We start from the raw sequence: 137,431 nt of genomic DNA on the forward strand, positions 1-137,431 counted from the left end.
CTGGGGCAGTCTTAGATCTTGCCGTGGTTTTGCAAACAGGCAGGTCCCACCTGGCTAGACTGGCTGTCCCCCCCCACCCCCGTTTGCTCGCCTCCAGGGACTTCCCCCACGCTCCCGCATACACCTCCTGGTTCAGAGCGGTCTGGGGTCCCTGGCAGCCCCCCCTCTGACTCCTGAGACCTCGCCTCACACTCTGAGCCTGTGGGGACAGACGAAGCGATCGCTCTGGTTATGGGCTGATACACCTTGTTTTACAAGACACGGCCTTCCTGAATGCAGTCTGGGGCCTCACTGGACCCCGCCGAGCGATCTCAGGAGGTGGGCTCCACTGCACACGGCTGGAGACGACCCCCCCCTCGCTGGCAGGGACTGAAAACACCGCCCACGCCCCCGTGCACCCGTCTGGCAGTCCCTGCACGCCAAACCTGCTGCCCGGGTCCCACGCGGCGCGCCCCCTGGTGTACGTTCCTGTGAGTGCAACCTTCTCCCCGCTCCCTGGCGGGGCCGGAGCTGGGTCTGGTGACGCCAGCAACTCCTCTGAGATGCCGCAAGACAGCGGGACTTCTTCACTGCGGTCACTGTCACCGAGGTCGGCCTCTGGGGAGCGTCCAGAGAAATGTTCCCTCCCACCCAGCCCACTGCCGTGCAGGTATGTGTGTGTGCGTACGCGTGTGTGCATGTTCACACACACTTCTCATCACGTCAGGTGGTCAGAGGCTGATTCTTATCGAGTCCCCTAAGCAGAGTCAAAGCAGAAGCTGGCAAGCCCTAGAATTGAGTTTGCCCATGGCCCGGGTGCCCCAGACGTCTGTGAAACTCCGGGTTGGGGGGTCCGGGGTGTCTTCCTCAGCCACCTGTCTCTGCCCGTGGGCACTCGTGTTCAAACAGAACCAAACACACAAGGGGGCAGAGCTGCGTGCACAGGGGACAAGGGTCCGGCCCAACCCCACCATTCCGGAACGCCGCACGGCCCCAGGGCCCCTCGGTCTCATCCCCTGCACCACCCCATCCCGAAGTCCACGCCTGTGTGTGCATGTCTGTGTGCATGTCTGTGCACGTGCTGGTACATGTGTACTCTGAATTCAGGGTGTAGTTTTTAAAACAACTGCGGCTAGAGGTGGGACTTGGCGGGTGGCCCGTCCGAGCCTGGCCTCCCTAGTCCTCAGGAGGCTGAGCTGAGCGCGGATGTGGGCCCGGCCCACTCCCACCAGCGCCGCTGGAATTAGACTGCCCAGGACGGAGAGGCACGTCACCACGGGGGGCCTGCGCACAAGTGACGCCAGGGTTCTTTGAGCTCAATTTATTTTCCAGACAGACAGACAAATGAGCCCGGGGAGCAGCTCTCGGTTCTAATAAGAGTTTTCTTTATAAAGGAGAAAAGGAAATCCTTGGTTTCTGGTTTTCACAGAATGAATTTTTTTTTTTTTTTTTTACAAAAAATACTTTTTGATGTGCACATGCCTACTTTGTTCTCGATGGCTTTTAAGACCCGTTTTTAGGCAGAGTGTCATTTTTGCATACGTTACGCACCGATTTTCTCCATGGCTTTTGCCAGATGATGGCGCTCCCCCATTGCCCCTCCAAAGGCGGCCTGGGGCAGAGGGGGGTGGGGAGGGGAAGCTCGCCAAGTGCACTGAGCCCAGGCAGCTGGAAGGACAAAGGACAGGCAGGAGACCTGTGCAGGTGCTGACCCCACAGGCCAGGAGTGCCCGAGGCCCTCTGCTTCCCCCGGGAAAAATCTATGCAGACCAGAGACAAAAGAACGAGGAGGCACACAGTCACTTTCACTTATAGTGTGGGCATTTTATCCCTCTCTTTCATAGCAGCGATTTTAATAAACAAGTACGACGCCTGCAGCATTTTCTCTAGAAAATCCCGGCGCTCAGGCAGGCTCACGCACGCCCGTGTACAAAGTCGTCTTCACGGCGCATGGCAAACACAGTCAGTTTTGGGGACACAGGCTTTTCAAGTCTACGTGAGCTCCCCCCTCCCCCAGCCTCCTATCCACCAAAAATACCGCCTTCCTCAACTTCACAAAGTTTTGAGTAGCAAACTTGTAAAAATGAAGCATACAAAAGGGACCATCTCTGTGACATATGTGCACCCTGTATACAATGTACCACCCTCTGAAACTGGCCAGTGGTCACGATTGTCGACAACAGACAAAGACTCTGACGTCTGCCGCACGTGCTCGCGACAACGGTCCGTGCGGTTTTCCAAAGGGAGGTTTTCATTTATGGCGACGGTGCTTGCTGACACCCTCCAGGACCGATGATCAGTTTATGACACAGCACCCGCTGGCCGTCTTTATGAATAAGAAGCCAGGCGAATCTCCTGGCATTTAGGCAAGTAACATTTGATTGTCACAATGTACAATTCTGAGACAGTAAATACAAGTAGTTGGGATGCGTTTCTTCATTGTATCAAGTAACTCCAGTTTAATTTAATACAATTTAGTGCATTTCGGTATCTCATTCACAGTTTGCCTTCTGTCCAAATACTTTTACAACAAAAAGTTAAACTGAAAAATTTATGAGAAAAGAAAACTCCATGTGAACTTACTAAAAAGCTTAAAAAATTAAAGCAATTGTCTTTAAAAAGAACGTGTGGCTGCCACCGGGGCTGACCAGTGTCAGCTCCTCTGACGATTTCCCGGGCTCCCTGACAGTGATCTTGTCCTCATTTTTCCCGAGTGGTTTGTAAGAATGCCACCACGTTTACTAAATCAGCTAGCAGCAAATGCTTGTGCTAAAACTCAATTCACGTGTCCACCCCCTCCATCGAGCACGACATGGTGTGACATCTTCTACCCAAAAACTGTCCCTGTGTTTTTGCATCCTGGCCCTGATGTGCAAATGTGAAGTCCAAAGGTCTGCATGCACCTTGGCAGCCCCACGCAGGGTGGGGACAAAGCCGGGCCCGCCCGAGTGGGTGGCGCGGCCGGGCAGGACCAGGCGCTCGGAGAGGCTGGCCTTTGCTTTGGGAGCTAAGTCGCTGGAGAAGGGGCGGGCACGTGGGCCAGGGGCGTGCTGTCTCCAGAAAGAAGGGTGGTGGGCAGGCCATGCCCACTGTCAACCCAGAGCCTGGCCGCGCGGCCGGAAAATCGGAAGCCACGTAACAGCAGCAGACGCTAAGCGTGGCCTGCAGGGGGAAGCATGCGCTCCAGTGAGAAGTTCGCAGCGTGGGGTGGAACAGGGCAGTGGAAATCAGCCAGGCTGGACAGGTTCTCTCTGGCTTGTCCTATAGGTGTCTCGGGCAGAGACGAAGCAACATGCAGGGGGTTACTCATCCTTCACGCCAAGCCAGTGGGCATGCGGGCGACGGCGCCCTGGAGTCGGCTCCGAAACGCGCAACTGCACGCCCTGCCCTCCTTCAGGCCAGCTCGTGCTCTGAAGCCCAGCTGGTGCAGGGAGAGGTCACGGGGTGCACAGGGCGGGTGACAGGGCGTGACAGGCCGCGGGACGGCGTCCCCGTAGATCAGTGATCACACCCGCACTGCTTCTTTACAAGAACGCGCTGCTCACGCTGTAGCTTAGGCCGCTACCGAGTGGTTCGTGCGTCCGGAGCGCCTCTCTGCGCGTCCCGGGGCGGGGTTCACCGAGCTCCTCAGGCTGCGCGACCCCCCACTGTCACTGGTCCCGGGGACCACGCCGCTCTTGCTCTGGGCTAAAACTCGTGGACGGGTAGCGTTTCAAACCCCGGCCGGGCTCGGTTTGGAGGAAGACGGCGCGCAGGGAGCGGTCGCGAGTCTGCGACACGCTCTCCGGCCACCAGCCGAGCCGTCCCCGCGGCGACCGCTCGCCGGTACGCGGGGCACGGCCTCCACTCACAGCGCTCAGAGAAAGACCCTGGCGGGGCGGAAAGTCCCCAGTGCTGACAGCTGCCGCGGAGCCACCGGGGAATGCCACAGGCACCTCGGGAGCCCCTAGAACGCCCCAAGGGGCCGGAAGAACTGTGGCCCTCTCCCCGGCTAGACACGCGGGCAGGGCCCACAGCCGAACTCGCTCGCTGCCTGCTGAAGCCCACCCGCCTGGCGGGGTCGGGACGCGTTCAGGAGGATGACAGAGAACACGGGACCCAGCCCCTGAGCGCCAAGCCCAGGCCTGAGCTGAGAAGCGTGTGGCCAGGGGCCTGGTGTGGGGCTCGGCCCGTCGGGCACTCGCGCTGCAGACTCGCCGCGGGCGGCAGGGCGGCCGGCGAGCCTGACCCAGTGGTGGGCGCCCTCGACGCCGGCCTGAGCCCGCTCCTGCACCTCGGACCGGCGCAGCCTGTCCCCTCGGCCTGAATGTAACGTGACAGCGAGAGGCGCTCGGTGGTGGGGTGCAGAGAAAGAGAATAAGGAAAAGCACTATTCTGGGATTTTTTAATTTAATGCAAGAAATGAAAGGGGCTCCCTCCCCCTTTCCTTCTGAAGGGGATGAAAAGTGAGGTCCACCCTCTGTAAAAACGCTCCCCGAGTGGGGTTCGCCGCCCGGAAGGGCTCAGCCCCGCAGCCTGGCTGCGGCCTCGGGACCGAGGGGTCTGCCCGCCCGCCTGCCCGCCACCGGATGCGGGAGTCACACATTCTGTGTTCCTGCCAAGGGGCAGGAACGTCTCCGGAAAACGAGCATGTTTAACGCAGTGGTAAGAGATCCAAAATTGCAATTTCTGCAGGGCAGAACCCTTATGCTTTTTGCCTTGAAGGTTTTTGGGGTATTAGTGACTTAGCAAATGACACGGATAAACACACGTGCAGACAGACCAGCAGCATGACGGGCGAACACGAACCCTGGGGGCCGCGGTGGGAGCGGAGGGCCGGGCTTCGGGACAGAGCTGAGCACGCTCCCGAGACGAGAGCATCTTGAAGCTGTTTGGCCACGGCCCGCGGACCTCGGAGCCCTCGCGCCGTTCGCCTCGGCTGGCGAGCCAGCACGGGACTGTGGCACCTCCCACGTCTGCCCCTGCGGCAGGCCACCAAGCCCAGAACGCAGTGGTGACACAAACAGTTTACGTCGCCCCCATTAACCTTCCCAAAATACATACTTAGGGCCAACGCGTAATTATTTTTCCAATTAGTTTATAATTTTTTCACGCCTCTTTCCACCATTGGCTTTCCTAGGAAACTTAACCTGCCTCTGTTCAGAATGCTGGTTACCGTGTAGCGGACAGAACACCTACTACGTTCCTTCCCCTTGCTAGAAAGGACGAGGGCGATGTGACTGAAAAACAAAGTCTAAGAAGGAAGTTGACGCAGGCGCCTTCACAGTGAGACGCTTCGGCCGAGCCCTGCGGGGCGTGGGGGGTGGCCTCCGTCCCCCGTCCTCCTCCTGGCCCCACGGCGTCCGGCCCGGACACCCACGGTGCCCTGAACACGCCTCCACCTGCACATAAACGCTTCCCACGAGGGCTGTGGCCCCAAGGGACGCCGCCAGGACCTGAGGACAGGCTGTCGGGGTCCTCGGGGACGCCCCTGCGGCAGGAGGCGCGGAGGCGGCGCTGGCTGCCCGTGGGGCGCGGCAGGCGGAGGGCCAGGCCCTCCCCAGGGACCTGTGTGCCTGCTCAGGGGAGGGAGGGGGCCGGGGAAGGGGCGGCTCACCACCTCTGGTTTTCTTCAGGGAGCTGAGAGCCATCAGCAGATCAACCCTAAAAATAAAATCTCTACCAGCCAACAAGCTCTGAGCCAACAGGATCCAACCACCTTTAGAAAATGAAGGTTTGGCGGTGACGTTGCTTTTTAGGGAGCTTCTGGGTGTCCTTGGGGGGGGGGGTCAGGCGGAGGTCTCTCTCCGCACACTCCCTGCGGCTAGCAGAGAGGGCCCCGGCCCAGCGTGGCCTCCCCGGCCCCCGGCAGGTCAACGGCCCCGGGAGAAAGGGCTGTGCAGGGCGCCGTGGGCGTGGGGCGGTCTCCGCGGTCACCGCGCCCTCAGGCGGGACGCGGGGTGGGGTGTTCGCCTGCGGCCGCAGCGCAGAGCCCCGGGCTCCTGGGTCAGCCCAGGGTGTGCTTTTCACCAAGGGAACTTGCCCCACGGGGCCCCTACCTCCTCCCTCAGGGAGCGAAGGCGCAGGCCGCCCGGGGGGCCTGGGACCCTGACATCCATTCCCAGGACAGGGAAAGAGCCGTGAAGGGGGCGCGCTGGGGACGCGGGGAAGGGGCTCGGGGCTCGGGCGAGTTCCCGAAACCGCAGACAGAAAACAGAAACGGGACCTAGGTTTAAGAAGAGAGCGCGGCAGGGGCCCTCTGGCCGGCAGCGTCCTCGGGCGGCGCGGCCGGCTCCGGCTGGCAGCCCTTCCAGCTCTTCACTCTTGGCTCAAGTTTATTGGTTAATATTAGTCACCAGTTAATAAGAAAAATAGTTTCTAAATGTCTTTTTTTTCCGCTCTGCGTGTGTTGTTCTGTTTTTAATTGAGTTAATTGGATACCACCATCAGGTTACGTGTGTTCAATCACAGCCATTAATTATTCCTTTTTCTTAAATTCTTGGTTTCCGTAGCTGGAGCCTTTTTCTATCTCAGTTACTCCTATGAGCCGGCGAACTCCAAAAGAAGCTTCAAAACAGGAGAAGGTGAGGTTAGACCCACCGCCTTCGGGGGGAGGGGGGTCCCCAAACTCCGGCCTCAGACTGCTGCCCCTTCCCGCCCCTGCACACTGGTCCGCCTGTCCCCACGGAGCGGACACCCCGCAGCGCAGCGGCCAGACGGGCCAGGCCCCCTGGCCCCCTGGACCTCGCCCGGAGCCGCGGGATCACGCCCGTCCCTTACCTGCCCCGACGAAGCCCAGGAAGGTCAGGATGAGGAGGGGAGAGCCGCTGGCGAAGACGCCCAAGGCGAAGCTGAACAGGGGGGACAGCAGGACGGTGGCCCAGAAGAGGAAGTTCAGGAGCGTCCACGGCCGCCGGGCCGGCTTGAACTGCTGCCCCGGGAACACGCCCTCCTGGGCGTACATCTCCTGCAGCGCGTCCTGCAAGAGGCCAGCGGGGAGGCAGTGTCGCCACAGGCGGGCCTCAAACGCAGGGAGCGGGGAACGCGGGGCCGGGCGGCCTGGCTCCGCCCGCGGGGCGCACGCAGCGGGAGAGGCAGGACCGGCCTGCGGCTGGGCAGCCGCGGGGGCCGCGCCGTGGCGAGACCTCGGCCGCTCGCTCGTGTTGGGAGCTTGAAAAAAGGCACGTGACCTGGCACGCTTCCCAGGCCGGGGACTGTGACCCCGTCGTCACCGTCTCAAAGGCGGTGGTGGCCGTGACCTGCTGGGCGTCCAGGGGCCGGGGCACAGGTCCCATGCCACCCCCAGAAAGCCACCTCCCCTCTCCTTCCGTCCCCCTCCGCCCCCCGCCGCAGGCTGACAACGTGGGGGGACGGCGCTGTCAGGGGCCGTCAGCAGGGGGCGGCGTCGGGGACACCTCGGGCCCCTCCACGCCGGCACACAGAGCGCATGGACGAGCAGGTGCTGTCTGAGGCCGGGGGACAGAGCCGCAGATGCCGGGGCGTCCCCCGTCGCGGGGGCAGCCTGCCAGCTTTGGGGATCAGGAACGCGGCTCGCTCGGACTGTGATCGGGCGTCCACACACTCGGCCATTTCGGGAGGACACAGGGACCTGTTCTGCGTTTCCGCCCAGCCTGAAGACACGCGGAAACCGTCTCGGGGGGCAGCTCCCGAACCCCGCGTGCTTCCTCCCAGTGACCCCCTCACCTGGCAACTTCCTCTCTTCTGGAACTTTAGAGAGGCCAGGACGTCCCAGCGCCCCGCCCCTCCCCAAAGCCAGGCGCCCTGCAGAGGGGGCTCTGGGCTCCCACCACGGTCACAGGGCCCAGAGCGCACACCGCACTGTGACGGAGATCCCGGTGGCCAGGTGGCAGGAACTCAGGGGCCAGGACGCGGCCTGGTCAGAGCCAGTCCTCCCCTGGGCAGCGGCCGTGGCAGAGTACATGGGCCAGAGGCCTGGAGGCCTGAAGATAGTGCCAGCCCGGCCACCCAAAGGACAGTCCCTTCCTTCACAGGACGGTAGCATCTGCATCTGTGAAACGGGCCGATCGTGCGGCGTGGCCCGTAGGCCTTGTGGCAACACCACGGCCTGGCCGTCACCAAAAGCGGGAGGCGCCGCGGTTCCGAGGTGCAGGCTCACGTCCGCCCCGAGGCACCCAGGTGGGTCACCACGGGGTCTTTGCGTCTTTCCAGGCGGGGGGGGGGGGATAGGGCTGCAGGCGATCCACCCTCCACTCAGAAGATGGGAGGAAAAGGGGCCCCTCGTGCCCGGCTGGGCGTGCAAGCCGGGCAGGCTCTTCGGGGCACAACTTAGCGGACCCTCCCAGAGGAACAGCGCCCTGCACAGGGGTCTCCACCGCACTCCCCGCGGCCAAGCGCCGGGGCCTCACGTTCACTGGCGGGGACGGGCACCCGCAGGGGCGGCACCCTGCACAGGGGCGGCTTCTATCCACTTGGGACAGATATAAAAAACAATGTTGACAGATATGAAAAACAGCTGACTTTTCTTCAGGTGACGAAAAAAGAAGAAAATAGGAGAAGAACACAGTCTGGTGTCTTCGATGTTAACTAAAGTACGTGTCACGAAAAGCAATTGAAGATCGCATGTTATTTTCAAATGTTACTCAAATAATTCAAAATGTTATATTATCATATATGTCAATATTATAGACAGAGAAAATAACATAGAAATCCCCAAACAAATCGGTTATGTCAGAACTAGCTCTTTGCTGCATTTGCCTCAGCTTATTTTCGGGAGGGAGAGGAGGCCCCGTGTCCCTTTGCCCCCAGAAGTCACCCTCTCCTGACCGAGGGATTTTCATTCTCACGCTCGATTTCACACTCACACCCACATGCGTGTGTCCGTGAGCTCGCATGCTTTGCGATTTCCCGTAAGTAGCATCAAACCATACACATGCGGCACTCTGCTTTTTTCACACGTTTTCCCAAGATTCGGTTATGTTGATAATATGTAGCTCATTTACTTTAACTGAACCACAGCTAGTGAATGCACATATACAGTGTATTTATTTCCTAATGATGTACTTTTAGGTTATTCCTCATTTCCTGCCAAACCAACACTGTTGCTCGCGAATGTCCCTTTGTGTTCGGAATTTCAGACTTTTAAAACCTGACCCGGGAACAGAGACACGTCCGCCTTGCGGCCTGCAGCACACCCCCACCTGCCTCCCTGGGGGTGACACCCATGCTCTACTGCCGTTTTTTTTTTTTTTTTTTTTTTTTTTTTTTAGGCAAGGCAACCCTTGGTTAACCTCACGGATTGCAAGGACCTGGTCAGCTTACAATCCCTTAATTTTTATTTTTTACGCCTACAGCACCTGGTCTTCCTAAGTGGTCTCTCATCCAAGTACCAACCAGGCCTGACCCTGCTTAGCTTCCGAGATTGGACGGGATCGGGCGTGCGCAGGGCGGCGTGGCCGTGGACGCCACTGATTTTTCATTCAGGTTTTTTTCTTCTGGACAGGGCTGTATCGCTCCTGGAACCTGCACATTTTACCTAAGTTTCCGCACGTGTGCGCGTGAAGCGCGCCGCACGGCTCTCCGGCCGTTTCCGCCCCCGCCGGGGGCGCCCCTCTTTTCTAACAGGTCCGTCTTGTCTATTTTGTAATCATTTTAAAGGAGAAGCTTTTCGGTGCAGCTGAGCTCCTCTTGTAGCTTTGCTTTCTGTTAACATCATTGAAGTGGGTTTTCCTGTTACCTTGTCCTACTCTGGGTGTGCTGCATCTTTTGTGTACGTGTGTATGGGTGTGCAACGTATGTGCGTGTAAGTGTGAGCGTCGGCATGTGATTATCACGGGGATAAAACGTGTGACTTTAGAAGAGATTCTGGCGCACAGCGAGAGACACGTCCGGCGCGAACCACGGGGACGGCCCTTCGCGGGCCACACGTCTCCTGATGCGGCCGAGGTCTTCTCTTTGGCTGTGGTCTCCTGTAATCTCCGTGCCAAGTGGGTGATTTTTAAAATTTATCCCAGACTTGTATTTCCTGAACCTGACGAAACCCACGTTGGCCAACTGTAGAAGTTTTATGGTTTCTCTTTCTGTACCTGTCGGACCCGCAGTCCACGCTCTGTCTTTTAACCTTCCTTTTGTAGTCACACTTCCTCTGTGCTGCTTTCCGAGCGACTTCCTCTCAACCTTCCAGTTTACTCACTCTCTCTCCAGCTGTATCTCATCTGCCATTTCACCTGCTAAGATTTCACCGTCGATGACTACACTTCTCGGGCTTGTAAGTTCGGCTTGGTTTTCCTCACGTCTGACTCATTTTTTCCTAAGTCTTCCTCTTTTCGTTGCAGTTCCTTCTCTTGTGCTTAATCATTTCAAACAGACCGATTTCAGTCTCTGCCTGACAGGTCCGATAGCTGGGGTTGCTGGAGCGCCTGATTTTCCTGTGTTGCCTGTCGTGGAGCCCACGGTGGCTGTGGCTCAGAGCTCCGCTCCGGCGGAATCTTCTGGGAGGAGGCCATGGGCAGCTGTGTCCGGCCAGTTCTGCATGTGCTGCTCTCAGGAACTCTAGAGAGATCTGCCTGGAATCACTTTTCATGGTGAGATTTTGTCTTTCTTCTTCTTGAACTATGTTATTGGCACAATGTAAACCCTGCAATCTGCTTGGGCTCAGGCTTGGGATCATGAATTACCAGGGGAACCTTTCTGAGACCAAGAGAGAGAAGCCTGGCAGGTTCGTGCTTTTCCAGCCAAACCTTCCTGAGGGCCCCGGCTTCACGCAGCGTCTTCGGTCCTAACTTGCTGCCTCGAATAAAGTCAAGCCTTTATCTTCTATCTCCAGGTAGGCAGTCAAACTCAAGACGTTAGGTTAAGGGGACCAGCAAACTGCGCCCGGAGAGCGTGGCCGCGTCAGCCCAGGGGCTCGCCCTGGGCTTTGCGCCCCAGCTCCTGTTTGATCCCTAGAGCGTTCCCTTATTGTCCTGTGAGCTCGTCAATGCACTTAAAAGGATATTGGTCATATCCTGGAAGGATCTTTTGATCTAAGCCTCCCACAATACTGAAAACAAAGTGTCCTGTATGTTTACGTAGATAAAATAAGCCAGAAGTCAGAGTCGGGGTGAGCTGTGCAATGGGAAAAGAGAGCGAGAGCTGGGTATGATTTTAAGAAGCGCCTCATCTATACTGTGTCTCGTACACGCGCACACACACGTCTGTTATGTATCTACACTTCTACATGAAAAAAAAATGAAACATGTGATAAAATGTTACCAGCTATGGTTATACAAGCATTATGTTATCTTTCACACTTTTCTCTAGTTTCTTTAAATTCTCAAAAGTTAAGAGAAAAATAAAAGAAAGAAGAAAAAGGATTGGAAACATGTATCTGATAACTGCGGAGCGCTCCTGACTCCGGCCCTGCGAGCCGCCCGTGGAGCCTCCCCGCGGCCCCTCCCCGCGGCCCCCGGGGACGCGTGGCACCTTTACCTTCTCCTGGTACAGCTTGTGGAGCCACTGAGCCGCTTCCTTCTCGTCCAGCGGGATCTCTTCCAGAGGAAACCTCCTGTGTTAGGAAGCAGATTAAAAGCAAAGTGAGTCGCTACACGACATTGAACGGAACAACGTAAAAAGCCCGTGCATCGGGGTTGCCCGCCGGCGCTGGTGCTCCTCAGTCTCACTCAATCCCCTAAAACACGTAAACATCGAAGGGACCCCTCCCTGGAGCAAAGAGCACCGTGGGGGGCGAGGCTGGGCTCCACGGGGCTGCAGGGCCTCAGCAGCGCTCCTGGGACAGTGGACGCGACTCACAAGGGACACTGGAGAGCAGTGCCACGGGCAGGTCACGCCCCAGAGCCACGGGCAGGTCACGCCCCAGAGCCACGGGGAAGCGCGACTGCCTATGTGCCCCAGCAGGAGTTCTGGTCTTTCTTAAGGTTCATTCTCCATAAATAACCACAACTCAGAGTGACTTTCATTAGGCAAAAAAGATCATATGCTTCGCAAATGAAATCTACTGCTTCGAGTATGAAAAGCAACAGAGATTTAGAACTTTAATCTCAGTTAGCAAACAGCTGACCGCTTAGGACACCAACTTATTTATAAACCTAATCACCAGCTGGATTAGCGGCCTGGGAGTGGAGGTGTCTACCTGGTGGCTTAGCAGGAGACGCACAGCCCAGGGTGAGTGTAGTACCTCCAGACCGCCGGCAGAGGGCGCCAGGCCCATGCGCTCCAGCGGGATGATGGACATCGCGGGACTATGGGGTGGGAGCGGGCTGCTCCACTGGGGGGGCCCACAGTGGCAAGAGAGCCAGGGGGAAGTCCACGGCCAGATGTAAATCGCCACGTTTTAAGGTAGCTCAAACTTTTGCCCTAAAAATCGGGAACCTTGGTTTGTGCGGGTTTACGCCTATTGACCTTGGCCACGTGTGAAAGGGAAACTGAGACTTGACAAGCGCGCGGCTCGCCGATGGCGAGGGGCGCTGGCGCCGAGCCGCGGGCAGCCGGGCCCCCGACCGCAGGCGCCGCTCCGGTGAGCAGCCAGGCTCGGCAGGGCCTCGCCCACGGGGAGGCGGCCCTCCGACGGCTTGGAGCCCACTCGCTGGCCTCCCTGGCTTCATACGCGCAGTGCACACGCCACGCACAGGCTGTGTGTGTGTGTCTGGCACGTGCACTATGAAACATACAAAATACGTTTCGAATGATGAGCTAAAAATGCACACGCATGTGAGCACCCGCCTCCTGGGGCGGACTCAAGGCACGTGGGGGCCGCTGGCCAGCAGGACACAGGCGCCTCAGGCACCATCGCCAGAGCCCCTGGTGCCCGCAGACCCCGGGTGCTTCGCCCGCAGGGGACGGGGACACGGCACAAACCCCCGGCCGTGAGAGCCTCGACTGGTTGGATGACAAGTATGTTTCATACTCACTGGGATATCGTTTTCCTCAAAACCCAAAAGGCCAGTGACACAGACAGGCAGCCGAGGCTTTCAGAAGCTCCACTAGCAGACCAGGCAGAGCGCGGCCGTGGGTTCCGCAGCACGGGGCGTGAACGGGCGGAAGCACGAGGCCTCAGCGGCCGGAGTGGCTCCCGCACCTGGGCTGGCGGCCACTCAGAGGGGCCTGAGCCGGCTGGGGTCGGCAGCGGCCCGGTGCCCGCCTCCTCCCCGGGCGGTCTGCAGTGCCGACCTAACTTGCCCTGCACCCTGAGGAGGGGACCGCAGAGTCCCCTCGGCCAGGACGGCTGTCCTCCCGCCTGTGGGACCCCTGGTCTCTGTGCGGGTTTCAGCTCAGCCTCTTTCGAAAGCCTGTGTCAGTCCCCCACCCCCCAACCATCCGGAACATTCTGCCTCGACCCCCACAGCCACTCGTTCACGATGGCCACGGGTCCCACGTTGGACCCCGCCCCACTCCGTGTGCGGCAGCGGGCGGCGGGAGGGGCCGTGCGTGGGGCCCGAGCTCACCTCACACACATGTCTGCCTCGTACTTCTTCCCGTACAGGATCCCCAGCAAGGACGGGTTCTTGTTCCCCCGGAAGTTCAGCGTGACGTCATACACGGCTGCAACTGTGGGGAGGGGGTGAGGGGTGGGCCGGCCGCCCCCCACCCCCGTGCCCCACACGGGACCAGGCTCTTCGCGCGGCCACTGTTCCCCCCGACTCCCACTGTTCCAGCTGGGCGCCTGGCCGCGCCCCCCGGACGCCCTGGCGCGGGCGCTTCGCACAGCCAGGCCGGTCTCTGCGTCCTGTCCCCCCTCCGCCCCTCTTTCCCCCGCCTCCTTTTGGGTTAAACATAGGTACATGGGCCTCTTTCTTCATAAGGTTTCAGTTACACTTTAAGTCATGTTAGCTATTTGTCAACTAGCATCCTGTCACCTCGAAAACGGAGGGAGAGCCTCGCCACACGCCGGCCGCTCTCGCCGGGGCCCCGCGCTGCCCGCGGCCTCACACGTAATTCACGCGCGGCTCCTGACCGCTGCCGTCCCTCGGCCCACGCGGGGCCGCGGCGGGGCCCTCACCTGTCCCGCGCAGGCACTGGACCGCGGTGGTGAAGCCCTTGGTCCGAGGCAGCAGGTGGTACTTGAGGACGGGCAGCCCCTTGGAGGCGGCCACCTCCATGCTGACGCGGTGCTTCTTCTCCGTGAAGCGCGTGCCCTCGCAGTACAGGAGGAACTGGGGCGAAGCGCAGGGACGCGGCTCGCTCCGGGCGGGGCGCGGCCGGCTCCCGCGCATGCGCCCGTGTGCCGGGGACTCACCCACCCACGTGGGCTCGGGGTCGTCGGCCCCCCGCGTGCGCCCGTGTGCCGGGGACTCACTCACCCACATGTGCTCGGGGTAGTCGGCCAGGCGCTGCAGCCCCCGCACCACCGTGTCGCGGTCCTCCTCCCAACGGCGCCTGCAGAAGACGATCTCCAGGAAGTACCACGTCCAGCCGATGACCGGCACGCACAGCAGCTCCCTCTTGGCCAGCACCTTGGAGCTCTGGGGGGAGGGGCAGGCACTGCTCCAGGTGCCCACCGCTCCCCGGGGCTGGCGCGCAGCTCGGGGTTGTTGTGGTCAACAGGGGCTCCCTGACACTGAATGTGGGGCCACTGGGGTCAGCCTGGCCACAAGGACGCAGGTGGCCGGTCCCCAGAGCACAGCTGGGTGCAGGCCTGGCGGGCGGGAGGTGCCTAGGGCGGGGCGCCATCCACCCGCGGCCGCTGCAGGGGTGCTCTGGGGGCTCGGGTGCCAACGTCTCGTCTCCACTGGGGCACCCAGCCCCTGGGGCACTCTGCCGACTCAGAGCCCATGAGGGCGGTGAGCGGGGAGGCAGGACAGTGGCTCTGGGACAGCGGGGGACACCGCGCCCTCCCACTCGCAGCCCCGCAGGAGCCAGCACCCTCCTGGGCCCGCGACACTCACCCCCAGCACACCAAACCGCTCGCACATGGTCCAGCCGCACAGGAAGTCGATCTCGAAGTTGTGGTTGAGGATGATGACCACGTGCTCCTTCCCCAGGCGCTGCATCGTGGCCTGGTCGGTGAACAGCGTGCACTCCGTGCGGGACCACCACTCCAGGAGCATGACCAGCTCTGCGGACACACGGGGGCGCTGGGGGGCGGAGCAGGCAGCCCGGCCCCGCCCCCAACACGCGGCGCGGCGCCAGACGGCACAGCACGTCCGTCCATACCTGGCTTTTCTAGAAGCGAGTTCTGGCGCGTGAGTTTTAGTTTTCCTGACTTACGATTACCGCTCTGAGTAAAGCAAGAGGAGGAGAGGAGCGAAACTTTCAGGAAGACGAGACAAGCAGAGGCCGCGGAGGACGTGGGGGTCTGGCTGACACCTGCTGGCGGGACACCTCGCAGTCCAGCCGCGGACCGGACAGGGCACACGGCCGGCCGGGGCCCGCGTGTCCGGCCGCTGTCACGCCCACCTCGGCCAGGCGTCCTGAGGAGGGCAGCGCAGTGCCGCCGCGGCTCGGCCCTGCCGCGTGTGCGGGGCCCAGACCGCCGATGAGACAGCGCCGAGCCTCAGCTTCCCGTCTGGAGAGAGGGGACGCAGTGGCTTCCTCACAGGCTACTGGGAGGACCGGGTGGGGCACCGCAGGTGGCAGTGCCAGCCGAGCACCTGGGCTCTCAACCTCCCTCCTCTGCGAGGTGAAAACTGGACGGACGGTCTCTCTCTCGGACAGCGACTGAACAGTCATGTCCTCTCTGCCTGATGGACAGTCGGAGGAGAAGCCATGAAGGGTCAGCTGCCAGGACAGGCCGACCACAGCACGGCAGAGGGACCAGGTTGGGAGCCTCTGGCTGGCGGTCAACTTCAATGTGGGTTCGCGGCTGGGGCCACACAGCTCGCCCCCTCGCTCTCCCAGGCCACCTGCAGGCCCTGGCCGTCCGCGGACTCTGGACCTCGGCCACCTCGCGTCGCTGAGACTTCGTGCCACGGCACGGCGGCCCCCTGCCGACCCGCTCCAGGTCGTCACGCGAGTGGTGCCGTGCAGGACGGTCCCTCTGTGGCCAGCCTGCTCCGCTCGGCATGACGTCCCCGGAGCTCGCCCGCGGGGCTGCATGCGGCGGGCCCTGCTTCCTGCTCGAGGCCGAGCAGCGTCCGGCACGTGGGCACCGCGCTCCGCCCGCCCGCTCGACCATCGCTGGACGAGCTGCGTCACGTCCGGGCGGCTGCACAGTGCTGCCGATGGGGGACCCTACCCGGGGCACGGCGCGGCGGCTTCGGTTCTGGCCAAAGAGCTCTGACCGGTGCCGCCTTTCGTCAGCCGGACTGTTTCTCTCGTGCTCACCTGGGAGGTCACCGCGCTGGACACAGAGTTCTGGGCTGAGGGTCGCTTTCCCTGAGAGGTTGGAGGCCCCCCCCACCTGCCGCGGCTCCGTGGGTGTCTTGTCTGCGACGGTGTGAGTGCACGGCAACGCCCCTGCGTGCGCGTCCCCGTCCACCCGCCGTCCACTCGCCGCCTGCGTGCGCGTCCCCGTGCACCCACCGCCTGTGTGCGCGTCCTGGTTTATCCACCTTGCGTGGCGTGCGCGTCCCCGTCCACCCGCCGCCTATGTGGCATCCGTTTACGCGCCTTGCTTGGCGTGCGCGTCCCCGTTTATCCCTTTGCTTGGCATGCGCGTCCCCGTATATCCGCCTTGCTCGGTGTCCGTTTCCTAGAGCCTCGGCGTCGCGGTTTCCATCGGCTCGGGAAGGTTCTCAGCCACGGCCCGGCCGTCGGGCACTTCGACTTAGCGTCTCCTTCCACAACGGGAGTCCAAGGCCAGCTTGCGGCCCCCCCATTCTCCCCGGATGCCTCCTGTTTTGTCTCGTCACTCCCACACGCTGCGTGATTTCTTCACATTCACTTCTAATTTACTTGTTTCCTCACTGGCTGTCTAATCTGATGTAAAATTCATTCACTAAGTTTTTACTTAAAAAAAAATTCTACAATTACAATTTCTGTTTACGGAAGTTCTATTTGGTTCTCTTTCCGATCTGGTCTTTTGGTAATCTTGTGTCTAAGTCCATTGTTGCACATTTCTTGTTCTCTAACTGTGAGTTCCTATTGTATTTGTCTTAATCCGTGGGATTCTTTGGGCCTAAATTAGAGGTACTGTCACCAGAGTGTATCTGTCTGTCCGCGCCGACCCCCGGGGTGCTGCGACCTGCTCCACGCCAGCGGCCTCCGAGGATCCCGGGTTTGGGTCCAGTCCCCTCTCTTACTGCTTTGCCCAAGGGGCAGGGGGCGGGGCGGGGAGAGTGCCTTTTCCCTTGGCAAACCCCGCAGTGCACTTGAAGCTGCTTTCTCTGGGGGCAGGCGTTGCGCGGTGTTTTGACTTCAGGATGCTGCGGGACTTGGAGTCTGCACCTTAGGGTTTGTTGATGAGTGTCTGCCCTTTTGGTCTGCGCCCATCTTACCCAGGTGGACTCACCAACCCCTCGCTCGGGGGTGTCGTGTTACAGGATATCTCATTCTCTCTCAGCCTTTTATTTAGGGGGAAAAACCCCTGGGAACTGAAGCTATGGCATGTTTAAGGCTAAGGGCTGGCTTGCCGGCCCCTTCGGAGGCAGCGGGGACTCACGTGCACACTGGCGCGTGCGTCACATCATGCCGTGTGACGTTCCGTATGATGGGATGCGGCGTAACGTGATGGTACGTGCTGTAGTGTGATGAAACGCAATCAGCGCCATTCACGTGACAGCATGATGCACGGCATGACACCGCGGGACACGCCGACACCAGCCGAGCCCGCGGGACGGCCCTCGCCTGCTGCTCACCTGGGAACGCTGACAGGGAGCCTTTGCCCGCGTGACGTGAAAGGTGTTTCGTTTTTCTCCATTACAGAAGGAACCTGTCCCGGTGCCGAGAAGCGTGAGCAGCACCACGAGCTGCCCCTCCGCGCGCTGGACGGCCACGTCCGCCCCTCGGCGCCGTCTGTGCACCCACGGCCGCACGCGGGCAGACGCACACACACTCTGCCTTTGGAAACGAGCCGACGGCGCCACCGGGCCCTGGCTGGCCCGTGCCCTCTCCCTCGGGCGTCCTTGGCGACGGGTCCTGTCAGTTTTCCCGGCGGCCGCGTGGGGCGCCCTCGCACAGACGCGTGTGCCCGGTGCTGCGGTGTGACGCCGACGGGGGCACAGACATGCACGCCCGCGCTCAGTGCGCGTCTCCCTGGGGTACAGGCTCGTTTTGTGCCATAATCGTTCAGGTTGCTGCCAGCCACTGCCACAGCGCCCTCCGGAGATGTGCCTGGTCCCCAGTGGCGGTGTGGGCGCTCACCTCTGTGAACGGGGCCCTCGCTGGCCCCCTCCGCTCCGCCCACACCTGGCCGGTGAGGACGGGTTCATCCGCAGACCCACATCACACAGCGCTTAAGGTGAGACTCACGCAAGGGTCCTTGTCCATCAGACACAGACGCCGTACTACTGACGAGGTAAGTGACGGGCCAGCAGAGGGTGCTTCGCGACTCTGGTGTGGGCGGCACAGGGGCAGCGGAGGGGACCAGCTGGCCGTGCACTGGCAGCTGTTTGGGCCGGTCGTGGAGGACCCAGCGCACGGCTGCTCCCCAAACCGCGGCCCCACGCTACGCCACCAGAAAGCGCCGTCTGCGGGGCCAGCGGCCGCTGTGGGGATGGCACGCGGCTCCCCGGGGTGGAGCGTCCTGGGTCGAGCGCCTTCGCGCAGGGCCCCCGTGCGGGGTGAGCCACGGGCCCTCCCGACCGCCCCGTCCCCAGCCCGCGGGGCACGCGGTACTCACGGCTCCAGAGGGAGTAGGCCAGGCGGCAGTTGAGCCGGCGGTAGAGCTGCTTGTTCACGGGCCAGAGGACGAGCGTGCACAGCTGGATGAAGTTGATGATCAGCCCGCTCACCACGAAGACGAAGCCGATGAGGAGGTGCACGACAAACTGGGTCTTCAGGAAGGCAAGCAGGCCCATGGTCGCTGCTCAGGGGCGCGTGCAAGGTCCTTCACTGAGAACAGCCGTCCTGAGGACAGGGCCCACGGTCAGGAGCTGCGCCGAGGCCCAGGGGCCAGGGCTGTGGGCGGAGGGGAAACCCACGGCCCTCGCACCGGGGCCCAGAGCCACGGCGGCCGAGGGCGCAGAGCTCACCCCACACGGGCAGGCGCCTTCCTCCCACAGGTGACATACAGGTGGCCTGATGCACATGTCATTCACAGGTGTGACAGGCACGGTCACACCACACCACGTACACACCACACCACGTACACACACACACGCATATACGGAAAGAAAGAAAAGACTAGAAAAAACACACCCGAATAGTAAGTGATTATTTCTAATGGCATCAGTGTGATTATAAATGTTTTACCGTCTTATTCAAAAGATCAAAACTGCACGTGAAATCTCTTAAGCTGAAAAGCTTTTGTTTTGGATTCTAACACAAAAGCAGAACTTCCCCGAGAACCAGTCTTTCTGCCCTTTGCTTCTGAGCACGTTTCTCAATCCCAAAATGGGAAGCGGAGGCCGGGGCAGGGTGTCAAGGCCAGACCCGCTCTGGGAGCTGCCGGGCAGGATGGCCCCCTCGCGAGGGGACACGGAAGCCGAATTCAACCCTGGCAAGCTCAGAGCTGGCATGTGACATCGCGGAGGCCACCCGCCGTGAGCCCTGTGACCCAGTCCTTTGGGGAGGGGGTGGGGCAGGCCCTGCTGCGCCTCGCGAGCTGAGTGCACCCACCAGGGGAACCGGGGGCAGCCCTGTGCGGCCACCTTCCCCCCGGGGAGCTCCCCGTGCCACCCTGCAGTGGGTCCCAAGCTCCCCCTCAGAAACCCACGTAGCTACCACCCCAGCCCTGGTCTGTCTCCCGAATCTAGAAAGCCATAGAAGCCACCGCAGCCCGAGTGCGTCCGTCTGGAACGTGGATGTCGCGGGTCCAGTGGCCCCCACGGCCGGAGCCCCCGCGGCCGGGGGGAGCCCTGCCGAGGGCTGCTGGCGGTGGCGTGGGGCTGGCCTGGGCCGGGAGCCCCGTGATGACCGTCGGCGTCCCGGCGACCCACGCTCACCGCCCGCCGCCCAGAAGCAGGTGAGGACCAGGCGCGGTCACGGCTGCCACGTGTGGCGCCGGCCGCCCTCGGCCGTGTGTCTCCGCTGGGCCACGTGCCCCCCTGTCACCCTCAGTGCCACCGTGACGGACGTGCGCTGAATGGCAACGTGCAGGCGGAGGAGGAGGTGACGCACCTGGGCCACCGCCACCCGGGCTCCCGTCGCAGGGGCCACGCGCCCCCTGCCGGTGACCTCCCGCAGACAGGGGCCGACGGGTAAGGAAGGTCAGCGGCTGCAGTTCGGGGGTCGCTCCCGCCTGCCCACCCCTATGTGCACCCGGTGCCGGCCCTGTGCTCAGACCTTACCGCCTCTCAGCCCAACACCTGGCCGTGACAGCAGGCCACACCTGCTCCCCTCTCAGGCCTTAGACTGCGGCCGGCCCGCCTGCCTTCCCCCGCACGCGGCGGTGACAGGAAGACGCCCTGCTCCCCACTCAGCCCACGTCCTCTCCCCACCAGCCTCTCCCCAAGGCTCCAGGGCCGTCAGAGCAGGAGAGCAGGAAGGCCTTGACTCAGCAGCCCCCAAGAGCGCTGGCCCGTGTACCCCTTAAAACAACTTTAAAGCAAAGACACAGGCGATGGCTCCAAACGGCAGCCACACAGATGCGGCCGTCCCGACGCCGCATGCGTTTTAGGGAACGTGCGACATGGTCCCGTGTGAAAGGGTGCGTCCCACACTTAAACTACGGGGCCTGCCGGGCAGACTCCCAAGGCTCCTCCCCCGCCCCCCGCCACCCCAAGGCAACTGTTGTTCCTTAAAGCTTTATGACGCCCGGGGAGAGCTCGTCCTGCCTTCCTTTTTAAATGTCAGCCTTCTGCGATTCTCTGTTTTTGCTCAATCTTATGTCTAAAGTCCCTCCACCAGCCACGAGTCACCACGGCTCATGTTTGGTGCTGGGGAGGGTGTGAGGGACTGTCCCCAGGGTCCCAGGTCACCCACGAGCAGTCGCTCGTCTCCACGGCAATCATGTGCTGCGGGGCTTCTGCATGCAGCCGGGACGGGCCCGGACTCGAGCCGTCCGAGCTCTCCTCGACCAGCTAAGCCGCCTCCGAGGCGGAGCCGCCAACAGCCGACCACGGTCTCGGCTGAACTTAATTTTGGTCCAATCTGGCGTAAGGTGGCAGCACACAGGGGTGCTAATTTGTGTATTTTCCTGATGATTATGATGTCAAAACTCCACACTACAGGCTCTATGGCCCCAAAGCTCCACGCGTCATAGACGGGAAACTGAGGACAGAGGGCCGAGAGGCCGTGGGGCCCGCAGCTCGGGACAGGGAGGCTGCAGCGAGGCCTGGGCCACGAGCTGCTCCTGACTCCTGCCTCTGGTACATGAAGACGAGGGTCCCCTTGAGAAAGGCCTAGACGCCAGCTCTCTGCCTGCCCCAGGGGCCGCCAGGGCCGAAAGGCGGGCCGGCCGCCCACGCCGTTCACGTGCTCAGACGCCTCGTGCAGGGGGCGAGGAAGCCTGAGTGGGCATCTCCGTCCCTGCGGCAGGTAACAGGCTCCAGGAGTCTGGCATCTGCACAGCCCGGCTCTGTGGGGTGTTGGGGGGCGCGGTACAGCTGCCTCCTGGGTTCTGTGGCCCCAGGACAAGCCACCAGGACCCCACCTTCTCAAGACAGCAGACAAGCTGCATACTCCTCCCCCCCAAGGGGGACATAAGGGTGCTGTCACCGCCTCTGGGACAAAAGAGACAGGCTGCTGGCCAATCAGAGATGGGGAGTGAGCCAGGTGACTCAGCTGTGCTAAAAATACTTCCACGGTGGTGAGCCTCCCAGGGGACTCCCATGCCAGCTGCCACACAGACATGGCTTTAGGGAGCCAGCCAGAGTCCCAGTGGGGCGGGGAGGGCTGGGGTCTCGAACCAGACCCCCCTCCCAGCTGAGCGCCCCGAGAAGTGCTGCCTGGTCCCTCCGGGTGCTTCTGCGGCTCGTTCTGAGCCTGCGGCTCCTGCTGCCCGCTGGTCCTGCTCTGGACCCGGAGGGGACGGGAGAGCTGGAGCCGGGAGCCCCGCGGCCCAGCTCAGCACCACCGCGCAGGGGCCCCGCCTGCCTGCGGGCTCTGCTCCCAGACCTGACTCAGCACCTCATTACAGGAATCGTGTCCCCCAGAAAGATATGTTAGGTCTTAACCCCAGCATCTCAGGCTGTGGCTGCTGTGAAAATACGGCCTTTATGAACGTAATCGAGTTAGCTTAGGCCGTCGGGGTGGCCCTTATCCCATATGACGGGCGTCTTTATACGGTCAGGACAGACCACACACAGGTACGGCCACGTGAGGACGCAGGGCGCACACGCTGTCTGCACGTCAAGGAGCGAGGCCCCGGGAGGAGCTGCTCCTTGACACCTGGGCCACGGACTCCGGCCTCCGGCTCGGGAGGGACTAAACTTCTGTCACGATGTCCTCTGGCCTGTGGCACGCTGTCACAGCAGCCCCAGCGAAGGGCCACACTTCCTAAAGAAACCCAGATCCCACCACTGTGGAAGCTCACGGGCCCTTCCCGCACCCTGCTGCGAACTTGGCCCCGCTCCCCGGGGGCCCAGGACGGACCCCTCCCCGTGCCTCTGCGTCCGTTGCCAGACACCAGCGGGGCCCTCTCGCCTCCTCCCTGGCCCCTCTGATGCTCTGACCCCCAGACGTCCTCCCAGGCACCCCTCGTCTCTGTGGAAACCCCCATCTTTCCAGCGAAGCTGCTCCGCAGAAACAGAAGCTGAAGTCGTGAGTGCCATCCCCGCCCCGTCCGCAGCGGGCGCCAGGCAGCCCTCCTCGCTCTCCGCAGAGAAGTCGATGGCTCCCTCCGTGTGTGCGGGACGGCGAGCCCTCCACACGCGGGGTCCACGTCAGCCCTCCCACCTGGCGCCGCTCCTGTCCCTGCCGGCAACGTCCGAGTCACACAGCCGGCGGGGCAGAGTGGACGTGAGTCTGCACCACCACCGGCCACAGCCCAGGGGCGGCCGCACGGACACGCGCCTCGCTCTGCGCTGCAGCGGGAGCTGGCCGGCCCCCGCGGGCGGCCTGCTGCCCCGGCTCTCGATCTCCGCGCCGGGGCCGTCCCCGTCCGAGCCGCGTCCCAAACCCCTCGGCCTCCCACCTCGTCCGAACTGTCTCCCCGACACCAAGTCCAGCCTGAGCAGGTGGGGCTGGCGAGGGCAACGCCGAGACACACGGGGCGCACTGCTCCCAGGGTCTAGACACAAGGTAGGAACGTGCGGGGAAACTTTTCGTCAGCGTGGATTCTAATAATCCACCTTCGGAGTCCAAAAGGGAAGGAGAAGCAAGAGATGGACGTTACCTTCCCGCCCTCCTTCTTCTCTCCCCTCGTACCACCCAGCTGGCCCGCTGCCTGCCCATCCATCACCCACCTGCCACCCACCCACCCGTCCATCATCCATCATCCACCCATCCATCATCCACCCACCCATCCATCATCCATCCACCCATCCATCATCCACCCATCCATCATCTATCCACCCATCCACCATCCATCCACCCATCCATCATCCATCCACCCATCCACCTGCCCACTCATCCATCATCCACCCATCCATCATCCACCCACCCATCCATCATCCATCCATCCATCATCCACCCACCCATCCATCATCCATCCATCATCCATCCATCCATCATCCATCCATCATCTATCTATCCACTCAACTGTCCATCTGCCCACCCATCTTCCTACTCAACTACCATCCATCCAACCACCCATCCACTCAGCCATCTATACCCCACCATGAAATCATTCACTACCCACCCACCTGTCCATCCTTCTGTCCATCCATCCGTCTACCCATCCCATATGTGAGTGCCTCTGTCTGCAGCGCACGGAGCCGACCTGGTCTACCACAAGGCGGCAGGATGAAGGGCTGTGCTGGCTGCCCAGTGGGAGACTGGGATGACCCCATGTTTTAGTCAGTGTGTGGACAGTTTTGTTGTTTCTGAGCCAAGATACGCTGGAAGCGAAAGTCTACGAACAGACTATTAAAAACAAAGGACAGTAGAGACATAGCATCACCTCGAATGTTCTAAAATATCTTAATTTAGGTGTCAATGTTTCCTGTTTCGAACACAGCCAAGAATCAGGAACGAGCCCCTGATGCTTTCTGAGCAGCCAGCACAGGCGCCTCGGACGCGGACGCTGTACTCACGGGACGCGAGCTCCTTGACCCGCTCCTCCTTGCTCTTGCTCTGAGCACGGCCTGGGCGAGCGCGGCTGGGTGGGCTCCTGGCCCGTGGCCAATCGGAAGCAGCAGGTGAGAAGGGGGGGGAGGCGGATGCTGGAGGCAGACATCCTACTGACAGCCGCTCACGGGGGGCAGAGAAGCCGGCGACCCTTAGACGGCACCGCCTCGGAGGGAGGAAGCGCAGGGCCAGGGAGCAGGTCTGCAGGCCGGGGCCCCTCGTGACATCACAAATGAGGGCATAATCCAGCAATTGTTGTCCGCCCAGCCCCCTCCCCATGGCAGAGCTGAGAGGAGGGGCCGATCACAGTCGCCGTGGTGTTTAAAAGGCCAGAAAGCAGGGAAGGTGTTCTTAAGAGTCCAACTAAAGGTTTAGGTCGGACGAGCCCGAGCCTCGCTTTAACAGGACTGTGCGTCGTCACTCGCGGGGACCACCTTATCCTTCACCGAGGCTGAAAACAGGACGTACTTCTTTGCTAATAACCGTCTGGTGCCAGTCCGACCTCATTAGCCTTTAGAAACATCACGAGGTCTGACAACTGAAAAGGAGAAGTAAGCACATCGCTAGCCACAGACGGCAGGTTTGTACCCTGCAGACCCAAGAGAGGCCACGGCAACCAAAAGGACACTTCCCACGACGAGCGATCACAGTCACGCGGAAAGGGGTAAAACGAACCCAACGTGCAAAAATCAGCATTCTGGTCATGTTCCATGACGGACGCTGACGGAAGTTAACTACTTCAGGAGAGAGAAGACAACAGAGTTTGTTTCTTCCTGGCTTGACAGTTCCAGGCCACTGACCCCAGGTGGTCATTTCGGACGAGGGAACGACCCGGGGAGCCTCGTGCCGAAGCCGGGGGAGCTGCCAGGGGCCTGGGAACACCACCCCGCGGTCGCTGGGGGCCTGGGCCGCTGGACGTCCCCGCCGTCAGGGCCGGGCTTCCTGGGCCGCTGCCGTCCCCTCGGGGAGGCGGAGGGGGAGAACCGGAAGTGGAGGGGCTTCGCGCCGAAGCGAGCGGGGGTCAAGGCCAGAGTTCAGGTGAGCAGGGAGACGAGGGCACATGGCCCTCACGTGGGCAGGCAGCTGGGGAGTGTGGCCCAGCGGGAGCACCTCCACGGGGACACACACACCCAGAAGGCGCAGGGGAGGACACACTGTGCGCCTGTGCACCAGAAAAGACAAAGTGCCCATCGCAAACTTCCGGAGAAAGAAACGAGGCTCATGCAAAGCAGCAGCAGGACGGTGGACAGACTCAGGAACAAACAAACGGGCCACCCCCGCGCGCTCGCGCCTCGGCACCCGTCCAGACGTGCACCAGCTCCGGCCCTGGCCCCCAGCTTCGGGGTTCGCCCCCCAGACGGGGTGCGGTGGGAGTGACGCCCCATGACTCCTGAGCCTGGCCCTTCAGAGGCCGCACAACTTCCCTGACACCCCCGGGCCACCGAGTGCGGAAGCGGGGGCTCGCCTGCTGGAAGACGGGCCCCGGCAGCTGCCGCCACACGAATGGCCGCAGGCGAGACCAGCAGCACCTCCGCGCTGAGCCTGAGGGCTGCTGGCGCCCAGCACTGCTGGCCAGTAACACGGCGGTGGCTTCGGAGCTACGTGTCGAGATGGTTTGTTAGAAAGTAATTCATACGTGATACCAAAACCGTTCCTTCCAGGTTAACTTATAAGTGCAATTGAACCCTAACTGAAATACCAACGGTCCCCCAGCCCTCACCCCAGAACTGGACAGGCAGACCCCACGGCCCGCGCAGGAAAACGGGCAGGAAAGCAAAGCCCAGGACACCGGACGATGCGCCACGGAGCGGCCCCGGCGGCCACGACGCCTCACGAAGCCCAAGGGTCCGTGCGAGGCCCTGGCCGGCGGCCCGACGTGCGGCCGGGGAGGCAGAGCGGAGCGCGGCCCCGTGCCTGCCGCCATTCCCGTGGGTCTGGCACACACTGCACGTCCACCGCACACACTGCGGACGGGAGCTCGGCTCCTCACGCTCGTACCCCTCGCATGGCACGCGAGTCGCCTCAGAGGTTGCGGGAGAGCGGGGCCCGCTGGCCAGCGGGCTCCTCCGAGAACCTCAAGGTCTGGGACCCGCGGCAGGCCAGGCCGGAGGAGGGCGTGGCCTTGGCCCCCGGAAGCAGGGGACGACCGCCATTTCCAGGTCTCACTGGGGACAGGTGGGGCATCGCTGCCGCTGACGGAGGGTGGACGCCAGCTCTGGGCAGCGGCGTCCGCCTGATGGGCTGCTGGAGGGGCCACATGGAGCAGGGTGTCCTGGAGTCGCCCAGGCCACCCCAAAGGCGGTGAGGTGCTCCCCTGCTGCTGTCTAAGGGAGTGGGAGCCACAGGCTAGGGACAGGGGTAAAGTGCCGTCGTTTCCCGGGAGTCTGCTCCTGGCTCTGGCCCACCGTGAAAACTGCCGGATGCTGGCGGCGGGGGCGGGGGGGACGGGGGCGGACGCTAGCAGCAGGGGGGTGCTGGGCAAGGACAGTGCGTGGCCAGCAGGGGCATGGGACAGCACTCTGGGGACACAGGAGGTCATGGGGCCACCGGGCGAGAAGGCAGCTGACACCCACCTACCCCGATTGTTCGAGCTCCGGCATCTGCCGTCTTTGGGGGGCTGAGGCTGTTCTCACAGTCTCGCCGGCTGCAGCGGTGGCGGCGTTGGCCGTGGGGGCGTGCGCGGAGGGCAGGTCTGCGATGAGCCGCTGGGCCCGCGGGAGGCAGCCAGCGCTGCTCACACCACGGAGGTCTCCGCACCAGAGTGCTCGCCGGGGGGGGGGCACAGCACGGGGGCCGAGGACCAGGACACCCTGGTTGCACACACACACGTGCGCTCACACACGTGTACTCACGCATGCACCCGTGTGCACACTCACGTGCACACGCTCACGTAATGCACATGCTTATGCACATGCGTGCACATGCACACATTCACACATATCTGCTCAGTTACTCACATGCATGAACACACACGCACACACACTGCACACACACGCGCACACAAGCACACATGCACACACATGCACAGGCACTCACACATGCATGCACACAAAACAGTCACAGCTAATCTGACTTAGATAAATTTTGTGGCAATGAACTGCCAATTATGATAATGACATTTTACTCTTACGGAAATGGATGGTGTTTGTTCTATAATTATTCAGTAATCTGGTTGTTGATGATCTTGTCCACATGTACGACGTATTTCACAGTCTAAAAAGTTATATCACAGTCTCAGATTCCCCTGGGAATGCAGACAACCTGTCACCTACCCCTACAAGAATCAGGCCAGACTACAAGTTCCTGGCCTTCCGCGGGCCCCATCAGAGGTCTGAGGTCGCAGGACGACCCGCTCATAGGAAGTCGAGGGCGAGGTGGGTACCGCGGGGGGTGGCGCTGAGCCCTGGGTCTCCTGGGCCGACAGGGACATTGCCGGAACAGCCGAGAGCAGGTGGAGGCCGCGTGGCCGGCAAAGGGTGAGGTCCCAGAGCTGCCCGGGGATTGGGGCGGGGTTGGGGGGACTCGCCCCCCCCCCCACCGTGAGCTTTCCTCCGCGCCCCCAGCCCCCTGCACAGGGCGTGAGAGGGACGCCTGGGCCAGGCCGGGAAAAACGTCTCCAACACAGACGCTAGAATGTGCAGGTGCTTAACCGTTGTTTTTTATACCGAGAACAAACCTTAAAGGGTGAAAAAACCACCTGCAAAGGTTAAAATGTGTCACGTTTGCCATCAAAGAGCTGGTGTTATTCACACACTTAAAATGTAGAGTTTAAAAACAGGAGGGATTCAGAATGGAACAGACTAACTGGGCTCTAAATCCCTGCTCTTGGCCTCCGCTCAGGGCTTTGGAAGACCCCCCCCCCCCGCCCGTCACTGGGCCGTCCGCCCCGGCCCCCCACCTGGGTGCAGTTTGGAAAAGGGAAAAGGCCCGTCTTCTCCCAGGGCTCAGAGGGAAGGTCACCTGGCCCTCCACGGCCTGTCTCTCGCGTGGGCCTCTGGCCCGGTGCGAACTCAGAACACGTCAGAGTTCTGAAGTGATAGTTTCCAAAACCACAACCGGACGCAGGGCGCACAGCGCTAGGTGCAGCGTGACAGGGACGTCGGGGCAGAGGGCTACCCAGACTGGACGTGGAGAGCTCCGGGGGACGGGGGTGCTGGACGCGGCGGCTCCCGGCCGCAGCACGCCGCTCGGGCTGGCCCGCCACGCCCTGAACTGCTTGGTCCCCACTTTGTCACTGGGGCTGTGGTTTCAAGGACACGCGAGATGACCTACGAAGTCTACTTTGAATTGTGGTCGTGAGGGTTGGTGAGACAGAGGCCACGAGGGGCCCTCCCCGCCCCTCCCTGCCCCCCCTGCGGCCCTGGGGAGGGAGCAGGACCCGAGGCTCCGCCGGCCTGCAGGTGGCGGGGCCCAGGTGAGCGGTGCCCAGCCCTGCCGTCCCTTCCTGCGGGGCGTGATGAAGTCAGCTTCCCCAGAAAAACCAGGAACTCTCAGGGGGCTGTGAGGTGTGCGCAGGCCCCTCCCCCACACCCCTCCCCCCACGCCTTCCCGCTGGGGCCTTGGCGCTGCTGAAGGTCAAGTGGACCGATTTCCTCTCTTTCTCCGCTTTATCTCTTCCACTTCTCCCCGCGGCCCCAGTTGACACTAAGCCCCTTTGTTCCCCTGCTGGTCCCTAACTAGGCCGCTCAGGGGCGCTGGCCCCGCCGCCGCCCCAGCTCTCTCAGAGGGGACCCTGGGACACTGCGGAAGGGGCATTCCTTTCTGTGACACTTTCAGGGAGCCGGCTTAGGGATTCCTTCCCTGAGAGTCGGAGGAAACCCATAGCAACCGGACCAGCTGGGTGGGGCTCCCCCCCGCCACCGGCCCCAGCGACTCCCCCGCAGGGACAGCTGGCTGGGGGGATGGGCCCTTACCTGCCTTTTCTCCCTCCTTCCCGCTCTGCTGCTGGGTCCCAGGGCCGGTGCTGGGCGTCCTGCCCCGGACGCAGCCAGCAGGACATGGGGACAGGGCAGGGGTGGCCCAGGCCACGCAGCACGCCCCCCCCCCCCAACAGCTGGCCTGTGCCTGCATGGCGGCCCCGGGCGCCTGGTCACGGGAGTGACCTGGGGACGTGCTCTGCCAAGTGGGTGAAGCGCTGGGGCCGGGCCCAAGTTCCTGCTGGGCGCTGAGCCGGCCGGGCGGAAGGGAGACAGTGGCGGGCTGGCAACCCTCGGGGAGGCGGGGACCCACCCGCGAGGCCCAAACGCTCAGCCCTGGGCGAGGCGGCCCCGCCGGCCCCTCTGGGGGCCCTGAGCCCGGCGCGCCGCCTGCTAACACCGCCCTGTCCACAAGGTGCCATCTCCAGGGACAACGAACTCACTGGAACTGGTCCCACGACAGGAGCGCACACAGAAACCTCTGCCGGGCCCCCTCACGCTTGGTCTCACGCAACCTCGCCGTTGCAGACGTGCAGACCCGGCTGCGTCAGCGGCACCGGCAGGGCCGGCGGCCGCAGCTCTGGCCCGGTGCGCCCTCCGGGAGGCTCCCCTGCCAAAGGCTGGACGAAAGGCAAGGCGGGGCTGGCGGCTCAGGGCCAGGGCCCAGCCTGGCCGCAGGGAACCGGGGCCCTAACCCCCTGGCTGGCCGGGGCCCTCCCGCCTGCTCCCGCCTGGCCCGGACTGCCCTCCTCCTCAGCAGCCGTCTGAGAGGCCATTCGCTATGTGTCCCCTTCTCCCTGCGCTGTGGTCACAGGCACCCTGGGTCGGGAACTGGAAATGTCCCGCCGGAACCGACAGACACCCGGGGAAGGCGGGGGTCCCCGGGAGCTGCGGGCTGCGGCCCCGCCCTGCACAGGGGGCTTGCGGGGCCCCCCTGTCCCTGTCCCTGGCGCTCTGAGAGATGCGTGGTGAATGCGCGGGACGTGTCTGCTCCCCCTGCAGCACCGAGCACGCGGATTCCCGGGGCGGGGCGTCCGCGGGACCGGGCCCTCCCCGCAGCGGCCCTTCCTCCAAGGAGCTGGCGACGTCGCCCTCTGCATGTGCATGTCCACGGGCTGACGAACACAGAACCCGCTTACCGAGGGCCACGCGGCCAGCCCGAGTCCCCAAGACCGAGCCACCCACGTGGCCCCCCGGGTCAGACTGAGTCAGCAGAGGCCGCGGGAGCCCGTGGGTTCCAGAAGCTTCCGGGTGGCACCGTGAGCACCAGCGAGTGGCGTCAGGTGGTGCCCTCGCAACCCCGAAGACGCCTCAGGAGGCCTCGAATCCCACAGATGACTTTTCCGATGACCTAGACCTATAAGCAAGGCCGCGCTCGCTTCTGCCTTCGGCTGAGAAAGAGAGGCGACGGCCCTCAGGGGGCGCCCCCATCCTGCCCGGGGATCGGGCACGGGGTGCTCCGAGACCCCCGAAGTCCCGTCCCGCAGCCCGAGGGTCAGCGCCAAGGAGCCGCTGGCTCGGGGAGGAGGAGGGGCGGGCGCGTGAGCGCGTCAGGACTGTCCCTGGGTTGGCTGTGGACGAGCCCCGCAGAATCGGAGACGTGAGCCCGGCGACGCCAGCACACCCCCCCCCGCCGGGCGCGCTCGGCCCTCGGAAGCAGGCGGGACGCTGCGTGCACCCCACGGCTGGCCGACGGGGATCACGCGCCCCGGCAAGACGTGAGCCGGACGCCGCGGTGGCCGTGCCTGGCCAGGCGGCGACACGGGAGCTCTGCGCTTCTCTGTCTCTCGTCCGAGTTTTCTGGGACGGAATAACCGCCATTTACGGAATTATGAAAGTGGGTTTTTTAAACAAAAAGTCATCCCTAAAGTTAAAAGCAGCGTTAAAGAGTCACTTGTGGCCGACAAACACGAGGCTGTTTCGGCGCGGACGCCCGCCCAGCTGACAGCTGCTGAGCCTGGTCCGCGGCAGCGGTGGGCTGCCCGCCGGCCACGACGGTGGCCGAGCTCGTCCCCAGCCAGTGAGGCCCGCGTGGTCGCCCCCCGGGGCGGCAGCTGACGCGGCTGCTGTCACTCCACGGGCTCATCTCCCGATCAAAGCGCCCTCGTGCTGAGGCAAGCATCTGACCCCCGGTGCTGCCCACTCCGCGGAGGCGGCCTCCCCTCGGGAAAGCGGCCGAGGCCTGTCTGCGGGGCTGGGGGGCGCGGAGGAGGGGCCCCGCCACCCGGAGGCCCTCATTTAGGGACTTCCGAGGTGAAGCCAGAACCCAGAAGCGGCTCCCCGCCTTGGCCCGGACGCGTCCACGGCCTGCGCCGACGGCCACTGCTGGGCTTCTGCGCAGGGACGGACCGCGTGGCGGTCCCGACGGCGCCCGCCGGGGGAGCCGCGAGCAGGAGGCGAGCGGGCACGAGGCCTCCGGACCCCCTTCAGGGACGTGCCACACACGGCGGCGTCCGCTGAAGGCCAGGGCGACCCCAAAGGCCCTCGCGAGGCGGGGAGCAGACGTGCTGTGCTCCCGAGGTGACAGGCTCCCCACCTGCCCCCCGGCCCCCGTCCGGGGGGTTCGTGCACACGCGGGGCTGGACGAAGGGGGCGAGCCACAGCACGCGGAGCCCCTCCCCCAGCACGGCCCGGCCCGGCACTGCCACGCTCACCAGTACAGGTAGTAGGCCACGGCCACGGCCACCAGGGCCGCACAGACGCCCGAGAACAGGCAGGTGGAGTAGCTGGCCAGCATCTTGGGCGCTTGTTCCAGTGCTTCTGAGAGTCGGCAGGAGTGAGGCCGGCGGCGTGCGCAGGTCACCTTCGGCCACAGGATAAGGAGGACGGATTACGCCCCCCCCCGCCCCGAACTGCCTGTGTCAGACGGGCCCCGGGTGCTGAGAGCCTCTGCTCAGCAGAAAGAGGGGGCGCACACTGCGGGGGCGCTGCCTTCCGGCCCAGCCGCACCCCGCAGGCCTTGGAGACCGGCTCAAGAGCAAACAGGACTCCGAGGCAGCGCGTAAAACACAGCTGTGCCTCGGCCTGCTGCAGGGGCCGCGGGGGCTGCTGGGCTGGGGGGTGCGGGCGCCCCACTAATCCAATAAGCGGCTTTCCGCAGGCGCTGCTGTAAACAGGTGGCATCGGGGGGCTCGGCCAGGACGCAGGTCAGCGGGCCCACCCCGCACCTGGCCCGCCCCGCACCGGCCCGGGGCTGCAGACGGAGCCCCGCCCCGCCTGTCACGGCTGCGAAGGCCCCGACAGAGAGCGCGAAGCCACAGCTCACGTCGGCCGAGCCGCGAGGTGGGCCCAGGCTCAGCCTCGGCCGGAAGGACCCCTGAGAGTGACGGGCAGACACCCCCTGTTCGGGGCGAGGCCCCAGGCCGTCGTTCCCCGGCCAGGGCAGGGCTGCCCGGCTCCCCACCACGGCGACCCGGGCTTCAAGGGCCACACGTGACACCCAGCTTCACCGTTAGGCCTCGGCGCTGAGATGGCCCCGGGCAGGGCCACAGGGAGAGCTGCAGGGAGCCGCACGCCTCGTTCTGCAGAAAACGGGGCTGAGCGGCGAGCAGTGAGACGGTCCGTTCCCTCCCACGCGCCCCCAGCCCGAGACTGGACCCGCATGAAGGAGCTGAGCTGCCAGGCCGAGACCGAGGACGGACGCGCCACTCGGGGCAGAGGCCCCACCGGACACGCGGGCAGCCGGGGGGAGGTTCCGCTCTGAGACGTCCCGGGCCCTGAGCTCACCGCGTCTCCCTCCGGGGTCACCGGGCTGTTCTGGGGCGACGTGGAAGGCGTTGCTCGGTGCACCTTCCCTGGCAGGGGACACGAAAGCCCCGCTTCCCACCAGGTGACGCCCGCGGCCAACGCCCGACCCAGCCAGGGCCCGCTGCAGCCCGGCACCGCCCTGCACGGCTTGTGGGGTGGGGGCGGCTGCAGAAGCCTGCACCCATCCTGCACCCCAGGGCTCTGCTGGCCCTGGGCCTCTGGCCAGTATCGGAAGGTCCTTTTAGGGGGCACGGGTCTGCAATTTACACCTTGGCCTCTGGCCCGAGAAGCCATCAGGAGAGAAGGCAAGTCGTCACGTCAGAAGATTGCCCTGAGTGTCACCTTGCTGGCTAAGGCCTTCCAAGTCCTTAATCCCAAAGCGGCCACAGGAACTGCTGAGCTGGGGGGACCGGCCCCGCCTGGCGGTGTGGGCCCTCTGGGAGGCCGGGGGAGCGGGCTGTGCCCCAGCGGGCCACCGGGCCTCTGCCTCCCTAACACACCGCAGCAGGAAACGGCTCACGCAGGAAGCTGCCCAGTGGCCGACGTCCGCACCACGACCATCCAAGTCGGGTCCCTGGGGGACCCCTGGGTGCATCTTAGCCACAGGGACGCTGGCCCTGGCTGCGCACGGGGGCCTCCCTCAGGCCTCCGTGGGGCGGGGCGGCAGGTGCCCTTGATGTGAGTGACAGCCCCCGGGCTCGACCTTCGCCCCAAGGCGAGTTCTCGTTAGAAAGGGACCCAGGCTGGCCCTGCCCTCCTCCAAAGGCGCCCTGTTTGCTGTCGGCCCCTGACCCACCTAGAACGGAAATCAGGCTGCGGCCCACCCTGGCTGCCGCCGCCAGCCCCCCACAGCAGCCACCCCCCGAGACGCTCCCACGTCAGGTCGCGGAGCCCGGCCCCCCATGGAGCTCCCACGGCAGGAGCCAGGCTGGCCCCGCTGAGGCCGGCAGCCTGCAGGCCTCGGGCTCACAGGCCCCTCCGAGCCTCGGGCCCCCACCGCGGCCCTGGGGCTCCCCTCAGCCGACACGGGCACCAGCCGCATGGAACCCCCCGCTGTGCCCTTCCTGCTGCTGCTCTCCACGGGACTGCGGGGCCCTGGGGAGCAGCGCCGGCCTGTGTGCCGCACGCGGGGTTGGGGGGGCAAGCCCCAGGGTCCCCCTGTGGCGCTGCGTGAGGCCGCACGGCCAGTCCTGTGCCGTGACCGTCTGGCCAAAGGGCGCACGGCGCGGCCTCACACACCGGGCACCGACCCCGGGTCCCAGCCCCGCCCGCTCTTCCAAGCGGAGCCTGCTCACCGCAAAGTGGGGACCGTCCCTCTGCCGACAGCAGCGGGCGGGGGCACAGCCGGGGGTTGCTACGGGGAAACACCCAGAGCCCTGCCTGGCACGGCACACGCTGCCCCCCCGGGCCTGGCCGGCGCCGGGGGAGACACACACGGCTCCCCCACCCCCCGCCGGGCTGTGGAGGGTGGGCGCAGCCTCGGACCCGGTCCCGCCGCCCGTGAGGACGCGGGTCAGTGTGGAGGGCGGGCGCAGCCTCGGACCCGGTCCCGCCGCCCGTGAGGATGCGGGTCAGTGGTCACCGTCACCACGCCTTCACGTCACTTGTGAAAAACACAGCAAACCTAGAAAGTTTGGGATCTTGGCTTTATTTATTCTGAAATAAAGGTTGGTGTAGAATTTTGCCCAAACCCTCCGGTCGTGTGTCTGCTGACCAGACTCGTCCCATGGGGTCCTGGCGGCAGGTGTCCGGCTGGGCGAGCTCAGGACCCCCGGCCAGAGGGCCCGTCACCTCTGCCTGGAGCGGCCACCCGCATACCGTCACTGCCCGGTCTCGCTCGCCACGGCTCTTAAAGGAGAACAAAGCTAATTGGAACGTGTCACACGAGAAAATGTCACAGGAACGTCACATCTCTAGGTCATTTCCCTGGACCTGAAAATTAACGATTTATAATAAACTTCGAAAGAGCAGAGCGGGATGGTTGAGAGCCTTCCGCGGGCTTCCTCAGAGCAGAGACGTGCAAGTCACGTTTAACAAGCTTAATAACACCTTCCCTTGGACTAGGTACGCTTCCTCATGACATTTCTACACTTCCTCTTTCACACGGCGGAGAGAAATGCCAGGTGTAATCAATTACTCCTGCCTACCTGGCCGTAATTGCGATCGTCAGACACGGGCAAACGTGAGCGGCAAACACGCACCTGTCACGATTACGTAGGTCTGAAAGAAGTCCCTTTGGTCCCCACCGACACCCTCGCGTCCAGTGGAGGGTCCCACCTGCCAGCCCCAGGGTCCCTGAGGCCATAGGCAGAGCCGCCCGTCCCCAGGGGGAGTGGGCGCTACTCTCCACACCTGCTGAGCGCCGCCAGCCCCGCCCCAGGACCGAGGAGCCGACCAGCACACATCGCACCTCCTCAGAGCTGACAAGCCGGGAGGGACACAGCGAGGCATGGCCATGGGAGGGCAGGCGGGCGGGGAGCCTGAGCGGGGCGGGGGGGGGGGGCTCGTGCCCTGTGGGCCGTCCCGCAGGCCCGCAGGCCGCAAGAGCCGCACTGAGCCGCACTGCGAGCCCCAGCTTCCAGGACAAACACGATCCCGCCCTTGCGCCCCCATGGGAGGGGCAGGGGGCCCACGGGACAGCCCGGTCCACGCGGCTGCCGGGCCTGAGCAGGCCGCAGGTCCCCCACGCCTCGTGCGCCCTCTGTCCGCAGCCTCCCCTCCAGGTGTGTGCAGGTCCTAGTGCCCACTGGGGTCCCCGTCTGCCAGCCTCACCTCCGGGTCCTGGCCCCAGGGAGGACTCCACTGGAATCCTCCAGAGCCAGGTGCTGACAGCCTTTGAGCGCACTGGGCGGGCTCGTTAACGCCGAGGTCTGAGGTGGCAGGTCAACGTAGAAACTGAGAAGGGCCATGCAGGCCCTGCCGACACACAGGTGACAGGCCAGGCCGGCCGCGCCAGGGCCGTGCTAAGTGACGGCTACGGACGGTACAGGAATTATTCGGGCAATGGCCACAACAGCTCTGCTCTCTGGGTACTACTGCCCACTGCGAGAGAACCGCACAGGGCCACTGGGCGCCTGGCAGACCCAGGATTAGAAACCAGGTTCGGCTGACGCCGGCTCGGAGTGCTCCGCTGCCGCCCGAGTGGCCAGTTCCCCCCAGGCCCTCCGGGGCGACTCTGGGCTCACTCCGTCTCCAGCAGACCCCGGGGAGCCAGGGCGTCCCGGACTCTGTCCCCACTTCTCCACGCCTCAGACTCTAGTGACTTCACAGTAATCACCCCCTTTGTCAGGCACTGTGTCAACTCCTGACCGCCTGGGCCTCGAGGACATAGGCCCCCCTGAACCCCCGGCCACGGGGCTGCTCCTCCGCCCTGCACCCCGCTTTCCACACCCGCCAAACACGCCGTCCCAGGCGCTCCCCACAGTCCAGCATTTATGAGGTTAACAAGGTGTTGCCGGTCACTGGGGACACCATCTCGGCTGTTTACCCAGACTGAGCCGCTGAGCCACTGAGCCGGGACCAGCAGCGCCCGGCAGGACCACCGGCGAGGAGGAGGGTGCCCAGCAGCACCCACCTACGCCCCGGCCCCAGGGCGCCCCGGGGGCCTTGCGGCTGGCAGTGTGGCCTCTGGAAAGGCCAGGAGCTCCGTGAGCCTCCTCCTCGGGTCCCAGCGAGGGGCAGAGGCGGAGAACACCGCCCAGGCGTGCCCCAGAGGGGCGCCCAGGGTCTCCCCACAGCTGGGGGCCACCTCCCGCCCCGCAGCGACCTCACCGCAGGCACGTGCCCCGTGCAGGGAGGCGGCTGGTTCTGCTCTCCACTCCCCACTCACTCTGCCCGTCCACAGCTCTGCACACATGCGAAGCGAAAGGAACAAAGCCCCGCGCGGCAGCCTCTTCGCGGTGACTCACTCGGGGCAAAGGAGACGCAGCGGCAGAGGCTCCAGGACCGAGGCCGGTGCTCGCAGGGACCGGCCGGCGCGGAGTCCTCCCCACCCACACCGGGACACGCCGAGGACGCAGTTACTATGCACACCAAACACAGGTAAACAGCAGACGCGTGTGCCCGCGAGGGCCAGCGGCCAAGTCTCAAGTGCCCTGGAGTCAGGAGCTCCCTGCGCCGGGTGCTGTCTGTGCGGCCTGTGTTCACTGTCACTCTGCATTTCCACGGCCGCGGGACGACCACGGCGGCCGTCACCGCAGTGCCGTGCTGCGGTAATGCCGCCACGCGTGGGGCTCGCCTGTTAAGGGGGCGAGGAGACGACGGCTCCACCGTAAGACACGGGCGGAGAAGCAGCAACCGACAGAGGGCGGCCGCCGTGAACCTCTCCCGCCTGCCACGCTGTCCTCGGGCGCACGACTGGGCGTTCGAGTAATGGGGACACGCCGAGTGTTCCGAGACCACGTGTCACACGGGTGGGCAGCCCTTTGGAGGCGGTTACAGCCCCGCGGCGCGAGCGTGAGGGGCGCGCACACCACCACGCCGGCGAGAAGCGCCCGGCGGTCCCCGGCCAGGCCGGCCCCGCGCAGCGGAGGGGGTACTTGCAGGCCTCGCCGCGCGCGCCCCAAGGACGGGCACACTCGCCGCAGGGGCCCCGGCAGCCCCGTGGCCAGCACCGCCAGCTCGGCACTCACGGAGAAACCTCCAACGCGCAACGCAATTTTCAAACAAAATGCAGTTTCAGACGTGAAATCCGTTTGAACGATTATCACGATCCTTAAAATTCACGTGGATCAGCTTTGTTCCTAACCATTTCAACTAAAGTCACTTAAGATTTCTATCAGACCTTCAGGCTAAGTGACTGGTGCAGACACGCAGTCTGGGGTCCCCTGCTCTGGAGCAGGGGCGTACCTAACTCTCCAGCCAGCTGTCACCGGTCTTCAGAATCTCTTGATGAAAGTTGTCCCAAGTCAGGAAAAAACCGGAGGTCGCGGCCGCTGTGAGGCTGTGGCCGCTGCGAGGCTGTGGCCACTGCGAGGCTGCGGGCACGAGGCTTCTCCGCGATGCTCGCGGCATCTGAGCACGAGACGGCAAAGCTCTGCATGACCGGGCGGGGCCTCAGTCACAGTGACGCGCCCACCTGACTGAACAGTGCACACGAGACCCGAGCACACGGCCATCTGGGGAACGGTCCACAAAATCCTGAATGAACAAAATCCCGGAGGGAAAGTTCTAGCAAGCACGCGACCACGTCGGATCACGCGGTGTCCTCGGTGGCAGGACAGCCCCGGGGGGCAGCCTCCTACAAGAAGAGGAGGGGAGGCCGGGCTGGACCCCGGCTGCCGACCACCTGCGCAGCGCCCTGAGTGGGGGCAGAGGGACGGAGGAGAAAGACCTGGAAGCCGAGGGCCTGGGAAGAGGTGGCCGTGCGTTTTCTGTGCGCCATGTGCCGGGCCCTTCCCTCTGCTCCCCAAGAGGACGAAGACGCGTGGCCATGACTGGCCTCAGGCTGCCGCGACGTGGCGGAGATGCGGCCCGTCCAGGTCACTGCCACCCGCGGAAGAGTGTCGAGGCCCTACGGGAAGTGGCTCGTGCGGCCTCAGGACAAGGACCCAGGAAGCGGCCGCTCCGCTGGGCGTGGGGTCCCTGCTCGCCCGCGCGTGCTGCGTGAGGCCAGCTCCACTGGCCCCGTCTGCAGCTTCGGAACTCGAACCTCGGCGCGGTGGTGCCCTCATGCGGCACAGCCCTCGCGAGGGGCGAGCGTGGAAGCCAGCGAGGGGCGCACATCGCCACGCGGGTGCCGGCCGGGGCTACACCACCCGCCCGGGGCCACGCCGCACGCCCGGGGCCACGCCACCCGCCCGGGGCCACGCCGCCCGCCCGGGGCCACGCCACCCGCCCGGGGCCACGCCGCCCGCCCGGGGCCACGCCGCACGCCCGGGGCCACGCCGCCCGCCCGGGGCCACGCCGCCCGCCCGGGGCCACGCCGCACGCCCGGGGCCACGCTGCACGCCCGGGGCCACGCCGCCCGCCCGGGTCTACACCACCTGCCCGAGTCTACACCACCTGTCCAGGTCTACGTCACACCGCCCAAGCCACCTGCAGAGGTCTTTGTCCCCCGGTCAGCCACGGGGCCCTGCGGTGTCCGCGGGCTCAGCTGCCCCGTGCACACCAGCCCAACAGGACGCTGCAGGCCGGACGTGGGTCCTGTCTGCCCCAGCCCTGGAGAGGGAGCCGGTTCTGGGGTCTCAGGCGGGGCGCTCTATCGCTAGCGGGGTGCACAGTCCGCCTGTGTGCATGCGGGTCACGTCGCCAGGCGTCCCCCTGGCTCTGTGTGGCAGCTTGCTCCCCGTCACTGCACCTGTAGGAGGTGGGCACCCATTTTTTACAGACGAAGAAACTGGGGTACAAAGAGGGTGAACAACCTGCCCAGAGGCGCACGGTGAGCGAGCAGTGCAAACGGGATCCTAACCCAGGATCCTAACCACACAACCACGGCACCCAGTAGGAGGGGCGGCATCCCGCCAGGGCGCCCCGCAGGCCGGCCCTCCCGGCTCCGCACGGGGCAGAGGACTCCGCGGCCCGCGGGGCGGGAGCACGGCGCACGGGGGGGGGGGGTCGGGGTGACCGCGGCAGCCCCCCCACACGCCCCGGCCGTCCAAGGCCAGGACCGAGCGGACCGGGCGCAGCGCCAGGACGGCCCCACTGCTCCGGGCACCGCGATGCTGCGGCCACGCGCCGCCCGGCTCACCAGCTGCGAAACGCGCCGCAGCTCGAACGCTGCGCTTTTAAGATGAGTTTGTAATAATGAGATTTTGTGAGTTCGTAGAGAGTAATAAATACATTCTTGCTGTGAGAATGCCGACCTGTCGTACGAGGACTCTCGGCCACGGCCCCCGGCCCCCGGGGCGGCCGCCGCGTCTGCGGTCCGCTCCCTGACGCCGGCGGGTGCCAGGCGCCGCCCCACGGGTGACGGACGCCCCGCGACACCCTCACGCGCCCTCCTCACGCAGCGCTCCGTGCTGCGGGCTGAGCGTGTCCCCTGCCCACTCCGCACATCGACGCCACATGTGCCTGTGGGGCGCTGGCGGTGGGGCCCCTGGGAGGCGACTGCAGCCCCCGGGAAGGGCTCGGTCTGCTTATGAGGGAGACCCCACAGAGCTCCACGCCCCCCCCACCCGTGAGGACACGGCAAGGGGGCACGCCTGTGACCCAGGAAGCGGGTCTCACCGGCTCCTGTCGGGGGCGCGTGGGGCGCCGAGGGCCCCGCCTGGGGTGCGACCACGCGGCTCCGCGCCGGGTCCTGGGGAGCGCGGCACAGCCCTGGCCCTGCTGTCGGGGCACTTGCCGGGGGCAGCCCAGCACCCACTTCCGCTCCCGCCTCAGGAGCCGTCCCGTGCGGGGCTTGTCCCCCTCGCCGGTCCTCCGGGAGCCCTGCCAGGGGACCGCCGGGCCGTGGAGAAGCCTCGGAGAAGCCCCTAGGCCCGGCCCCGCCATGCTGGCCCGCCGCTCAGCCCCGAGTCCTGACCCCGTCTCTCACCACGGCAAAGTCACCGTCCCTCCCCGTGGGACGTGAGCATGTGCACGTGGCTCCTGGGTGGCCAGGTGTTAAGTCACTGACTGTACCTTGCCGACACTTAGATCTTTCCCCCAGAGCAGGCAAACCATTTTTTTTTTTTTTTACTATGGAAAAAGGCTGAGACAGAAAAAGTGAACAGAAGCAGAAACTACCACCCACCACCAAAATCACACCTTTGCAGGCCCCCAACAGCGACGATTCCTGGGGGGCTCCTGGGGGCGGGAGGGCGGCCGCGCCTGCTCTCCGTCCGAGGTCCCGCCCGGCTCCTTGCCCTGCTCCGTGTCTTCTCTCCCAGGTGCCAGCCCCAGCTTGGGGCGGGCCCGACGCTGCCCAGCCCACGCTCCCGCAGCCTCAGGCAGAGGGCTGGGGGCTGAGCGGGGCAGCCAAACCGGCCGGGCGGGGCGCGGCCCTGGTCTTTCCGGCCGCCTCGCTTGGCTCCCAGCCTGGGCACCAGCGTGGGCTGCAGCAGCGTGGGCTACGCCTAGCTTTTAGGGACCACGGAGTAGAACCAGGGCCTTCGAAGTGTGACCTGCAGAAGGTCTTCCCACCTGCCCTCCGCCAGTGTGTAGAAAAATACCTAACAGAGGTGCTTTCCACAATGCCAAAGCACACGACGGCGGTTTATCAGAAGGACCCCGCTCACGAGAGGCTCCGGATGCCTGGCCCCCAGCTCAGCTCTTTGCCAAGTCGGCCTGAACAGCCAGGGATCAGTCTACATCCGGTTTTTATAAAAGTTTCCTTAGATTTCGGCGGGGAGGGGAAAGGCAGATCAGGACATCGGAGGTCAAATAGAAGGTGAGGAAAGAAAATTTACTGCTGGCCGGTGAACATGCGTCGCCGTGGACCAGTGACGTGTTACCGAACTGTACACTTGGGACCTACGCGATGCTATTAACCAACGTCGCCCCAATACGTTCAACAAAATTCAAAAGCAAAAAAAAATTTCCTTAGATTTCAAAGTAAAAAGCTTTAAAAGACAATATAAATTAAATTTTTTTAGACAAATTTCCTTCCAAGCAATAAGACAGATCTAGCAAAAAAAAAAAAAAGAGAGAGAGAGAGAAGCAAAGTCCTCCCCCCACGCCACATGTGTGACGTATAATCCTGCTGCATCTTTAATTGCGGAGCTAATGCAAACCCCGATTTATGCTCACAGACCCCAAAAGACACTTTTGTCCCAGTTGGTCATGGTGTGCAGACTGCACCTGCCAGCAGGTCACGCGGAGTCCCTCACGGGCACAGATGCATCAGGCACCCCCACAGCCACAGGGCGCACCCCGGGCCCCCGACGGTCCACACAGTGCACCCGGCCCAGCCTGGAGGGGCAGGAAAGGCGCCACGGAACCCCACGCGAGGGGCCGCGGGTCGCAGGCGACTGGCGTGCCCTGTGCCCCACGGAGGCCCCAGGCGGCGTTGCTTTTATAACCTTAAAAAGAGAACGGAAGTGAACCTGGTGTGAGGCCTCCTCCGGTGAAGGCTCCCTGGACAGAGCCCTCCTGGGGAGCCGCGCCCCAAGCGGGCCAGGACGTCACGTCACCGCGAGCCACGGCCCTACCCTGAGAACGCCCCGCTGTGCCCGCGGCCATCGAAACTCAGCTCAGGACCGGTGAGAAGACACCCTCGAAGCTACGTGGACGCGAGACGCTCTGACCACTCAATGCGGGGCCCCCAGAGAGCACCCCACTGCCGCACGGGGGCCTGGCCGGGGTCGCCAGGACCGAGGGCGGGAGACAGGCAGCCGGCCAGGCCGAGGTCAGGGAGGATGGGGCAGCCGTGCGCCCCCCACACGGGCGCGGCGCCCCCACACATGGGGTGTCTGCGCCCCCCCACACGGGCACTGCGCCCCCACACATGGGGTGTCTGCACCCCCACACACGGGCACTGCGCCCCCACACATGGGGTGTCTGCGCCCCCCCACACGGGCACTGTGCCCCCCCACACGGGCGCTGCACCCCCACACATGGGGTGTCTGCGCCCCCCCACACGGGCGCTGCGCCCCCCCCCACACGGGCGCCTGAGACTGTTGCTCTTCTGCAACTGCAGGGCAAGCTGCTCGGGGGGAGGGGGTGCGGAGCGCCGTGCAGAGGCGTGCAGGGGAGCGGGGGCGCCCCTCAGCAGCGCGTGGCCGTCTTCCTCCCCAGGCCCCCGCCTGCACGGCGCCCGCCCTCAGGCCTGCTGCCCCGCCCAGCCTGCCCGCACGCCCGTCCGGCCCTGGGGCTTCGCGTCGAAGGCTGGGCCGCCGGACATGTAAGCCGCACCCCTCAACAGACCACCGCGAAGCTGGCCGCCTTCCCTCCCCGGGTTCCGAACCAGACGGGGAAGCGGGTAGGCGGGCGGCTCCTCCCTCATGGTCCCTTTTGCCCCACGGTGTCCTGTCCCTGCACGGTGCTCGCTCGGCTCCCCGGGCTGCCGGGCACCCCAACGTGGCCCGCCTTCCCCTCTTTCCAGGCCGCGTCTCCAAACGCGCTTCACGGGGAGAGAACGGCCCCCACGCAGACTCCGGGCGCTGCCTCTGCGTCGGACCTCCTGCGTGACCCTGACCGCGATCGTGAGCTCGGCGCGGTTTTGCTGGGCCTCGGCCCCTGCACCAGGCGGTCCGAGGCCTTGGGTCCAGACCAGGGGGGGAGGCGGCACCTGGGGCTCCTGCCGTGGGGCGGCGACCCTGGGGATGGGGCGGCTCCGACGGAAGACGGTCAGAGCTCAGCTTGCTCCGCAGCATCGGGAGGCCGCGTCCTTGTGGCCTCTCCGGCCCGGCTTCCCAGAAGACGACAGCCGCCGACGCAGCCCGGCAGCCGCCGCGGCCGCCCCTCCGCCCGCCTTGGCGCCTCTTGCCCGCAGGACATCGCATGCAGCCCTGGTTCCATCGCGAGCTGGCCACACGTGTCCCCTCCTGGGGCGGAGCGCCTGGGGCGCTGTCCTCCCCGGGGCTGGGGCGTCCAGGGGGCACCTCCGCCGGCCGCGGCACGTCCCCCTGCACAGCACTTCAGCCCCCCTCTGGCCGGTGGGCATTTACCTTGTTTCTGGGATCAGACACTGCGCTGCTTGGGTTTCCTGGGAGGAGAATGTGACATCCACAGTTTACCGGTCACGGCTGAGAGTTTGGGTGTCATCCAAGCCATCTTTGCTACCAAACCCCAAGGGCTTTCTAGGCACAGTGGAGACCCCCCGACGGGGCTCCCCTGACGCACGGGGACCCCCAGAGCTGACGGCACCACCCCCACTGCCGCCGGCAGCTCCCACACCGGCTCCCTCCAGCTCCGGGATCGCGGAGTCCGAGCCCGCACTGCCCCCGCAGCTGCGGAGCTGACTTGGGGGCTACGGGGCCGGGGGACACGCAGGAGCAGAAGCAGAAGTGGTTGTTCTCGTTTACGTCGGGCCGGATCCTCTGGAAACATCTGCAGTGTGAGGCGCTGGCGAGCAAACCACGTGGGGGGAGGGACACCCGTCGGAACAGCAGAGTGAGCAGGCGTTTGGAGGGGGCCAGCCCCGGGCCCCGGCAGCTGCACCAGCCTCTGCTCTGCGGAAGCCGGAGGGTCAGCGGGGACGACGGCGACACCCACGGGGCGCGCTCCCCAGCCGCCCTCGTCTCGCCTCCGCGGAGGGGTCCCCAGTGCGGGCTCAAGCGCCCTGCCCCCACGCCACGCCCCGCTCTGCCGCCCCGACGGCGGGATGCCGGTGCCAAGGCCCCTCCCCGCTCCGGCTTCCCTGGGACCTGCGTGGTCCGCTGCCCGGTGCCCCAGGGGCAGACCCGCCCTTCACGGCTCTGCGCCCCGGCCCGCTCCGGGTCCTGGCAGCAACAGCAACCAAACCTGACTGCGAAATGCAGACCACTGCATGTCTAGTCAAAGGTGGGGTGATCACCGGGGTGAGTCTTGGCAGCCCGGTCCCCGGCACCCCGACCCGGGCACTGCCACAGGCGGGTCCCCTTCCACCCACGGGCAGGAGCCGCGCACACACTCCTTCCGGGGGGGGATCTTTTCACGTCCTGCCACTCGTGCCGAGGCGAGGCCTGTGCCACGCCCTCGGACCCCCGGCCCAGCCCCCTGCCCACTGCTCTGGCGTCACGTGGGGCTGCCGGGCAGGGCGCTGGGCCCCGGTCCACACGTGCTCACCCACACCCGACAGAGTCCAGGTCCACAGATGCCACCCCGCCAGCGAGGCCACGGAACGCCCTCCGGCGTCCGGTGCTTCCGCTGCACCGTGGAACACACCTAAGAACGCACTGGTTCAAGTTCACCCTCGTGCGTGCACAGGCCCCGGCCCCGTGCGTGCCCCTCTTCTCAGAGCCCGACCCCAGAGCCCACCCTGGGCAGCCACGTACGTCACACCCCGGCCCGCCACACGGGCCCAAAGGCACGCTCGCACTTCCTGCCACTGGGGCGTCACTCTGAGGGTAACCCCAAAGGAAAGAGCCCGCTCGGCCGACCAAGACAGAGGTGACAGCCACCTTCCCTCTCGGCGCACACGCGACTTAAGAGCGCTCCGGATTTCACTGGGGAACGGAGCCAGCGCATGCTGCGAACCAGCCTCTGCTCCGGGCAAAAGGGGACAGATAACCGAAGCGGGCGGGCCCCGAGACATGAGTGAGCCACGTGTGCAAGCTGAGGGGTCTCACGGCCACGTTGAAGAAGTGGAGAGATAAAATACGTTTTGATAATGTATTATATTTAACCCGACGTAGCCCAAACACACCACCCTGTCAGCGTGCAACCGATAGTAGAGGAGCCGAGGAGACGGCTGTGGCCCCCTGGCCACTGGCCACCTTCGCGAGTGCGTTCACTCCCGGCGCCGCGGGCGGGACACCGTGTGCACCCGGTCCCTGCCTCCTTGTGGACAGAAAGGGAGTTCCAAGGAAAGTGGCCTCGCAGGGCGGCCTGGTCATGACTTCCTGAGTGGGCAGACACAGCTCCTCTGGGGACAGGCGCCTCCCACCCTCGGGAGAGCCCAGAATCTGTCAACCGTCCTGTAACCCAGCGGAACCCGGCCTTTTCTGCACCGGGGACAGGTGCTCCTACTAGAACCTAACGCCTGATGACCTGCGGGGGGCCGAGGCCGCGACGCCGGCGCTGGGGGGCGGCTGCACCCACAGACAGGCTTCGCGCGCTCCCCGGCCGCTCAGTTCCTGCTGTGCGGCCCGGCTCCCGACGGGCCGTGGACCAGGACCTGTCTGTGCTCGGGGGGCTGGGGACCCCCGCTGTAATCTGATCCACAACTTGCTTTTGCCCAGATCTCTGTAACTCTCCTTGTGCCCCCTCCCCAGTTCCAAATGTGTAAAAGGAAAGGCGAAGCTCATTCTCAGGAGCATCTGCGAGCTCGCTCCCCGCGGTCGGTTTGGCCCAAATAAACTCATAACCATTCCCTACGGTTTGGGTGCTTCTGACGTGCGCTGTCTGGCTCAGGGCGAGGTGGACAGATGCGGGCACGGGGCTTCCACACGGTGAGGAGAAGATGCTCCGCAGGCCAAACCAGGGTGCGGGTTGCCTGAGCGAGGCTCAGACCTGGGGGTGCGGACTTGGACGGAGCCTGTGGGGTCTGAGACCCATGGGCCCTGGACCCCTGTCCTCTCTCCTGCGCCCGACCAGGTGCCTCGGCCCATCCAGGGCAGCCGTGCCCTCACCTGCGGGCTCCCTGAGCCCGATCTGCTGCCTCAGTGCCTCCCAGTTGGGGAGCTGGAGCGTGGGAGGTGGGGGCGCGCCCCTGACCCACATTCCCTGTGCTGGGAAGGCAGGAGCAGCCGGGAGCGCGGGTGGGGCGAGCAGGGCCACGGGCCTCTCCCAGCCGCTCCGAGTCCTGCCCTGCCCGCCAGGCCACCCTCTCCCTGCTGCTCCCACGCCGCCCGCTGAGGCTGCAGAGTCACGCAGCCTCCCGGAGGCCCGGCCCTCGGCTTCTCGCTGCTCTTAGCTTCACAGAGGCTGCGAGCTGGGAAAGTACAAACGCAGCAGCTGGGGAACCAGCGCGCGCGCGGACGGCAGCGAGGGGGGCGAGGCAGGAGCAGCCTCGCGGGGACCAGCGAGCCATGCCGGGGAGGACAGCGCCGCAGGCGGGGGGACGGCAGGGCGGCCGGGCGGAGCGGAGCTGCTGCCGCGCGCGGGCCGAGCCTGCTCTTAGCAGACGGGACTCTGCGGCCACGGTGTCAAACGTGGGTCCCAGAATCAGCGGACACTTTCCTGAGCGGTCTACGAAGCCCCGGTCACGAACGAGGGGACACGCCCCCCAGTTCCTGGCTCCTACAGCACCCCGACACCCTAATGTCTCGTCAGGTGGCACAGGATGAGGTCTGCACAAAACAGGTGCCGAGCTCGAGCTCCCATAGGCGGAGAGGCGGAGAGCCCTGCCCGCCGCACCCTGCGGGCTGTGGTCCTCGCGGCCGCCTCCCCCCACCCGCCTCCCCCCCCGCTTCCCCCCGCCTCCCCTCCCCCAGGTTCTGGGGCCTTTTCCAAGGCCACTGCGGCGGGCACCCCGTCATCCAAGGCCACCGCAGTGGGTACCCCGTCAGCGCACAGGGGGCCAAGCCTGCTCTTAGCAGATGGGACTCTGCATGTGCCCAGGAAACGCGGGTTTGAAAACACCGGGAAAGCAAAGCCCGACGGAAAGAAAGCCTGACGGAAGGCCTTCACACTCTTTGGGAAGAAAGTAGAGACCACGACGACTTTAGCCAGGTCGACCGTGCGTCCTCACGGCGGGAGGGGCCGGGGACCAACCCAAGGGTAGGAATGGACTCACAGATCTAATAGTTGAAGTTCGAGAGCGGGCGGGAACACAGGAAAAGGGTGGTGAGTGGAGATGACGGCCGTGATAAGGAGGCCCAAGCATGTCGGTGACCACGACACACGGTGGGTTAAACATCCAGCCATCTGCTACATCTAAGAGAGACGAACAAAGCTAAGACAGTACCTCACAGAAAGGTGGGAACTAGGTCAAAGGAGAAGACACACGCACGTGCACACGCACACACACGCGCGCACACACACACGAGTAAGGGATGAATGAGACTGTAAACCGGGCCTGAGGCCAGCGGCCTTAGGGAGGTGAAGAAGCCGGGGACTCAGCAAGTGGCTCCATTTGCTAAGGGCCCAAACCCGTGCCCGCGACAGAGCTGGGGACACACCTGAGCCCCCAGGAAGACCCAGGCGTGAGCTGTGCGGTGTTCACCCGCGGTCGGGGTGCCCTCCCGGCACGTGAGCATCCGGTGCGGTGACAGCCGACCCGCACGTGGGACGGCGGGGAGGCAGGGGCGGAGGAGCAGGGGGGTGTGAGGGCGTGGGCGAGGGACCCTCCGGGGCTGCGAGGAGGGAGAGCAGGGGCTGGGGGGGGGGGGTGACGCGGGGGGCGGGGCCTCGGCGTGGTTCACCACCATCTCTCTCGGGAGAGAGACAACGGACATCACCCAAAAGGAAGGACGGAGGGTCTGACGGCAAGACGTTTGTGTCGGTTCACGTCAGGTCGCAGCCAAGGCAGAGCACACACCTGCCCGGCGAGGAGGTCACCGCGCCAAAACGAAGCACGGCGCGGAACACCTGGAAAGGCAGAGCGCGGGCCGCCGGCCCTGCAACGTGTCTGCGGACAGGCACCCACGGGCGCACGCTTCCCCTGTGACCCTGCAAACGCTCGAACCCACGGGCGCACACTTCCCCTGTGACCCTGCAAACGCTCGAACCCACGGGCGCACACCAAACCCCTGGATCCTGTCGATCAACAGAAACACAGAGAACACCTGCCGAAAAGTGGGGGAACCTTCCCAATGAGGCCCCCTCTGCCGGCCACAGGAAACACGCGACCCAGGCGAGTCGGCAGGGCTGAAAACAATACATACACGGGTATTGGGGGGGGATGCCAAAAAAAAGGGGGTTCGAACTCTTCGTATCAGACGATGAAATGTTAGGCCGCGTGACATGAAATGAGACAAAGCGGAAACATTTTATAACGCAAGCAACGAAAACTCATAAAGAAGATAGAAAGTCTAGGTACCAAACGGCCCTGCAGACGGGAGGCGCCCGTGCAGCTGCCAGCCCAGGGAAGGAGGGGTCGGGCGCTGAGCACCGAGGACGAGGACGCGGCAGCAAGGGCGCCCCCCCCCCCGCCCCCGCCCCCCGCCGGCAGGAAGGGCCCCACCTCAGGCTGCTGCGTGAGCAATGCCCAAAGCCCAAATGCTAAGTGACAAGGCGAGTGTCGACAAAGGCCGAGCAGCAGTTAAAACGTGAACAGTATTCCCTAGAAATTCATAACAAAACCAGAAAAGAGGAGGGACTTCCCGCAAATGTCAACACTGAGGTGTTTCCGGCCACGGGAAGTAGAAACCGAGCCTGCAGAATTTCTAGAAAATGTAATGAAAACCGCAGCAATGCTCAGAGGAAGATTCACTGCATTAAATACCTTAACGCTTCAGACGTGAAAGCATGACAAGAAAGTTCAGCCTCCACTGCAAAGAGAAGAAAATGACCAAGTAACCAAAAGACTTAATAAAAGTAAAAGCAAAAAAATAACGAGTTAGCAAAAAAGCATTCTAAAGAATAGCTACATTTTTTAAAAGCTGTTTTTTTTTAAGTGAATAAAACAGATAAGTCACCTACAGTAATTAAAAACTAATGAAGAAGGAGAATAAAATGCATAAAATAAGAAATGAGAGAATAACCATCAAAGGAAAATACTTTTTTCAATCTCGGAAATGACTGCATGTCTCTTTGCAAATACATTTGAAAACCTAGATGAAACGGATACTTTTCTAGGAGAAAAAAAAAAATTACAAAAAAGTAACCACAGAAAAGAAAGAACATCTGAACAGACCTATTTTTATAGAATTAAAAGAGAGATCTGTCATACCTAATGAAAGATACTAAACTCAGATGACTTCGCGAGAGAATTCTACCAACAGATGATCTTAACACTATTTAACCTTTTCCAGAACATAAAGAACAAATGCCTTTTATGACTCAAGTAGGACATTTAATTCACGGCGTGAGAACGGACGCAGAAGAAACTTGTCTATGTCAGTGTGGGAGACGCCGGCGGCCCCCCAAACCCCGTCAGGGGCCTGAGAGCCCTCGGCTTCCCGACCGCGCCCTGGGCGAAGGGCACCTCGCTTCCCGCGCCTCAGCCCGCGCAGACACGGCCCGCGGCGCTGGCTCCCGTTCCGTTGGGACTAACGAGACGACTTACGTTGTGCGGATGTAAGGCAATGCCACTGTCGCTGCGTTTTTTTTTTTTTCCAGTTTTGGAAAACATAGCTTTTTCTTTATAAAAAAAGTTATTTATGTAAACAAAGGGTTTATTGCTGCCATTTTAAATGAATTACTAGGTAAACATCTTTAAATGTCCTCAGTGTAATTTTCTGAAATTAGCCGCACCCCAGCGGCAGGGCCGTGCTGCGTGCTGTAGGGTCTACGGGAGCACCCCGGCTTCTGCCCGCCGGAGGCCAGCAGCGACCACCCCCACCCCCAGCTGTGTCACCAAAAACCTCTGACATGGCCCAGCGTCCCCGGCTGAGCACCACAGTAAACATGGCTCACGAAGACAGAGGTTCTTTGGAGTCCTCGGTAATTTTTTTAAGAGTATAAAGGGACCTAGCATCTGAGAACCACCGGTCTTTACTCGCAACTATGAGTACAAAAATTTCTTTAAAAATTAGCAAACAGAACCTAATAGCACATGAAAAAGACCATGCACCGTGACCGAGTACGGTTCGTTCTAGGAACGCAAGGGTGGTTTTATGGTAGGACATCTACTAACAAAATTCATTATGTTTCTTCAACAAGAACGCTGGGATTTAACAAAATCCAACCTCACTTCCTGATTAAAAACACTCCATAAAGTAGAGGCGATTTAAAATGTCACATGCACTCATACGCTCTCCCGAAGGTGACGCTCTCTCTGCCCAAAGTCGGCATCACTTTAATGGAGAAATTCTGGAGCCATTCCAGAAAACCGCAGGAACACGAAATGCCCATCACTCTGCCAAACACAGGCACAAATACAGACGGAAGAGTCCCAATAAATACGTATTAGCAAACTGAGTCCAGCCGTGTAGTTAAAGGAAAACAAAAACAATGATGACCAAATTTAGTTTATACCAGGAATGGTCTCCTACCGAAAATCAATTAATCTAATAATTGACAATAAGAGAAAAAAGAAGAAAAACCACCCTATTCCACGGGCTTCGGGCAGAGGACGAAGCTCCGTAGTACTTTGGAGAGACGAGGCAGAGAGCACAGTGGCACGTGGAACGGGAAGGAACGGCAGGTGCATGACAGTGACGTGTGTGGCCGGCTGCGCGGCCCGGGCGCCCCACGCGGTGCCCGGGGCTGGGCCCCAGGAGCGGGCCCGTCCTTCCCGGCTCGAGCCTGTGTCCCCACGGATTCGCCTGCTACCTTTGCACAGAAGCGAGCAGGGCGGAACCGCAGGCCGTGCCCGGAGCCGCCCAGGAGGACGTCCCCGGGGCTGAGAAGGGTCCCGCTGCGGCCCGGCTCGCCACCCTCTCCTGCTGCACAGACAGCTCACAGGGCTCCCCGCGACGCGGCCCCCGGGGCCCGTCCCCACGGCCGTCCCCACGCTCCTGCTTCAACCAGAACCCTCGGCACAGAGCCGACGGCACGCGACGTGACGTCTGGTGCTCGGCGGCACGGCCACTCGAGGGGCTCTGATTTTCAGTTCTGGACACCAAGAGGTGAGGAGTTGCCGGTGTGGGGCGGGGAGCGGGGGGCAGGGTCTGAGACAAGACGGTGCCCCGACATGGCGGCCCCGTGGCCAAGCAGAGTCCGGCGGGGCACGGCCGTCGGATGCTTGCAGGGAGGTGGCCGGTCCGCGGGGCACACGCACTCGCATGCACACGGCCCCTCTGTGCAGCCCGGCAGGAGGAAGGCAGCGTGGAGCGCCCCAGAGACACACCCCCGGTGGGAAAGGAACCTGGCCAGGCCACCGTCCGCGAGGACCCTCCCCGGCACCCCTGTCAACTCACCCACAGCCCGGCCAGGGACAGAGCCAGACAGCCCAGACAGCGGGTTCCCAGCAGCAGGAGGCAGAGTCCACCTTCCAGCGGGGCGGCCCTTGGGCCGGGCGGGGCTTGCTGACTCCACAGCCCACAAGGCCGTCGTCTGTCACCCTCTTCGGGGACGCCAGCCGGCCCCGCCGTGCGGGAGCAGGCTTTGCGAGCTGCACATACATCCAAGTCTCAAGGGCAAATCCGGTCTTCACACAGTGCTTGCTCATCAGGGCTTGGGGACCGTCACACCGAGTCTCGCAGCCGCGTGTGCACGTGTGTGGGCGTGCACGCAGCCACACACGCTCCGTGGGACACGCACAAAACGGCAAGTTGCGTTTGTGAAACGAAGCAGGTCTGTCTGTCTGAAAAGCCCAGACGGCTCACGTCAGGCCCCCCGGGTGTGCCAGGGCACGTGCGTGTGTCCTGAGCAGCTCTGCGTGTGCCCGTCTGCTCTCCCGTATGCCCGAGCTCACAGGAGACCCCACCAGCGAGCGTGGGGTCTGGGCCGTGGGAGGGAAGGGGACCTCAGTGGCTTATTAGATTTGGTCGGTTTAAGTTTTACAAACGCATCACTTTCATAGTTTATGTTTAAGCGGAATTACCTCGCGGCTCGTTCAGCCCCGGCCTTTCATCTTCTGGCCTTACAAACAGCCTAACCAACTGCCCTGATCGCTGATAAGATCTGCCTTCCCTACACACCAGAGGTGGGTGAAGTCCAAGCCCTAGGCCCTGCCCCCACACCGTGGCCAGAGCCAGCAGGACCCCTTGGAGCCACCTGCTCCTGGGGCCTCCGTCAGGTCAGTGACCGCTGCTCAGGTGCAGCCGCCCCTCCGAGCCCACAGGTGGCCTTGGACTGAGGCCGACAGGGCCGGGCCCGGCACGGCGGGGTGAGCGGTGTGCGGTGGCCTCGCTCAGAGCCTCCGCTCACTGCGCAGGGGCACGGGGCCAGGCACCGGCCCCAGGGGAGGCGGAGAGAGAACCCTCCGTCCTGTAGCGGTGCAGGACCCACCAAACAGGGGGGCCCAGCGCTCGGGCACTGCCTGTGCTCAGCACGAAAAACGCCGCAGGCCGGCTCCGCCTCCTTCAGTCTTGGTCACCCCGGAACCCACCCTGCACCCTCGTGCTCCCCGCGGGAGACCTGGCCCCACAGGGCGACTTCCCAGGAGCTGAGAGGGGTCCCCTGCACCCCCCCCACGCCATGCCCCCCCCCCCCCCGCTGCAGAGGGCGAGGTCCACACCGGCCTGGAGCAGGGCTCTACCCCAATGTCCGCGCACGCAGAGGAGGCAGAAAAAATTTAACACCATTGCAGAACGGGCCAAAAACACCAGCAGAAAACCGCAGGAACGGGTCACGCAGCGGGGCCGCCCGGGCTCCTGTGCGTCAGCAAAGGGGCATCGAGCAAAGGGCTGCACACCTGCCCGGGGGCCCGGAGGCCGCCTCGGCCGCGGCCCCGGGGTGTGCTGGGGTCCCAGGGCCCCGGTGTGCGCAGAACCAGCCGGGACGGCAAGTGCTCCCCGCCGCAGAGCTGGCTAGCCCCACGACACGACACTGGCATGACAAGCACAGGGCTCCGGGGCCGGGCGCCCACCCTTGGGGCTCGGCGGGGGCCCCCGGCATGAGCATGGGCTGAAGCCGCACCCCCGTGCCCCCGGCCTGCGTCCTCCTCGGTGCGGCTCTGGGGCGGGGGCCGCAGCCTGGCGTCATCCGGGCGGGTTTCTCTGTGTCCGTCCTGACACTGGAGGGAGGTGAGTCGTGTGCCCGGAGCCGTGCAGATGTGAGCGCGTGGGACCGGGTGCCCCGGGGCTGCCGCTGGTCCTGCGAAGCGTGGGTCTCCCATTCCTCCTTCTCCTCTTCCCTCCTTCCCAGCCCTCGGCTGCTCGGCAACGCCGAGGCCCGCGCCCCCGACGACCACACTGATGCCCATCTGCAACCTCTCCAAGCTGCTTTCTCGGGAGAGGGCCAGCTGATGGCCTGCGACCCTCAGCCACCCTCCCCAGAAACAAACCATCGTGGAGGACACACGCGTACTGTGTGCACCACAACGCGCCTCCCGGATCACAAGGCTCTTGGTGCCGCCCACCGCCCCCTGCAGCTGCCGCGGGCCGCACCTTGGGGCTCCCCAGCCAGGGACAGTGCCCTGAGCACCCCAGAGTCCACAGCTAGTTAATAATCACAAGGAGAGTTATACACTGAGAGCTCGACTTTAAGACACAATATAGCTTGATTTTCTTTTGCACACAATAGTAGCTTGCAACAATTTAACAGTTAAAACCATTAGCTATGTATTAAATAAATGATGAGCAAAATAAATAAATAAATAAATAAACTTTTGTTGATTCAGACTATGGAGAGGAGAGGCCCGGTCAGCGGGGAGCTGGTCAGCGGGGAGCTGCTGTGTGTGTGGACGTAAGTAGTCATCGCGTAAGCGCTAGTAACAAAGTACTTAATTCTAAAGCGACACTAAAAGTTACTTTAACTTGAAAACTAAGGCGGCGCCACAGTGTCCGGTTCACGTATTTAAGCACCGTCATTCTGAACAAGTCACGACTCTACACGTACAGCGCGGGAGAGTGGCATCGGGGGCTCAGTCCCACACGCGTCCCTGAGCGTTTGCTTTTACCAGCCAGCAGCGCTCGGCACCCTGGCAGCGGCGAGCGCCACGCCGGGCGGGACCTGTGAGCCACGACCGTGACTCCGGACGTGGCGCCGGGCCCTGCTCTTCACAGGACCCGCGACTCCGCACACAAACGCGGCGCAGGAGGCCGTCGGGTGGAGCGGTGGTCACGGGAAGGGACCTGCCACTCACGCATTAACGGCCCCCGAGGGTGGGTGTGGGGGGAGGTGAGAGGCGGGCAGCACGGAGCCCGAAAGGCCGGGACACCGGAGGACGGGACGGGGCCCGGTCGCTGCAGGCCGCTCTGTGGGACGGGCAGGGGAAAGGAAGGACCGAGGCCCGATGCGCGGGGGCCCCCATTACCCCCGATTTGGTGCCCTCCACCGCTGTGCTCCCGGGACCTGACCGCCGATGGCTAACGAGGCGCCCTTCTCCTCGGGGTCACACGTCAGCCCTGCGCATCTAAACTGGACTGCTGCGTCCATCTCGAAGAGACTCACAACTGAGGCGTCTGCAGCCGCGCGGTGGCCACGCCCCGGGCCCCGCGGCTCCTCCCTCGGGAAAGAACAGGCGGGGAGGCCTCGTCCCCTTCGGTGGGTTCCCGGCACGTGGGAACCGCTCAGCAAACGCCCTCCGGCTGGGAGAGAAGGTCAAAGCATCTGCCCCTCTAAGCGGACCAGTCAGCACGCGCTAAGGTCAACCGAGCCCACGAGGTCCCTTCAATGTCACCGAAGCTGGCTCGGCCGGCCAGGCCCTCAAGACAGATGGGACTTTTGCGTCTACCAGGGAGTGCTGGGCGCAGATCACTGGGTGGGACCCACTTCAGGGCCACTCCAGGGAACACACACACACACATGCACACACACACACCCACTTCAGGCTCGGGCGCCGCCTCCTCTAACTTACCGCGGCACAGGGTCGGCAGGGCCAGCGGGAGCCGTCGTCCTTGGGGGTCTCCTTGGGGGCCTGGAAGTGAAAGGCACAAGACACGGGCTTAGCGGGGACACAGCGGCCACACGTCAGGGAAGGTGGTGACTGTGACTGAGCCTTATTTCCCCGTGAACGGAATAGTCCACTAACTTGAGCAAACCCAGGGACGAGGCCCACGTCTGGCGAGGAGGCCCCACAGGCGGCTCACAAATGCACACACCCTGGGAGGACAGCAAACACCCCACCCTCCCTGCGGGCTCCACGGACAGCTGAGGTGGCCGCCTTCCACCCCCCATCCCCCGGGCCCCGGCCCCGCGACACCCCGAGGCCTTGTACCTCCCAGCACCGCAACCACGCTGACATCTGCCGTCTTGCCCCGTCCCAAAGCCACCAAGGCTTGCGCCCGGGCTCCAGAGCAAGCCGGCCGGTCCCTGCGCCAGCCCGGCCTCGGCCTGCGACCAATGGGGCGGCCGGCTGGCCACTTTCGGTCCTTGTTTGTGTCTGTTATTAAAATTCCGGCAGCCCTGCCCTGGGGTTGGGGGCGGGGTGAGGTGGGATGAGGAGGGGCCCGAGCAAATCGCCTGGAGCTGAGAAACACCCGATGGGCTGGATGTGCTGCGGAAGCTGTGACACAACAGGCCTTGACCGCCCGCCCCGGCCACGCCGGCCCTCCCTTCCACAGCTCTCGGCGCTGGCAGAAAGAGGAGCTCCTGGAGAGGCATGAACTCTGCCATGGCCTGCAGACCCGGAGGTTTGGATCGAGGAAACTCCCTTTAGCACACGAGAAGCACGTCTTTTAACGGAGAGGCAGACGACGGCCTCGCGGGAGCCGGACACGGAGCGCTGCATGTAGCGGGTCGCGCCTCACCGGGAACACGGAGCTTGAGGACGCCACGGCTTTGTAGGGAGGGACCGCGAGGAACCAGGAGCTGCGAGGCAAGACGGTGCCAGTCCCGCCAACCTCCCTTTAATAATTCGGGCGTTTTGTTATTTCCTTCTCTCGTTTAAAAGTGCACTATTTTCAGTGAAAAGCAAAAACATCATAGTTGGAAGCCAAAATTTAATTAGAACCCATAAAAGCTAATTTTGTTCCTCTGCTCATTAAAGTCATCAATTATAAATAATAATAATAAAATAAATAAATAATAAAATAAACTGTGGCAACGTACACATGAACTCCACCATCTGAACCGGTCGTAAGCGTAGAGTTCCGCGGCACCGAGCACATGCACGGGGTGGTGCAGCCGCCACCACCGCGGTCTCCGGAACCTTCCGTCGCCCCACAGCGGAGCCCGCCCCCACGAACGCCCACGGCCCGCCCCTCCCCCGGCCCCGGCACGGTGGCCGTGACCCCTCCGCGGACCTCCGGAGAGCGGCACTGCACGGCGCTCGACCTGCACCAGACCCGCGTCCTGAGCGTGACGTCCAGGTCCGCCCCGCGGGGCCAGGGGTCGACGTCCCGCCTCCTGAGACCGACCGGTGCCCACTGTAAATCTCACGGCTTTAGCTTTCCCATTTCACAGGTCCGTGGCCCACTGGAGTCAATTTTTTGCAGTGGGACGCAGGCGGGCGCAGGCACACTGTTCTCGCACAGGGGTGTCCCATCGAACACGCTGCTGCTTCCTCGCGGAGCAGCATTGGCCCTTCGGCCGCAAACCGACAGGCGGCCGACCGGCGTGGGCCGGACTCTGGGCTCCGCCCGGCCCGCGGGTCCCCACGCACGCCTGCCGGCCCCGCGCCGCGGGCAGAGGGGGGCTGCCGCAGAGTCCTGGAGCCAGGTGGTCTTCATCTTCTCAAGGTTCTTCCGGCTCTGGTTCTAGGTCCTTGGATGACCATGTGAATTTTAGAATAAACTTGTAGATTTCTACCACGAACCCTCGCCCAGATGTTCTGTTGCGGCTGCACTCAACCTACGCACCCGTTTCGGCAGAACCGACGCGTCAGTAACACCCAGCCTTCTGCTCACTGATGCGGTCAAGCCCCCCAGTCACTTAGGTCTTTTAAAATTTCTCTTGGCACATTTCTGGTTATATTCATCCCTAAGAATTTCATGTTTTTGAAGCTATCGTAAATGGTGTTTTATGGCAGCTTTCAATTGTTCAGTGTGAGGATGTAGAAACAAGACGAATCCTGTTCCGTGGATCTGTCTCCCGTAAACCCACCCGACTCACGCATCAGTCCTGGTAGCTTTTCCGTGGATGTCCCAGGATTTCCCGCCTAACCCATCGTGCCATCGTGACCGAGACGGTTTCACGGCTCTTCTCCATCTCGTGCGTCTTCGACCCCTCACTCTTGCCTCGCGTTTCCAAGACAACGCTGAAACGGAGTGGGGAGGCCGGGTGCTCTCGCCCGGCTCCAGCCTCAGGGCAGCAGCGTCTGGTTTGCAGCCAGAGGTATGACGCTGGTGACGGGCTCCGCAGACGCCTTCTGCCGGGCCGGGGCGGCCCTCGTCCACTCCAGCCTGCCGAACGCTTTTTCCCCTCCATCGGCATGGTCATGTGGCTTTTCTTTGCTTTAATCTGTTAAAATAGTGAATTACAATAATTTTGGATGTTAAACCAACCTTGCGATCCTGGGATAAACCCCACGTGGTTATGATGCGGCGTTCTCCCTGCATGTTGCTGGGCTTGACTTGCTGAAACTTCCTCATTCGTGAAGAGCCCTGGTCCGCGGCCTCTGTCTGGTGCTGCTGTTGGGGAGATGCTGGCCTAATCACATGAGTGGAGAGGGGGCCCCTCCCCGTTCCTGGAGGACTTCGTGTAGAGTTCACATTATTTCTCCCTTGAATGTTTGATAGAATTCATCGGTGACGTCATCTGGGCCAAGAGTTCTCTTTGGCGGAAGGTTTTTATATATAAATTCAAATTTTTTACGAACAGGCTTATTTTGACTGTAATACGTTTTAGTGATTTACATCTATGTTGCAAAATTTTCTGCCATGAGGTCTCCATAACACCCCTCGCCAGGATTTCAGCGTCTGCGGGACGTGTAGTGACAGCTCCCCCTTCTCTAATTTTCGTAGTTTTTCTTATCTCTCCTTTTTAAATTTTTCTGATAAGTCTAACGAAGGGGCTTGTCCACTTCAATGATCTTTGCGAAGAACTAACTTTTGGTTTCATTAATTTTTTTCCTTTTGTTCATTTTCTGTTGCACTGATACCTGCTCTTCGTTATTTCTTTCCTTCACTTACTTTTTCCTAAGGTTAAAACTTAAATCATTGATTGGAGAACTGTTTTCATGTTCATATATAATCATTTTATGCTATAAATTTCTCTGTTTTACCTGCATTCCACAAATTCTGATACAGCATATTTTAACTCAGTTCAAAATGTGAATTCTTCTGACCCAGAGGTTATTTAAGTGTGCTTATTTAGTTTCCATATATCTGGGGATTTTTCCAGCTATCTTTCAATTACTGGTTTCTAGTTTAATTTCTCCATTGGTCAGAGAAAAATGCTTTGTATGTTTTCCATCCTTTCGCGTTTTCGAGACTTTTTTTGTGGCCCAGGTGATGGTCTTTCTTGGTGAGCGCTCCATGCGCCTTTGCAAAGAGCGTGGGTCCTGCTGTTGCTGGATGTAGCGTTCTGTGAACATCGACTGGGCCCGGCTGGCCCTGCAGCCGGCCAGGAAGGCGCCCGGTGGCAGAGTCGCACCTGCCCCGCGGCAGGCGTGGCCCAGCGCGTCAACGGTGCTGCTTCTAGGAGACGGACGCCCGTGGCGGAGAGAGCCAGCCCTGAGGCCGCCGATGGCAGCGAGCCCCAGGACCCAGCGGGCTGTCCCCGAGGCTGCTAGTGGGGGACAGCTGGGCAGACAGCTCCCCGGGGTGCTGCACACCCAGGCTCCAACGGGCCTTCCTGCCCAAAGGCCGACAGTTGGCCTGCAGAGGCCCAGGGGGCCGCAGCGACCAGGGTCCCAGACTGGGGGGCCAGACATCCCGGATCGGAACCCTCCCACCTGACTCCTGGGTGTGGACAGCAGAGCAAGTCCATTTCTGTGCTGTAAAAGGAGATTACGGGACATCTGTTAATGACATGACCATGCTTGGCGGTTCATTCGCCAAGACCCTGTTAGAGCGCTATGCGTGTGTCCACTGCACGTGGTCAGGGGCGTCCAGGGTCCAGCAGGACAGGGGCCGGCATGCCAGGCCACCTCCTGCTGACTCTTGGGGCGCAGGGACCAAAGGCAGGGGCTTGCCCGGGGTTGCAAAGCGCCTCCCGGCCAGCCGAGGCTCCTCAGCACAGGGACAGCCCTGTCCAGGGGGCTCACGACCCGAGCCACGAACGCAAGCTCATCTGCACCTTTAAATGTTCCAGTGGCCACGTTAAAAAGTGAAAAGAAACACGCAAAAGCAACGTGACAACATTTATTCAACCCGTTGTACCCGAAACAAGACGGCGGCCTCGCCTCGCGGGGCTCCCCGTGCTCCGCGGCCCTGTGCGCGCGTCAGGGGCCGGCGCCACTGCGCTCAGACCGCGCCGGGCGGGCACAGCGGGCTCAGGCACCACGCGCTCCCCGAGGGCTAGCCCCCCACCCCCCCCCCGTCACCTTTTCCACTCGCGTGTTAAGAACGTTAGAAGCTTTTAGCTTCACCACCTCTGGCTTCAGAGGTGTCTACGGCGGTGAACCCCTCCCGGGGCGGGGATGGGGGGAACGCTACCTCCTTCCTGGAAACACAGTGTGACCAGTTACGAGGTAGGGAAGACGACAGGATTATCGAGCATTTCCAATTTTCCCTCTTCTGTAAATTTTGGAAGAAACTGATTCCTTTCTGGAAATAAATGCCTGATTAGTGAGCCAGCACGAACGCTCCTAACCACCACCCCTTCCCCTCCAATTCTCTTTTTTTCCTAAAAAAGTTCTTATTTGTAAGAAGCCTCTCTTATTTATAGTCTCCCCCCACCCCCGCCTGCCTGCCTGTCTCTCGCCCCCCCCCCCCCCGCATCGGACCAGCTCCACCAGCAAACAGGGGCCTGGCGACGAGCCTCTCCCGCCGTGCAGCGAGTACTCTGCTGCCTGTCACACGTGGTGAACACGGCGTCAAACGAGGCTCCTCTGCAACCCTCGGGCGACGGCTGCCCGCTCCCTGCACGTGGCACCCAGGGCTGGGGCGGGGCCCTCTCCCCTGGGTGCTGGTGCCATCGGTAGACGCACGTGAGTGAGAATAAACAGAGGGACGGGCCATGTCGCTGGTGTCGCATAAACCTGCCCTGCCAGAAACATGAACGTGAGCTTAGAAAGTCATTTTCCAAAGGCGTATGTGTGACCCCCGCACACACACACGCACACACAGACGGTGACACACGCGCCTGCTGAGACGAGGGTGACGTGTCCTCTGTGCACCCCGACAGCCACGCGGGACAGGCCACCGCACTGGGGCTTGGCACCGAGCACCCAACAACCAGGCGCGTGCAGAGCCCGGAGCCGCTGCGCTGCAGGGAGCCCCGATGTGGCCCTTGCACGCCGAGCGGCCCGCGAACAGGGGGACCCGGGCCTGACCTGTCCCTGCCGAGTGGCCACCCAGGTGCCCCGCGGCTGGCTCGGCAGCCAGCAGTCCCCACGGCTCTGGCTGGTGGCTTTGAGGGGAAAAAGACGCTCCCCTCGGATCTGCTGAGCCATGAAGTGATCCAGCAACGGGAAAACCCAAAGCTGGCGCGGAAACGCAGGGCTGCGCCGGGCGACAAGCCGAGGCCGGGCTGGGTGCGGGCGGCCAGGACAGCGGGTGCTCACACAGCAGCCCCGTGGCGCCGAGCGCAGCCCTCACGGCCTCGGCCCCGACACAAGGGCAGGCGGCCAGGTCGGCCCTGCAGCGTGACCTGAAGAAAGCGGGCTGCAAAGGAGCGTGCAAGCAGGGAGCCCATCTCTGTGTTAGGAGCGTGTGTGTGCACGTGTTGTGTGTGCACTGGTGTGCGTGCACATGTGTATGCATGTGTTGTGAGTGCATGTGAGCATGCACGTGTTGTGTGAGTGCGCATGCGTACGTGTGTTGTATGAGTGCATTGTGTTGTATGTGCACATGTGTGTGCACTTTTGTGTGCATATGTTATATGTGCATGTGTGTGTTGCGTGAGTGCATTGTGTGCATGTGTATGCTTATGTTGTGTGTGCACGTGTTGTGCGTGCATGTGTTGTGAGTGCACTGTGTATACACGCCTCACATGAGTACACTGTGTGTGCACGCGTGCATGTGCACATGTTGCGTGGTATTACTGATACTTCGGTGCCGTTAGCTGTGGTATGTAAAATAACTTTGTTTAGAGACAGAAGAGGAAACTGACATACGTGCGAGAGAAAGAACACCAAGCAGTAGGAGAGGAGGATTCGGAAAGGACCACAGAGAACGTCTACGGATGAAAAGCACGACACGGAAGGGAAATAAACGCTTAATGGCCAGGCCCAGCAGCGGCTCAGATGGAGCCGCAGGCGGAGCTGGGAAACCGGGAGAGGGCGCAGACGCAGTTCCTGGGGACGCGGCAGGCAACGCACGGAACACGCGAGCAGGCGCTCACGGGGCGTGAAGGGGGCGCGAGTCCAGCTCGAGGCAGGAGCAAGATCCGGGAAAACGGTGGTGGGGCCGAAGAGGACGCGGAACTTCGTCTTCGGGAAGCACATTCGATGCGCACGGAACCCGCCCTGAGACACCACAGCGACACTGGAAAACGCCAGGGAGAGCCGAGGAGACGCAGCGGCCGGAGGGCAGACGAGCTGCCGGCATCGGACGGGCAGACGAGCTGCCGGCGTCGGACGGGCAGCCGAGCCGACGGCCCACGCGGTGACGGCGACGGGCCGCGGGGCCGTGCTGCGCTTCGGTCGCAAAACCACCCGCGCCGCGCGCACCGCGCCCCCTGCCCACGCGGCAGCTAACGTCAGAACCGTAAAATCTCTACACATCTAGAAAATAAAAGCGTCTTCTGTATCACTCGTGGGCCACAGAAGAACAATATCAGAAAATCTTAAACGCTTAGGACTGGAAGACGAAGACACCACACCCCAGCACGCAGAGTGCTGTACGGCAGGACCAAGGACGGAGGTCGCAGCCCTAGAGCTTATGCTAGAAATCGAGTCTGAAAACTGAGAAACCATACTCAGAAAAAATCAAAAAGAAGTCACACCTTCAGCCTGGTAACGCAGAAGGGGGACGCCAGAATCACTCGCGGAGCGTGGAAGCAGAAAGCGAGGACTCAGAAAACAGACGGCGGCCGCGGCCTCGGAACTGGACGCCGGCTTTGCAGAGTCAGAAGACGGGCAGACGTGCACGGAGACGACTCCGGAAAGGGCGAAGGTCGGAGCATTTCAGGAAGGAAGAGGGCAGCTTAACGTCAGACGTAGCCGGGCCTCGGGGACGACCTGCGTGCCGAGAGGCTGACGACTCTAATGAAATGGGCGGTGCGGTGGCCAGCTGTGCGATGGCCCCGCGGCCGCGCCATGCCTGGGCCCTGCCCTGCGGGTGGGCTGGACCTAGTGGCTGGTTTCTAACAAGAAGGGTGCAGCAGCAGTGACGCAAGGTCACCCCCAAGGTGAGGTTTTAGGACGTGACTGCTCTGTCCCTCTCTCTCTATGTCTCCCCGCACCCACCCCCCGCCCCCCACTTCACATCTGCGTGCTCCAGTGAGCCAGCTGCCACGCTGGGGAGGCCCTCCGAACGCGGGGACGGCCCACGGGTGAACCCGGGCCGGCACCCCCCCCCCGGAACCTTTGTGCAGCTCCGCCGGCCCCCGACGGCAGCCTCGAGGGGCCCCACACCTGGGGGCCGCAGCGCCGGTGAGGCGGCGGGCTGTGTAAAGCCAGTGAACGCCGGCCACATCACTTACTACACAGGGACGGGTGACCGAGGCTGACCACTCCCCGGACAATAACCCACCCAGCCTCGTCCAGACGGGCCTGGAAAACCCGGACGGGCTGCGACTGGTACAGATAAGGAAACTGAACCTACTGAAGCTGATAGGAAATAATGCTGAACGTCAACCCCACTTCAAAAAGAAAGAAGAGACAAACAATTCTCTGTGAATACGATGCAGATCTTAACTCGAATAAAAGCATGATGCTTGATGATGGCCCGTGAAGAAAGAGAAAATGCCAGACCAGGACGTGAGCCCGGGACTGCACGGGAGTGGGCTCAGGCTGGGAACCCGCGTGGAACCAGGCGCCCTGGTCTGATGCGATGTGAGCTGCTTCACACGGCAGGAAGGAGCAAGGCCACCCGCTGGGACCACAGGACCAGCACAATCCAGACCCCGAGCGCAGGCGGGGCCCGCATGACCGAGGGCAAAATCGGCCAAACTCGCTTCTGAACGTACGTGCAGAAAACTCTGAACGTTAACCAAGCAAACAAAGCAAACACACACGGTAACGGAGCAGGAGCGACCGACCGCGGCCGGGCCGGGCGCTTCCGGGACAGCCAGGGGACCCGCTCACGGGCTCCACCGGCTTCACGGATGGAAGGAGGACCCCACGTGATCAGACCGGTCCGTGCAGGAAGAGTCTCTGCTAAAACACCACGTGCGGTAAAATCCTCGCAGAAACAAGTGAACTTTCTTAACCTGTCACGGGGCATCCACGGAAAACCAAGCATTCTCTCTCTTTCTGTGACTTCACTCTGGTAGGAGGGTGACACCCGAGGAGACGTTTACACGCCTCGAGCCCGCCCCGCCGCGCCCGCCGCGCACCCGCCGCGTGGAGAGGCCGCCGCCCGCTCCTGCCGGGAGGTCGCCCTCCAACACCGGAGGCTGGGGCGGGCCTTCCTGCGCCCCCCCCCCCCGCGTGCTGGGGGCCCCGTCGGGGGTGACAGGTGTCGCTGCGTCTCTGCCCTCGGCAGGTGACCCCCTCCCGCCGCCGTGTCTGCCGGGCAAGGCCCCTCCTTGCCGGCAGTGCCAGCGGCACGGGCCCCGCGAGGCGCCAGTCCGGACGGCTGGTGGCGCCGCTGCTGCCCCCTGGCGACGCGCGTCAGGTCCGCGGACCTCGTCGCGTGCCCACCGCTGGCCAGCCCCGCGTCTGCCGTTGCCCCCGGACGCTTTCCACTGAAACATGACAGACATGCAGGAAAGCGCACACAGCTCGGCCTCGTCGCTTAAACTCACACGAACCAACACGCCCTGAGTCCCAATGCCTGCATCGAGAGACGGTGCTCCCGGAGCCCCCGGGCGGCGCGCACCTCTGCGCCTCACGCCTTCCGTTCGGCCCACCTCGGCTGACGCGCACCTGCCCGGGCTTCTAGCTGCTTTGTTCTCTTCCCGTCGCGAGTTATCGCCTCGTTTTACTTGGAGACGGGCACGTAGAGCTCCCCCGGGGTTCGCGCACGGTCACGGCGCTGCGGTGGCCGGACACGCACGGCCTCCCGCCCGGGTCCGGCCGCGCCGTCTCCCAAGCGCTGGCTTGCCACACCTAGGTCACCCGGGTGGCATGCCTGCATGGCCCTGGTGGCCGCTGCAGGCCGGTCGTCAATCCCGGTTTCCTTTCCGACTCTTCGCCTCTGATCCTGGAGGAGCAGTGGGCGGTTGAGCCAAGCGGCCCGCGTCTGGGCCAGCGCGCCGGGGGGCAGCAGCGCCATCTCCGGAAGTCAGGAACGGGGCCGAGAACGCCCAGTCCCGCCTCCCGTCAACGCCGCCCCGGAGGAGGCCCAGGCGGGGAAGCTGGGTGGGACAACGCTCAGGGCGCGAAGAGGAAACCCGGCCACCTCCACTCCCAGGCCGTGTGGACAGCGCACGGAAAACGCGCCCAGATCCGCGAATCGTCCTCAGACTGGGGAGGCGACCGGCTATGAAGTTGACACCCTGCGCTGAACTGACGCCAACGCGGAGTCGAGGAAAAGCGTTTAATGGAAACAAGTTTTAAACACACTCACGAAGGCAACAGGAATGATCGGGGCGTCTGGGAACAAAGTGAGCCAGAGGCTAAGACAGCGTGGACTGTCGCAGAACCTAACGGAAGTCGTTTAAAAAGGCCTGCGTGGATGGAGAGGTACGCTGTGTTCACGGCGGGAAGATGAAGGTCACACAGACAGAAAAACCGCCTCAAACAGGCCCGTAGAGTCAGTGCAAGGTCAGTCCAAATCCTGGCAAAGTTCTGCATGAAACGTGACGACCCAACTCCAACACGTCCACAGAAAAGCAAAGGTCAAGGATGGCCAGGCGCTCCGCAGACCCAGGGGAGGATGTGCGGATGGCAAGGCAGGTGGAGGGCTGGCGGGCACGCCACCGCCTGCGCAGATCGCTGACCGGTGGGACGGAGCCAGACGGGGGCCTGGGCACCACAGGCCGGCAGAGAAGGCGGAGAGCGCTGGTGTCAGGCCCACGGGTCCCGCGCTGGGGATGAGCACGCCGAGCTCCCACTCCTCAGCACACAGAGACGGGGCCCCGGCGTGGAGGGCGAACTCCCGGACTTCCACGAGGGGGCGCAGCCCACGGAGGGGGGGAGCAGGGGCGCAGCTCCGCAGCGACACTCGGAGGGCGTTGCCGTGAGCGGCAGATGGGTGCCTGCCACACTACACCACGAGCCTCCACTCATCCGAATAAAGCGAGAAGACAAGACGCGACTGGGAAAAGGCACGTGATGCACGCGTTACAGCGCAAGGTGAAGAAAACACGTCACACGGAACCGCGCGGGCGGAGCATGTGCGGGACGGACACGGCGCGGCGGGCATGCGGGGAGAGGGCCCCACAGGGGACGCCCGCGCGGCCGCAACAGGAGGCGCTCGACCCCACGGCCGTGCGCGCTCCGCTCCCCGCCCCGGCGCTCCCCAGACCCCGGGAGCGCCCGCGCCATGCGCTTGCCCCCTGCCGTGGGCACAGGGCCCTGTCCTGCCCCGGGGTCGTGGGCTGGGCTGGGCTGGGTGGCTCCTGGGTTCCGCCCACACGGGATGTCCTGGGTTTCTGTCATTCGCGTCCTGCTTCTCCCACTTGGTCCTCATTTATTTAACTCAGTTACTTTGTTTAAAAACTTAAGCAAATATTTTAGACCAGAGGTTGTAAAAACAAAGGCCCAGAGGCTGAACTCAGGCAGGAGCATTTCTGATTTGCCTGCAGTTTCTGCCTTGTCCCGGGTCCCAAAGCTCCGTGCACTCTGCTGCTGCCCCGGGGGGGCACAATGGCCATCGTGGCTGGGGTCCGGTGAGTGCGCCGAGGTTCGCACGCCACCGCCCCCCGCCTGTCACTGGCTCACGCTCCCGCCTGGTCACTGCTGGCATCTGTGTTTACGACTTTCACATACAGCTCTGCTCCCTGAAAAAGAAGCGTTTACACCCGGTAACTCCCGAAAATGCGAAGGAAAGAGGTGAGCCGTGCCGGGCCGCGAGGGGTCCGGGACGGTGTATGCGAACCGGGAGCTGGAACCGCAGGCCTCGGTGCGCCTCCTGAGGAAGGTTCTAGAACGTAAGTGACAGTAGCGTGCGCCTGGATTTAGAAAGCTGAGAATAACCCCGGCGGTGACGTGTGCGCTCAGACTTCTGTCCTCCTACAGGCGCCTGCTTCTTTACCGCCGACTCCCACCCCTGTGGACGTCACAGCAAAGGGGCCTGCGGCACACAGCTCACGGAGACCTGCGGGAACCACGGGGCTTTTTATAACCCGAAACCCAAACACCGCCCACGCCACACGATCGCTAACGACTGTGGGTCACTGCACCGCTAGGCCTGGCCTCTGAGGCCGTCACGGGGCCGCTCAGCCCGAGGGGAGGGGGCACGGCCTGTGGGGCCGCACGGGGGCGGCTCGGCGGCGCGTGCAGGGCCTGAGCGAGGTGCCCTGCCCTGCTGTCCCCTCCCAGGGCGGCACAGCCGCCCCAGCTCTCCACCTCCTCCTGCCCCCCACCTCAGCCCCCAAGGCACCTCTCGCCTCGGCATCCGCGCCCTGCACAGCTCAACTGACCCGATTGTCACTGAACTATTTGACTTCTGTCTTATCTTGCCCAAAATCGCTGCTATCGAACCATACTTTGCCAGGTCTACTAACTGAGTAGTTTCTCTCTAAATGTGAGGATTATGCAACTCTTCCTAATAAAAGGTGCATTTGTGCGTTCATTCGTTCATCCAACGACCACCCCAGTCAGGCTGGGGCCGTGGTCTAGACCACAAGTCCGTCTGTGAGACGCGTCCCCCAGGCATCGCACCTTGTCCATCCTGAGCGGACAGACGGCTCCCCGCACTGTGCCGCCCGAGCTCTGTCCTCCCTGCGCCGCTGACCGGCCGGGCGTGCTCTCGCCCCGCCCGCGGTGTGGCCTTCTGCAACGGAGACGCTCTTCAGTGAGCACTCTGGGAAGCCGGCCGTTCGCTTTCTGAGGTGCGGCGCTCGCACTGGTTGGCTTTCCTGAGCGCCCAGGTGGCTTGCATCCAGTCAGACCTCGGTTTGACACCTGCACGTCTTTACAACGTTTTCAGGTCAGCAGGCACGTGATGAGGAGGCAGTCGCCACCTGCGGGCCTCTGGCTCGGCCCCACCTGGTCTGCAACGGCCGCATCTCTGTTACTGATTTCATTCCCCACCCAGCCTCTGAACGGGATCCGGGCGCCCCCATGAATGATGCATGGCCCTCCCGAGTCGCCCGGGGACAGGCCTCCCCAGTGCTGGCATGCCGCCCCCACCCTGGGCGCCCGGCTTCCGTTTCCAGTCCTGTGTGATGCAAAGCACTTGGCCGGGAGAAACTCTGTCGGCCACGTGTTCAAGGTCACGTGTTCAAGGTCATGTGCTCCTTCCACTTGGCAGCACTAGCATCTACCACGGATCCTATCTACAGCCCTCTGGCTACTGAGAAAAAGACACGCCTGTTTAACCACACGCCCGGGGCCACGCGCCCGGGGCCACGCGCCCAGGGCCAGTCAGAGACTTCGGCCTGGTGGTGAGAGCCTGGGCCAACATTCCCCTCCTCCGCCCCACCAAAACACACACAGACGCCTCCAAGGTTATCAATGTTTCGGCCTCTTGCACACTGCTTGATAATCAAACACGGCACACTCTTCTAAATGACCGCAAGAAAGAGTGTCAGAGAAGGAACTATTATTGCGTTTGCGTAAAATGAAGCTTTTTAAAATTAGTCATTTAGGATAAATTTTAAGTTAAGTGGTTTTACAAACAACTATTTAAGTCACGGTCATTTTGCTTTACAATTTGAAACAAGTTGTTTAAAACGTCAAGCATTCTTTGGTTAACCACAGGTAAAAATCCATAAAATTTCTGAACGACTGTTTTACAGAAGTTAGTCACCTGTGCTGTAAACTTCTTAATGAGAAGGCTAAGTGATAAAGTCCTCAGTTACACTAAGTCCTTCGAAAAGCAGAGAAAGGTAACCAATGTGCCCAATGTGTTGTCCACCAACGTCAGCCAGCCACGACTTGTACAGGGCAACGCAAGGCCAGAGAGGGCAGGACGGGGCGGGAGCAGAAGCCACGGCTTCGGCCCCAGGTGCAGCCCGAAGGTGACGAGGGGCTGCGTGCTCACGCGGGGGCCGGGCACCCCACCTGCACTGTCGGCCCCCTCTGGCGTCTCCCGTGTTAAGCTGGCCAGAAGGTCAACGGGAGGGGTGTGTTTAAGGGGCACATGTGACTGGACAGATTCACCCGACCCTTCCCCGCAAAACCCCGGTAAATCTGGTTCTTCTCGAATGCAATCCCTGCTCATCCTGATTTCGACATTTCTCTCCCACCTCTGATTTCAGAGATAATGGACCTTTAGACTGACGATTCTGGTAAGATGGGAGTCGGTGGAACTTAGTCTAGATTCTGGCCGCGCCGATCTGTGACCTGACCGTTGGCCGGAAACTGAACCTCTGTCCGTTTCCGCAGACCAGTCCTCTACAGGGTCAAAGTTCGATCAGAGATTACACGTCCAGGGCTCCGCCAGTGATCGGGCCCCACCTCGAGTGAACGTGGGGAGCAGGAGCAAAAGTGGTCACTTGGGCGATGTGCTTACTCTAACTTCCAAAACAAGACGACAGCTCCCAGTCGGCCTCCCTGCCCTGGCAGCAGACACGTGGGCGCACGCAGCGTCTGCGCGGGCCAGCGGGCCAGCCCAGGGGTGGCGGCACGCTGCCGGGAGCCAGTTTCTACAGTCGGGACCTGGGACACGGCGAGGACCCCTCCTGCATCTTCCTCTGCCACCCGCAACGCTGACTGTGTCCTGCTCTCTCTCCCTCTTCAGGCTCCTGCTAAGAGGCAGGCTTCTCGGCAGACGTGCCCAGGTCGGACCCCGCGAGCACGTGAAGTCTGGTTCAAAACATTATGGCATGCGTGGCACACGCCCTCCCGGGCCGGGAGAGGCCCTGTGCAGCCCGAATGTCCTGACAGGCAGCTTCTTCCCTAAACAATGTAACCACCGCATCCCTAGGAAACACGGAGACATGGATACAGAAGTAAGTGGTAACAAGCTAACTGAAACTCTGAAAGGGCAGGCAGAACAGGGTAGGTGGCCACAGCAAGGAAGTGATCAAGTTAGAGAATGTTCAGAATCTGACCGAGACCTTTCGCGGAGCTTTTTAACAGAGAAAATGTTGATTAGCAACCCCTGAAAGAGTATAGTCAGCCTGAGGCAGAGCAGTGAATAAAAAACATATAGGGGACTGTCCGGGGTCGCTGGGTGTGACCACCAGGCCCTCCGCACCAGCTCCCCAGCAGGGTCTGGGTGCTCCGGGATGCTTTTCACTGTTAGTACAGGGGCCGCTTCCCATTCCAGTCTGTCTCAAGTCCAACAGCCTTCATTTTCCTTTCTCATAAGATCATATTTCCTACAGAAAGGAACCTGACCACTCAGGAATTCTCCTGGACGAGACAATACTGTGCTTAAAAATAAAAGATCTGGGAAGCCATTATAAAAACATTTCCCCGATTTCACTGAACTTCTCTCAAAGTAAAAAAAAAAAAAGTATAAATTTTCAAGGTGCTTCAACTGCTAATAATCCTCCTTTCCTGAGGACCTGGGGATCAGAGGCTCCAGGGTCCTCTGGGCCACCCTGGGGTGGGGGTGGCTTCCTCCCCATGGCTCTTGGAGTATGGACCCGTCACGTGACCGGGGCCGTGGAAATTCACAGTGGTTCTTTGGTCCAAACGCCAAAGTCAAAGCTGAAAAGTCAGCGCAGCCCTCTCCCGGTCCCACCAGCAGACTGACGCCAGCACGCGGCCGCTGCGTGCTAGGTCGGGGCGCGGCGGGGGTCCCCCGTCCCCAGTGCCCCCATGCCTGGGCCGGACGCAGGACGCGTTCCGCCGGCAGCGAATCAGAGGGGCCCCAGCAAAGTCCAGAGACAGGGGAAGGGGTGATGCGCCCCCCTTAGGCCCGGCCTCAGGGCCACTCCTGGGGCTCCCCCTCCCCGCGCCGCGCGCCGGGCCGCGGCAGCGCAGCAGCCGGCAGCGGGCAGGCGGGGAAGTGGCCTGGGCCTCGGCGGCACAAGGCCCCGGGGAGGCCGGGAGCGGGCACTGGGCCCCCAGACTCCCCGGCCCCCCTCCCCCCACCCCTCGCCCCGGCCTCCCGCAGGCCCCGAGCCCGGCGGGGCGCTGCCGGCCCACTGCGGCGGGGCCGCGGGGCTGGGCGACCCCGGGTGACCCGGCGACGGGGCGAGGGCCAGGGGTCCGACCTCGGGCGGCGGGGAGTGGGGGGGCTACCGCGGGCGGGGGCAGGGGCCCGGCCTCGGGGGGGCCGCGCTGCTCACCTGCTGGTCGCTCGTGCGGCCCCGGCGCTGCGTCCGGCCGCTCCGGCCTGCGCTCCGGCCCTGGGCGCCGGCCCTGCGTCGGGCCTCAGCGAGTGCGGCGCCCGCCGCCCCCGGCCCCCATCCTCCCGCCGGCCCGGCCCGCCGCCCTCCGCCCTCGGCCGCGCCGCCCCGCCACTTCCTGTGCGCGCAGCTCCCACAGTTCCGCCGGCGCGGGGCGGAGGACACGCGGGGGGTGGGGGGCACGGGGCGCGCGGGCCGGCGGGCCGGGGACACGCAGCGGGCACCGCGGAGGGGCAGAGGGGCCCGCGGGGGACGCGTGGTGGGACAGGGGGAACATGGCGTGACAGGGGGACACGTGGGAGCACGGGGTGCAGGGTTCACGCGGGAGGGTCAGGGCACACAGAAAGGGACGGGGGCATAGGTCACAGGGGACGGGCCTCAAGGGGCGGAACAAGCGGAGGGTGTGGGGGAGGGGGCGGGAGGGGGGCCGGCTGGAGGAGAACTGGGGGGGAGGGGCCTGGGGAGGAGGACGGAGTTGGAGGCACCGGACAGGGAAGGGACCGGGCGCCTCCTGGTAACTGATGCGGGAGGACCCGCCAGACCCCTGCGCCTGGGCTCGCGCGGGGGTGAGGGACCGACAAGGTCCATGCAGAGGCGGGAATTGGGGGCGCAGAGAGGTGAGCGAGTGGGGGCACAGACAGAACTGGATGTAGACGGGGGAACAGCCGCATGGGAGGGGGTCCTGGCAAATGGGGACAGGCAAACAGCCCCACCACGGGCCATGAGGACGGCCCATAACTCCCTCCCCCAACCCTGTCTCCTCCCGAGAACCCCCCCCCCCCCCCCGTGTGGGCGCTGGGGGAGTTTCTGGGTTTGAGCTCCGCCAGGAATCCCTGTCTGGGGGTCACCGCAGGGGTGGGGTCACGGTGGAAAGCGTGCTGGGACCCTCAGTCTCTGCTGGAGAATCGTGTTTCAGACCCATCTGCGGAGCCCTGTGACTGAGAGCAACACTGTATGGGTTTTTGACCCTGGAGGAAATATTTTTGAATGGGGAGGGCGCCCTGAACCAGCCTCGCTAGCCCCGCCCCCCACCTGCAGTCACTGACCGGTGATCCCCTCCTTGCAGAACAGTGGCTCCCAGCCCCCTGCACCCCCTTGGGGCACCTGCCCAGGGGCCGAGCTTGGAAAGCGCCCAGGGAGTGGCCAGGCAAGACAGTGCTGAGGCTGGTCGCAGCCCTTGCCCACGGCAGAGGGCCAGCTCCACTCCCCATTCTCTGCCCCATTCCTGGGTGTCACCTGATGCCTGCTGGGTCCTCGGGTCCACCTGTGCCTCCTGAACCTAAAATCCCAGGTGCTTTTATTGTCACTGTGCCTGATTTTAAGCTTCCTCAAATTATTTCAGAAAACACCTAGACAAATATAAAATAAAATAAATATAAAATAAAACAATAAAATAAAAACCATACATGCACCTGCTCTACTCCCAATCCCCGTATCCTTGGAAAAGAAGTTCTGGTATGCGGTGCCCGCGGACATTCAATGACCGTAAAACCTTGGACCCTATGCTGCCGCTTTCAGCGGTCACTTGCAGCTGAGTTCCCAGGCACCTGCACGTGCGGAAGGCTTCTGACCTATAATATATAATTACAAGAAGAAGAAAAAAACTGAAAACGACCAATAGATCTGGTTAAACAAACTCCAAAACGTTCATAATATTTTTAATTTTAAACACTAAAAAATAATGTAATTCTCTACATGCTGATATTACGTAATCTTCAAGATTTGTTAAATTTAAAATAAAAAATAAACATGCAGAGTGATAGGTGTACAATGATCTCTTTCATGTATTAAAAAATAACGTATGCACTTACACGTCCAGAAAACTTCCCAAAGGATAAACGTGAGACCGTCGTCGGCCGGGCAGGGGAGAGAAGCTTTTATCGTGTGCTAGGTGGTGACATTTAAGTTTATCTTATGTGCACATTGTAATAATTACTTGTTAAAAATTAATGAAAAAGCATCTCATCATTTAGGTATTTGACGACCCCTTAATAGTTACTTTGAGCTTTTAGGTCAGCTCAAGATACTGTATTTGTCTCCACAGTGTCAAGTGCCATCGGTATAAACTGATCTACATTCGGTTAGAATCTGTGATCACTTGGACCTGCGCTGAGCAGGAATTTGCCTCTGGAAAAGCTCATCTGGACACGTGGGCTGAGTAAACATTTGAATGAAGCCCGGAAGTCAGCCGGCCCACCCAGCCCTTAGCCGCTGTGCCAGGCCCTGCGCTGACAGCAGATGTGGTCATCGCTGGGATTCACAGAGAGCCTACTGTGTGCGTGCGCCATCTCCCGCACTTACAGACGCAGGCCGTGGGTGCGGACAGTGGCACCCGCGTTACGTTTGCGGAAACCGAGGCGCAGTGAAGCTGCGGGCCTCGCCCTCCGGGAAAGTGCCCTGACCCGCACGCCCCGCGGCCTCCGCCGAAGTGGGGAAAGGAAGTCTCGCTAGGGCGTTACTTGGCGCGGGTGTGTGGAGCGAGGGGCCTTCTGCCTTCGACGAGAAGGAGGGTGGCATCTGAGTGCCCGCCGTGAGCGTGGCGGGGCCCGGGAGAGGGACGCCCGGTCGGAGGCTTCTTCTCATTCCCAGAACAGACTTGCTGGCATCCCGTTTCACAGGGAAGTAAACCGGGGCCAGAGAGGCGATCCCCAGGTCGAATGGCAGACGGCACCCACTCCGAGCCCACGGGGGTCTCCCAGTCCTGAGACTCTCCTTGGAGAACTTTCCTGGCAAGGCCCTGCCAGGGGCATGGACAAAAGTGTGGGCTCCAGGTGAGTCTCAGGAGTGGACGCAAGCCGGCGCAGACGGCCCCGGGGGAGGCTTCCGGGGGCAGCTGGACAGGGACATCAGGCTGTTGCCACTGCCGGGAACCTCAGAGCCGGCCTGTGACCTTGTGAAAGGTCATTTTCCCTTTAGGTCTCAGTTTCTTTTTCTGTAAAATAAGGAGTTCCTACTGCAGGCTTCCGTGATCCCCAAGACTGTGCCAAGACAGCCACGGCCCCGGGCTGACCCAGGCCCTTTTAATAGTCCAAGGCAAACGTCACGTATACTGGAGATGTACAAACCCACCAAAACGAAAGACAGTAACGTAGCCAGGGATTTATAACTCCAGCGCATTGATACTAATCTCAAACAGAAAGATGTTGTACACTGCTGATTAACACATAATAGAAAAATAATAACAAATGTAATTTTTTTCAAGAGACAAATTCTTTAAAACATAGGCTTCTACGAGGGCGAAAATCGCACGCGGGGCTTTTTTGCGGGGAGGGGCTGGAGGGGCTGGAGGCCCCGGGGCACGGTGCTCGCCTGCTTGGGCTCGGGCGCCATGGAGACACGTGTTGGGTCTGCAGGGTGACTCAGCCTCCTTCGTTGCCATGGCCCAGACGTCGAGTGCCAGCTGAGAGGACCGGGCGGCGTGCAGAGGGGGACTGGAGAGACACCTGGCCCGATCCGCCTAGTGGTCAAAGCCAAGGTCGCAGGAGCAGGTGAAGCCGGTACCAGGCCAGGACAGACCTGGGGCAGACGTCTGGCAGGTGGGAGGCCGTGCGCGGGGACGGCCCTCCGTGTGGATCCCCCTCCCTGTGAGGACAGGGCTGTTACTCAGCGCTGGTGCCCTCTCCGCCCGTAGTGACTGCTGCGTGCAGCTGTCCCGTCGTGGGGACTGAGGCCCTGTCACCTGAGTGCGGGGCCTGCTTCAGCAGGAGCCACTGAGCCATGAGCCGCGGACCGTCATCAGCACCCTTTCCATGAGTCCCGCAGTAGAGTCAGGGTGCCAGAGAGCGAGGGCAGCCGGGCCAGAGGGCAGGCCGAGGGGCAGAGGCAGGGAGACCAGACGGAGCTGTGGGTGCGGCCCGAGGCCACCCTCCCAGGCAGCCCCTGGTGGCTGGAGCAGGTGGGGAACGGGCCAAAAGCCTCTGACAGGCAATCTCTGCTCCAGCGGCCGGCCGCACAGAGGTCCAGGGCTCTGCCAGCCTGGTCCTGCTCCCTTTATCTTTCACAGGCATGACGATGCCCCCCAAGCCCCTTGCACCCTAACCCCACTCAGTGTGTACTCCCTGGAGGCCCCCCACCCAACACAGAGGCCTGCAAAAGAGACTCCGCCTTGCCCCCGCCCACTCAGAAATGCCACTGGACCCGCCCCTGGCCTCCGGAGCATGAGCCCATGAGCCCAACTCTGCTGTCCGGAAGGTCCCTAAGTCAGGAAGTGCTCGCAGCCCCTGGTAGAGGTGGGAGCCTAAAGGTGGGAGCTGCTGCCCGGGGCAGGCTCTGTCCATGGGTGGGGGGCGCAGAGTAAGCGTGACCTTTCAAAGGAGGGTCTCCCTTCCTCCCACACTCGCCCCCAACACACACGTACACACGTGCGTGCGCGCGCACTCGAGCAAAAACTTTTTTTTCTTTGCTCCAAATTGTTTTTTCGAATGTTCTCTGGGATTAAATAAAAAAAAAAGTGCACACTGTTTCTAACAATTCACCTGTTTCTAAAAATTCACCTGTTTCTCAAAATTTACTGTTTCTCAAAATGCACCTGTTCGGATTGGGTGTCGGGTGGCGTGCGGGGAACCCGATCCCACCTGCAGGCATGCGCTTCCTGAGCAAGGGGCGGAGCTCCTCACGATGGAGGAAACACTCCCAGAGAACCCACCCGGAGCGCTGGACAAAGCGGGGCAGAGCTGTCGCGAGGGTGACATGAGGCCCGACAGCGAAGTACCCACCAGGGTCGCTGCCCGGAGACCCTCAGGACACCAGTCCCCGCCCCCCGGGCCTCTCCCGCTCCAGCCCCCTCAGCTCCAGCTGTGGTCCCCCAGGGGAATGAAAGCCGGCTGCGGGTCTGCAGGGGGGCTCCCTCCCAGGGGTCCGGCTGGCCCCCAGGCTTGTGCCACTGTCACTGTCACTGAGAGTCCCAGACAAACACCACACAATCTGTAATCAAACCCCAGTTTAGAAGGGAGCAGGTGACGCTGAGTCTGACAGCAAGCCTGGTTGGTGCTCCTTTGCTTGTAACCTGCCTAAGGGAGAGCTCGTGTTTCAAGGCCGCCTGGCCCTGACAGGGACGAGGTCGGGGTCTCTAAGCCCCCGCTGTGTGTACCAGATGGCTGTGTGCCCACGAGGCGCCCTCCTCCCCCACTCTGCCCCTGCCTGGGCTCCCGGGCGGGTTCTGCTCAGTGGCACCTGACTAACTGCCCGGCTGGGCCTGTCCCTCAGGACACTGGACCAGGGTCCACTCCTCTAGCACCAGCTGAATCCCTGTATCCAATGTCTGCCATCACCTGCCTCTCCCCAGGCCCCTGTTGCCCTGACCCCATCAGACATCGTCTCCCCACAAAGCCACAGGGTCAGGGCCACCTCGCGCCACATTTCCTCAATGGTGGCCTTCGGGCATCTGGCCCACCCACCCCTTTGGGAACAGGCTCCACAGCCTAACTGTGCCTGAGACACAATGAGCCCCGGTAACGCTCAGCTCCTCCCTTTGAGAGCTGCGCTCCTCCACGACCTTGACCCTGGGCTGCTCTTGAGATTCACCGTGGCCAATGGGACTGCAGCAAAGGTATGCAAGGCAGGGCTCTGAATAAAGCCACTGAACTGTGCCCTTAAAAATGGCCAAAATGACACGTGTATTTAGCCATGGTTAATAAGTGAATTAAAAAAAAAAAGTGGCTTTGAAAGGCCTTGCTACGGGGCTTGTTGTCTTGATGTGCTGCCTGGGGTGGGCCATGTGGGTGGCCCCGGTGGACACTGAGAGGCACACAGGCAGCCACCTGTCACCCCAGCCAACAACCAGTCGTTAGAGTGAGGCCACTGACCACCAGCTGACCTCGGAAGCTGGCAAAACCAGCAGAAGAACCGCCCCGCTGAGCCCAGACTAACCCCCAACCCCCGGAATCGAGAAATAAATACACGGTTATTTTAAGCCACTCAGTTTCGCGGTGGTTTGTCACACAGCTATGGGTAACTGAGACCTAGCTAACTACCCCTCTCTGCCAGCTCACACCAGACGGGACTCACCACGCCCCCCTTCCCAGAGCCAACAGATGCTTGTGTTTCCATGAATAAAGATACATTCCTTGTTATTTTATAGCAATGATGGGCTGATACATCTCAAACTGCTATAAGCATTTGTGCTAGCTCAGTGTTAATCTAAAAAGAAATGGAACCAGTGACATTCAATTATCCCGACGCCACCGGGAGGCCACCTGAGTCACAGCTCCGAGAACTGCGATCGTACAGAAATGAGATGTAGGGACCTCCTGACTGAGCTAGATTTTCAGAGGCTGGAGAACTACATTACTATAACTCCGTTACAGTTTTCCACTTGAAATGGTAACATCAGGAACTGGGGTGGGGTGGGGGGTTTCTCTTCGCTATAGAACGCGGGGGGTGGGGGGGGCGGACCCCCGCCCACGCGCTGCCCCGCCCCCCGTCGGCCACGGGGTGACCCTGGGTGAGGCCCACGGAGCACGCACTTGGCAGCCATGCGCTGTCTGCACAGCACCTGGGCAGGAGCTGGGGGCGCGGAGGCCAGCGGGGGGTGGCGTCAGCCCCCATCCGGGGCACGCACGCACTGACCCATGCATGAAGCGTCCTTCGCCAGGGTGGCGGGAGTGGCCCGGCTCAAAGTAGGTCTGGTGCGGACACGATAAACTTAAAGCTTAAAGGACGGGGCGCCTGCCCCTCCCCCGCCCCCGCCCCCACCCCCGCCCCGCGTCCTGCAGCGTGCGTTTGGTCCCCTCTGCAACCAGCCCACACGCTGCAGCCAGGGCCCCCTTTCCGGGGTGTGGCTGGCTGGGCCTCCCGCGAGCAGAGGCCTTCGGGGACCCCGAGCCTGGGCTCCAGCTGGAGGTCTCAGAACTCGGAAGCCGAGGGGGGCTTGACCGCGAGGCGTAGTCTGAGAGGTTCTGTCCCAGGGAGCGAGGAGGAAGCAAGGCCGGAGGGAACACGAGGGGGGAGGGGCGTTGGGTGCTGCGTTCCGGCTCCGGGTCAGGCGCCTTGGGCAGGACGCGTGGGCCCTCGCGCCTTGGGGGCGTCCACGGCACAGGGAGAAGAGGGCGCTGAGCCCCGGTCTCCTTCCTGTCCCCAAAGCAGAGGGTCATTGGCTCCTCTGGGCCAGCCTCAGCGGGCCACGCCACAGAGCTCACGTGTTTCTGAGGACCAGGTGAGTGGGATGAGCCCAGCCTGGGACACCCTGGCGGTCAGTGTCCATCAGACGGAGCCCCCCGAGGGGCTGGCCGAGGCCTATCCGGGACTGGGTGCCCGCTCACCTCCAGCTCTGCCCCCCCCCCACTTCCTCAGCCTCCCTTCACAGGTGTGGCCCCCGCTGACCTGCGGCCGTGGTATACACGGCTCAGCCAGGCCGGAACTGTGTCCCCAGAATCCAGGTGTGGAAGCCCGGGCCCAGAGGTGGCCGGGCCAGAGTGAGGCCGCGGGCTGGGTCTGACCCCACGTGACTGCTGTCCTCCAGAGAAATCCGGACACAGACACACGGACAGGTGACGCGTGGGGACACAGGGAGGAGATGGCGTCTGCCGCGGACAGGCCTCGGGAGGAGCCGCCCTGCCACACGCGGCCCGCGGAAGCCGTGGCCTCCCGCCCGCGCCTGCTGCGGAAGCCGCGGTCTGCGGGGGTTCGTTAGGCAGCGCACGATCCAGATAACATCGCGCGTCCCCCAAGATGGCCCAAACACAGAACAGGGGGTGCCCTGGCGATGTCTATAGTCCACCCCGACGATGTCCACACCACACCCTGACCACGGTCCACACGGCACCCTGACCACGTCCACACTGCACCCTGCATCGCAGCCCCCGCAGCCAGCCCCGGACCTGCTCCTGCCCAGACAGCAGGGGGCACATGAGCCATGAAAGAAAAACGAAAGAACCTCTGAAGACAAACCGGTCACGCGTAGAATTTGGGAAGCGGGGCGGTGGGTTTGTTTGTTTTCAATGAACATGGGCTAATGTCATAATAAAAGCTAAAAACGGAAACCCTCGTGCCTTCCGTCGATGGCATTTGAAACGTGAAATTAAATTCTGGACGGAAGATAAGTCAGAGCTGCAGATGGGTGCACCATTCCAGGCCACTCGTGCCGGGCCACGTCCCCACGGCCACGTCCCCACGGCCCAGAACGGTCGTGGCCGACACCAGTCGGGAGCAACGGGCCCCCTGGGTTCCAGCCTCCACCTTGTCAATGGCCCAACAACATGGGCAAAACACAAACCTTTGCCTAGTGTGAGTCTGGCTGGTCAGGGGGTCTCTGCGAGTCCTGCCGTCCTTCACCCTGACGCTGACTCTCACCCTGAGACTGATCCCAGCAGGAAACAAGAGCCAGGGAGGGGGTCCCCCATGGCCACTGCGGTCTCCATCCTCCGGGCCCCCCACAGCAGGCTGACCATCCCCCAGCAAACACGCAGCACTCTCCTGTGGGCCAGGCTCCCCTCGCGGAGCACGCATTCTTACGGGGAGACAGACAAAAGCCCTAATTACGAGCTGCGGGTAGTGCCGTGAACAGAACAAACGGGCTAAGGAAAACAGACGAAGCGGGACAGCCCCCTGGGACGGAGGCGCGAGGGAGGTGCTGGCCACCTGTCCAACATCCACCCCCATAAACGCACCCCAGTGCCGGCGGCGGCTGGTGGCCCCGAGCACAGCTCTGAAAATGCTTCTCAGCTCCCCTCGCAGTGGGGTTTGCGGAGACATAGAAACGTCGTCGCAAAGGTGCCTGACCGAGAACGGCTCACTTCCCATCTGTTCTTCTACCTGCATGGGATATGCTCGTGACGGTGGGAGCTGCAGTGGCCGCTCTGTGACGTGAAGCGCCCTTTCTGTGAGGCAGTATTTGGGGAACCGAAGTTTAAAGAGCTCGTAAGCTCTAAAGCCAGGCATTGGACTTTTGATTCTAAAACACATTCTTCGCTCTCTCCAACCCCTTCCTCCGACACGCACACGCACAGACACGCACGCACACACACGCACGCACACGCACACGCGGCCTACACGGAACCGGGCGGAGTGTCTTCGTGTTAGGAGCATGTCTCGTGGGGCGGGAGGCCGCCGCGGGTGCCGGGACGGTCCTCGCCCGTGTGACTTGGCCCCAAGCAGAGGGAGCAGACACACCAGAGGGCAGAAATTCTCGTTCTGCTGACGCTTCTAAAGTCAAATTCTCATTTCTTCTCTGTGACTGTGACCGGATAAAATTACGCAGCACCAGCAGCTTATAAATGGAAAAATAACGAACGGGGAGAGAGGGGCAGACGAAGCCGCCCGCCGCCGGGAGGAGTCGGAGGGGGGCGTCTGCTTCGCTGGCTTTGCTTCCGTTCGCCGGCCGGCGGCTGCGCGTCCCTGGGCTCTGCGCGTCCTTGGGCTCTGCACCGCTGAGCGGTCCCGGTGCATCCTGGCTCCAACCCTGCCTCGCGGCAGCTATGCCCAAAGTGCAAACGCAGAGCGTCCCCCTCTGGACTCCCACCTGCCCTGTGACGCGCTGCCTCGGACGTCGAGGCCGTACGGGGAGATGCGAATCAGGAGACGCGGTCGCCTGGACGGTCTGCATTTGGCGGACGCCACATCCGTGCCGCGAGGATACCGGCAGGGCCCCACGGCAGGCCCACGCCGGGAAGTGGGCGCCAGGCCCACGGCCAAGGGCAGCAAAGGCCAGCGCTCTCCCCTCCCACGCCCGCTCTTCTCTGCAAACGTGCTCAAAGTCCAGCGGAAGTCGCCGCGAGACCCTGGTGGGCTGAAGGGAGGAAAAGGTTAAGAGCAGAGGAGCCGGCCCGCCGAGGGCCTCTGGAAATGCCAGACTCCTCGGAAGGGGCGGGCAGCCCCGTGGGATTCGCTGCCGATGGCGCCGTCCTGCCCCACGGAGGACGCCGGCGCCGAAATCCGTCGGGCGGGATGGCAGGTGACGCGGCGCGGGCCCGGAAAAGCGAGGCGGCGTCACACGCGTGGTCTCGTCTTCCGGCGACACCCCCGTCTCCAGCCAAGAGACGCCCGGGGGCGGCAAGTTTCCAGCAACCAAGCCGAGTCTCCGGCCTGAGCTTCCGGGTGGCCCAGGACCCGGGAGGGCGGACGGCAGCCAGTGCGCGGCGCCTGGCCTGGCCTGGCCTGGCCCGGCCGCCACCGTCTCCTCTTTGTTATTATTATTAAGCCTCGGTTTTGAGGTACCGCGACGCCCGCATGCGGCCGTAAGAGATAACAGAGACGCGCCACCCGGCCCCTCGACGGCCGCGCCCTGAGACGCAGCGGCAGTGTTGCGAGCGGTGTTGCCGCCGACGCCGAGGATACGCGGCTCGTCCCACCCCGACAGGGGCCCCCATGCCGCCCATGCTCAGCCACCCCGCTTTGCTCCGTCCTGCACGCCCCGCCCCGAACCCCCGCCAGCCCCCGACCTGTCCTGTCTCCGCAATTCGTCATTCTGGGGTGTTCTCTCAGCGGAATCCCACACGAGTGACCCTGTGGGACTGGCCTTTTTCCCAGCGTGACTTCCTGGAGGTCTGTCCAGCTGGCTGTGCATGTCAGCTCCATCCCTTTTAATGGCCAATGTATTTTGAAAGGCCTGTGTTTCAGGAAGTGCCCTGGTCATCAGAGCTGCCCATAGGAGCACAGCTCCAGTCCCTACCCCCTGCCGCCGGGCATTGGCCCCGGCTCCAGCTCCGACTGGGTGGGGGCCGAGGGCGCCGGGCTCAGCAGGCACCCTGTGTGTTTGGGGCGCAGGTGGGCTCGGCTGCTCAGGGGCTCAGGCTGGCGGCAGTGCAGGCAGGAAGCCTCCCAGCCAAGTGCATGTCAGGAGGGGCCTCCGATGGGCTGCGTCTCAGTGAGGTTGAGAGGTGCTTCCAGAAGCTTCCAACTATTTCTCTGGCCCTGTGGTCAGCAACATCTCCTCAAACCGAACTAGCCCAATTAGCTTCTGCTGCTCTCAGCTGAGCACCCCGCCCGGTGTGCCCCTTCTGCAGAGCTCAGAGGGGGCGTCAGGCCCTGCCAGCCCTGAACGCACCCACACACCCACGGGGTGGAGGCAAGCTCCCTCCCAACACCCACACCCACGCTAACACCTGCACGCACCTGCACGCACGCCTGCACGCACACAACCTGCTTGCACTCCCGCAAACACGCATGCACACCGACACGCACACACACCCCCATGCACACTCGCACGCATTCGCATGCACACCTGCACACATTTCCACGCACACCTGCACGCACTCACACGCACACCTGCACGCACTCACACGCACACTTGCACGCACTCACACACACGCCTGCACGCACTCACACGCACACCTGCATGCACTCACACACACACCTGCGCACACTCACATGCGCACCCGCACGCACACCCGCATGCACACTCACACGCACTCGCACGCACTCACACACACTCGCACACACTCACATGGGCACCCGCACATACACCTGCTCGCCCTGGCCCAGTGCACACTCTCCCTCCCGCGCTTCACCGGGCTCTGATGCCCAAGGCTGCCTTAGAGGCAGGAGGGAAAGACTTAAGATAAAACGAAACCTGCTTGCCGGCCCCCTGCTGTTGAACCGCTTAACCCTTGTTTCTTTCACTTATCACCCTGGCAAGGCGTTTGCTTGGTTTTCCTTGTGTTTTATTTTTACTTCTTAGAGAATAAGACAGGCTGGCCCTGCACTGCAGCTGGGGGCAGGCGCTGGCAGACGGGGTGTATGGAAGACACAGACCCGGATCTGGTGGGAGGGGCCGGCCTGGGGTCCCCCAGGGACACATGGGAGGAGGACTGGCCGGGAGGGAGCCTTGCTCATTTGCATGAAAAATTTAAAAGGCACCAAAACTCCGCAATTGAGATAAATGAATACTTAAACGCACTATATTAATCAATTAAAAATGATGCCAAAAAATCGATGATAAACAAAATGCCAAAATTTTAAGTAAACATAAAATCTGGACCTGGTTGGCCAACCCGTCTCACTCACCTCCCCCAAAGCCGGGGAAAGCATGGGTCCGGGTCTCGGCGGGTGGCCTCCTGCTCAGCCCCCAGCAGACCCCGAGGAGTCCCGGGCCCACCGTGTGCTCCCGCCCCCCGTTGCTCAGGCCGGGGTGTCCCTTCGCTGTGCAGTCCCGTCTCCGTGAAGCCCCACACTGCGGGGTGGGTGCTGGCCTGGTACAGGGCTGGGCTGGGGCTTCTCGGGGCCACAGGGAGGGCAGGTGGGCTCCGGGTCAGAACCGTGCCCCTCACCGGCCCTGGGGCGCAGCCGCCCCGGCCACCAGGCCCGGAGTGCCCACTCTTGCAGGGGCGGGGCAGCAGGGACCGAAGTGGGCTGGCCCTTCGTCCTCTCCCTGCGGCCATCAGTCACCTCTGACTCGATTCGCCTTGTGGGCTGTTCACTGCCGCTTCGAGCACAGTCTGTCCTATTTATAGCTGACTAGTTAAGAAAATGACCGTTGTGGGACAGTCTTCGAACCCGGAGGGAGAGTGCCGAGGGGGCGCGGCCGGCTGCGGGCGGACGGGCCTCCTGTCTCCGGCGGCCGAAGCAACAAAACTGCCTCTTTTTCCCTGAGTGACGAGGCACTTTTAGGGTGCAAGAGGCCTCTCCAGAATATAACTTCCCTGAAAGAAGCCACTTGATTGCGTCTCCCTGAGGGCGTCACCTGTCACCAGGAGCGAACACGTCCAGGACTCCCCCACTCGGCGCTGGTGCCCCCCACTCCACGGCCACCTCCTGACGTCCTCCTGAAGCCCGGGGGCCGGGGTTGCTTCAGCACAGGCAGAGTGGAAAAAAAAAAAAAGTGATAAAAAATCAAGTTGCTAATGCTCGCCTACAAGTGCTCTGTGCTGCTAAACACTTAGCACGTATTAATTTACTGAGTCGTTCAACCACCTCCGAGGCACGGACTATTGCCAATCCCTGCGTGACAAATGGGGAAACCGAGGCACGGCTCTCTGGCTCCCCACTGCCCAGTGCCCTGCAGGCCAGCTCCAGCCCAGGGGCAGACATGCCGAGGCCCCGGGCCCGGCCTCGTGCCCCAGTCACTTATCAGGAAGCACGGGGTCTGCGGGTCGCTGAACAGATGAGCATGGAAGCTGTGTGGTTTGTCCTCTCAAGGTCAAGGCCCCGGGCCCCGGGAGCCACGTCGGAGAACCAGTAACGGGGGACGGTCAGGCGGCAGGAGTGGGGTTCAGGCGGGAGCAGGGCAGAGCTCTGGGGGTTCTAAGATGCTGGCTGAGGCCTCTGAGAGGGGGGCGGGCTGCCCCGAGGGCAGAACCAGCCAGGAGCCAGCTGGCGAGGAAGCCTGGGGGTCCTGCCCGGGGCCGGGCAGGCGGACCCGGAGCCGCGTGATGCGGGGGGGACACTCGGGCGGGGGACGGTGGGCGGGAACGCTGGTCTGCGCCCGGAGCCCCGCGAGCTCCTCGGCGCCTGGACCGCAGGCCGCCCGTGGGGCGGAAGGGTCAGAGTGAACGGTGGCCCTCCAGGCCGTGACCACGTGACGATGCTGAGCGTGCAGGTGGGGAGCAGGGGCGCGGGAAGAGGGAGTTAAAACTACCGACCACGACAAATGTTCACATTCACCCCCAGTTCAGGTCTGGAGGGGGGCCGCCCGCCAGGGCGCGACCCCCACGGCCTCCTTCCCGGAGGCCCTCTGTCCCCAGGGAGGCCGCCCGCCAGGGCGCGACCCCCACGGCCTCCTTCCCGGAGGCCCTCTGTCCCCAGGGAGGCCGCCCGCCAGGGCGCGACCCCCACGGCCTCCTTCCCGGAGGCCCTCTGTCCCCAGGGGACCCCCCGGCTCCCCTTCCCAGGCAGCCCGGGTGCGTGCGTGGGGCCCACCCGACACGTGGCACTTGGACTCATCTAGACTGAGTCGTCGTCTGTCTAAACCGGGCTGCCTTGTCTCAGAGCAAACCGACTTTGTTTTCCCATAAGTGCTGGGCTTTTTAAACAAATCCCATTTCTGAAGCCCTGCAGGGGAACACTAAAATAGAAATCACGAAGATAGTATTTTCCGAAGATTCGTTTTCTTCTATTTTCTATAGGAAAATACGTAGACGAAAGGAGAATCGGATAATAAACTCCAAGCACCGCCGCCAGCCTCAAGGGCCCCCGCCCTCGAATACTTGCGTGTGTATCCTTCATGCGAGGACATTCTCGCACCTCCCCACAAGGCACCTCGCGGTCAGGCGGGGGGCACCGATGCAGCGTGACCCTCTAGCCCTCACTCCCGGGGGCCAGTGACATCCTCGAGAGCCAACGGTCCGGCTCAAAATCAGGTCTCTGGAGCCCCGCCCCCCGCCCCCAAACAGAGATACCTCAGCATCGTCAGGCTCCTGAGGGCGTCACAACCCCGGGGCTCAGACTCTTCTGCGTTTCTCTGGCTCGGTTACCCGAACGACACACGCAGTCCGTGGGCCGAGACCCTGGGGTCTGCTCTCGGCTGCAGTCCCCGCCCCTCCCCGCATCCCATTCTCCCCTTCCTCGTGATTTCTGTTGCAGAGCCGGGCTGTCTGTCCTGTGGACTTTCCCCTGGACTGGAGGGCTCTGTCTGGGTCCCCGCTGTGTCATTTAACTCAGCGTCCCCAATCTTTTGGCACCAGGGGCCGGTGCTCCTGAGGACCTAACGCCCGATGACCCGAGGCGGAGCTGAGGCGGTGGCCCCGGCGCTGGGGGCGGCTGCAGACATAGACGGGGCTTCGCTCGCCCGCCGCTCACCCCCTGCTGTGTGGCCCGGGTCCTGACAGGCCACGGACCGGTACCGGTCCACGGCGCGGGGGTCGGGGACCCCTGGTTTAACGTGTTCCCGTCCCCTGCATTCCCGTAACCGGCGTTAGCTCTGTGATCCCATGCAAGCCCCTCTCCACACGCCCTCCGACCTTGGCAAGACCTTGTCAGAGGCAGCGGGTCCCCCCCCCCCCGGGGGCAACATCTGTGGTCCCTTTTTGTGAAGCCAGCGCCTGTCGACCCCACCCGGGGGGGGGGACCCCTTCGCTCATGAGGGCCGCACAGGGTCACGTGGATCCTCCCTCCACCTCCGTTTACTCTTCCCCTGAGGAGGCACCCGCCCTCACCCACTCCCGAGGACCCTGGGCAGGGAAGGCCCGTGAGTGCTGGGACAGGAAGGGGCCCGATGTGTGACACGCCCTCGGCCGAGGATGAGCTGGGCCCGCGTCCCCGGAAGCCCCTGGGGACGGGCTTCTCCAGTGTCACCACGAGACGCTCGCGTGACAGAGTCACTTGCTGCAGCTCGTGTCCTGGCGGGAGCTTCCCCACTCCCTGCCAGAGCCACGCAGCTGGCCCACATGGCCCGCAGGAGTGGACAGATGCTACCGCTCGCCACCCTCCGGGCCGAAGGCTCCGTGTGGGCCCTGACCCCCGGAGAGCGTGGCCGCAGGCGCGTTGCGGCGAAGCGGCAGGGGCGGGGTACGGGCTGCGGGGTGCGGGCACGCCTGCCCCCACCGGGCCCTTCCGGACTCCGGTGAGAAGCTGATGGTGCCGTCTCACCTCACGCTCCTTGCTCTGGGCCACAGGGCCGTGGGCTCCTTTAGAAGGTGGGGAGACCCGCCCCCCCTCCTGCCCCGGGCACGTGGATCCCAGGCAGCGTTTTGAAACAAAACGCTGAGGTCTGCAGGGATTAGAATATGGCATGAGTTGCACAAGGCGTGCGGAGGTTGCCCAAGCCCCGGCCCCCACCACCAGGATGTGGCCGGCCAGCGTGGGTTCCTGCCGGGCCAGTCCCGAGGCCGTCACATCTCGACACCCCCCACAGTTTAAAGGGGGGCCCACGGGCTCGGTTTGCATGGGGCTCCACACGTGCAAACTGCCACTGGTCGGGTCCGACACGGAGACCCGCATGCCCTGGACGCCCTCAGCAAGGCCCGCCACGCCCCACTGGCCCCCAGCCGGGCCTGGCCCTGTGGCTCAGCTGTGCTCCCAGGGGCCCGGGCGGGAGCTGAGCCCAGCGGGCCCACGTCCAGCCCACTCTCCTCTGGGAGGCTGGTGGGAGCCCCTCGGATGGGACGCTGTCTCGGCTCTGCACTCAGGAGCCACGCCGCCGGTGCCCATCCTGGCCTGCTGCAGGCCAGCCGTGGGCCCACGTCCACCTGGGCTGCGTCTGCTTTAGCCAAAGGTCAAGAAGGAAATGGCGCCTCACGGCCACCAGAAGCCCAGGCAGAGACCCCCTGCGGGCTGGCCTGCGTGGTCACAGGGGCCACCCCCGAGGCCTGGCTGTGGCAGACAGCAGCACCCCCTTCCCAGGAGGGCTTTGTGCCCTGGGGAGCACCTGCTCTCAGGCAGCTCCTTCTGACACAGGGACGGCTGACCAGTGCCTGGACAGTTCGCTCCTAGCTGTTATCTAGAAAAAAGTGCATGTACTGCCCAGAACTTTCTAGAAGGAATTATTTTAAGAGGGTAAATGAGAAAGCAGTGAGGTCTCCCCAGGCCTTCAGCTGCTCGTGACACCGTGAGAATGCCCACCCTCGCCTCACTTCCAACAGGCTCAGGCGGTGGCGGCGGTGGCTGCCCCATGCCACGGGAGGGGCCGGGGTCGGAGTCCTGGGGCCAGGGGGCATCTCAGGAGAGCCGGGCACGGCCCCTCATCAGCCGCTCGCCCGTCTGAGAGCCACCACTCCTAGTGTCACTGCAAGTCCCCAGGCTGCCACTTCTATCCCCAGAAAAGGCGAAGACCTGGGTTTCCTGCCTAGACCTCCAAGTGAGAGCAGATGGCCCGCCACACCTGCCCGGCACCGCCCCGGAGCACCGGCGGGCAGGGCGGCGCGGCACGCCGGCCCCCGGAGATGGGGCGTTCTGCTCCCAGAGCGGGGGCTGCCAAGAGGGACACTCCCGGAACAAGGCCCAGGCCTCAGGAAGCTAATGAGGTGCCAGGAGGTGCCAGGGTCCCAGGCCCGGGGCAGGCGAGGACCGAGGGGCGTGGGGTGCAGAGGCCGGAAGCACCGGCTGAGCCCGCGAGTGGCCTGGACGCAGGACTCGGCCTGGGAGCTCGGCTCAAGGTCGGCGATGCAGCAGGAGCCAGCGCAGCGCCCGCCTGGCCCAGCCCGGGAGCAGACGGGGCCGGCCACGGGCTGCGCCCTCCCGGACAGCTCGGTCACACGCTGTCCTCTGGCAGACGTGGGCCTGCACCCGCAGACCAGGCGCTGGGCCACGACCGGGTCAGGTGGCAAACAGCCCGTCCCCATCCGTCCCCCACTCCTTAGGAGCTCCCCGCAGGCCTGGCCGGGGCTGGGTGCCCGACGCTTGGGACGCTGGGCAGGGCAGAGCTGCGGGCACTGCACGGCCAGGCTGGGCAGGTCACGGTGAGGTGACGGGGTGGCCTCTGACACACTCCCCGGTCCCCTCCCGGCCCCTGGCCAGGAGCTCGGCAGTATTGGGGGGCGAGGACCAGTTCGGGGGTCTAGGGTACTTGGGGACACCCCCTGGCTCCATCGGGCACAATGCTCCAAACGTTCCAGTGTTTTCCTTCCCCTCTCCGGCCGTCCCCCTTCCCGAACGGGGCAGGGTCCAGCAGCAGGAGGGGGACGGGCCTGGGTTTTCTGCAGCGGAGCCGAGTGCTGAGGTGTAACTCAGGAGAGGGAGGGACCGGGCGTGGGGGTCCGAGAGGCCCACCCTGGCATTCGGCCCTCACGTCCCTGCCGCCGGGTAAGCTGGACCTAACCAGGCTGGGTGAGCCGGAGCTCAGAGACGCAGCAGCAGCGGACTCAGGGGTGAGGGCTCCTCCTGCTGGCCTCGGGCACGTGGCAGGGAACTGTGGGTGGCCAGGGGAACTCAGAGTGACCTTGGGTGACAGGCAACGAAGGGGGACTTTAGACCTACAGCTACAAAAAACTGAATCCTGCCAACAACTGGGGAGCTGGGAGGGGCCCCCGAGCCTTGCGTGTGACAGCGGCCCAGCTGACACCTGGATTTCAGCCTGAGAGCCCCTGAGCAGGGTGTCCCCTCCCCCAGACTGGCCCCGACTCCAGGCCAAGCCTGCTGTCACTTGTCCTGCAGCAGAGACACCTAGCGTGGGACTGGATGAACACTCGGGAGAGAGGAGGGGGCCGACTGCCGGGAGGCGCAGGACACCCGAAGTTCCGCCGCACCCCCCAAGCCGAGCTCCCCACTGGGCACTTGAGGCCACTCTTCTCCTTTGCCATATCCTCGGGTCCCCCAACCTTTGGCCTCCACAGGTGGACGCAGAGGCTCTGCGGGGGACGGGGCTGTGAGGCTGAGGGGCGGCCCCATGGGATTCTCAGACCTTTGCCCAGATCGTACAGCCGCCCACGCCCTGGGCGCCCAGCCCGGCAGGGCGGCTGAGAACACCGCTGGCCTCCCCCTCCTGGCCGGCCACGGTCAGGGCCAGGGCGCAGTGTTTTCCTAGGGTGCCGTCTTCCCGGCCAGGTGCACCCCCAGTGAAGTGCAGACGCTGGGGGAGGGGACGGAAACAGACTGGCGGGACGCTGACCCGGCCCGCGGAGGGCGCCAGGCGGGGCCGGGTCAGGAGGGGCTGCTGTGCCCCCCCTTTCCGTGCTGCGCTGTTTCCTGACTTTGACCAAAGGGACACCGGCGGACACGAGGAGGCCCCCCCCACCGCACACGCGCGCGCACACGCGCACACACGCGCGCGCACACGCACACACGCGCTCTCTCTCACACAGGCGCCGCAGAGCCCTCCCTCCCCAGGTCCTGCTGGGGAAGGGGACTGGACAGCCAGCCGGGCGACCACCCACTGCTGAGCTCTGGCCAGCGCAGGTGGCGCTGGGCGTCTCTGTAAGTGGCTCTGAGGAAGGGGAAATGTGGACCCAGATGATACCGCTGGACTCCCTTCTCCCCTCGACCCAGCTCCCCCATCAGCACGACCTGCCCAGGCTGCTGGACAGCAAGGGGTCTGGAGTGCTGGCTCCCCGGGGCAGGGGATGTGCTCACACGCAGCCAGGCTCTGGGAACTAGGGTTCGGGTCGGGCCTCTGTGGGTCCTCCTAGGGGGGCTCCTGCTAGGCTCACCCACACGCCTCGGCCCAGCAGTGCCCAGGCGGCCGGGATGCCTGTGGTCTCACCCTGACACCCCGCCTGTCGCCTCCGCAGCCCCGCCTGCAAGCCGCAGGTGCCCCAGGACACCACCGCCTTCGTCTCCCCTCTACCTGGGACTCTGGGGCCGGGGCCTCCTCACACGTGCCCGCGCGCGCTCTGCTCAGGGTCCAGCGGGCGCACAGCAGCCTCGGACCCTGTGGAGGCACATGGCGCTGGAACTGGGTTTTCAGGCGCTGTGGGGGGCGCAGGGTGCAGCCTGGCAGGTCTGCGGGCCGGACGGCAGGCCCGGCGCCCCCTCCACGTCACAGAAAACGAGGCAGGCAGGAGCTGCCCCTCTAGCCTCGGGGGCCACGGCCCCAGGTCACAGGCTACACGGGGCCCGCTGCCCACCAAGTGCGTCTGACACCTGTCCGGACACCCGCCGAGAGCACCCGGCATGCTCTTCCCGGCGTCGTGCCCAAGAAAACAGGCAGAAAACGCACACTGCCCGGGCACCGGCGCCTGTGGCCTCCCCTGCCTGGGCCCCGTCTGCGCACGGGACAGAGCTGGGACTCCGCCTGAGAAAGGGTGGCCTTTTATTTACAGCGGCAGCACGTGGCCGGCCCTGCCCCTGCTGGGACATATGTGGGGAGTGTCCAGTCCCGGGGTCCCCGGCTCGGCTGAGGTCAGCGGAGTGGCACCTCCCGGGCCGTGGGCACCGTGGGCAGAGTGCAGGGCCGACCTCGTCTGCCTGTCCCGTCCTCTCCCCGGGCTCAGTGGGCGTCACTTCTCACTCTCCCGCGTCCGCTGCTTCTTCACCGCTGGCCCCCGGGAGCCAGGCACCTGCTTCCTGGGCCCGGCCCGAGGCCGCCTTCTCCTGCGATCCCTTCTCCTGGCTCGGCCCCCAGGCTGCTCCTGGGGTGCAGGGGGGTCAGCCCCGGTGCCCCGCTGAGTCCTCTCGGGTCCGGAGCTCGGGGCTGCACACGCGCCCTCCCGTCCACATGGCCCTGGAAGAGCAAGGACATGTAGCGAGGAGCCACGCAGGCCAGAGCGGCCTCGCCTCAAGTCTGGCTAAAGGGGCCAGCCCAGGGCAGCAGAGGACACAGGAGTGTCCCACACAGAAGCGGCAGCAGCCCCCGGAGCTGACACGCGACAGACAACTAGGCTCCCGCGCCTGTGCGTGTGCTGGCTCCCGGAAGCAGAGAGGCCCTGGACGCAGTGAGGGCGGAGTGAGGACAGGCGGGGGGAGGGAGACGTGGGCGGGCCTTGGCTCGCGTGTGGGGCTGGAGACAACGCTGGCTGAGGGACAGGTTCGGGCAGCAGGGCCGCGAGCTCTGACCCAACTCAGTGCAGGGCCGCGTGCACGAGGCCAGCCTGGCGCCCATGTGCAGCTGGCCCTGCACCTGCAGCAAGCCCAGCTGCGATGCCACAGGTGGAGGGGGTCTGGGCTAGAGCAGGGGCGAACCGAGACCCTTCAAAGACCCTGGAGCCAGCTTGGCACATGTCGAATGAGAGGTGGGGCCATCTCTCCCTCCCCCGGACGCCCCTGTGGGCCCTGGTGCCCCACCCTGCTGGGCACTGCGGACACAGCCCAGCTCCGCTGCAGCGGGTACAGGACCCGAGGGTGACGAGAGCACAGGGCAGTCCTTAGCGCTGGCACACCCTCCCCACGCTGTGGACGAGCTGGGGAGGGAGAGAGGGGCGGCAGGAATGGGGGGAGGGGGAGACAGCTTGGAAATCCAGGAGCACGGCAAGCTCTGGGAGGACCCTGAAGAGTGGCTGGGTCGAAACCCGGCACGCGCCCACAGATCAAGGACGGGGAAGGGTCGGCAAGCGGCAGGTGCCGACGAGGGAAGCGGGAAGATGGCGGGGACCCTGCGCCGCCAGCACAAGCACGAGGCCCTGCCCCGGGGGGACCCCGCTGCCGCCGAACCTGCCCCGGGCACCGCGGCCCCGGGATGTGCGGGCTGGAGGCCGGAGGCCGGCGCACACCGCTAGGCCCACCTGTCTTGTCCTGCAGCCGGGGCCTGGGCCCGCGCTTCTTGGTCCTCGTCTCCCGCCGTCCTTCCCGCAGACTCCTGTAGGCCTTTTCCGGGACGTCATCCTCAGGGAAGAGGCCTAAGGACCCAGGCGGGTGGTCAGCGCGGAGGGCAGGCCGGGTTCGCCTGCGCATTCACCGCTTCGCCCAGCCCGCGAGCAGACCCTGCCCGCCGCCCGCCGCGACGCGACTGGAGACTGCGGCCAGCCCGACACATGCGGGAGCCGGTCTCGGAGCGATCGGGACATGTCGCAGCCCCTGCCGACACACGCTCACGCGGGGAAGAGCCCTTTCTGGGGTGACGCCAGGGCCTCGGACGGGACGGGCGTCACGACGCTCCGGCCTGTGCACTGCGCACAGCCGCCACATGCCCGGCATTTGTGCGCTTCGGTGCAAGGAGACGTCCAACAAATACCAGACTTGTTCCCGATGAAGCATTCTGGGTACGGCCTCACGGGGGAGGGGCTCAATGGGCAGGTAGGTGACAGGGTAGGGACCGGGACACACTGGTGCAGAACGAGGAGGTGGATGTGTGGGTCTTTGAGGTAAAATCCTCTTAACTTTGTCACGTGTAAAAAGTTTTTATGATGAAATGCTGGGAAAATGCTACGCCTCCAATCACAAACCTTCCAGGAGACCGTCTTTCAGAAAAAGAGACACCCCTTGCACCAGCCCCACTCTGAGGCCTGGAGGTCCGGCCAGCAGCCCAGCAGGCCTCCCCCGCCCTCCCGCAGCCCAGCACTGAACTCGCGAGAGCCGCAGAGCCCCAGCCGCCAGGGGGCCTCTGCCACGATCCCTGCTGTAGGGCAAGCGTGACCCAAGACCCCCCCCACCCCCGGAGAGCGCGGGACGACTGCCACCCACAGCGGTCTCAACGCACGGCCCAGGGCTCACCTGCCGCGAGGTCCTGCAGCCTGGAAGAGAGAGAGGCGGTCACCTAGCAGGCCACGGCTCCCGCAGGTGGCCGCGCCAGGGAAGGCAGCCCCGCGGCCTCCAGCCTCCCGAGCCGCCGGGCGGGCTCTCCCCACTGACCTCGGCCCTCCCGCCTGGCGCAGGCCACAGAGGCGGTGGGGAGGACAGGCCGGTCACCCCGAGGGACACTTACTTTCGGACCACTTTGTAGAGGCGCTTCCTGTTGTGAGACGGGGTGCTCTGGCGACTGGCCTCTTCGAACAGCCTGCTGGCTACGGCCTCGTAGTCGAACTGTCATGGAGACGCCACGGAGGCGAAGCGTCAGTCACCACCCCACGTGTGGGCCGAAGAGCGAGGAGCCCCTGGACCACGCCGCATGCCCACGTCCTCCTGCTGTCCCCTCGGCCCAGGGGACTGTCTACAGCACACGAGGCAGCCAACGGGCCCCCAGGCAGCGCCGCCCGACAGAAACATGAGGGGCGGCCAAGGTGAGCCCCTGCGACTTCCAGCCCTCTGGCGGCCACGTTAAAACAAGTGGAATTAACTTTGATAAACTTTAATCCAATAAATAAACTCTTACTAATTCCACAAGTTGTCAAGATTTAAAACCTACTTGTGAGCCTGCTACACGCCTGATCTGGGCCTCTCAGCCCCAGCGCCGACCCCTCGGCCTGCGCCGTCGGCCGGCCCAGCACCCGGGAGGCGGGAGGCGGGCCGCGGCCCCCCTGGGCGGCCGATGGCAGGCGAGGCCTCTGAGCCCAGGCCCCTGTGCCTGGGCTCCAACTGTTTTCAAGGACTTGTGCTCCTGCCGACAAGGGGTCCCCGAGTCTCAGCCGGACCACTACCGTCCCCGCTCAAGGCACCTCCTCCCCTCCGGCCCTGCTGGCTCCCAGGGTCGGCAGTGCAGTGGACGGGAGAGGCTGAGCGCTCGCCCGCAAGCCCAGGCCACCCACCTGGAGGACGGCGCCGGCACTGTCCTCATCATCTCCGGCCTGCTCCTCGCCCACGTCCAGTTCAGCTCCACAGAAGGAGCCTAGAATCAAAGGACGTACAACAGGTGTCACGGGCCCTAACACGTACACCGGGGACCGACAGCCCCGTCTGCCAGGGCCCAGGACCTGGGACGGGCACACAGGAGCAGGCTGGGGGAGTGCAGAGCGCGAGACGGCAGGGGACCCCGACTACCTCACGCTGAGGGGAGCGGGGCCGCCACGGGCCTGGAAACAAGGAGGCATCCCGGAGGACGTGGGGCCCCTCAGTCCTCAGGAGCGGGGTAGGGGTCGGGAGCGGGCATCCTCGGGACGGGGCCCTGGAGCGAGGGCGAGGACGGCGAGTGGCGCCTGTGCTCGTTTTTAAGGAACGCCTGGCTGCCGGGCCGAGGCCGGAAACAAGGGGACCGGACGGGAGGGGTGTGCGGGGACCCCATCGGGACCGCTGCTGGCTGGGACCAGGGCAGCTGGTGCAGAGGTGGCGCCAGTCACATCGGACGCCCTGAGGCCCCCACCTTGGGGCTTCTCGTACGGCTCCTCGGTCCGCGCATCCTGCTCCTGCTCGGCGCCCTCCGACGCCTCCTCCTCCCCGAGCTCATTCAGCAAGTCTTCGATGGCGAACGGGGCCTGCTCCACAATCGCTTCGAAGATGCCTCGAGCGATGTTATTCAAGACCACGGGGCTGGAGGGGCAGCAGGCGTGATGGCAGGTGGGACTCTTGGGGGAGAGACCGCGGCCCCCGTGCCCACCTTTCCCACCCGCCGGCCAGCAGGCCCCCTAGAGACGTGTCCTGGGGACATAACAGCGACCTGGCGCAGACAGCCCCCTGGAAAACCCGGGGGAGGGAGGCCTGGCACTTACTCCTGAGTCTGGGCGGCGATTCTGCAGAAGGGGTCGACGAACCTGAGGGTCTGGTCTGCCGTCAGCTGCGGGAGGGGGGCCGGGGCACCGCGTCAGCGCCTCCTCCCAGCCCCCGGCACGCAGCCGCGCGCCCCGCGCCCCGCGCCTCACCTCGCGGGAGCCCACTTTGGCCAGCTCCTCCAGGAAGACCTCGATGAAGTGGCTCTTCACCCCGCTGGGGGCCCCGCTGTCGGGGTGCAGGATCTCAGTCGTCAGCAGCTCCAGCAGCTGCTCCACCTGTCTGAGGAAGAGACAGGCGAATACGGCAGCGGCCACCACAGGCCCCAGGGCACCGGCGTCTGAGCAGGCAGGGGCTCCGACGGGACCTCGATTGCGGGCCAGCGCCCCGACCTCCAACGCGCCAACGTGCGCACGCACACGGGTCCGTCCCCGCACCAAGGACCCGGCAGCTCCGGACCCACGCGACCATGCCAGCGCCGGAGCGCACGGCGTGACCGACACTCAGCCACGAAGCCAAGACGCGCACACGGCAGGCCGCCGCCGTGCCTCACGTCCCTCCCTGCTGTCCCCACCACGGCCTGCCCAGGGAGACGCGCCGGGACAGAGCAAATGCCAGCAAGGAGATGCGGGCCACAGAGGGGACGAGCCTGCTCCCAGGTCCCGCCGCAGAGCGCACGGCCTGCGAAGGTCACCCGCACCTGCTGGCACCCTGGTTCCAAGGGTCTGAGGCCGTGGCAGGGAGCTGCAGACACCCGTGGCGGGCAGTGGCCCAGCGGCATCTGCGCTCCTGGCGCCTGAGGGTGCTCAGGCCCCTCCGCCTGGGCTGCAGAGTTCTTTAAGAAGCCGCCTGGATGGCTGCCGTGGCTGCAGGCAACAGAGGCACCCACCGGTCAGGGGAGGTGCGGCCAGGGCAGGTGTGCGGGCCTCCTCCAGGGCAGGGCAGGGCAGGGCAGGGCTGCCAACAAACACTGACCAAAACAGAGTCCAGCTGCTGCCAGAGCGAGAACGGCCAGGGATCTCCCAGCAGCGCTGGCCACCCCAGGGCAATGGGACTGTACCGGCCGCCTCAAGACGACCTTTGCCCTGAATTACTAAAGACAAGGAGGTTGGAACTGCTTGCAAACCAGTAAGAAATTAACTAAAATAAGGTCATTCTCTTTATCACTTAATTCCATTGTAGCCACTAGCCCCCTACTGGGTAACCCACAGCCCAAGGTCCCGAAGTGAGCGAGACCCTCGGCCGCAAGGTCCTCAAGGGCAAAGGTGAAAGCCACTCCGAGCCAGAGGCACTCCTGGCCCGAAGGGGAGCCGCCTGCAGGGCTTCCACACCTAGAAAAGCTCGGGCAGCTGCAGCCCAGCTCCCACTGCCTCACACGGGGCAGGGGGCCAAGAGCCCGCGTGTGCTGACCGCGCCATCGGGAAGACCCCGGGCCCGAGCCGGCCGCCCCGCTGCAGGGCTGGTCTCGGCGTCCACACACGCGCCTTTCACGTGTGTGCTGTAATCACGAGTCGGTTCAAGAGACAGTGTTTCTGAGCCTCCCTCCCCTCCCCCGCACCCACAAAAAATCACGCTGCAGACACCGACACGGGTCAGCTCAATGAAAAGCAGCGTGCGAACACCGCGTCTGGCACGCCGCCGCCGCACCGGCGCACGGAGCAACGCGGCGTTGCGAGAGCCACGCGCTGCAGCCACAAGTGCTTTTTAATGTTTGATAAATTGCTGAGTTCAGTATAAAGATCCCGAACGTGTACTACTCAGAAAAAGTTACGGTCTCAAATTAACTTAAAAAACCTCAAAGAGGCCCACTTTGTGCTGTGACCGGCCCCCAGAGGTTGGGACAGCTGCTGCCTGTGACCCCGCCGCATCCAGGTGCCAGGTGGCCCTCCCTCTGTGTGGTCCCAGGGTCTCCGGGAGGGGCAGGGGGAGGAGCTAAGACCCAGCAGAGCCCCGAGCTGCTTGTTGTCGGCAGAAATGTAGGCCCCTTGCGGTTGGGGGACAAAAATCACCCCACCACAGGCACCACCGTCGACAAAAGTCTGGAGGAATTACCATTTCTAGAACGAAGAACCATTACCGCTGACCGCAGAGCTGAGCACACCGATGTACGATGTACGTTATCACCAGAAGACTCAATCCTGACTCAGAAGCTACCGTCAAGCTGAAAACATTCCTTGAACACACGCGAACCAGTTTTAAAAACGCCCTCGTTTTAAGTGCCATCTGGTCCCCCGTTAACGTAAAGGCCGCCATCTCTTTGTGACAGACAACTAAGAGAGGAACACGCGAACCCAGCCCCCCAGGGCCACGCGTCCGGACTCGCCCATGGGCAGCAGCCTCCGGACGCGCTGTGGGTACCGACCTCTCTTCCCAGTCCCGCATCTTCAGGGCCTTCAGGGACTCGTTCAGGACCATCCGCATGAGCTGTGGCACGAGGAGGAGACCCCGTCAGTGAGCGCGACCCAGACGTCCCAGGTGTGCCCTCTGCCCGAGGGCGCCTGTGCACCCAAACGCACGGCGGGCCCCCCATGCCGCTGGTGGGCAGGACACCAAGCCCTCGGGGCCCCGGGACGCTGGGGACCCTGGGCACAGAGTGCACGCAGAAGGACCGGGGCAGACGCCCCTTTCTGAGCGCACCAGGCTCACAGAGGACAACTGGGCGGCAACGGCAGTGCCACCAACAGCAGCTAAGACGGACCGGTCCCCGCTCCAGGAGTGATGACGGGGAATGAAGCACGGGTCCCCCGTGGGAGGCAGAGCCCCGGGAAACCCCGCTCTGGGAACGGCCCCTCTCCTCTGAGCGCTCCCTGAACTTCCGCCCCCAACAGCGAAAGGCCCGGGCGCTCGGACGCTCCCGGGCCTCACCATCGGGTGACGCCCCGACGCCGCCGCGGCCCCGCTTCCCCCTTGCAGTGGCTCACGGTGCTTCCGGCCCACGCGGGGGGCTGCGCCGCTCGCCACGGCCGTGGGGCTTGCAGGAGACGGGCCCCGAGAGCAGCAGGCTGCCCCGTGCCCAGGGGCCCGGGCTGCAGCGCGGGGCGGTGCGCGGACCGCGCCCCGCTCCCCGCCCCGGCTCCCCGCCTGGCCCGCCAGCTGGTCTGCACCGTGACGCCTGGCACGCAGTGTCCACGTAACCCCGGCCCAAGGCCCAGCGGTGGCCGGTCTGAGTGGCAGATCACAGGTCACCACAGCCCTGAGGGGACCTGTCTTCAGTGGGGTCCGGCCACTGCCCCATTCGGTGTGTCCGATGGGCCACCGGCTTTCAGAGACCAACCCTGTCTCCTCATCCGGGGACTGTCCTAAGCCTCAGGGAACACCATGCAGCCACGAGATGTGGTTCGGCGGGGGGCGGGGGCGGAGGACAAGCAGCAAGATGCCTGTCGGTGCGGCCTGGCTCTCCCTGCATGTCTGAGGCGAACCAGCAACCTGAGCTTGCAGGAGCGTGTGCTGGAGCGAGACGGACGGGCCCCAGTGACGACCGCCGCGCGGCCGGCCTCGCCCAGGCGCTGCCCTCACAGGCTGCGCCCTGAGGCTGGCGCCCCGAGGCCGTCTGCCGCGCCGTCTCACGGCTTCCGCAGCGTGAGCGACACCTTCACCGCCAAGTCCCGAGAGGGCAGCCTTAACCCCCAGCCTCAAACTGGCAGTCTCGGTGTGTCCTGAGCTGTTTCCTTGCCCCTCGCCAGCCCGCAGCGCCTGGATAGATGCTGCAGGCCCCGGCTCATGGGCGTGTCGTCAGGGCGGCCACACTGCCCAGCAGCCTTCGCCTCTGCCCTGTCCAGGGGAGCGGGCGGCTCAGGAGCCAGGCTACTCCGTGCCGGTCCCCACCTCTGCGGGACAGCACGAAGCGCTCCCCAGGCCCACCACCACTGACCCTCGGGGGACCCCGCTGGGGCGTGCAGCCAGCGGCCTCACCATGTAGAACTTGTCCAGGCGCAGCCGGTCGATGCCCGTCCACTCGCGGTTCATGGTCTGCCAGAAGGTCTGAAGGAACAGGTGCTCTGGGAAGGAAAGGCCAGCAGAGTCACAGAGGGACATGGAAGCCGCGTGGCGAAGGGAGGCGGGTGCACAAGACAACCTGGTCAGGCTGCGGTGCTCAGCCGTGAGGCAGTGCCACGGATCTGGCTTAGAAACAGGGCGTTGGGGGACCCCAAGGAGAAAAGCAGAGATCACCTACAACCCGAACAGCGGCCACGTTCTCCAAAGGACAGGCGCAAAGAGACAGCAAAGCCAGCAGCAAGAGAGGCGGCTGCCAGGCCACCTCTCCCCCAGGCCCTGGGCCTCCGCCCGACACCCAGGCCTCACCTCGCTACCAGCCCCAGCAGGTCAAGCACAAAACCCTGCTGAGAACAGCCATGCCACAATGAGTGCTACGGGCTGAACTGTGTCCCCCCAACTCCTGTCGAAGACCTAACCCCCACACCTTGGACTATGACTTCATTTAAACGTAAGGTCTTTAATGAGGTAATTAAGATAAAATAAAGTCACTGGGGTGATCCTAATCCAATGTGACAGGTGTCCTTATGAGGAGAGGTAAGGACGCAGACACGCAGTCAGGGACAACCACGCCAAGACACCAGGAGAGGAAGACTGTCCGCACGCCAAGGGGAGAGGCCGCAGGAGGAACACCCCGCCGCCCCGAGCTCAGCACACGAGGCGCCGGCTCAAGCTCCCAGTACAGGCTTCTCCATCCGCAAAGGGCTGGTCCGACGGTTCGGTAGCGGACGGGCCACTAACCCACTCCAATGTCACAGGCCAGCCCTCTGAGCCCGGCCTTCCCCAGCACAGGCACGCTCCTGCCAGTTCTTGAGTATGGGGCACGAAGGGGCGGTCCCCAGCCCCCATTAACTCAGCCCCCACTGAGAGCCCCGTTACTGTGACGGCCTACGCACCCCAGCTATGACTCCTCTGTCTACTTAAGTCTTACTGAGCCGAGCCCGCCCTCGGCGCTCAGGCACCGCCGGCAACGGCCCCGGCACACACGGGCGTCTGTGGCGGCTTGGGCTGCCCTCGCCGCTGCGCAGGCCCCACCCTCGGAGCACGATGTTTCAAGACCAAGGTGTCTGAATATCGAGCTTTCTATTTATTTATTTATTTATTTATATATTTATTTATTTATTTATTTTTAGGCGAGGCAATCCTTGGTTGACCTCACAGATTGCAAGGACCTGGTCAGCTTACAATCCCTTATTTTTTTATTTTTCACGCCTACAGCGCCTGGTCTTCCTCGGTGGTCTCCCGTCCAAGTACTAACCAGGCCCGACCCTGCTTAGCTTCCGAGATCAGACGGGATCGGGCCTGCTCGGGGTGGCATGGCTGTGGGCTTGGGTATCAAGATTTCTAAAGACTCCCAGGTGATCCCACAGGCAGGGTCGGAACTACTGATCTTGGTCCAGACAAAAACCAGGGTTAGAGAAACGCAGCGAGGACCTTTGCCCTGTCAGGTGAGACTCAGTCAGCATGATGACACTGCAGCGACCTCCGTCTGTATTTTAAATGCGAGACGTCAGCCCTTCAGACTTCTGAGCCGAGTGTGTTCCGGGTAAATAAGTGAACGCGTGTTAGCGCCCCACACACGAGCGCCGCAGACACCAGCTATCGGGCCCTCTCCTGCTCCAGATCTTAGACCCAAGTGTCCGGGATGTGCTGGCCGGCTGAGTCCCGGCCATTCCGGCCCTACACGACCGTGGCGAGGATACTCACGTGCCTCTGTCGTCTGAAAAGCATGGAGGAGCTGCGAAATGGTCCTGCCGAGTTCCTCCTGTGCAGGGAACAGTGATAAAACTCCCTCAGCCCCTGCAGAAATGTGGGCTTTACAATAAGTAACAGCAGAAAGATAAACACGCTTGACTGTCCACTCATCACGAGAACCAGCTTCCATAGGCTTGTCCAGGGAGCTGAGGTGAGCAAGTTACATTCCTCCTGTGAAAGGCCCCCCGCCCCGCCCCACAGCTGGGGCAGTAACTGCTCTCGTGACAAAGGCTGAGCCCCAAGCGACAGAGGTTGACAGTCAAAGGAAGGGACAAGACAGGACAGAACAGAGCAGGGCACCTCAGGATGTGCCGCCACCTACGCAGCAGAGAGAGGAGCCAAACAGACCCCTATAAATCACTCGCTGCCTGTGTCGCTGGCCAAGCGTCGCCTGTGCACGTGCTAAACAGACAATTCCAGAGCCTCCCCGAGAGACTCTAGCTTAGGAAGCATGAAAAACAGCATTTTAAATACTACCCCCAACACTCAACAGAGCTTGAAGAAGAGTAAACAAGTCACACTCTGAGAAACACTATTCTAAAAAGGCTAGCATTTTAGGGCCATAAAACTACTCTGTGAGATATCACAATGATGGATCCATGTCACTGTACATTTGTCCAGACCCACAGGAAGTACACTGGGGAGAACCTCGATGTCAACTATGGACTTTGGACAATGACAACGTATCAGCGTAGCTTCAACAATCATAACAAACGTACCACCCCGGTGGGGATGTTGGTAACACAGGCGGCCGGACATGTGTGGGCGTAGGGGTATATGGGAAATCTCTGTTCTTTCCCTCAATTTTGCTGTGAATTAAAACTGCTGTAAAAAACAGGCTATTTTTTTAAAAGAATTTTTTAAAAAAGGCTGTGGGATAAATCCGTGTCTGAGAAGACTTGGACCCTCTCTCTCTTGGTTTCTATCATTTCAGTGCTCTGTTTAAGATCTCTCGAACATGACAGACAACCCAGGCAATGACCTGCACTGGTGGTCACCTGCGTGGCTAAGTTACCTTGCTCAATTCGGCAAGGTAACCCAATGTCCTGGCCCTCCAGCCATTTAAAAAAAAAAAAAAAAAAAAGCAAGCATCGAAGTTATAAAACCTCCCCCAGCGTTTTCAGCTACATTAAAATCAGGGTCAGCCACACGCCCCTCGGTCCTCCCTGGCACGGTTGCTCCAGCTTCTCCCGCTGCCTTCTCATACACTCACCTGGAGGAGCGGCTTGTCCTGCATCCACATGCAATAGAACAGGCCTTTCCATACCTTCAGCAGCTCATCATGAGTGAAACCACCTGTGCCAAAAAGAGCACCACTCAGACTAAGTGGACCCAACCTTTTAGCGCCAGGAACAAAGCCAGAGAAATGGAACTGCCTGAGCTAGGCTTAAGTCCTATTACTGTAAAAGGACCTGGCTCAAGCCATCCTCTTAACTCACAACTCACTAGGCCTGTGTCTGTGGGACTCCCCCAGGTAACGGCCATGTCGTTCATTCAATAAACAATGAGAACCTACAAGTACCAGGCACTGTACTCCGTTTTTGGAAAACTAAAGTTGAGTGAGTCGCCATTTCCTGAGTTGGATGGTGGCTACACATGTGAATTTGTTGGTGATAATTCATCCAGCGTTACACTTGGTGTTTGCGTATTTTTATACGTTATGTTTCAAATTTTATAAGAAAAAGTTAACTCACTGGGCTAGTAACGGAGGAAAATACATGAAATCACTCGAATTTACTGAGCCCCTAACTTTGAGTCCAGCACGGTGCTGCCGGAGCGGTGGTCCTCAGACCTTAGCCCCAGTACTGGAATCACCTGAAGGGCTGCTTAACACACTGATAACCCTCCCGCCAGTTTCTGATTCAGCAGAATGTGCTTTTCCGACGAATGTCCACGTGAGGCTGAAGCTGCTGATGGGGGACCACACTTTGAGAACTTCTGTTACGGAAGCCAGCTGACAAAAAGCATATTCTCTGCCCTCGCGAAGCGCCCACTACACTCACACGACAACCCAATAATTACACAAGGAGAATTACACGGTGACAAATGCCGCGGGGTCAGTGGGAGGCACCGCCCGCAGGCCCTCCCGGCCACGAGGAGGCTCCACGCGGTTCGGAGGCCACCCAGCCGGAACCGTCCCCGCCCCCTGGCTGCCCTGAGGCGCCTCCCGCCGGGCCCGGCCCCGAGGCGCCCCGCGCCCACATCTCTCCCCACAAGCGCCAACCTGCGGCCCGCTGAGTCCTGGCGACGATGTATTTCCGGAGCTTCCTCACCGCCCGATCCCGGGTCACCTGCTCGTTCCCCGCCAGGCGCTGCGCCAGCTGGATCTCAGGGGGAAGCTGCACGCGCGGAACCATGGTGACAACCGCGAGGACCGCCGCTCACCAGCGACGCCGCGGCCTCGCCTGGGCGCGCGTTGTGACGTCACACGAGCGCGCCGGCCTCTCCCGGGCGCGCTGCCTGACGTCATGCGCACACGCCGGCCTCGCTCGAACCGCACGCCACCGCCGCGTAGAGGCCGGACCCCGCAATGACAACGCTGGGCAGTTGTAATGAGAGGGAGGTCTGTGAGCGTGGACCCCTGCCTTTTAAGGGTCAGCCCGGTTGTCCAGACAAGGCTCTTCTTTAGCGAATGACAGCGTGCACAGGCAGAAGGAAGGGTAGGATCGGAGGAAACCTTCTGCAGCCCCAAACGAATCTTTGATTCAGGTGCAGGCCATCAAAAATTGGCACAAGGGCCGGAGAAAAGTGGTCCCAGCCGGATTTTACACCAGTCTCAGACCCCGCCCCTCCCATAGGCTGCCACCGCCGGGAGCCGCCCCTTCCCGCACAGCAGCACCCCCAGTGGCCAGTCCAGGTGGCCCTCAGCCAGCTTTTAGGTCTGCACCTGGGCTTTCAGGATGTAGAGGAAGGCTGTGCACGGTGCACGGGGAGACAATCACCACCTGGGATCTAGGACAGTTCACAGGACAGCTGTCTTGGTCGCTTCACAAAGTTAATGCCTGGACAAAGGCATGAATGAATGCATGCGTAAAGGAGGAAAATACAATATGCAAACCTCGATTGGATCCTGGTTCAAAGAAAAAGCTGTAACAGGTATTTTGGGGGCAACTGGGAAGGCTTGCATATAGACTAGATGTTAGATTATAGTGCAGAATAATTATTTTCTTAGGTGTGACAATGTAGTGTTCATATTTACGCAGAATGGCTCCGCAGGCTTTTTCCTCTGTAAAGGGCCGTGTGTCAGGGAACCCCAAGACCAGGTTTGTTGATCTGCTAGGGTCACGTGCTGGTGACACCCAAAGCTGAGAGGACGCTATGATTCATCATGGCAAAAGAATACAAAGCAAAATCAGCACAGGGAAAGGGATGTGGAGTGAGCCTAGGGGACACCAAGAGGAAGCACCCAGAATCCTCTCCAGGTAGAGTCAGAGGCCATGCTAACTGCTCGGCAAGGAGCCGTAACAACACGAGTCAGATACCAACTACCAGGGGGCAAAACGGAGAAACACACACTGCTTTTACACTGGTGGGTACATGGCGGTTAACCTTTAACATTTATAGCATATAGAGATGGTGCGTGGACAACATTTACAGTGTAGATAGTACGTGAGAGTTTTCGAGTCATCCACTGCTGCCTATGGGGTGGTTATGCCTCAAAGGGGTCTGGAAAGAAAATTACTCTGACTTCTCAAAGCTATGTTATCCTAGATGCATAAGAACAATGGACAGAGCTCACTTAAGGTAAAGATTGACCTTTCACTGAGGAAGCCATGGGCCTTTGAAGTGACAACTCACCATGACTTGCCCAGCTAGGAGTTCATAATCAGATCACCCTGTGGTTACTCATCGTCAGCTGAGCTTGTCTGGCCCACCGTGCAGCCCTTTTTGCCTTCACACATTCGTTCATTCACTTATGAGTGAGTTGTGGAGGTCTCTTCCTCCCCCCCTTCCCTGGCTCAAGTACTGGCCTCCTGCCCTTCCCTGAAGTTACAGATCAGTCTCTGCACTGGCAGGTACTGGAAAGGCTTGCCTCCCCCACGCACCTGCTCAGAGCCACTCTCACCGGGGCTATGCACCGGGCCCCCCAGGAGGCGAAGCTGGGCTTGCTACTGCAGTCAGCACCCACTGGTGTGCAGCCCTGGTGGGGCGGGAAAGGAGGTTATAACTGGAGCATCGCCCCCACCCCGACATGAGGCCCTGGGAATCATCTCATCGCTGGGCTCCTTTGTACCTCTTCTGTCCACCCATGTCAACCATTCACTGTGACCCCAGGTCACATGCTGGTGACACCCAAAGCATGCTGAGTCAAGGGCGTGCTGAGTCAGGCCTTGCAAATGAGACAGTCAAATGTACTGTAGGGTGAGGCCAGGCAGGGCCTGATCCTGGACCCCAGGGCACCCTGACAGGCCCCTGCCTCTGTCCCCCACCCACTCCCGGTGCCTGCTGGGCACCGGTTTCTCTCCCTCCTCTGCTCTCAGCAGCTCTCAAGTCCAGCTTCCCACCTGCCTCCAGATCCCCCACACCCTGCATCCCACCCTGCACAGAGCCAGGGCCACCCGAGGGCTCCTTCAGAGCCCATGCCTACCCCCACCCATGCTCACGCAGGTGACCCCTGATCTCCTCTGCAAGCCCACACTACCCCTACCCCAAGCTGTGACCCCCAATTTACCCTGAAGGGCCACACCCAATCCCAGCACCATAGCAGATCCCTATCTCCTCTTGCAGGACCCACCCCCACCCCCATAGGGCCCAATATGACTCTCCCCTAAAAGACCTACCCATGCAAGACCTACTTCCACTGTCTCCTCCAAGACCTGGCGGGGAGGAAAAAAATTTCCCTTCTTCCCTTCTATGTTCTTTGGTTGACCTAATGATTAAACTGGCATAGGACAGATTAACTGGAGAAAAAAAAATTTAATTTCATACCCATAGAGCCCCCTAAAAATAAGGGACCCAGAGGCAGCCAAGTAGCTGAGGTCTGTAGCCACCCAGAGCTAAGGGCCAGGAACCGGGTCTGCGGCACCCAAGGGGAGGAGGGCAAATCGCGGGAAGATGAGAAGACTGGGTATTTCATGATCAGATGTCTATCCTGGCATGCAGGTGAGTTTTCGAGATAAGAAAGTATCTCTGATATTTGCTCTCTTTCTGGACCAGCCCCCCTATCTAAATGCTTTTAGGCAATTAAAGGGGAGTGGAAAGTTTTCCAACAATTTGTTGGGTCGCGATTGCCTTCGGCTCAAAATCCATACGCCAAAGTGGCACATTTTAGGGTGGCAATATTCTACTACCCTGTAGCCCACGCACACCGCCAGGGGCTCAGACTCCTGCCCACCCCCTTCGCCCCCGCCGTCCCAGGAGTCGAAAAAGCACCTACCCTCCAGGGCCCACAGCCGACCCTCCACCTCCCCAGCTCGTGACGGCCCCGCCAGGAGGCCCGACACCGAGCCGGTGGGGGGGAGGGGACAGGCTCTGGGCACACAGCCCTCGCTGCCCAGACGCTGCCCGCCGCGGGGGGCCCAGGTTGCGCAATAAGTAGACTCCCAGCCCGCCGCACCCGGCTCCCGCCGCACCCCGCTCCCGCCGCACCCCGCTCCCGCCCCACCCGGGTCCGACTGCGCCGCGCCCTCGGACCGCCCCCTGCGTGCTTCCGCGTCACGTGGCCTGGAGTTGTTAAGGCGGCCGGTTCTCCAGCCGCTGCGCCACTGCTCCGTGCCCGCTGCTCCTTCGCGCCCGCTGCTCCGTGTCCGCTGCTCAGCCATGAGCCGTATCGGGAGGATGTGCGGCGGGCCCTCCAGCACCCAGCCCGCCACGGCCGAGATCCAGGCCATCACCGACCAGGTGGGTGTTTCAGGGTCCCCGAGCCCGGGTTCGGGTCCCGCCCTGTCCGCAGGGGGCAGCGTCCGCCGGGACGCGGGGATCGAGCTGAAGTGCGCGCGGGGCGCTGGGCTCCGGACGCGGCGTGTGCATTGCGGACGCGGCCCTCGGGCGGGTCAGGGACCGGACGGCCTCGGCTCCTGGGGACCGCGCAGCGCTCGGAGGGGGAGGGCCTGGGGGAGCTCGGAGAGGCGGGGAAGAGAGCAGGCGGGGCTCGCAGTGAACCTGGGGAGGGCACGCGCGGTCCTAAACCTAGACTGATTCTGGTGCGCTGTGTAAGCTTGAAATTATCTCCAAATAAAACGTTTTAAAACAAAACAACAACAACAACAACAAAAACAGAACGGAAACCAGGCCGGGATGCAGCGGCAGAGCTTAGTCCAGACCCGGTCAACCTAGGGCAGCGGGTGACTCTTGCGTTTCCTCGTTTGTAAAGCGGGCGTCACCAAGGTACCTGCGCAGAAGGCTCTGGGTAAGGTGGGATGGTGGGGCCTGCCCTACCTGTCATGTGTCTGCAAAGGTGACTCTCTATGGGCAAGACTGTGCGGGCCACAGGGAGGCTCCGTTCTCACGCCTAGAGGGAGAGTCAAACAGACCTCTTGTCCTGTGACCCTCCCTGCTGCTCCTCCCCGAACCTGATGGCATGTGGCCAGCCGTGTCCCTGCTCGTGTCCCTGCTCGGGGGATTGTGACCATCTAACCACAGGGAAGGGTGGTGAGTCAGTCCCACGAGACTTCGAAATGAGGAATTTGCAGGAGCTGGTGGTGCGCCAGCCGGGGCCCGGTGCCTTCTGCCGCTGCCCCCGGAGCCCAGCTTCCCTCGCTGACCTTGGTTTTGCAGGCCCAAGAAGTGCCTCCCAGGTCACGGGCACGTCGAATGTGCCTGCGCTCGTTCAGGAGAGGAGAGTCGCTGTCTCCAGGCTCCTTCCCTCCTTTGCCGTTGATCCCTCGAAAGTGACATGCCACAAGGAAGTTGTCATTGCTTCCAGGAGGCAGTGATTGAGGCCAGCCCGTTTGCTGGTGGCTCTGAGTGGACTGCCCACTCGGCCTGTCCTTGGCCTTCCCCTCCCCGGCCTGGTCGCCCGAGGGCTGGTCCCTGGCAGCTTCCTAACTGATGGCGGCCTTCAGGGTTCCCCTTGGTGCCAGCCCAGCGCATCTTTCCCCTGCAGTGGTGGTATCAGTAACTCGTCATCCACAGGCCCCACTACCTGCATTTGGGTTTTCCCACCATTCTTTGCAAATGGCTGGGCGCTCTTGAAACTGGCAAACGGGAAGCGATTCCTCCCCAGGCCCCTGGGTGGGGTTGCGGGTGTCAGTTACCCCCTCAGGCTTATCCACTGTCTGCAGGATCAGGTCCCTGCAGACTGACACAGTGCCCCCCACCAACGGTGGCGCTCAGGGGACTGTTCAGACGCTGGGAGGCCCACGGCAAAAGCCATGCTTGCCACGCAGCTTGGCTTCTCCCCGCCCCCCCCGCCCCCCCCGCGCCCCCCCCTCCTCCGCTGCCCAGACTCCAGGTTCCTCTCCATTCTTATCCCCAGGGACCGCCCCTCCCCAATGGCACCACAAGGCCACACAGCTTTTGTTCCGTTCCGTGTGTCATAGTGACTCACTTGGAACTCCCTGGGGCTCCCAGCAGCTGGCCTGCTTTCCCTAGCTGGTTTAACTAGAATCCTCTCACGCTCTAGACTAGTTGAGTCACTCCAGCGCCTACCAGTTAGCAGCCAGATGCTTTGGAACTAGATTAGGTTTTAAATTAAGAAAACAATAGTCTACGGCCACGCCACTCTGAACAAGCCCAATCCCATCTGATCTCGGAAGCTGAGCAGGGTCGGGCCTCCTCAGTCTTTGGATGGGAGACCACCTAGGGAGACCAGGTGCTGTAGGTGTAAAAAATAAAAAAATAATAAGGGACTGTAAGCTGACCAGGTCCTTGCAGTCTGTGAAGTCAACCAAGGGTTGCCTTGCCTAAAAGAAAAAAAAAAAAGAAAAAAGTAAAAGACAAACCTGCTCTCTCCCTCCTCCATAAAGATGGCCAATTTCTAAAAGGCCGAGACCCTGGTGGGCAGGCTCCAACCAAGAGCATGGGTGGGTGCGCGGCACCAAACTGAGGACAGCGCCGCCCAGACGGGGCAGCCCCGGCCCCAGCCCTTCTGCCAGGGCAGGCAAACGCTTCGCAATGCAGAGCACGTGGCCCGAGGCCCTATCCGTTCCAGGAGGACTTAGGAGCAGCCACGCGCAGGCAGGGGCAGCTGAGAGAATAAAGGCACCTTTATGAGACGGGAGATTAAACTGAAAACGAAGACGAAATTCAGCGTAAATTTTTTCAGTGTTTTTGTTTTTAATTTTAAAAGAATAACTAACACGTTAGACACAGTCTTCGAGCTGTTTGAGTGTTGAGTGAAAAGGAAAACGGTGTAAACTTGTAAATCGTGTCATCGGGAGGGAAACAAACTCTTCCCACCCCTGGAAAGGCACGGGCACGCGGAATGCTGACTCTCGTCTTGGAAACAGACGGTTTCCTGCGCCAGAACAGCCGCGCCATGGAAAATCTGTGAAGGGCGGTCAGTGGGGTTCAGTTCATCACGTTGACATGAGATCAGAAGCTCCTGTGTCAGTCGCTGCTACGGGAAGGAAGCCCCTGAATCGGTCCCTTCTGTCCCCCTCCCCAGGTGAAGTCCCAGCTGGAGGAGAAGACGAACAAGAAGTACCCCATTTTTAAGGCTGTGGAATTCAAGAGCCAGGTGGTCGCGGGGACCAACTACTTCATCAAGGTGGGGTGTGCCCCTCGCGAGAGGGCCTGGCCTGACGTGGGGTGGTGGGGCCTGCGGGTGCCGGGACAGACACGCTCGGGGCGGGGGGTCCCGTGGCAGCCCCCAGTGTGTGTGCGCATGCGCCAGCCTGCATGGAGGTCAGGACCGAGCTTTTAGGGCAACCAAGGACTGCAGCGGAGTGAACGAGGGGTGCCGAGGGCGCTGGCCGGGGAGCCGTGCTTGAAGGAGGGAGACGGGAACGTCGTCCGCCCGGTGCCGGCGCTCGGCGGGGACGGGGCTCCCCGGCCCCTGGGCCGTCCTCACACAGCCCCGGCGCGCGGGGGACTTGGGTCGGGGCCCGCCCCCGCCCCCTCACTCCACTCTGTTTCTGCAGGTTCAAGTTGGTGACGATGACTTCATACACATCCGCGTGTTCGAGAGTCTCCCGCATGAGAACAAGCCCGTGGCCTTGCATGACTATCAGACGGACAAGAGCAGGCAGGACGAGCTGGCGTATTTCTAGCTCCCGACTTTGGACTGAGCCTGTCGTCCGCGCGGTTCTCTGTCCTCCGCGGTCCCACGTCCGGGGTCCCAAAGAACCGTCGTCTCCCCGCTGTGCCACCGGGGCGGAGGGACCCCACGCACTCCGTGTCTGTCCGACGTCCCGGTGTTCAGTTTCCTCCTAATCAGTGATCTTAACCAAATCGTTTTCAAAGAGGCCTGTCCTATCTCAATACATGTTTTTAAGTCTTTGCAAATTTCCTTCTGTTTTGGATTCATTTTTCTTCATCCGCAACCGTAATCACAGTGTAGAAGCATCCAGACATGTTTATAAAGGTCTTTCACCACCACGCCCTGGCCCAAGCTGGCCAGACACCCCTGTCCCCGGGGAGGTCACCCAAGGTCATAACAACCGGGTGGGCAGCCCAGGATTCTGTGAGCCTGTTTCAGCCCTGCACCCCGGGGCCTTGACTCTGCATCTCGTCTGCAGGTCTCAGCACCACCCCCCACCCCGCCCTCATAAACAAAAGGGTTGGAATAAGCCCGGCTGCAGCCCGCTGGCTCTGGGTGCGCTCGGGCACACTGTGCTCCCCTGAAGTGGCAGGTGGAGTGACCTGTGGTGACGAGTGTTCCTGCACACCAGCCACACGCTGGCCCGAGTGCGGTCAGGCGCAGTCGCTGAGCGGCATGCGTGCGGACCCAGCCTGTGGCGGGAGCCCGTCTGTTAACGACGCGCTCGGCCCGGGTTCCCGCCCGTCCGCGACAGTCCAGTGGTCGCTTTGCCCTGTCCGTGTGGAATCGAATTAAGAACGGTCCCTGCAACACTGTCAGGGTGACGACTGGCGCCGTCTCTGTGGCTCGGGGTCGAGAGGGAACGTGTCCCCGGGGCGGCGTCGATCCTGCGTTGTCGAGCCCCACGTGGCCTCTGCGGCGCGCGGCGCGGCACCAGGAGCACACAGAAGGGCGGGCGGCCAGCACGCGCACCCGGGGGCGCGGCGGGGAGCAGGCCTCGAGGGGCTGCATGGCCCCGCTCCATGTGCTGGAGAAGAAGACTCTCACAGGCTCTTAGCCAGCCCGGCCATGTCACACTGACGCGGAGACTGATACAGTTCCCACCCGGGAACTCCCAGTGGCCGGGGCAGAGGCGCGTTTAGGGGGCCTCGCAGGCCGGGAGCCCCCAGGTAGGCTGCTGAACGCTGTGAGCTGGCTTCCTGGGGTGATGAGAGCTCAGAAGCCAGAAGGGTGGCAATCGCATGACATCGTCACTGCACGAAATGCCACCGAGCCGTGCTCTTCAAGATGTTCTCTGTGTCATGTGAATGCACCTCAGTTTAACTCGGCACAGGACAGTAACCAGAGCCAGTTTGGGGGCACCCTGGCAGAGGGCGTGGGGGCAGGCGCTGGGCCCGAGCGCTTCCATCTGCCCCCCGGGCCCAGCTTCACCTCCGCCCGCCCGGGTGCTGAGCCGTGGGGACACCCTCGCCCCCGTCCTCCCGCTGCTCGCTGCCCGCCCTCCTACAGGACTCCCTGTCTGGGCCCTGGTACCCGACCCCCCAGTTAGCCCTTTGTGGTCGTGGCTCCCTTCCCTCCGTGACCCCCCGCCCCGGGGTGCTGACGGCACTGTCCCTTTCCACGCTCGCGTAAACCGCCCCTTGACTAAACACTTCTCAAGTCACCTGTCAGAGTAACTAACAGCACTGAGAACACCGTGACACAGGGCCCCACCCCGCCCCTGACTCACGGGCCCCAGTTCCCAAGCTCTCCAACCCCACAGCCGGGCCCCCTTTCCCAGCTGCCCCACCCTCCCTCCACCCAGAATTCTCCAGAACTTCCCTTTTCCCAGAGCCCAAAGCCGAGTCATGCCCGCGCTCCCTCCAGGGGAGGCGAGGGGGCGAGGTGAGCATCGGACAATACGGAGGAGCATGTGACCGGCGACGCCTCTCGTGTGCCGGAGACCAGCGTAGGTGGGGCCACCTGTCTGTCCCATGTCTGGCGGAGAACCCGCAGGCCCCGACGGCCACCTGGAAGCAGCGTTAACTCACGGGCTCTGTCCTCACAAGTACCAGGACCCGGCTGCAGCTACAGGGTCCAGAGGAAAAGGCTAGGATTCCAGAGGAACGGGTGAATGCCCCTGCAGCTGAGTGGGCTAAAAGGCTTTCTGTCTCCGACTCGAAGTCCAGTTACAGTGAAAGCGACGAGTTCAGCCGCAGAGAGAGGAATAAAGGACACGGGGCAGAACCACCGAAGTCTGAAGTCAGGTGGCAAAGGCGGAGACACTGCACCTTGTCACAGGCAAAGGGTTCAAAGGGTTCATAATATAGGAGAAGTCGTGAAACTGGGGAGGAAGGGATGGGAAATCCCACGGGAAAATGGGCAAAGACCACGACAGACGATTCACCCAGAAAACTGAAACGTCCACTGACCGTTTTCACGGGGAGGCATGAATGCACGGCGAGCCCCGCCGGGACCCCTTTTCTGTCCCGTCTGGGGGCAAACAGCTGGAAGCTCGCTTAGCGCCTGGGGCCAGCTGCGGGGACGTGGCCTCGCGTCCTGGCTTGTGACACGCACAGCAGTGCCGCCCCGTGCGCGACCTGGGTGACCTCTGCAGACGAGGCGTGCACGGCCCTCCCCGCCTGCTGCACACTGGCCTGTGCCCCTGGATTGCTGGGGGGTGTTTTGGTCGCCTGCCTCCCACACTTGACCAGAAGCACAGTGTCCGCAGCACCTGGCGCCTGGCCGGTGGCTGGCAAGTGACCAGACGGGGGGAGGAGGATGGGGTCTCGTCTAATTCGGGGCTCCCCCTGTAGCCGCATGTTCCAAGCTCAGCTCCGGAGCAAGTCTGGGCGTCCCAAGCCTGTCGGGTCCGGACTGGCCCGGGATTGTACCGCTGCCCAACCCGGGTGGCACCCACGGCCACCCTGAGGCCAGGCACACACCCTGAAGACCCAGTGCCCAGCGTTGGGGTGCGCTTTGGTGGCTAGAGGAGCTGGTCCCCACGGCCCTCCAGAGGGGCCCCTGCGGCCAGCTCGGTCACGCACGGCCAGGCCCCGCTCTCCCTCCCTGCCGCTCCCCGTCTTCTGTCCTCAGCCCGTACCCCTGAGTGGCACTGTCACCTCCGTGCCCCCGCAGCTCGAAGCTCGGGCCTCCCTCTTTCGCAGGAACCCAGACCGGGAGCCCTGAGCCGGTGGCCTTCCAGCAGGGGTGCCGTGTGGTACCCCCACAGGACACTGGCTCAGAGCCTCAGAGAGTGGTGACCTGGCCAGGACTCGCCCTGCCCACCCTGACCCCATCACATGATGCGGTGGGCTGAATAATGCCCCGCACCCTGAGTACCCCCGTCTCGGCGCCTGGCACCTGTGAACGTGACCTCGGAGGGCAAAGTGGACTTTGCAGATGTGATTAAGGGACTTGAGACGGGCACAGGATCCTGGATGGTCCAGGGCCCCAGTGTCACCACAGGGTCCCTCTGACGGGACAGGAGGGTCAGCGTCGGAGGCCGGACGGGGAGCCACCAGCCAAGGGACGCGGGCGCCTCTGGCAGCCGGGACGGCCTCTCCCCTGGAGCCTCCAGAGGGCGCCGGCCCGGCCGACACCTTGTCAGACGCCCAACCTCCGGGCTAAGCACAGTCAACCTGTGCTGACTCAAGTCCAGTCACGGTGAAAGTGATGAAGTCAACCACTGCGTCTGCAGAAACGGCACAGCGGCCGCGGGGCGGTCACCCGCCAGGGGTGGGCCTCGGGGCGGTCACCCGCCAGGGGTGGGCCTCGGGGCGGGAGGGCCTCGCTGGGCAGTCAGTGGTGGGGTCAGAGGGCCTCAGACACGATGCCCATCTCACGTCCTCTCCCCCTCTCCCTGCCTCTCACAGAGCCGGCTGGAGGCGACCTGAGGACCTACCTACGCAGGTGTGGGAGACAAGACGGTACCTGCCGGGCTAGCAGGACCAGTGCTGTGGCCGCTGAGGCGTGAAGGAGCTGACGCCCAGACACCCGGACAGGGCAGTGACGCCTGATCAGTGACCCAGCAGGGAGGGGCCAGGAAAGGGAGTCCCGCTCCCTCGGCCCTGCAGGAACCCGCGGGACGGAGCCGAGCCCCCAGGATGGAGGCCGGAGCGGGTTGGACAGAGGGGACCCGGGCCACAGTGGCAGGGCGGGGCGGGGCAGGTCCATGCGGTTGGGGTACCACAGCTATGATTTCCAAATGGGGTTCCTGTGGGGAAAAGAAATCATCTCACTTCGACACAACTGGCATGAAAATATTTATTTGTGGAGAATCCTAAGTCAACAGAACCGGCACAAAGACAGACAGGCCTCTAGGACGCTGACAGGAGTTTCACGTTTACAGGCACGTCCAGACGCCCAGCGGGCAGGGCTGGCCACCACGGGCGATGGATGCGGCCACCGCCTGAGCCTCACAGAGACAAACCCCCTCGCGGCCGGGACCCAGGGGCAGCAAGCTCTGTCTTGAGGCTGCATTAACCCCCGAGAAGCCACCAAAACCCAAGTTCACTTCCAGAAAGAACCAGGCAGCACAGGCTCAGTCCCCTGCTTGTCCAGTTTGGCAATCATTGGTTGCAACACCAACTAAAATTCTAAGTGGAAGGTATGCAGCTGTAACGTTAAAAACATTCAAACACCAGTTGTTATACACAGAGTAGATTAAGAATTCGTTTCCAGTTTCCCAAATGCTAACGTCTACCCGCTCCCTCTCATCCCCGAGATGAGGGTCGCAGCTGGGCTCAGGGCAGCACTGCCAGGAAGCGCTGGCCCTCGCTGTCCAGCACCTGAGCAGCTCTGCAGGCTGGCGACGCCCCACACCGGGGCGAATGGCCCCGCGCCCCAGGAAGGCGTCTCCCACGGATTGGGCTTCCTGTTGCACAAAGGTCAACCTCGTCCACCCTGGTGGGCGCTGGGGCGGCTGCAGTGTGGGGCCTCCATTCACCATGACCACCCTGAAGCTGGGGCCCCCACAAGGTCTACCCACAGCCGGGGCCAGAGGTGGACGGGGAGCCTGCTCTGAGCACCGGGTTCTGCTCAGCTCAGATGGGGGGAAAGATTTCAAAACAGCTGTTTCCTCTGCCAGCATTTAAAAGAAAATTCTAGGGAGAACGTCCCATTAATATAAAGTTTTAAAATATTCTCTAAGTCAGGCCTAGCAGTGCTGGTTAATTTCCGTCTCATGAACAGAATGGACACATTGTGCTGTGAGGACAAGCCTCTGACGAAAGGCAGGAACATGGTCTGTAAGACATCATTTTTAATCAGTAAAAGAAAACACTTTGCACCAAGGACAAATCGCAGACGTCCACAGAGAGACACACACACTACGCGAAGCCCATGATTTCAGGACATGGGAGACCCGCACACCCCGGCCGGGCCTCCGGAATGCAGTGCTGGGCGGTGCTGGGACGGGGCGCGGGGCTGCGGGGTACGGGGGGGCGGGGCACACGCAGCAAAGCACAGACCGCGAAGCCTGGCTCCCAGCCCTCCATCGCCGCCTCACGCCCGTGGGCAGGACTGCAGACGGCAAGAGGGTCTCCGGGGGATCGATGTCCATCCAGACCACGTGGGCCCCAGCTCAAGGCCCCTTAGCTGACGGCAGTGCCCCCAGCCTCCCAGAGCTGCCCTCCCCAGGAACGCGACCCTGAGAGCCCACGTGGCACACAGGTCCGACGTGCTCCCTCCGGGGACAGGGGAGCAGCTCCCCCAGGGAGTCGTAATGCCAAGGGCCACACAGGCCCGTGGAAGGGAAGCGCCTGCAGCCCGGCTGTGAGCAGTGGCATGGATTTAAAACAGGTGGACGCGGCTGTGGGGCTCTGCTGACCAGCGGAACTGAGTCTGGGGGCCACATGGCTTCTGCCCGCACTCAGAAAGCCACGATCACACCCCCGTGTCCCCATCTGCACAAAATCCACGCTGCTCAGTCCCGAACTCCCCTCCTTCTGGCCCAGGAGGCCACTGGCTGCGGGGGGAGGGGGTGCTCCTGAGCAGACCTCTGCCCCCTGGGGAGGCCGGAGAGACCAGGCGGGTGGCAGAGGAGGACAGGGACAGCGGGCATTCTGGCATTGAACACGGCCCAATCCTATGGTCACAGGATGTCTGAGTCACAGGGGTGGACCTGTCGCCCCAAGCAGGTGGCTCCCCAGGGCAGGAAGGACGGTGGAGGTCCAGCGGCCAGAATACTCCTGCCTCCCTTTCTGTGCATGCCAACTGAGGGGTAAGCCTGGTCCGAGCAGGGTCGGGAGCGGGCAGGGAGCCCCGTAACCCAGGGCCACCCGCCGCCCCCCCAGAGCGGCCTGCAGCTCCAGCACCAAGTGCTCCTCTCCTCAGCGTGGATGCCGGCGGCAGGCAGGTGACCGTCCCCCAGAGCTGGGCGTCATGCACGGCGCAGGCCGCGAGCTCAGCACTCCACGCGGCCGCCGCTTACTCGTGAGTGCAGCTGTGCCACGCCAGCTCGGTCCGCTGGGAAATCAGAGGGTTTACAAACTGGTTCCAGTAAGTTAAGAACAGGACAATAAACAAAGCATTGTTTTCACAGTCACAGACGCATACTGCAAATAGAACACAGGATCACACAGCTCCCAGAGCAGGACTCGGCGATGACCTAAGACTGGTTAAAAAGAAGGGGGCCCGTCTTGTAATTTCTCTCCGACATCTGCGGGAGAAGCCTTGAAAAACTGACCAGCACTGGAATGTACACCTCGACAGCCGGCAGGCGGGCCAGGGCCCGTCCACAGCCTGCGGCCACATGCCTCCTTGCCGTTCCGCTGCCACTGAACTATGGAGTCTAAAAACAAAGGTTAATTCTAATTTGGATCCCAACTGAATCAAACACTGCTGCCAGTGGCCAGGGTCGACTTCCAGCAGGAAACCCTCACGGGGAAGTCCGAGCCTCCGCCGTCGTCACGACAGACGGAATCCACGCGTGGAGTCGTCGACCTGAGACGGCACGGGCTCGGCACCGTCGGCGTGGGGACCAGGGACTCGGCCCCAGACACACGTGCATCCCCACAGGGGTCCCGCACTCTGCGGGGTCCCAGGAGCCCCCGATTCCCTTCTCTCAGTGGGGAGGGCTCGGTCACCACGTCTCCCCCGGTCAGGCCTAGCAGTGCCTGCTTTACGGCCAAAGGGGACAGAGGAGAAACTCTCAGGTCACACCAGGGTCCCTGGGGGACGTACGGTTTAGGGGGGAAGCACTCTTGTCCCATTGTGTGCAACGTAAGGGGGGGGCCGAGCCCCTGAAACGAAGCCGGGGGGCTGAGCATGCAGTAGTGTAGGGGGAGCGCGTGCCCCTCCTCACACGCCCGGGATGGGCCCCACACCCCAACCGTATTTTCTGGGTGGCTTTTCACCATCTCATGGGGGACAGACTCCTTTAGGTTCTCTCCCTGGTCCTATGCTAGCTCTCAACACTAAAACAAAAAGAGAAAGTGTTCCCCATTGCCGCCTCCCTGGCCTACTTGGCAGTGGTGCTGGTCTCCAGTAAAGGTGCGGTGTAGGCCGGGCCCCGGGTGGCCCTGGGTGACGCTGTCCGCCCGGGCCTGCCTGCGGGGAGGCCGTCCCCCTCACCCCCGCCAGGCTGCAGGCCACGCCTCCCCCTCCTCCTGCAGGTGGCCGGGCTCAGAGGGGCAGAAAGGGACAGGACGCGGGCGCGCTGGCTCCCACGCACGGGGTGCTGGAGCACTCCCGCGTGAGGGTGAGGACATTCGGGAGCGAGCAGGGGGGAGGAGCCGGCAGGGGGGAGGAGCCGGCAGGGGGAGGAGCCGGCAGGGGGGAGGAGCCGGCAGGGGGGAGGAGCCGGCAGGGGGGAGGAGACGGCAGGACGCGGGAGACGTCGCCCCTTCCCTCAGGGGCGTCTTCCACGCGGTGAAGGCCGCACTGCAGAGAAGGTCCGCGGGCCCCAGCAGGGGGCCTGCCTGTGGGCCCAGGGCCTGGGGGACAGGGCGGCCCTCAGTCTGCTCTCCCAGGTCCCGCTGTCTCCCTGTCCCCGCTGGCTGTGGGCTCCCGGGAGAGGCAAACCTCTGCACCCCGAAGTGGGGGCGGGGTGCTGAGACCAAGGCAGGCCGAGGCTTCAGAACGGGTACCCCTGTCTGCAGCCATGCACAGTGGTCCCCCAAAATCTGGGCAGCTGGGCCACGGTCACGCTGGCATTGGACCACCGGACAAGTGTGGATAGCCGGGGGCGAGACGTGCCCGGGGGCAGGAGCGGCCTCTGCGCTGCGGGCCTGTGCGCACTGACCAGGACGCTGCGCCTCCGGCACCAGCGGCCGGCGCCCAACACGCAGCGTCGATTAACCTGCTGCGCCGCAAACTAGGCAGGTTTTCCACACGGGGCCCATCGGGGTGTCTCCCACACACGCCCTCGGCCGGCACCGGCCCCCATCACCAGCCCCTCTGCACGGGGCTCAGCAGGTCCCTGGAGGCACCAGCGGGCGGCAGGCCGTCCCGCTGACACCCGTGAGATCTGCGGAGCACCTTGCATTTTCAGGGTCCTGGAAAGGTCCCCCCTCCCCAAGTGGCGGAGCAGTCGGCTCGTGTCTGGGCCAGCGGGCGTCGACTTGTCCAAATGGCGAACAGAAATGGGATGTGAGGTGCCCGAGGGCGGGCCGGGCGGACAAACAAGAAACACACGGCGGCGGGGCGGGAACCGTCAGGCGGCAACGAAGCGTCTGCGGGGTCTGCGCGATGCCATGCGCCGCCACGCCAGGTCGACACCCAGCGTCGTCCTCGGAGACCCAGACACAGGCCCCCCGGCCCGGACCGCGGGCGGGAGCCCACGCGACTCGGGGGGCAGCCCCCGCCAGGCACCCCGCGACGGGAGGACACCCCGAGGGGGGACCACAGAACGGGTGCTCCAGGCAGGCCCAGGAGCCCTGGGGCGAGGGCTTCCAGTTGCAGGTGTGTGATCGCTTCGTTACTCCTAACAAGCACGACTAGCACGTTTTCACGATTAAGACCAGGTGATGCCGGACACTCACGAAAGAACAAACGCGCCGGGTTTCGGCCACAGCTCTAAGGCAGACGCTACACTGTTCACGGGGACGGAGGCGGAGCGCGGCGGGGGGCGGCGGGCGGCCTCACAGCACCGTGGCCTGCACCACGATCTCCGGGTTCTCGATGTCGCCCTTGCTCTGCACCATCCTCAGCTCCAGCTGCGCCGGGCTGGGCTTCTGCCCTTCCCCGGCCTGGGCTGCGGAGCAGGCGGAGTGTTAGCGAGGCAGCAGGGACAGGGCTGTTCCCGGAGCCCCCAGCTCAGGCAGCAGCCCACGCCGCTGCTGCCCAAGGCCCCCGCCGCCACAGGCCAGGGCCAGGGGGATGACGGGGGCCACGGGGAGCCTGACCGCAGCAGGACATGCGGCCACGCCCGCCGCGCTGTGAGCCGGTGCTGCCTCCCTCCCTCGCCTCTCTGCCCCAGGCCCCGGCACGCAGAGGCTCACGGGCTCCCCACAGGCACCCGACGGCCTCCCTATGGTCCCCCCCCCCCGAGCCCTGCAGGCGGTACCTTTCGCACACGTGATGGTCCGCTGCAGAACGTGGTGCATGGCTGACACCGTCTTCTCACAGGCCATCTGCAGAGGAAGGGAAACTGTCTCCTGCCACAGGGCCGCCTGCCGCCCCGTGCTGCCCACAGCCGCACCATCTCCGCTCTGGGACGCCAGGGGCTGTGGCTCCCTGTCGTCCCCCAGGCCAGCGGGGCCCTGCCCCCCTGCAGCAGGGCCCATCCATGGCAGGCTGAGCCCTGACTGCGCTAGTCCACCACGCCCTCCGGACCTCAGACAGGCTGGGGGGGGGGGGCTGTGGCGGGACCGTCCACGCGGCAGCCCGCAGTGGGTGCTCGTCCAGTCTCCGGAGTGGACGGCTGCAAAGCGCCTGCGTGGGAAACGGCGCCTGCCGAGGTCGGCCAGACGGGGCTCGGCAGGCGCTGGGCACACGAGCGGGACACCCCTCCCGCTCCTGGACCCAGGCCCCTCCCCCAAACCGGAACACGGCCTTGGGCAGCCCGGCAGTGACATCTCCGCCGGGCACCAGGATGCCGCTCTCGCTGCTGCCCATGGAACTGGCAGGCCTGCGTCTGCTCAGGACGCCGGAGGGCGCGAAGCCCGCCAGGGGTCTGGGAGGGGCGGGGGAGGGGCGGGGGAGGGGCCAAGCGCCAGCCATGCTCTGCCCAGACAGGGGCCGATGTCCAGCCTGGGCCCGGGGGTGGCCCCAGGTGCCCCACAAAGACAGAGTCAGGGGACTCCATCCCAGACCCCAACCTCGAAACGCGCCCTTCCTGAGGGGGCCCGACCAGCCCGTGAGCGGGGGAGGGGCTGGGACTCAGCCAGGTGTGGGACACCTGGCCTGGCCGCTGCCCGCCCTTCCTCCCGCTCATGGTAACCCCTGGCCCCCTCCCTGGGCCTGGTAACCAGCTCCCCACAGAGCACCTGGGATCTCCGTTGCAGGGGGGTGTGTTCAGCTGACCTTGAGATTGTTGGGGTGCTTGTGTGTCCACGCCAGGAGCATGGCGGCGAAGAGGTCCCCAGTGCCCACGAAGACGGCGTCCACCTTGAGCATCTCCATGCGAATGCGCTCCGTGACCACGGAGCCGTCGGGGCGGCCTGGGGGGCAGGGCTGGCTGGGACCCCAGGCCTTGGCCTGCAGAGGGCCACCCGCCCCCCGGCCTGGGCACCAGCCTGCCCGCCTCCGCCCTGGCCCTCCCCTGCACTGCACCTGGGGGGCTAACGGCACCCGTGGGGGCTCCCCCTGAGAGGAGCCGGGCCTCAGGGCCTGCCCGGCGCGCCCAGCGCCCCACGGCGGCCGAGCCGTCCCCGGGGAGGAGGAAAAGCATTGAAGTCCCAGAGCATCGGCCAGGACGGCCTGGGGCGCCGCGTGGCGGACGAGCGTCCAGCCCCCGTGACGCGGCGACGTGACGGGGTGCCTACGGCAGGGGCGTGTGAACCCGCCGAAGCGGGAACGTGTGCGTGAGCGTGTGCGGCTGTGAGCGTGTGCGAGCGTGTCCCCGCACACGGACGCAGAGGGCGCGGGGAGAAGGCGTCTGTGGGGCTGCCCTCTGGGGCCGCGGGGGCGACCGGCCTCCAGGGTCGTTTTAACGCCAGCCCAGGTGGCATCACGAGGCCCTGGGCGGACGGCCAGCCGGGGCCCGGCCCCACGGGAGCCGAGGCACGGGGAAGCAGGCTCCCGGGAGCCTGCCTGCGGCCAGGCTGCCCCCACAACCCCGCCTTGAAGAGGGGCGTCTCCTCACGCCACCAGCACCACCATGGGCATCGGGGGTGCACCCCGTGCTCCACCGCACCCCAGTTTATGGAAATACTCCCAATGGCTTTCAGCCCCGCCATTCTCGGGGGTGGGGGGCTGTGGCGGCAGCTCAGGGGCCTGAGCTGCTGAGTAAGGCCCGATCCTCCTACTGAACCTAACACTTTCTCGGAAGCCTCGGAAGCCTGGAGGGGCCTGTGGAGTCAGGGGCGGGGCCCGGCGGGGGGCAGGGGCAGGACTCACGTGTCCTCTGGCTCCCCAGTGCGATCAGGTAGTTGCTGCCCCGTGAGGAGGGCAGGTCAGAGCTGGTGATGACCACAGTGTCGGGGCCCATGGAGTGCAGCATGTCCATCACCTGCGGGGGCCCGGGAGACGTCAGCCACACCCTGTCACCTCTGCCCCCGCCCCCCCGAGCCCACACGGCCAGGGACGACTGGCTCTCGCGGGGTCTGCCCGGATGAGGGGGAGACCACAGAGGCCGAGGACTCGGGAACGGGCCCTGACCGGCCGTGCCCATGCAGGGACGGCTCTGCCCAGGGACGGTTTCGCTGGCTCAGAGCTGCCATCCCCGTTCCCCCGGGCGTGAAGTCCGAGGCTGTGCACCTGCCGCCTCCCATCTGTACCCGACGCCGGCGGGAGGTGTCACCCAGGCCGGGCTGGCTGGCGGTCCTTCCCCGCCTGGGCTCCACACCCAGCAGCCACCAAGCAGCAGCGGCTCCCGCCTCTGCCCGCTCTGGGGAGCCACTGGCTCGCTCGCTCAGCGGACGCCTGTCGCCAGCGCCCAGCAACTTGGGAGGAAGGAGGCTCCCCGCCCTCCGAGGGCTCAACATCTTGGGACAAAATACCCACTGGGGCAACTCGGGCCAGGGAAAGCGCCAGCTAGACCACGGCAGGGGGCCAGGCCCGGAGAGGACGGAGCGGGAGGCAGGGGCGCATGACCCCACCCGCCCTCCTCGGGGCCAGCATGGCCCTGCTGTGGGGTCACGCAGGGGGGCTGACCCTGGCTTGGAGTTTCTGGTGGCCGCGCCCTCCCTTCTCAGCCCAGGGCCTTTGCGAGGGCAGATGGGCCACAGAGTCACATGGCAACGGAGAACCGACTCCTCTTTAAGCTGTTTCCTCTCTAAGTGGCATGAGGGCCTGCCTCCCTGTGCGGCCCCCTCGGAGCAGGGCCTGTGGTCGCGAGCAGCACCCTCCGCTCAGAGCTGAGTGTGGGAGATGTGTCCCCCCCACGCACCCCACACACACGGGGCGGGCCACCCACCCGGCACCCACCCTGCGCCGGGCACAGCCGGGCGCTCATGTGAAAGCCCTCCGGTTCTCACAGCCGGGGGTGGCTGCGCCCACGGCCATTGTCCCCCACCCTGAGGCCACCTGGCGTGGAGGCCCCAGTGCTGTGCCAGCTCCGAGCAAGGCCCTCAGAGCGGGAGGAGGGCCCCCACCCGCCGCCCTCCATGGCACTTGTCACGGCTGCCCCAGTTAGCTCAGGCCGGGGCTGCCGGTAGGAGCGGCCCGGGCGGTGGGTTAACCAGGTCCTGACACGTGCGAAGCCGCAGGTGACCAGCCAAGTGGCCGGAACGAAATGCACAACGCGCCCCCTGCTCCCCCACCCCGCCTGGCACACCAGGAGCTGGGGCGCCCGGGACCCCCCGGGGGCGTGCCCCCGCCCCGCGTCAAGCCCCGGGAGGTCTCCTCACCGCTAGCGCATCCTCCTGGCTGTGGATCTTTCGGCCGGTCAGTAACCTGGAAGACAGGCGGGCACAGGTGTCCCTGCCTGGGTCCCGCCTGTAACGGTCCCAAAGCTACAGTGACACTGTCTCCCCCGCCCCCCAATTCCCGACCCGGGGTTCCCACAGGGAACTGGCTCCGAGCCTGACGCCATCACGGGCCGTCATGGACCAGGTGCCACCGTGACGCGTCCGGGAGCCCTCACGGGTAAACGTGAGGTGCACACGGGGATGCTCACACATCCCGGGGTGTGCGTTCCAGACTGCGCTTCACGCGCACACAATGACAGTGACGGACAGCAGCCTCCGAGAGGACACGCGGGGCCCGCAAGCGTGACCCGGGTCCACGGGAAGTCGGAGCTGCACATGGCTAATTACCACGTCCACAAGCCCAGCAAAGGTCAAGGTCCTGGGGGTGAGTCGTCGCCACCCGGAGGGAACCCCAGGCTCCACCCCTACTTCAAACAGTGGCCTCGGAGACTGAGAAGCCATTGCTGAGGAGACATTGCCGATGGTCCCGCAGAACCACACCGTGATGGAGACAAACCCGCTCGGTGCTCGGCTGCCTGCCACGGCGCCCAGGAGCCCCTCGCATGCGGGGTGCCCGGTTCTTCCACCCATCGGGGGGCCGTGCCGTCCAAGGACAGCCCCTGGACTCGATGCTGGGCGGTGGGGCTGCGCCTCACACAGGGATCGGGGTGCGGGCCTCGGAGCCCCGAGGTGGCCGCCCGCGTCAGCTGGTATAGATGGTCCACCCTGTGGCCCACGTCGCCCACGTGCCAAGTGCCTCTCCCCTCTTCCTGTCCCCAAGGCCCCTGCTGTTTGCGAGAACGGCGGGGGGCTCAGCACTCCCCCCACAGGGAGTCGGGGAGAGGGAACCCCTACCACCGCCGCTGACTGAAGCCCGGCCGGGCCAGCACGCCCCTCACGCAGAACGGCCCGTCCCCACCCACGGCCGGGTTCTGCCCCCCGAGGCAGGCCCCGGGGGGCACGTGGGATGCTCACTGTGCCACCCGTCACTCTCCCGGGGGGCCTGCCGGTGGGAGCCGTTTCAAGCTACTCACTCAGCCTCGAACTGGTTGGGAGTAATGATGTCTGCCAGCGGCACCACCTTGTCCTTGTAAACGGGCAGGAGGTCCTCGGGGACGTACTGAAGGAGCAAGGGACACGGCTGGTGCACGCGGCGGGGGACGTGGAGCCGGACACCGCGCCCGGGGCCCCTCTGTGCGCCACGCGGTGGGGGACGTGGAGCCGGACACCGCGCCCGGGGCCCCTCTGTGCGCCACGCGGCGGGGGACGTGGAGCCCGGACACCTGCGCCCGGGCCGGGGCCCCTCTGCGGACGGGCACCCGACCGCAGTCCCACCATGTGGGCGGCGCGCGGTGACCACAGGGCTCCCGGGGTCCCGGGGGTGTCCGGGCGAGCCCCCCTCCCCCGCCTCTAACAGCCTGGGCTTCGCGGAGGCCTCGGCGTGACCGCGCCGCGGGGTTCCGCCCTCCCTGCTTCACCCCCCGGCAGGGCAGGCGGCCCGAGACCCGCCGCCTGCCCGTGGGGAGCCCGGGGGCCGGGAGCGAGTCCGACAGGGGGAAAGTCGGAAGAAGACGACACTTCACGACATGTGCAAACGGTAGGAGACGCAGCTCTGCGTCCTCACGTGGGACGTCACCAGAACACAGCCACGTCCGTCCACGTGCAAACCGGCTGCTTTGGGCAGCAGCAGAGCAGGTTCTGGGATATCGACTCCGGCCCTCTAAGGGAGCCCCCCGCCCGCTGCCAGCCCCGCTCCCCCCCACCCCCCGCCACGGGCGTCCCGCTTGCCCCCGAGAGCAGCCTCCTGCCCCCGCGGCGTCCAGGGCCGCTGTCCTGCCTTCGCGGGTCGGCAGCGGCCCCCGCGACGCTTCGCGCCGCGACTGGACTCACCATGGAGCCCTCGCCGTTCCACTTGTCGCCCATCACCGGGTCACACACTGCGGGGACACACGGGCCGCGCGTCAGCCCCGGAGGGCCTGGCGGGCACGGCCTCCTTTCCGCTCGCCCGCGACCCGGCACAGACAGCGCCTGCGGGCGGGGGCGGCGGCCACGGAGGGTGGGGGGGAAGGCTCGGCGCCCACCCCGGCCGGCACCCACCCCGGCTGGCGCCTACCGTACACCAGCCGCGAGTTCTGCTGCTTCAGCTCCTTCACGATGTCCACCACCATGGCCAGGAAGGACGCGTCCCTCGTGTACCCTGCGGGGGACGTCAGAAGCCTCCATCACCGGCCTCGGCCACAGGAGAACACAGTGGCGTTGAAGCCGTGTGCGGGCGCCGCGGCGGGCGGGCCTGGGACCTGCGGCCCTGTCCCCCAACGACCGTGGTCACCGGGGGCCACGGGCACTTCCCAAAGGACGCGCTACGTCTTAAGTAAGGGAAGAAGCCGGGGCCGGGTGTCCGCGGGGCTCCCTTCTGGGCTTCCCGATGACGAGCGCGCATGTCGGCCACTGACCAGCCCCGCGCGTGAACGACGGGCGCTTCCTCCCGCCCAGCGGCGCGTGTGTGAACGGCGCCAACGCGCCGGGCAGCAGGGTGTTTCACCCCCGACCCCTTCCCAACGCCCCGCCTGTCCCCGCCCGCCGCGGGCGCCGGAACCCCGGGGTGGCCCAGACGTGACGCCCGGCTCGGCCGTCGTCGGAGCGGGCTCAGCACGGCCACCGGGGCATGGTGGTCGCCAGGGTGCCCCGAGGCCTGGGCGGCATGCGTCGCCCTCGATGGAGGCGGGGCGCCCCGGGGCCTTACCCGTGAGCACGTAGTCGTACTGGTTCATGCTGTTCAGCCGCAGCCCCTCGTACAGAGTGTGCAGCTCGTGGGAGCTCAGCACCTGGCCCTTCCAGTGGGCGTAGCCTGGGGGACAGCAGAGCGCTCAGGGCCCGCCTCTCGCACGACGGCCCCGCCGGACGCCCCAGGCGCCCGCCCGCCCGCACGGGCCCTGCCGCGCGGTCCCCGCCCCGGGGGCCGAGGCGGGGACTGGGGCGACCGCCCCGACGCCTCACTGCCGCCGACGGCACCCCTGGCGCTGACCCCGTCTGCGGCTGTCACTGCGGACGGCAGGGTCCCCGCCCCCCGCCAGCGTCCTCTGGAGTCAGCCCGGTGCGCTGAGGGCGTCGGCCCGCGGGCTCCCGTGGAACCTGTCATATGACGGACGGGATGCAGGGACACCCACGCTCGGGAAGAAACGGGCCGGGCCCACGGACCTGCATACCTGCCCCCCGTCTTTAGTGGGGGCGCCTGGAGACGTCCCCACAGCAGCCACTCGCTTGGCCAGCTGGTACTGGGCACGCTTCCGCATCCAGGCCGAGCTGCGGGACCACTGCCCCCCGGGCACCCCGGCAGGTGGGGGCGCCCCACGACCCAGCCCCTCCCCCTCCCCCACAAGGTCGAGATGCGGCCAGAGCCACTCTCGGATCAGACCCTGACCACGAGGCAACGGTGCTGGGCCTGCCCTCGGCCCCCACAGCTGCCGGATGAAGCGCCCGCTCCGGGCAGATGCCTGCGCGTCCTGGGGAACTGGCCAGCCATGCGGGACCCCCGCTCTCGGAGTCTGGCGAGGCTCAGGCTCAGCAGGGCGGAGCCCCATGGCGGACACCCCGGACTTCCCTGTGGGGGCGCCCCCAGCGCCCTCCATACCACGGGCAGCGCCCAACCGTACGTGCTTCCAAGCAGGTCTGTAAAACCCTCGGGAGAGGTGACGCCTCCGCCCTCCTCAGGGACCGCGCGGTGGGGGGCTGGCCATGTGCACGGCGGCCGGTGAGCCCGGGCAGGGCCGCCCTGGAGGAGGCGCGGCTCAGTTACCCGGGTGGGACCCGTGTGGCCGCTGGTCCAGTGGTGCACAGGCAGCGCGGCAGAACTCTCGAGGCCAGCACACAGTAGGACCGCGTGGCGGAAATGACAGGGCGTGGCCCGGTGCTGGACAAGGACACCCGCGAGTCGGGACAGCGCTGCCCCCCCGAGTCTCGCAGGGCTCGTGCGGCAAGCCCTTCCGGCCGCAGACAGGCCTTGAGACCCGCCTGATGACGGTGAGCGGGGAAAACACAGAACGCCTCCTTCTTTTTTAAGGAAAGGTGACGGACTAATGCCGAGCACCTTTGTTTCAGGCCCAAAGCCCGGACGTAACAGACAGACCGCCGTGGGCGTCCCACGCGCACAGTGGGCAACATGGCTCTGCGCTCTGGGAATCGGGGGCTATGTGGCCACGTGGGGGCAGCTGGGTCGCACGTCCTAACCACCTGCTCCCATGGCTCCCCAGGCGCCAGGGGCCGCATGTCTCACTGCCACAGGGGCTGGTTTCCAGTCGGGCTGGCCTCGCCTCTGAGCAGCCGGGTGTGGGCAGGGGTGAGGGGCAGAGCCATGGGAGGAAGAGGTCCCCGGGCTCAGGAGCACGGGAGACCTCGCCGGGCTACTCTGGCCCATGGCCAGCACCTGAGCCACAGCTGGCCTTGGGGAGGGCTCCCTCTGGCGGTCCTCTGATGAGGCTGCACAGACCAGACCCTGTGGGCCCAGCACAGGGTGCACAGTCACTCACAGGTGGGATCCCGCCTGAAGGGTCCCCTAGCCAGGCAGCCACCACACAGCATCTGGCTGGGGTTGGGGCAGCGGGCTCCTCTTGACGTGGGGGAAGGCCCTCCCAGGAACCACGGGGGGCCCCACTGGCTGGGAAGCCCGCACCCCGGCCTAACCAGGCCTGCCTCTGCATGGCCCCATCCCTCCCGGGGCAGGCCAAGGCCCGTGTCCAACCCCTCAGCATGGCCAGTCCGCCACCGCCACCTGAGAAGGTTGCCGGGAGCCCGGACGGGGCCAGTCACCACTGCGGCCCCCAGAAGCCCCTCCCCTCCTCTGTCCTGGAGTCTGGGGCAAAGGGCACAGGAGTTTCTGAGCAGGGTCTCTGCTTATGTGGAGCTAATGCCATCCGTGCCCAGCACGATACAGGCAGCAAGTTTAGCTCCAGCGTGGAGCGTCCAAACCAGCTCAGCTTATTTACTTTAAGGAAGAGAAACGGACAAACAGGAGGGTAGTCAGAACAGCCAGCGGAAAACGCAGCTCTGGGAAGCTCACCGCACCGGCGCACTTTCTGGGGCAGCTGCCCCCCCCCCCCCCCCCCCCCCCCCCCCGGCAATGCACCGGGCTGCCCACCGCCTTTGCCTTTTCACCCAAACCCGCGAGCAACCCCTCCCTCTGTGTGACTACTTATGACGCCCCCTTCCTTCCCGGAAAGATCAACCCAAGAGCATTAGGGACAGCCTCCCTGGGGGCGGGGCGGTCCCAGGAAGCTCTGTGCCCCAGACATGCGCCTGGGCTCAGAGTCATCTCAGCAGAGGCGGCGCGGGGACGTTGTCAAGAACTGCAGGGGCTCGTCCTCCTGCCTCTGAGGCTGAGTGGGGAGCCCGGGGTCGGGGTGTGGGGAGCTGGGGAGCGTGGGGGCTCGCCCCGACAACCAGGGCCTGTCGAGGCCACTGACCCTCATGCCTCCCTGGGCTAGCAATTCCGCTTCAAGGCTTCTGTGCCCAGAAAGCCTTGGGGTCCCCGTGCGCCGAGACGCCCACATGCTCCTCCAGACACTGGTCTCACGCAGAGACAATCAGGGCACACCCACGTGTCCACTTGCAGCACGGGGGGCCCTCCACGCGGCCACAGGGTCGCCTGGTGGATGAGGGGCAGGGGCAGGCGCGTGCAAGGGGCAGGGGGGGCCCTGGAGTGGGCGCTGGAATCGCCGTCCTGGTGCCCTCGCTTTTCAAGGAAGGGAGTGGAGCGCCACCCGCCTGGGGGAGCCGGTCCAAAGCCACGGAGGACGCGGCAGTCCACACCTGCACACCGCCTGACCCCGCCCTCCGCCCCCGTGCGTGGGGCGGCCTCAGCGGAGGGGCGCCATTGCCGGCTCCTCTTCCCCATCCGTCAGATGGGGGGACCCCTAGATTTCTAAAGGGCCACGCCTCACGCCCACGCTCAGCTGCGCCAGCACCTTACCCGTGTGGTTTGAAAACTGGACCGAGTTCACGGCATCGATCTCAAACCCCAACACCTGCAAGACAGAGAGAGAAGGGCCAGGCGTGAGAGCCTGCCAGGTGGCAGCAGCCCACAGCAGGTGCCCGACGCCAGCCCGGAGGCCAGCCTGGAGGCGGGGGGCTGCCGGGCGGGCGTGTGCCGGGCCCCTGGCGCGGGGGCCGGGCGGGCCTGGGTCAGCCTGCACGGCCACACTCATGGCCAGTGATGGGCTTTGCTCGCTCCTTTGCGTAGAAAATGCGCTGGGGAGCCACCAGCCAGAGGTGCCGAGACTCAGGCGTCTGTGTCACTTCCGGAAGTCCCTGCACCAAAGCACACCTGAGGCTCGAAGCCCCTGCCCGGTGCGCAGGCCAGGCCAGGGCTCCCGCAGGCTGACCGCTCCCTCCGCCCGCGGCCCCTCGCCGTCCCGCAGGGAGTCAGGGGAAGGAGGCGCCTGCATGCCACTCACGGCCCGGGTCTTCGTGCGGCCATGGCCACTTTGTGAATTCCCTGAGCTACACACTCAGGAGTACTATTTAAGTCTTCCTAACTATTTTAAAGCCAGTGTCATCAGGGCTTGAAGTAGTAAAAAGAAAAAAAAAAATCAACGATCTTATGAATCCAAAGGTAAAGTTGGCACTTTGCAAATTTCCTCCCTGATTTCGTGGCTCCCCGGACACGGACAGGGCTTGCAGCTGTCCCAATCCTTGACCGTCCTAACCGAGACCTTGCAGAAACAGATTTGAAGCAGCAACGACACGAATCCTGGAAATCCTGCCAAAATACCTCCCGTGTTGGATTTGGACATGGATAATTAATCCCTCGGAGCTGGCTCGCTGGAAGACGCTATTTTCTGCTCTTAAGTGATGGCACTGGGCCCCGGGCTGCCATCTCTGTTTCAAACACCACTGGCGACACAGGCTTGTCAGTCAGGATGGCGAGCTCAGCTGAGGGCACCCATCGACACCCATCAAAGCCCCCGGGAGAGACCCCAGGAGAGACAGCGCAGAGGGCCCGGCCTCCAGAGGGAGCCCTTGGGCCCTGGAGAAAGGACTTCCCGTTCACACCCAGTCTTCGGCGGGTGCCCACCCCGTGTGCTGCACCTCGTGAGGCTGTGACTCTGGAACGGACGCCCGCCCCACCGGTGGCCGCAGCCCCCACCCTGGTTTCCCACCACTGCAGGAGGCCTCGTCACCGGCCCTACACGCCCGCTCCCCCGGCCTCCTCTGTGACCCCACCCTGGCCACGCAGGGTGGGTGCTGGGCTGCGGGCAGGCGCCGCCCTCTCTGCATCTCCCCTTCCGGGTCCCCCAGCACCCGTTAAATTCTCTGAAAATGACGGCTCTGCTTTCTGTGTCCGGCCTGGCCCCTGCCCGAAACACCTTGCCTTCCGCTGCCCCACAGACAGACCGATCCTTGGCCCAGGCGCCCCACCCGCACCACGCCCCACACAGCGAGCAGCCTGGTCCCCCCCAGGTCTGCCTCTGGCCCAGCGTGTGGGGCAGAGCCTCGTGCCCGTCCGTTGACAGCCTCTGGCCCATTACCCCGGGGATAGAAGAAGACGTCCGTGGGCCCTACTATGATAAGGCCACCCCGTATCAGGGCAGTGGCTGGTCCCGGACTCTTGTGGGGAGAATCACGTTGTTCCACAGCAAACCCGGGGCTCAGGTGGCCTACAGGGCTCCGTGGGGGGCGGCACCATCGGGGTGAGGGGGGGTGGCAGAGGCAGGGCGCTCGGGCTGACGGTTCAGAGAGGAAATGAGAGGTCCGGGTGAGGTAAGGACTCAACACCTGTCGCTGGCTTTGAAGCTGGGGCCTCGCGAGGAGCAGCCCGCCGCGCACGTGAGCGCCGTGTGCAGCCGCGGTGAGGCCGAGTCCGAGCACCCGCCTCCCACGAAGCGCGTGATGAGTGAGCACGGTGGCAGGTCTCCCTGCTCCCGCACTGGCTCACGGCCTGGCCACCGGCCGGGCTCCGGGGCGCCCCGCGTCCGTAGACGTGTGCACGGGAGGCCACCGTGCATCTCTCCCGACCCAGGCTGCGTTACGGCCGGCCAGGGAAGCGCTTACGCTGCACGCGCCCTCCTGGGCCCTGCCAACCTTCCGACGTTTACCCGCACACCACCGTCACACAGGGGAAGGACATAAACAGACTCATTCCAAGGAAAAAAGAGGAAGAACTGACTAGTTCAGCCCGGGGGGTGGGAGCGGGAAGGCCTTGTGGGGGGGGCCACTTCTGCCAGCTCTCACTCCTGGATACCCCCCAGCACTGCCCTCCTCCCACCGGGTGCCCCACCCCCAGTTGGGGGGCAGGCGCTCCCGGAAGTCCCCCCAGGGCCCCAAATCTGCTGTGACAGCCTAGCATGTCTGCTCAACGGCTCCTCACCCAATCCCACCCCCGCGAGCCTGCATGCCGTTCTCCACGCGCCCTCCTGACCCCCAGATGCGCCCCGCCGAACCCCGACCTTCAAAGGCTTGGTGCTGCCCTGGGCGGAAGCCAGACCCCAGGCTGTGTGTGCTGCTGGCACCCATGTCACTCCACTCTGTGACCTACGCTGTGGCCTCAGCGCCGCCGGCCACCTCAGAGCCCTGAGAGGCTGTGCGCCCTGCGTGAGCCCCTCCCCTACGCCCACCCTCACTGGGGCTGTGGGGGCTTCGGAGCCCCCGAGGACGAGTCCCCACCCCACACGCCCTGAGTGAAGGCTGGCAGGGGTCAGGGCCCCGGCCAACTCCGCAGGCAGACGCTCTCCCACGGCAGAGACGTCCACCGCACCAGGCACGGCACGCCCCCCTCCAGCTGCCACGGAAGCCCGGCCACGTGATGACCAGGACAGCGCCACGCCGAGGAGACGGGCCTCCGAACCGAGAGGAGCCACCGAGACTCACGGCCAGCCCGAATCAGGCACCGCTGGCGAGGCCCCTGCCCGGGACGCGCGGCCTCAACGCTCGCTCGTCCACACCTGCTGGTGGCAGGGGTCCCCGCCCTGCTGGAGGGAGGGGGGCGGGGACGAGGCAAGGCCCTGTGCACCGGCCGCAGGCAGCGCCGCATCGGCCGGCAGAGGAGGCAGCTCGGACAGCCTCGCTCTGGGGCCGCAGCGGGCCCAGGCCGGGCGGCCAGCCTGGGAGTGGCTCCTGCCAGCGTGCGGCGAACACCTGCCGTGGCCGAGCGCGCGTGTGCCGGAGAGCACGCCACACGCTCCGCAGGCGGTGACAGAGGACGCAGGTCGCAAGCAGGGTCTCCGGCCCACGCCGGCTTCCCTGTCTGTTCCGGGGAGTGGGGGACGGGGGGCGGGGGACACAGGCTCCCGGCGGCCTCACAACCACCTCTGGGGACGCAGTGGTGTCTCCAGGACCCCGACCGAGCCGCCCACAGGAGCAGGTGGGCTGCTGCCCGGCAGGGCCCTGGACCGCTGCTCCGGCCGCCGCGGCCCGCGTCACTCAGCGGGCCGGGGTCTGAATCCAGGTTTCCCGCCAGCGGCCCCTCCACACGCCCGCTGCCCCTCAGCCGGCAAAGTTGAGGCTGACGTCCGAGCCAGCCCCCCAGCCCCAGTGGCTTCCGGGGCCTCCTGTGGCTGTGCCTTGCTGTCCTGGTGACACGGTGTTTAATGGGTTGTGAGCTAAGGCCACCTCCGTTGTCAGTCACATCGACACATTCCCCTTGGAGACTCAAACGCGCTTCGGACTTGCGGCTGGAAACCACCCTGAAGCTGGGGGGCCATTCCTCCGGGCGCTCCTCTCCCCGGGGAGGGCGCCGGCCCGCGGCTGTCTGCCAGAGACCGTGAGCGAGCGCGCGCGTTAGGGACCTGGCAAAAAGCAGTTTGGGAGCGTGGGCCCCGAAGCCCAGACTCGCAGGTGTCCAGTGGCGCAAATCTGCACCATGCTCCCCACGAGGCAGCGGGAGCCCCGGAACCGGCCCTCACCGTGTGGGTGCCTGGGCCCGGGGAGCCGGGCGGCATGTGACCACCGCTTAAGGAAAGGTTGTGTCAGCTGCCCCCGCACGGCCGGCAACCCAGGGGGGCACTGGACACCTCGCCCTGGCCTTCCGGGGGGCTGGCCACGCACGTGGCCAACAGTTCCAACTGAAGAGAAGTGATTCTCTAGGGCAACGCCTGTCGCTCCCATGTCCTGGCACAGGCGTGGACAAGGCCACGTCCCTCTCCCTTCCCAGGACTCCCGGCCCCGGGGCGTGGACCCCCTTCTCTGAGTGCTCCCCACACCCGCTACGCGAAACCTGGAGCCCCCAAACACGTGTAACTCGCCAGACCTGCCGGCGCCCGGCTGTGTCCCTTTGCCCCCCGTCTGTGTGAGGGTCCCTCGCTTTGCTAAGTCGCACCCGGTTTGGGGGCTCCTTGGAGCTCCGCTCTAGGGCATGTCCTCACATGGGCCCAAATAAAACTGCTCCCCTTCAAGCTACGAAGGCTCGAGTCTTCTGTTCACTGACATCCCTTGGCAGACGAGACTTAGAAAGGCACGGAAGGCAGGGCCGGTCCCTGAGCCGGAACTCCAAAGCAGGGGACCGCGGGTCGGCCCCCCAAGTGGCCTCCCCAGCCCGACCGCTCACTGTACTTCGTGCTTAGAAGGAGATGATGTAGTCAAAGACCCAGGGGAGGCAGTGGGACCCGACCCACATCCACTCAACGGGGTCCTGGACCCGCGGGTGCCCCCGGCCCTGTCCTTCTGTCTGGTCCTTCCGCATGGAGAGAGGTGAGCAAACACCCTGGGGTGCCGCCGGCCCACCTCATTCTGCCGCCAGAGAGACGCGTACACCCCCCGTCACCTCCTGAAGTGCCCGTGACACGCGGCCAAGCCCCAGAGGGCTCTGTGGAAGGGGGCCTCCGCAAGGTCGCCCCACTTTCCAGGACACCTGCCCTGCCATGCGCCTCCTGGGCTTCACATACCCCGAGGGCGGGAAGTGCAAGGCTGGATTAAGTCAGAGACGGGGGTGCCTCCCCCAAGACAGGAAGTAGGAGGTGACATGACTCCCATCCCCCAGCCTAAGTCCCATAAGCCCAAACACATGCATCCATGAGGATGCTGGGCCCTAGGGAGACCCGGGGTAGAGACCGCAGCTGTGTCCTTAGAGGCACTCCCCAGGTGGGGGTCTGGGGTGCCCCCTCCCTCAAGTAACGGGAAAGGGACGGTTTCGGAGCAGGAACTGAGGGCAGGTGCCTGTGAATTCAGGAACAAGGACAGGGCTGCAGGACCCAGGTGAGCAGCGGCCACGGGTGGACGGGGAGGGTGGATGCGGAGCGGGGACAGGGCAAAGGGCACAGGGAAGCCAGCGGGGAGCTGCGCACTGCTTCCAGGGGCCCCTCCCGCTCCCGCGGCTCCCTGACCACGGCATGGCTGCGGCCCGAGGAGACGGGTTCTCAGACCCGGCCTGGTGCCCCTTCCACACACTGCCCCTGCTCTGTTCCGGGGACCTGTGGCTCCACACCCCCATCGCACCCCAACCCCCGCAGTGGCCTTGAGTACACAATACCTGCCAGCCGCCCCTCCCCGGAACAAGCCAGGGGCGAGGCGGAGCGGTGGACGAGGGGGGGCACTGTGGGTCAGCCCCAGGCACGCACCTGACAAACCCACGGGTCTGCCCCACCTGGCCGGAAGGGAGGGACAAGAACCAGACCCTGTGCTGAGTACCACACCCTTCTCGGCAGGTGCTCCGGGGCGCGTGGGCACTCTGAACTTGCACCCCGGTACCTTCCCACCTTCGAGTCTTTGCTCCATTGTCCTTCCTCAGGTATCAGGCATGGCGGCCTCAGGTCAGCCCTCACACTCTGCTGAGCAACGGCTCCAGCCCTTCCTGTGGTCCTTCTGGCCAGCCTGCTCCCTGCAGGCCACCGGTCGTGGCCAGGGGCCCTCATGTCCTGTGGCGCCCAGCACGCACCGCAGGGGCCCAGGGACCTGCCACGCTTGCTCCTTGCTCAAACAGGGGCCAGAGGTGGGCAGTCTGGAACAGTCACCGACTTGCCAGGATCTCACAGGGCTCCTGAGGGGCCACAAGACAAGGAAGTGCCCACACGCGGAAGTCGCCTCTTGTACAGCTTAACACCCCCGGCCTCCTCCTGCCCCTCTAAGGGCCACTGAGCCATAACCTCAGCTTAACAGGAAGCAGTGGGTGCCCAGCCAGTGAGACCAGCCAGTGTCAGCCCCCCCACCAAGGACAGGCGGGGAGGGGGAGGCAGGGGTGCCCTGGGGACGGCCAGTATGGAAGGACTAAGGCACGCACGTCAAAGGCAGCTTCTAAAGCCAAGCCCTGCAGGTGGGCCCTCCCCGCCCCGCCCCCCCCCAGCGACCACCCCCAGGACAGGTCCGCCGCGCCACGGCCACGCTCGCGGGCAGAGCCTCACTGTCTGCGCGTCCTCCCCCTCCCGCCGGCAGCCTGACCACTGCGGCCGGCGACAGAACCGGGCACTGCAAACACCTGCCCATCATCCCGCCTCCTCCTTCACTCCGGGGCAGCGTCCCGGCTCGCGTGACTCCCGGGCCACTGCGCCGCATCTTCCCGCCCCCAGGGAGCCCGCCCGCAGGCGCCGGATAGCGGGAAGGGGTGGGTGCTGGCGGTGCGCATGGCACCTGCGGGGCCCCCCAGGTGCGACCGGCCGGCGTCCGGCGCCCCGCGCTCCGGACGGCACCTGCGGCTGCCGCTGGGTCGCCGCCAAGGTCAGGCGGGCCGGCTGCGGCGAGTCGCGGGGACCCCGCGGGTTACGTAAGAGTACCTGCAGCGGAAACGTGGCCGCCCGGTTGCCCACGTAGCCGCGGACGACGTGGCTCTGAATGGAGAGCACCCGGCACTCCTCCATGCCGGCCTGCGTGTCCCCGCTCGCGGGCCTCGGGCTCCGGCCGGCCCGGCTCCGCGCAGGCGCTCGGCTCGGACGCCACCGCCTCCCCGTGACCTCAGCGCGGCTGGGGACACGCGGCTCCCGCGCTGCGCCGGGGCGGGGCAGGGGGCGGGGCGTCCTGCGGGCCCCGCCCCCTCCCCCCGCTCCCCGGCGACCGGGAAATTCGAGAACGCACCCCGCACACCGCCCACGGTTCCCTACCGCCCCCCGCCGCGGCGACCCGCTCTGCGCTCCTGGCACGTGGGTGGGCGCAGCCCTTCCCCGGAGCGCAGGGTTTGCCCTTCTCATTTTACGCTGGAAGAGCACTGTGGGGTCACGCAGTCATTCAGTCACTCATTCATTCATTGACTCATTCCTGCAGCAGGTCTGCGGACACTGAGCCCCGCCTCTGACCCCCCGCCCCACGCTAGGGGCGCCGCGAGTGGGAGCGCGCCGGGCGACCACGGGGGCCGGCGGGGCTGGAAGAGACCGGGCCGCCCTCCCACGGCCCGGGGCCCGCGCAGGGCCAAGACTCTGCTCCAGAGGTGTCAGGGCCACTGAGTCCCCTGCAGGGTCCGCATCGATTTTACACCAGACCCTCGGACCACAGCGGGAACCGGGACAAAGACCCACCAGCCCCGTGGTGCCCGCCCTGAGGACCAAGGAATGATCCAGGGCCGCCCCGCCCACAGTGTGCGCTGTCCGCAAAGCTGAACGACGAGCGGCCATGGGGTGGGGGGGACCATGGGGTGGGGGGGACCTGGCCTCCCCCCAGAGGTCTGGGGTGGCAGGCATCTCCGCAGCACCATGAGGCCCTTGGGGACACCGAGGCTCTCAGCTCCCCAACCCTGGCCTCGTGGCTGGGCCACGGCCTGTGTGCGCCCCACCACCCACGCCCTGGCTCTACGTTCAGAACCTACCTTCCAGCGGGTTCCCGCACAGCCCGGCTGTCTCTGTGTTGGCTGGGAAAATTATTGCTTGGCTATCGCCATGAGAACATAGGCTATTACCTATGGAAACAACATTCTAACAATAAGCTTTCTGCTTCCGTACCCCCGCTTGCACACCCGACCTGTGAGTCGACAGGTAGTGAATAGAAGAAAAACAGACCTTTGTGTTCAGACAGAATGAAGAATGAATGGGGTTTTGGACTTAAAAACCCTGCATCTCTACATTTCGAGGCTGCTTAATTTGAGGTCTGCGTACCCCTGGCGGACCCAGCTGGCTGGATAAAGAGTGCGTTTCCTATAACTCACTGAGTTCTGGTGGTCCGTGTGTCTTTCTGGGGCTGGCGGCTACAACATCAGGACCCTCGGACTCCCGGCAGCTGAGCAGCTCTCTGCCGCTTCCCCTGGCTGTCCCCCTCCCCTACCCCTCGCTTTTGGACTTCCAGACATGGCAATCCGAGTCCTTTATGGTAACCCAAGGCAGCACGGCTAAACCTCTCGACCTGGTGAGAAGGCAGGCGGGGCCAGGCCGGCGCTGGGCGGGTGGGAAGGCGGGCGGAGCACAGCTGTGCGTGTTTTAAAGTCGATTATAGATGGTAGTCAATAGCTGTTGATTAATAGCAGCTAACGTTTATTGAGTGTTTACTATGTGCTAAGCGCCTTACACACATTAACACATTTAATCTTGTTAAAAACAAAGTTCAAGTAAATCTGAAGATCTAAGTGGCTTTATTAAGCTGCAGGAGTCGGGCAGCAAGCAGAGGGGCAGGGCAGGGCGGGGCGGGGCCGCGCACAAAGGAGTGGGGCCCGGACCCCTGGCTTCCCCTAGGGGGGCGGCAGGCGGCCTTATCAGGCAGGGTACTTTACTCTGAAGCGTCGGTAATTTCCAGACTGCTCCGTAATGAATTCCACCCCCGGAAGAGGCCGGAACTGCAGTTCGGTTAGGGACCGAGTTTCTGTGTTGGTGGCGTGGTTTAGCACAAGCGACTCTGTTCGAGCTGTTGTTTCTTCTTTGTTTCCTGTTTTTTTAAAGTCCTCATAACCACCCTACGCAGTAGGGGTTAAGGTTACAGCTAGTGACAGCGTCGGAGCCCCCGGGGTTGGTGGCGGCCAGCAGCGCCTGCCTCTGCACTTACTTTTTCTTGTTCCTCCCCTGTGAGGTCAACTGCCCCTGCCTCTTGGGAGGGCTGATGAGACCACCCTCTGCAGCCGGTCACACCCCCTGCTGGCTGCTCTATCACCTAGGTCCCTCTCCCTGGGCAAACCTGGGGAGCACCCTCCCCACCCTCAGTCCCCACCCCATCACAGTTTTGGCAAGTACTAAGAACAGGCGAGGGGCTGGCAGGCGTCCAGGCCTCGGGGCCCCTGGAACCCTCCTCCTTGAGGGGGGGCCCAGGTAGCCGTGAGGATGGCATTGGGGTGAATTTACTTTTCCTTGGGCTCTTGGATCTCGGTTCCTGTTCTCAGTGCCTGAGGTTCCCGAGCTGGTCACATGAGAGTCATCTGAGGAACCTGGTAAAGTAGCCAG

General features: G+C 63.7%; 4 protein-coding genes and 2 pseudogenes across 10 annotated transcripts; 1 reads left to right on the plus strand and 5 right to left on the minus strand.

The window, feature by feature from the left end:
* Positions 1-4,354: 4,354 nt before the first annotated feature.
* On the minus strand, positions 4,355-70,612 carry AGPAT3 (1-acylglycerol-3-phosphate O-acyltransferase 3). Of its 3 annotated transcripts, XM_016143498.2 has the most exons (10): positions 70,461-70,610; positions 54,817-54,876; positions 18,653-18,879; positions 14,820-14,989; positions 14,235-14,396; positions 13,934-14,087; positions 13,380-13,482; positions 11,407-11,482; positions 6,739-6,937; positions 4,355-6,525 (listed from the first exon to the last, which is right to left on the minus strand). In XM_016143498.2, the coding sequence occupies exons 3-10, from the start codon at positions 18,828-18,830 to the stop codon at positions 6,437-6,439; spliced, it is 1,131 nt and encodes a 376-aa protein (XP_015998984.1). In that variant the 5' UTR covers positions 18,831-18,879; positions 54,817-54,876; positions 70,461-70,610; the 3' UTR covers positions 4,355-6,436. The 3 variants fall into 3 exon arrangements, with proteins under 3 accessions (XP_015998984.1, XP_015998985.1, XP_015998987.1); XM_016143499.2 differs by lacking the exons at positions 54,817-54,876; positions 70,461-70,610 and adding an exon at positions 29,055-29,072; XM_016143501.2 differs by lacking the exons at positions 4,355-6,525; positions 6,739-6,937 and adding an exon at positions 10,031-11,043 and having other exon boundaries at positions 70,461-70,612.
* LOC118614923 lies at positions 9,282-9,400 on the minus strand (annotated as a pseudogene).
* A 19,444-nt stretch (positions 70,613-90,056) lies between the features above and the next one.
* Positions 90,057-102,382, minus strand: RRP1 (ribosomal RNA processing 1). 2 transcript variants are annotated; one of them, XM_016143497.2, is made up of 13 exons: positions 102,250-102,382; positions 101,239-101,321; positions 99,978-100,035; positions 98,190-98,275; positions 96,640-96,701; positions 94,430-94,559; positions 94,280-94,344; positions 93,934-94,100; positions 93,383-93,462; positions 92,623-92,720; positions 92,412-92,431; positions 91,484-91,597; positions 90,057-90,486 (listed from the first exon to the last, which is right to left on the minus strand). In XM_016143497.2, exons 1-13 carry the CDS (start codon positions 102,380-102,382, stop codon positions 90,263-90,265), a joined length of 1,320 nt encoding a protein of 439 aa, XP_015998983.2. In that variant the 3' UTR covers positions 90,057-90,262. The 2 variants fall into 2 exon arrangements, with proteins under 2 accessions (XP_015998983.2, XP_036094044.1); XM_036238151.1 differs by lacking the exon at positions 90,057-90,486 and adding an exon at positions 90,984-91,381 and having other exon boundaries at positions 91,413-91,597.
* Positions 99,480-99,598, minus strand: LOC118614920 (annotated as a pseudogene).
* A 3,319-nt stretch (positions 102,383-105,701) lies between the features above and the next one.
* On the plus strand, positions 105,702-109,416 carry CSTB (cystatin B). The gene is made up of 3 exons (XM_016143496.2): positions 105,702-105,866; positions 108,574-108,675; positions 109,049-109,416. The coding sequence occupies exons 1-3, from the start codon at positions 105,786-105,788 to the stop codon at positions 109,175-109,177; spliced, it is 312 nt and encodes a 103-aa protein (XP_015998982.1). The 5' UTR covers positions 105,702-105,785; the 3' UTR covers positions 109,178-109,416.
* Positions 109,417-116,920: 7,504 nt separating this feature from the next.
* Positions 116,921-135,028, minus strand: PDXK (pyridoxal kinase). Of its 4 annotated transcripts, none has more exons than XM_016143494.2 (11): positions 133,844-134,308; positions 128,125-128,179; positions 124,903-125,007; positions 124,273-124,356; positions 124,050-124,096; positions 123,194-123,279; positions 122,100-122,145; positions 120,649-120,760; positions 119,614-119,750; positions 118,655-118,721; positions 116,923-118,342 (listed from the first exon to the last, which is right to left on the minus strand). In XM_016143494.2, exons 1-11 carry the CDS (start codon positions 133,997-133,999, stop codon positions 118,230-118,232), a joined length of 1,008 nt encoding a protein of 335 aa, XP_015998980.2. In that variant the 5' UTR covers positions 134,000-134,308; the 3' UTR covers positions 116,923-118,229. The 4 variants fall into 4 exon arrangements, with proteins under 4 accessions (XP_036094045.1, XP_036094046.1, XP_015998980.2 ...); XM_016143495.2 differs by lacking the exon at positions 133,844-134,308 and adding an exon at positions 134,855-135,025 and having other exon boundaries at positions 116,924-118,342; XM_036238152.1 differs by lacking the exon at positions 124,903-125,007 and having other exon boundaries at positions 116,921-118,342; positions 133,844-134,313.
* Positions 135,029-137,431: the final 2,403 nt, after the last annotated feature.

The sequence above is a fragment of the Rousettus aegyptiacus genome, unplaced genomic scaffold (genome assembly GCF_014176215.1).
Source record: "Rousettus aegyptiacus isolate mRouAeg1 unplaced genomic scaffold, mRouAeg1.p scaffold_m13_p_20, whole genome shotgun sequence".
In the NCBI taxonomy this organism is placed as follows: Eukaryota; Metazoa; Chordata; class Mammalia; order Chiroptera; family Pteropodidae; genus Rousettus; species Rousettus aegyptiacus.

Bases quoted from the DNA above. Each gene is read 5' to 3' on its own strand.
- AGPAT3 (XM_016143498.2), bottom strand. From the start codon at position 18,830: ATGGGCCTGCTTGCCTTCCTGAAGACCCAGTTTGTCGTGCACCTCCTC. The intron at 6,938-11,406 runs GTAAAGGTGCCA...GGCCTCTTGCAG, and splicing joins ACAAGCTGTACCAGGAGAAG to GACGCGCTGCAGGAGATGTA. The intron at 6,526-6,738 runs GTAAGGGACGGG...CCTGTTTTGAAG, and splicing joins CCTGGGCTTCGTCGGGGCAG to CTTCTTTTGGAGTTCGCCGG.
- RRP1 (XM_016143497.2), bottom strand. From the start codon at position 102,382: ATGGTTCCGCGCGTGCAGCTTCCCCCTGAGATCCAGCTGGCGCAGCGC. The intron at 100,036-101,238 runs GTGAGTGTATGA...TTCCCTGCACAG, and splicing joins AGGACAAGCCGCTCCTCCAG to GAGGAACTCGGCAGGACCAT. The intron at 94,101-94,279 runs GTAAGTGCCAGG...CTGCCCCTCCAG, and splicing joins ATCGCCGCCCAGACTCAGGA to CCCCGTGGTCTTGAATAACA.
- CSTB (XM_016143496.2), top strand. From the start codon at position 105,786: ATGAGCCGTATCGGGAGGATGTGCGGCGGGCCCTCCAGCACCCAGCCC. The intron at 105,867-108,573 runs GTGGGTGTTTCA...CCCCCTCCCCAG, and splicing joins TCCAGGCCATCACCGACCAG to GTGAAGTCCCAGCTGGAGGA. The intron at 108,676-109,048 runs GTGGGGTGTGCC...CTGTTTCTGCAG, and splicing joins GGACCAACTACTTCATCAAG to GTTCAAGTTGGTGACGATGA.
- PDXK (XM_016143494.2), bottom strand. From the start codon at position 133,999: ATGAGGGCCCCTGGCCACGACCGGTGGCCTGCAGGGAGCAGGCTGGCC. The intron at 123,280-124,049 runs GTGAGTCCAGTC...TTGCTCCTTCAG, and splicing joins GGAACGGCGAGGGCTCCATG to TACGTCCCCGAGGACCTCCT. The intron at 119,751-120,648 runs GTGAGTCCTGCC...CCTGCCCCCCAG, and splicing joins ACTGGGGAGCCAGAGGACAC to GCCGCCCCGACGGCTCCGTG.